The 128,232-nt window shown below is 39.3% G+C and overlaps 9 protein-coding genes across 10 annotated transcripts; 5 read left to right on the plus strand and 4 right to left on the minus strand.

Annotated features, from left to right (window-relative positions):
- The first annotated feature begins 1,311 nt into the window (after positions 1 to 1,311).
- Positions 1,312 to 14,142, plus strand: LOC117305743 (double-strand-break repair protein rad21 homolog). The gene is made up of 11 exons (XM_033790618.1): positions 1,312 to 1,441; positions 3,714 to 3,895; positions 4,312 to 4,541; positions 4,979 to 5,085; positions 6,165 to 6,389; positions 7,430 to 7,561; positions 8,746 to 8,862; positions 9,239 to 9,468; positions 10,758 to 10,869; positions 11,577 to 11,836; positions 12,550 to 14,142. Exons 2-11 carry the CDS (start codon positions 3,752 to 3,754, stop codon positions 12,823 to 12,825), a joined length of 1,833 nt encoding a protein of 610 aa, XP_033646509.1. The 5' UTR covers positions 1,312 to 1,441; positions 3,714 to 3,751; the 3' UTR covers positions 12,826 to 14,142.
- A 4,118-nt stretch (positions 14,143 to 18,260) lies between these two features.
- On the minus strand, positions 18,261 to 22,981 carry LOC117305748 (centromere protein O-like). The gene is made up of 7 exons (XM_033790623.1): positions 22,891 to 22,981; positions 22,468 to 22,539; positions 21,633 to 21,802; positions 20,560 to 20,698; positions 19,675 to 19,937; positions 19,254 to 19,419; positions 18,261 to 18,777 (listed from the first exon to the last, which is right to left on the minus strand). The coding sequence occupies exons 2-7, from the start codon at positions 22,502 to 22,504 to the stop codon at positions 18,677 to 18,679; spliced, it is 876 nt and encodes a 291-aa protein (XP_033646514.1). The 5' UTR covers positions 22,505 to 22,539; positions 22,891 to 22,981; the 3' UTR covers positions 18,261 to 18,676.
- Positions 22,922 to 35,959, plus strand: LOC117305750 (putative peptidyl-tRNA hydrolase PTRHD1). 2 transcript variants are annotated; one of them, XM_033790627.1, is made up of 4 exons: positions 22,922 to 23,121; positions 27,440 to 27,541; positions 31,263 to 31,450; positions 35,874 to 35,959. In XM_033790627.1, the coding sequence occupies exons 1-3, from the start codon at positions 23,023 to 23,025 to the stop codon at positions 31,431 to 31,433; spliced, it is 372 nt and encodes a 123-aa protein (XP_033646518.1). In that variant the 5' UTR covers positions 22,922 to 23,022; the 3' UTR covers positions 31,434 to 31,450; positions 35,874 to 35,959. The 2 variants fall into 2 exon arrangements, with proteins under 2 accessions (XP_033646518.1, XP_033646516.1); XM_033790625.1 differs by lacking the exon at positions 35,874 to 35,959 and having other exon boundaries at positions 22,923 to 23,121; positions 31,263 to 31,582.
- LOC117305749 lies at positions 24,769 to 26,904 on the plus strand. The gene is made up of 3 exons (XM_033790624.1): positions 24,769 to 24,908; positions 25,078 to 25,191; positions 25,723 to 26,904. The coding sequence occupies exons 1-3, from the start codon at positions 24,875 to 24,877 to the stop codon at positions 26,046 to 26,048; spliced, it is 474 nt and encodes a 157-aa protein (XP_033646515.1). The 5' UTR covers positions 24,769 to 24,874; the 3' UTR covers positions 26,049 to 26,904.
- Positions 31,802 to 53,143, minus strand: LOC117305746. The gene is made up of 3 exons (XM_033790622.1): positions 52,487 to 53,143; positions 35,830 to 38,213; positions 31,802 to 33,329 (listed from the first exon to the last, which is right to left on the minus strand). Exons 1-3 carry the CDS (start codon positions 52,569 to 52,571, stop codon positions 32,991 to 32,993), a joined length of 2,808 nt encoding a protein of 935 aa, XP_033646513.1. The 5' UTR covers positions 52,572 to 53,143; the 3' UTR covers positions 31,802 to 32,990.
- A 3,437-nt stretch (positions 53,144 to 56,580) lies between these two features.
- LOC117305742 (carbohydrate sulfotransferase 11-like) lies at positions 56,581 to 64,731 on the minus strand. Its single transcript, XM_033790617.1, has 4 exons — positions 64,380 to 64,731; positions 63,034 to 63,110; positions 61,723 to 61,929; positions 56,581 to 58,724 (listed from the first exon to the last, which is right to left on the minus strand). Exons 1-4 carry the CDS (start codon positions 64,495 to 64,497, stop codon positions 58,050 to 58,052), a joined length of 1,077 nt encoding a protein of 358 aa, XP_033646508.1. The 5' UTR covers positions 64,498 to 64,731; the 3' UTR covers positions 56,581 to 58,049.
- A 12,773-nt stretch (positions 64,732 to 77,504) lies between these two features.
- On the minus strand, positions 77,505 to 90,583 carry LOC117305741 (cysteine-rich motor neuron 1 protein-like). Its single transcript, XM_033790616.1, has 11 exons — positions 90,404 to 90,583; positions 89,748 to 89,778; positions 85,514 to 85,714; positions 84,113 to 84,307; positions 83,060 to 83,254; positions 81,557 to 81,751; positions 80,610 to 80,804; positions 79,576 to 79,767; positions 79,213 to 79,437; positions 78,338 to 78,520; positions 77,505 to 77,759 (listed from the first exon to the last, which is right to left on the minus strand). The coding sequence occupies exons 1-11, from the start codon at positions 90,581 to 90,583 to the stop codon at positions 77,755 to 77,757; spliced, it is 1,797 nt and encodes a 598-aa protein (XP_033646507.1). The 3' UTR covers positions 77,505 to 77,754.
- An 8,577-nt stretch (positions 90,584 to 99,160) lies between these two features.
- Positions 99,161 to 103,641, plus strand: LOC117305745. The gene is made up of 4 exons (XM_033790621.1): positions 99,161 to 99,403; positions 100,320 to 100,473; positions 101,630 to 101,772; positions 102,632 to 103,641. Exons 1-4 carry the CDS (start codon positions 99,343 to 99,345, stop codon positions 102,787 to 102,789), a joined length of 516 nt encoding a protein of 171 aa, XP_033646512.1. The 5' UTR covers positions 99,161 to 99,342; the 3' UTR covers positions 102,790 to 103,641.
- A 1,097-nt stretch (positions 103,642 to 104,738) lies between these two features.
- LOC117305740 (stress response protein NST1-like) lies at positions 104,739 to 124,164 on the plus strand. Its single transcript, XM_033790614.1, has 11 exons — positions 104,739 to 104,857; positions 106,789 to 106,889; positions 107,985 to 108,158; positions 109,506 to 109,678; positions 110,782 to 110,854; positions 111,460 to 111,598; positions 115,157 to 115,313; positions 115,779 to 115,909; positions 117,598 to 117,782; positions 119,298 to 119,414; positions 119,961 to 124,164. Exons 1-11 carry the CDS (start codon positions 104,830 to 104,832, stop codon positions 120,612 to 120,614), a joined length of 1,932 nt encoding a protein of 643 aa, XP_033646505.1. The 5' UTR covers positions 104,739 to 104,829; the 3' UTR covers positions 120,615 to 124,164.
- Positions 124,165 to 128,232: the final 4,068 nt, after the last annotated feature.

Consider the following 128,232-nt stretch of genomic DNA (forward strand, 5'->3'; position numbering starts at 1 on the left):
GTAGACCCAACCTGGGGATTTGAACCATGGACCTCGGACTCCAGAGGCAATTAGTTCTACCACTAGACCAACTTGATCAGTTGAAATTTAATGGAAAAATCCTACTGACAAATTTCCGTCCCCCATCAAACTTTGAAGTTGTAACAAAAACTTTGTAGACCCCACCTGGGATTTGAACCACGGACCTCTGACTACGAGGCATTAGTTCTTTCACTAGACCAACTTGGTCAGTTGAAAAATAATGGATAAATCCTACTGATAAATTTCTGTCCCCCATCAAACTTTGAAGTTGTAACAAAAACTTTGTAGACCCCACCTGGGATTTGAACCAAGGACCTCCAACTCCGGAGGAAATTAGTTCTACCACTAGACCAATTTGATCAGTTGAAAAATAATGGAAAAATCCTACGATAATGTTTCCGTCCCCCATCAAACCTTGAAATCTAAGTTGTATCAAAAACTTTGTAGACCCCACCTTGGATTTGAACCAAGGACCTCCGATTCCGGAGGCAAACAGTTCTACCACTTCATCCTACTGATGAATTTCCGCGTCCCCCATCAAATTTTGAAAATCTTAGTTGTAACCAATTGTAGACCCCGCCTGGAGTCTAGAGGCAAACAATTTCACTAGACCAACTCGATCGGTTGTAAAATCCTTTGAAATCCTACTGATAATAGTCGCCACTCAATTTTTGCAACACTTATAAAGCTATTTCAAAACCATAGCCGGAGCCAGAGCCTAAGCCGAAGTCGTGGACTCGACAGGACCCAAGGACATTGGCTATAAGGCAGTGGTTCAATCATCTTTTCTAGAGAGCTTGTCATCAAGTTTTAAAAATCAACCATTCAACCAATCAATCAATCAATCAAACATTTTTTTGCGCACCGCTTCCAGAGACGGGGAACTACTTTTTATGTCTTCAAATGGCGTAGTTAGATATTTCAGGCGGGAAATTGACGACGCCTTATTTAGGCGGTCAAATTTTTTATTACCAGTCCAAAACGTTTGGTATATATCAGAAGACGATACCTGGAAGGAGGTATGGAAATCGTTTAATTCTCAAGAACAATAACATTAATTTTTGAAAAAATTATTGAAAAACAGTTTTTGGCTACTGCTTCATCCATTTAATTTGAATTTAAGTATTATTTTTCTCACAATTATCTATTTCTTTAAGTGTGTTTTTCTTACTCCTTGTAACTATCGTCCAAATGTGTGCGTAGCGTCGGATCGGCGACTTGACTTCGAAAGCACAAAATACATGACATGCATGAACTACACGTAAATTACTGCTAAATTTACGTGTGTACAGAGACGAATGTGTACGGCCAAGAAGCAATTTTTCTGCACGAATGTTACATTTTAATTAAATGAATTTGGTTTGTTGGCTGAATTTGCAATTACTTGTACCAACGGGAGGTTTATTTCATCGTTTATTAGGTAAGTTTGGATTATCTTGAATCTAAATTAAATAGAAAATAGGAGGATACAGCTGTTTTTTGGAGGAAACCAATTTTACTTGTTTAAAATCAATTTATACCCGCGCTCAAATTGTGCGTAAACTAATCGTTTTGCTGGTGGGAGTAGTTTTTGGAGACATTTCCGTGCCTGTAAATAAAAGTGTGTACAACCTTTTTTCTTGGCTGAAAAGTGTCACAATTATTAGAAAGAAATAGGCCTAGGCCCTAGCCTATATATTTTTGTTTTATAGTTTATAATAGGCCTATCGAAAAATATTAAATTTAAAAATTAAATGTTTGTTATTTAATTTTTTGTTTTTCAATTTTCATGATTTTATTTATTATCATGGTCATCTATTTTTCATTATAATTATTCATTATTTTTGTTTGTCATTCCAGTTGTAAATGATAACTTTCCGTAAGGCGTAGTTGCGATAATACTCGATAACGTAACCATTTGTTTTTAATATTACGATACGAGGTACTTTCGAACGGCAACAGGAACTTGGTCCAACCTGCCAACACATGTACAATTTCGACAGCTGAGCTAGTCACTAGTTCGTTGCGATAACGTAACCCTCCTCCCGACGGCCGCCAGGCCGGAGGGTTACGAAGCTCCCGCAGTGTCATGTGTGCAGGGCGAAATGGTTAAAAACACACAATTTCGACAGCTAGTCAGGAGGTTTGCTCCATTTTCATTATTTTTGAAAATCATGACACCAATTTTAGGAACACGAACTTGATCCTCAATGTCTAATGAATCCTACCATATCACTCAAAACACCATCGAGGAAATAAATTGAAGAAAATTACCAAAACATACCAGATCCCCGAGCGAATGTCCCAGGTTGAAAATTTGAATCTGAGGGGGGCGGAGCTTCGGCTGTTTGTGCACGTCATGGACTCAGCGCTGCGTGTGGTGCATTCTGTATCCCTGCAACCATGGAGCAATAAACTAGACTGTGTGCAGCCGTAGTCTTGTACACGCGGTGAGATGCGGAAATCAGAGAAACAGAGCGCCCACTAACATTTGATTATTACAAGCGTGTACACTTTTTGCCGTGTGCATAGATCGGAACATTGGTCGCGTGTGTGACCGCGTAACACCAATGGTCTTGGAACCAAGACTACAGCTGCACAGTTTCCGGGATACACAATGCACCACACGCAGCGCTGAGTTGTTGACCCCGGTGACGTGCACACACAGCCGAAGCTCCGCCCCCTCAGATTCGAATTTTCAACCTGGGACATTTTTTACTCTTTCGCTCGGGAATCTGGTAAGTTTTTGTCCTTTTTCTTCAAATTATTTCCTCAATGGTGTTTTGAGTGATATAGTAGGATTCATTAGACATTGAGGATCAAGTTCGTGTTCCTAGAATTTGTGTTATGATTTTCAAAAGTGGTAAAAATGGAGCAAATCTGCTGACTAGCTGTCGAAATTGTACGTTTTTAACCATTTCGCCCTGCACACATGACATTGCGGGAGCTTCGTAACCCTCCGGCCTGTGCGGCCGTCGGGAGGAGGGTTACGTTATCGCAACTAAGCTATCACAAGGTTTGCCCCATTTTTACCGCTTTCAAAAGCAATGACACAAATTCTAAGGGCACAAGCTTGATCCTCAGTTACAATGTCTAAATTAAAATGCATCCTTTCATTACACTCAATTCAAAACACCATTGAGGAAATGTTTTTAAGAAAAAGGACAAAAACTTGACCAACAATGGGGTAAAAATTGGGCAAATCTGGTGACTATCTGTCCAAATTGTACGTGTTGGATTGCGATAACGTAACCCTCCTGTTGACGCCAGAGCCGGAGGGTTACGAAGCATGCGCAACCTGTGCAGGCGAAATGGTCAAACAGGTACAATTTTGACAGCTAGTCCACAGATTTGCTAAATTTTTACCACTTTCGAAAATCATGACACAAAATCTATGAACACGACCTTAATCCTCAATGTCTAATGAATAACACTCAAAAGCACAGTTTGAGAAAATATTTTGAAAAAAATGACAAAAACTTACCAGATCCCGGAGCGAAACAGCCACAAATTTCCCAGGTTCTATTTAGAACCTGTCACATCGCCATTTTGTGACTTCCTGATATGTTCAACGCTTTATTTTTTGGTCGCCAAGCGCTGAACTGTAGGTATCAGCCAATTGAATTGACGACCTGCCGAGCCGCGGCCAAGTATGACTTAACCAATTGTCTGGATTTATAACAATATTTTAATTATTTTTTATTAACCAACAGGACTGGTGTACAAGCAGTAGGTACCTCACCCGTGCACTATGTTTTATGCACATTTTGTGCTAAGCAAGAAAGGCCCATTAGCCAGGATATGGCTGGCTGCTCATTGGGACAAGAAGTTAACCAAGGCTCATGTATTTGAGACCAACGTGCCGTCATGTGTGGACAGTATTATTCACCCAAAGGTACTAAATTTATCAATTTACCGATGAATTGTTGATCTAGAATTTCTTTTATCTGTGCTGTGTTTGTTTGAATCCTTTTTCCAGGCTTAACAGGCACTGGACACTATTTGTAACTGCTCAAAATAATTGTTAACATACAACCTTACTTGGCAGTGAGCAGCGGAGAGCTGTTGATAGTATATTGTGAGAAATGGCTCCCTCTATGTCACCTGTATATGATTACACTGCCTGACCCAGTTAAAAGCAATTTTTTTTGTGCCTACATCCCTCAGTCCTTTTGAATCCGTCCTTTTGCCAAATGGGTATTTTTAACCCTTGGCCCAATTTCATAAAGCGATTTGCAAGCAGAATTTTCTGCTTCTTAGGTCAATGAAACTGAACCCTGCTGATAATACTTTGTTGCATTATGTATAAAGGTGAAAATGGCTTTAAGAACATCCGGTCATCTGCTGCTCGGTGTGGTACGTATCCACAGCCGTAAAGCCAAGTATCTACTAGCAGACTGTAATGAAGCCTTCGTTAAAATCAAGATGGCCTTCAGGCCTGGAGTGGTCGATCTGCCAGAGGAGAACCGTGAGGCTGCGTTTACTGCTATCACATTGCCAGAGGTCTTCCACGACTTTGACACATCGGTGCCTGACCTCAAGTAAGATTAAATACTTCCTTCTAAAAACTGGAGTATCAAATTATTATTTACATGGCGTCACCACAAGTCTCTCTTGCAAGGTTTTAGCCAGGATTTGGTAAAAGAATGTTCAAATTTGTAGGAAATTTAAAAACTTGTTCACTTAAAAACTTCTTGTTTTAAATGACATACATACAACAGGGTGTACGTATTTTTAAAAGGGTGTCCAAAGGGTACTGTTATAGACCCCTTACATTAGGTTCAAAGCTGCTTGCAAGTTGCATTTAGTCACGCACATGTTTGTTCGCACTAAGAGCAGCTCTATCGTCATTTGATCTGACTCATTGCGTCGCAGTGAGGGCCGCTGTTTAGAGACCGTGACATCATATGCAAGGGGGTCTACACATTTGTCATGTAAAGACCATTATTAACCCTTACCCAATGATTATCTTTGACAGTGATGCGGAGGTGCAGAAGCAATTCACATTGAATCAGAGCCGAGTGGAAGAGATAACAATGAAGGAAGATCTCGGATCTATTACGCTAGCACAGGATGATGGCTTTGGTAAGTACACCAGCCCCAATTCCATAATGCCTGCTAATAACAAACACCTGCTAAGCTAAAGGGAAATCTTGCTTAGCAAAAACAGGTAACCAGCCAACATTCTGTAAAGTTTCAGTGGTTGCGACTGGTGTCCCACTAATTTTTTGGTTGTCAAATGACTTTGTCAAGCAGTACATGTAAGTTCTGCTAAACAGCTTTATGAAATTGGGCCCAGGTCTTTCGTTAATTTTAAAGATGTGTATTATTTTGTTATGTCTTCCTTTTGATGAATCCAAGCTAGTCATCAGTTTATTTTACATGCCAACATTCATTTTGAGAGTACATGTAAGTTTATCATTAATGTTGTTTTCAAGAGACATTGCTTTGCTCTGATATCAAATATTAAAAAGGAAACTACAAAGCTCTGGAATGCAATAAATATTTTTATATAACACCCAAGCAGATCCTTGCCATTTGATTGGAGGATTGTCCGTCACGTGTTAGCAAATAAAAGTACTATTGCACACTACGTCACTCAGCAAAAAACATCACTGCCTGTGCGTGTCTTTGGTTACGCAGCAGTGGTACTACAAGGCATATACTAGCATTTGCCAACTGCCTGTCTCAAATTAACTGTACAGAACGCACATTGTCAAACAGGCCGACCCAAAAGAAACGGGTGTAATTTCATAGTTAGAAATTGTAGGCCTACGCTTTGTTTATTTTTAAAGTTGTATGCTCAAATCAAAATGGCAAAGATATACTTGGATGTTATATAAAACAAATAATGAATGTTTTTCATTCGTGCAATAGTGCAAATCTGTTCATTCGTTGAAAGATGAAACGTTCCATTCAACTCAGCTCAGCCTTGTTGAATAGAACATTCCATCTTTCAACTCATGAACATATTCGCACCATTGCACTCATAAACACTCATTATTTGTATAATATTGCATAAATTAAATTAAAGAAACTGCGTTTCTGTCATCACTCACATCCCACAAATTTCATGTTTTTTTATCACAACAATAAATATTTTTAATCTTTAATCTCAGTGAAAAAAAGTGTATGCTCAATGAGTTTACTTTATGACTAAACAGGTGATCTTGGTTTTGATGAGCGTGAGATAATGCGAGATGCTCAGCAGCAAGAGGAGTCTATGTACAAAGCATCTAGGGATGAATCCCATCTCCTTAGTGATGTAGAGAAAAGGAAAGACACATCGCTGGATACATCATTAGAGAAACCTATGGACTTGGGTCTGGATGAACCAATGAAAGATGATGGGTTTGGTGGTGATATGGTCATGGGAGAAGGACTGTTAGGTGAGTCTTCTTATTCTGTTTTGTTTTTTCTCTTCAGAACCTGGAAATGTACAGAGTGATTAGCATGCCTCAAAATTACTCATGGCACCCACAGCAATATACCTTTGTGACGGTGAGGTCATCTTGATTTTACTCCATTCCAACTCATTGTAACCAAACTGAGGCTAGATGAAATAATAGTCTGGTGCCATGCGCAATGAATGTTAGCATTCATTTACTGTTATTGGAAACAGGGAGCATGACCAAGATGGAGGCGGCATCATATAATTCTATTGCAACGGTGCCCTGTGCTTTTGCATTGGTTCCCTAAGATGCAAAGTTTGACACTTTCCTCATAGAAGTTCCCCTTATAGGAGGAAAGTTGCTGTTCTCTTCAAGAAGGAAGTTCAAGGCCTGTTTTTGACATACAATGAAACTAGTATTTAGTTTCTCTCAAGATTCATCACAAGGTCAATGTGTTCTACTTTTGATGTGTTCTTTAAAAAATAATTTTTCCAAAGATGGTTGAGATAAGCCTGTTTGTTCACTTGAATGAAACATTAATTTAAAGAAAGCTTTTCAGAGTTATGTTTTAACTGTTACAATGTTGTCAATATTTTGCAGCAGCATTGTATCTTGGCTCCTACTGGTGACCCTTTTAAAACGACAGCTTGTCCATGTCTTTGTGTACAAAACCTTGTCAGCATCCCAGTTTGTGGTACTTGCGTGCCTGGGATCAGTCTATAGACATTTATCATGGTGCAGCCATCGTGAATTTCTCCCATTGATATCAATGTTTCCAAACCGCGGCTGGAAGAACAAACTAGTCTGGTTCCTAATTGCAAGATGATTATTTGCATGCATTAATGTTATTCGATACGAGGAACATGACTAAGGTGGAGGCAGCATGATAAAGGTATATAGGTAAGCGCTTGTACTCAATAAAATATTCCTACTTTTTTTCAAGGACTAGTTATCATGCCTGGGTAGAGGTAATCTAGTTGTGCCACTTGTTGAGACTGTTGAGTGTGAATGATAAACTGATGTTGTTTGATGTTTAGGTGGTGGGTTCATGGAGACTGGAGGAGGTTTATTCGATGAGCATCCGGAGCTACAAGCTGCTGAGGTTTCCATGGGAACAGATAGTGATGCAAGAGATAAACAAACACCAGTGCAGCTTCATCCTGATAAAGGTGAGATTGAAAATCACTTAACGTTTGATCAGTTGAATCAAATCAAATCATCAGTAGGATCCCGAGATAGATCAAACCTGAGACAAGATCGATCCCCTTATTCATTGGAACTATCCTACCAACATTATGCAATTTCACAGATAACTAAACTAGAGGAGGACATTGGAAGGGGTCTCAAGCTGAAAACACTAGGAACTGGGCCCAATTTCATGTAGCATGTAGGCATACAAATTTGTTTAGAACCACAGTAAAATCTTGCTTATCAGAAACTGGCTCCCAGCCAAAAACCCATAGAGTTTACATTGTTGCAACTGGTGCCCAGCTCTTTTTTTGCATAGAAATTAGCTCAGCGTTTTTTCTTTAGCTTAACAGCTTAATGAAATTGGGCCTTGCTAGCAACAGTACCTACATGAATAACGCAACAAACTTGCATCACTGCTGTGTGAACCAACGCAATGCACCGCACTCCAAATGCGCAATGCAGCAATGTGTTTTGCTTTTTTAGAATCTAGCACATTTAACTGTGGCCGATCCACTCTACGCGTATTCTTAAGTATGCTAACGCGCAAATGAGGCATAAAGTCAAAGAGCAACTGGTCCCCTCTCATTCTTATTTGATCTTGTGATATGTCTAACTGTATGCAGTTTCCGGTGACCGTGTAAAAAAAACATGATTCATTTGAAAAGGAATCATGCCAAAATACCTCGATTTTTAAACACGCGTACTAAGCGTCCTACAAACAAGCACCAAACAAACGCTCAAACGTTTTCAACAAGCGTGCACACAAAGAAGTTGCCCTTGGGAGCCAATCAGTGTTGTTCTAAATACATCACTACCAGGTGTTTGTGACGACAGGCCTGAGTTTTACCTTTGACAGGGCAAGGCCATTTTCATTTTGCAATGGGCAGTTCCATTTGAAAATCTTAAAGTCAATGGGAAACTTTTTAAGGGGCACCAAAGCCAAGCCCGGGGGCATCAGAGGCCATGGTCTCTGTGCCTGCGTGTAATTCCAGGCCTATGACGAGAGGTATGGATACGGCATGTAGCAAGGGCTGAGCATCTAGTTGCCAGTTGTGATAGGGAAATGCATTTAGTATTGGATTCTGAAACTATTGCTATTAATTGTACATGTATTCATACTCATTGATGGAATTTCTATTGGTGTGCTTTTGTGTGTGTTTAGTTACAGAGCAAGAACCACAGCCAGCTGAGATGACAGAGCATCAAGCACCAGCTGATCAAACAACACTTGTACCTAATGAAGAAGAAGCTTTTGCATTGGAACCTATTGATATTACTGGTAAGTCTTGTTGCTAGATAGGTGCTATATAGGATTCAAACTGCCTCTAGCTACTGAGCAATCTCGGTGGTCTAGTTGATAAGACACTGCTCTAGAATCGCAGAGGTCGTTGGTTCGAATCCGCCGAGCAGTCAGGCTGGTCTAGTTGGTAAGACACTGCTCTAGATTTGTAAAGGTCGTGGGTTCGAATCCCACCCAATTAATTTGCCTGTGACTTTTTTTCGCGGAACTCGGGCAAGTACCGAGTGCTAACACACATCTGTCTTTATGGGTGAAACCAAAATGATTATTCTTTATCCCGTTGCAAATTTATAATCTATTGAAATATCTCCGTTGTATGTTAACATATCCTTTGTTTTGGTAATTGTGTTTACAGCTGGTGTCAAAGAAACGAGGCAACGGCGCAAACGTAAGCTCGTCGTTGATGAAATCAAAGAGCTTGCAGGCGATCTTATCAAATCCCAATTGAAAGACACATCGGACATTGTATCGACCCTTGACCTTGCTCCGCCTACCAAGAAGTTGATGTTATGGAAAGAGACCGGTGGGGCAGAGAAGTTGTTTGGTCTACCTGGCAGGCATTCTAATGCGGATCACATTATCAAGGTGAGATTCGCACTCCTATGTTGTTTATTAGCTGTTTGATTGCGCATTTGTTTTATTTTTACACACACGTTTTTGATTAGTCCATTTTAGTCCATTTCAGCCCTGCTACCTTTGGCAGAGCACAAGGTTTGCCCTTAACTTTTGTAGCGACCTTTTGTAGCTTAAGCATGAAAATAGCTTACTCATTTTACACATGTTACTGCCCAAAATTTCATGCCATATACATTGCTTGTGACTGGAATTTAGCTGTTGTTTACTTAGCATATTAATTGAGTGGAGTCTTGGCCGGTAATCTTATTTTACTAAGCAAGGATTTTGTTTGCTTAAGCACAATTTTGTGCTTAAGCAGCTCCATGAAATTTGGCCCAGGAGCATGGGGCCTACTTTTCCATCACATCACTAAAGTATCAACCCAGCGGCCGATTTCACAAAACTCTAGGAGTAGGACGGGTAACCCGTCCTAACTTAGGATGGGTTCAATTCGTCCTACGTATTTGGATACGGAACTGAACCCGTCCTACATGTCCTAAGTCCTAAGATTAATCCTAAGTTAGGAAGAGTTTGGTGAAATCGACGGCTGGATGTTTATATATGGGATTAGAGGGATTGCATAGTGAAGTAACAAGATATATTTGGTATGTCGATCTGCTGAAAAAGGACACTGGATTTGTGACAGCTGGGGAAGTGTCCACATGCATGGGGGACAGGAAGACCTGGAGAAACCTCAGCCGTAATATCATTGACCGAGGACACTACTCGAAATAGAAGAACGTAACACCATGTGTATATCTACTTGCTGGGTAGATCATGTTCTTATGAGAACTTGTCTTGCTTTTAATCTTCAAATACGCTTGAATCCTTGATTCTGATTGATCGATCCAAGAGTTTGATATAAACCTATATTGCAGGGCCCTGCGTCCTGTGTGTTTTGACTGCTCTCCAAGTTTGCTTGAAGATAAATTTTTTATCACACGCGCACTCGTGGAATACGGAAAACTATAGCGCGTCTGCATCCCACATCCAACTCGGCATACGACCTTGTTGGATATTGTACGCAGAAGTATAGTGTTCCGTATGCCACTCGCGCTCAAGTTGTAATTGATAATATTCACTTCTTGTTATAACTTCACTACCGAGTTCTAAATAAAAACATAATCTACCCAGCACGTAGATTTATGCATGATGTTACAGCAAACTTAATATAATATATGGATGTATATTTTGAGAAACATACATGTTTAAACATAACCAACTTTTAAATTTAATATAATTGTTGTTGTACATTTCAGATCTTCACCAAGAACCTGACGCCTGACATCCCTAAGGATCTACGTACTCACCAAGAAGATTTCTTAGACTTGGAAGAACCAGAGAGAATGAGAGATGACCCTCTTTCACAAAGTAAGGAATTTAATAAATAAAATAATTCCTTTATTGATTTCTGAAATTCAAGTTCGTGGCAGAGCGGATAAAAGCGCTGAACTCAAGCTCTGGTGTTTCTGTTCAGCGGAGTGTGGGTTCGACTCCCGGTTGTGATACTTGTGTCCTTTAGCAAGGCACTTAACCTCAATTGATTCGTAAAAAGTTGTGAAAGTAGTGCATTCTGCTCTAGCAGCCAGGCTCCCAGTGGATGATACCCATGCCTACATCCTTTCGGACTTAGAAGGGGGATAAACCTTTTTTAGCCCTAGGAGTAGGTGGAAACGTGCCCTGGTGACAGTTTAGTGTAGCCCTCACCTTGAAGTGGCCGACCGTGGCCTTGTGATGTTACACCCATTTCAGACAGGCTGGCCAGAGTCGCGCCTAATCAAACAGATTAGGAGCCACTATAGGTCAGACAGGCCAACTTAACATAACATTTACATTTGCTCCACTCATGACAAGATCGACGTCTACAAAAGTCGATCGACGTCTACAAAAGTCGATCTTACGACTGCTAGCGCGTCCAGCGGCTCCTAACTGTTTCAGACGCCAAACTTTTCATGTACTTAGAATTTGGTTCGGCTTGACTCTGGAGCGTCTGTCTAAAACGGGTGTTAGGCGATCTCTCTCTCTCGCAAAAACAAAAGGAATCATACATTTATCATTTCCTGTTTTCTAACTCCAAGGTGTTGCAGTACCAGAGCAAGATTCCACCCTAGTAGAGGACCAACAAGCACGAGCCCAACGTGAGGCCAGTACATCTAAGCTTCCTGATCTATCATTGATGTCAGTCAGAAGAGCCTCTGTTTCCAGCGGTGAGGATGATTACGATGCTGGGGATGATCTCTTCGGTCCGGAGTACGATGATGATTATGATATTCCATCAGTCATGCCTCAGTCTGTCGGACCTCAACAATCCCAAGAAGAAGAGGAAGAAGAAGAAGAGGTAAGGGTCTTAATTCGGAGGTTGAAGACTCAAGTCCCGCTCTTGTTGTTATTGTGTGTTTTACCCAAAGTTAATATGAGGGGAATTGACCCAAAACAGGTAAAATGTTGCCACTGAAAAGAACAGACAGATGACATTTTCAGCTGTTTGCAAATTGTGCACAGCCTCTTTAAAGGCAAAGTATACAGTTGGTTTTTGAATCGTTTGACTGCTTTAATCCTATTTAAAGTAGATGTATACAATAAAATAGATGTACATGTATACACATTCAAAGTGAAAATTTCACTTCAAAAGGTGGTCACCGAAAATCGGGAGCGGTTATGTCCGCACAGGGACAAAAACCGCTACTAGGAATACACGATCTGAGATTCCAGTAATGCTTCTCAGATTCAAATTTTGGGGGTTTAAAAACTGATCACTTTATCCATAACCACATTACTTCAAAGTGGAAGGTTTCTCAAAATGCTTCATACAATCAAACACTGATGTGGGCTTCTAACCAAAAGATTTTATTGCCATTCATTTTGAGAGTAATATACATTCCCCTTGAGAAAAGCAAAGATATTAAACAGAAAAAGAACATAAGTGTCAAACATATTTTCCCCAATTTTTTTTCTGGTGGTTTATTATTTGGGGTTTCTAGATTAAGCCACTGTGCTTTTGTTTCATGAATGCGACAATACTATAAAAGTGTCTGTTTTGTGTTGTCTCAGATCGAGGAGCGTGAGGGTGAGAACACTGAAGAGAGAGAAGAGAGGATCTTAAACAAGCGTGCTCATCAAATGCTGACAACACTCCGTAGCCGCTTCATGAAAGAAGACACGTTAACCTTCTTCGAGCTTACCAGGAAGCAGAATCGCAAACAAGTCGCCGCTAAGTTCTATACTCTACTCGTTCTCAAGAAACAACAAGCTATTGAGGTTCAACAGCAAAGCACGTTTGCGGATATTAGCATCATCCCCGGACCGGCGTTTAACACGATCTACTAATTTGAATGAAGTAAACATCAAACAAATACATACGAGCCTGTCCAAGATTGTACTAATTGGACCGTGGCCCAATTTCATAAAGCTGTTCAGCAGAAGACAAATTTCTTGATAAGCAAAAATTGAGTTGGGCACCAGCCTTAACAATGCAAACCTAATGTAATTCGGGCTGGTAACCTGTTTCTTCTTAGCAATACTGTGCTGTGCTTAGTAAATTTTAGTGCTTACAGATTGTATGAAATTGGGGGCTATTCTTGTATTAAGGCTGATTAGCATAAAATGAAAGCTGCTGTGTTAAACCAGCTGTGGGGATCTTACTGTTTTGGCTCGTTAATAACTTAACAATGTTTTTCTGCCTACCAGCTTTTATGAAATCGGGCTGGCGCCATTTGTTACCTACGTCTGCTCCAATTTGGGTCCAATTTGCAATTATAGGAAATGTGCAGGACTTCCAAGCAACTACACAGGGTTGGCACTGCTTCCACCAATGGCTACGATTATTTGTTAAATGACAGCCATTCCAAAAAGGTGTTTTCTTTCAGAATCCTTTGGTATTTTGTTGAGAAGAAAATTTTTCTTAGAAAGAAATAGAACGCGTTGCTGAATTTCAACAATTTTCTGAACTGAGAAAAGAGGCGGACCTACTTCCCCCTTTAATTGTTCTCCAGACTATGAAAAATATCGGCCAGGAAGACATGATCTCCATTATTTATTGAATACTTTTATACTATTGTAGTTTTTAATTTAAACCATGATTTCAGTTTTGTACATCATCGTGATCAAAGTTCTTTTGAAGAACTGTTATGCGACTGATAATGAAAAATTGTTCCTTTTTTTTTCTTACTGCTTTTTAAAATTTCATTTTTCGATAGTTGTGAACTAAACTGGGTGCAGATTCGACCGCAGTGTTATGTGATAGAAGTTTTGTCATTTTACTACAGTTTTAGCATTGGGTTATAATGTTTTCAATCTCCTACATTAGCTTGCCTTTTAAAGAACTTTTACTCGTGATGTTTTGGTTATTTGTTCAACTTGAGTACAGTATGTTACTGGTGTTACGTACGGAAATTTCAAATAATTTGTCTTAAACTAAAAAGGGAATATTTTTGTAGTGATCGAAATTATTAATTGAGGAAAAAACAAGTCAGATTGTTAGTTTTTATTCCACTACATAATAAGTACATAGATGAGACTCCTGCCATTAGTGTATAACTGTAGCTTGGATACTTATATGTAATGTTAAACGAACACGTTGCCTTGGATCGGTCGAGTTGGTCTTTCAAAAGCGTTTGTAACCGCTTGTAAGAGCTTGTTATAAAATGCACATGGGTAGAAAGATGTTTTAAAATTAGAATAACGGTCGGCCATTTATGGGAGTCAAACTTTTGACACCCTATAAATGGCTGACCGTGTTAGTTTGCAAAGTAAAAGGAAAACCACGCAATTTCAAGGCAAATCTGTGTGGATCATTGTATTCTTCTTTTAAAACATCTTTCTAACCATATGCATTTCATAATAAACGGTTACAAACGCTTTTTATAGACCAACTCGGCCGATCCAAGGCAACATGTTCCTTTAGAAAGAGGGATGGTTGTCAATTTCAGTCCATACTTTGGTTCAACATGTCCAGCCGGAACATTGCTAGTGCTCAATATGTCATTGATCATAACTGCGGCCATTTCATGGCTCTGCTTACCACCAACTTCTGCGCTTACGATCACCATTCTCCATTTACTGTGTAGGCGCTGAATTTCTGTGCTAGCTGTGTAAGAGAATGCCTGGTAACGTGGAGTATGCACAAGCGAAAATTCCCTACTAACAAATGAAATACGCTTGATGTAAGCGCGACATTCTCTGCTTCCGTAAGCGCTGATTCTTTGCTTACGGTAAGTAGAGCCATGAAATTGGGCCCTGATTTCATGTCAGGGACAATCATTCAAAGACCAATGATATCTGTTGTAAGCAAAACGGAAGTAGGTTTAGGAACTAGACTTGTATTGCTTTTCATTGTATTAAATGTTACTATTTGTACATAATGTATTTAAACGAATTAGTAGATAGTAAGTCGCTGGGAATATTCTAAACGGCAGTAGACATTTTTAAGTTTTCTTAAATCACATAGGTTTGTAGCAGGTGGATCAATATATTTTCATTAGATCCTCCCAAAACGTGTAAATATTTTAATTTGTGTTTTAGACATTTTTAAATATTGCTGGATATATAAACATTGCCGCAACGAGCATCTGCAACCCTTAATAGTGGACAAGTGAATCCTAAATCCCCAAGTGATGTTTATTTCTTTTCATTACATGTAGCTTACATGTATGGTCATGTCAGAATGGTCGTGTCAGAACTTGCAGCTAAAGCTATGGCTACCACTGGCTAAGGGTGTTGCTAAGGAGTAACTTTTCTTAAACGCATGATGATGCAGAAATCTAGCCGTAGCTCTAGCAACTTATTCAGACAAAGCCTTAATCCTGGTTTATACTTCCTGCGAATGTATCAATGACATCAACAAATTCAACTCCTGCGAAACATTCGCTGTGAAAACAGCCCTGTGATGACAACATTCACTTTTCATTCGCAACCAGGCTTCATCATTTTTTGTTGAAGAGCATAGAACTGCTGTATTTATTTGGGTAATTTTGATAACTTTTGCAACATAGAAATTCTGGACCTCAAACACTACACATGTTTATAGACTGAACTGACAAAATTCATGCATGGATTTTACCAAACCACATGCTAACCTCCCCTGTACATATCAGACAATGAACCTTTCCAAAGCTTTAGCAACAATGGTACAAACTTATTTTTTATGAATCACTTTTTACAATGCAGTTGCATAAGCAATCTAAACAAGTATTAAAATAACTCTAGACTTCATAATAAAAGCATCTAGATCTAAAGTCAAATGTAAGAAAATGAACTGCTGCCATATTTATTTGTTGAGCATGTAAAGTATATTTCATCGATATCTCCACCAACTTTGTAATCCCAAGGAACAAGTTTTTAAAAAGCCGTCTTTTACATTTGTAAATATCAAACCAAATGGTCTTGAAATTTATTCAAAACTTTTATCAATATATCTTGAACACTCAACCAGTTTTAAGTCAAACTGCATTCAAAAGAAATTTCAGTGTTCTCTGCATTCAGATATGTTGTGTACTTATCTGTGGAAACAATAACACTATTTTTATTCCTCTAGTACTTAGGATATTTCATGTATTCCTAAAAGCGTCTTGAAAGCTCCAATTTCGGAGTACCATGTACATGTACAATCTTTTGCTGGCTGCTTTATTGTTGCTTAGCAGAAGTGTTGTCTGCTTAAGCAGGTATGAATTGGGCTTAGGTGGAATACCATTATTTTAACATGAATTTGAAACTCAAGTATTGGATATTTTTATCAGCAATGACTTTCAACTCCGATAGTGAGTCAAACTATATAACAGTTGGGTCATAAATGAAAGGATGTTACATTTTGATATATTGCAAGAAAAAGCCTGACGTTTCGACCCTCTAGGCCTATAACTATTTTGTGCATTTATACCATATATGTCCTTTTTGTTGGTAAGCAGTTTGCAACAGCTAATTCTATTTTCTCATTTTGAAAAGTTGTTTGTAGTTGTCACCATTGTTTTGTTTTTTGTTGTGCTATATTATGTCAAAATAGACAGGCTTGCATTGAGCCATTCTTACTTTGTCCATTTAAGACGGGCTCCAAAGTCGAATCCAGTTTCACAATGCACTCATTTTCAATAGATGGAGTCACTTTGAAAGTGGGATTGTAATTAACAAGTCTACAACTGCATGAATTCCCCTTTCAGTGAAATGTTGTCAACATCCAAAGATAATGCATAATTTTTTGTGTGGGAAAGTTTTAGTTCAATCCTGAATTAGGATGATATTCGATCAAAAAGACATTTATTTAATGTATGGACGAATTTGTTGATATCCAATTTCCTTATGTTTTAAGTTACGCTCTGAAAGAGAATAACACCTGTTTCAGACAGCTTTCCAGAGTCGTGCCGAACAAAATTCTGAATCAAGTACACGACAAGTCTGATGTTTGAAACAGTTAGGAGCGACTGATTGCGCTAGAAGTCAAAAGATCGACTGTTGCAGTCATTCGGAATGACTGTGGAGTGTCTTGGTTTCAGATGTCGATCTTTTCATAAGCCAAGCCAATGTAAATGTTATGTTAAGTTCGCCTGTCTGAAACCAAAATTTATTTGGGTGGACCTAGAGTCACTCCTAATCTATTTCATGTATTTGGTTCGGCTCTGGCATGCTCGTTTGAAACTTGTCATTATTTCTCCAACTTTCTTAAGGACTCTGTATCTATGTGAATTGAGTTTGTCACAAAACTGAGTTTGACCATGGAGCCCCTCTCTAAAAAGAATTGTATTTCTTAAACGTTTGTTTGTAAAGTTTTCTTTGATTGTCTTGAATTAATGCCAACTCAGAAGACTGCTGTACATTATTTTAAGATAAGTTGTTTTTTATACAGTTCCCATGATTTATCAAAGCTGATTAGTAAAGATTAAATAAGAATAAATTTTCTGTGTAATAAAAATGTTTTTATGTGATTTACTTTTATTAACCAATATTCACCGTTTTCATGACCCTGAATTTACCCTGAATTTACATTATATACTGTGCTTAGCTTAAAACGTCGAACCTGCAATACTTAAGACCTCATATGATTTTTTAAATGTGCAACCCTTTTAATTGACTAAAGCCTGGTTCATACTTTATTTGCAACAGTTGAGCTTTTTAACTCCTTCGAAACATTCGCTGTGAAAACGGCCCTGTGATGTAAAAATTTGCATCGCATTCACAGGAAATATGAATCTTTTTTTTATATTTTAATATTGGCTCATAATAGTTAGTAGTTAGTCAAAGATGTCTCATTGTGAAACCTCTTGAAGGACACTATTGGTAATTGTCAAAGACCAGTATTCTCACTTGGATCTCAACATATGCATAAAATAACAAATCTGTGAAAGTTCTGACTCCATTGGTCGTCGAAGTTGCGAAAGAATATTATGGAAGAAAAAACGCCCTTGTCGCACAAGTTGTGTGCTTTCGGATGCCCTGAATTTGAGACCTTATCTGAGGTCTCGAATTCATATAATTCAGAGAGAAATTACTTCTTTCTCAAAAACTGCATTACTTCAGAGGGAGCTGTTTCTCACAATGTTTTATACAATCAACAGCTCTCCATTTCCAGTACCAAGTAAGTTTTTATGCCAACATTTAAGCAAGACACTTAACCATTTTTGCCATTTCTTTCAGATGGGACGTAAAGCCATTGGTCCTGTGTGTTGTGTAATGCTCGTACAAGAACCTGTTGCACTTATCGTTAAGAGAAGGGGTTCACCCCGGTGTTCCTGGTTTGATTGGCAGCATGTTGAGTCACAGCACCTTGTAAACCATTACAAGGTGCGATGTAAAGGAATAGACCAATCCATTAAGCTCCGCTCCATTGTGTATTGACCAATCACAACCCATTTCGCAGCCAAAAGTCAGACAAAATAAAGTCCGACATGCGTGCGCGTATGCTTGGCGCGTGCGACAGAGTTACGAGAATGGCATTGGAGAGGCTCTTGTGTTCTTGCTCACATATGCGCCTTGGGCAGAGCCTAATGGATCGGTCTATTGATCTCATACTTCAAGCTTCACAATACCTTACAGGGGTTAAACTGAATGTGGAAGCGCCTTGAGCGTCACAGAGTTGCAGATCATATGTGAGTGCTACAGAAGCCACTATGATTAGTATTTATTATTAATGGAAGTATCCTTGCAATATGAAATTGTCCCTTCTTGATGATAAATTACCAGGCAAACATTGTTAATGTCTACACAGTGTTGATGATAATGCCAAGGAGAGCTCATGTTTCTGAAATGACGATTCAATTTGTCTCATTTCTGATGCAGTACGCTTTCCATCATCTGAAACAAAAAATATTTTTAAAACATTTCAATGCGTGATGAAGCTTTATAGAATTTTTTTAAAAACAAAGTAATGGATGTTAGATTTGCACCGGGATAAAGAATATTATTTTGTTTTGCCCTTACACCGGTGTGTGTAAGCACTGTGTATTCAGTACTTTCAGTTCTGTGAATTCCTTTTTTTACAATGTGGTGTTCACACTTAGTAAGACACTGCTCAAGAATTTGCAAAGGTCATCAGTTCAAATCCCACCCAAGTAATATAACTGTGTTTTTTGTTCACAGAGCTCGGGAAAGTACTGAGTATACAGTGCTAACACACATCGGTGTAAAGGGTTATCCCAAAAATATGCTTTATCTTGTTTATTAAATCCATGCTTTGCAAATTGTTGTTCTAAACTGCTTAATGCCTTTCTCACAAGCAATAATTTAAATATCGTAAGTAGTGAACAGTTCAAGATTTGGTTCTGACTTACCATCTTTCAGTTGAACTCTTGTTGGTAATGCAGTTTTAAGGTCATCGTAGAATATTTCTATGTACACAGAGCTTGTGCGTTTGTTGCTAGGTAACAATGTCAACTGAACGCAGTTAAATGATTGGTTGTGGGTCATGTCCTCGTGGATGCATTTTTTATGGTCTCGCTGAAATCAAGAAAGGAAAAAAAGAGAATTTCATTTTAACATCAAGTTCTTCGTATCGAAAGTTGGTAAAAAAACCTGGCTGAGCACAGACAAATATTGCTTAAAACAGAAACAGGTTACCAGCCAAAACTATGTTAAGATTACATTGTTGTGACTGGTTCCCCACTAAATTTTTGCTTAGCAAAGAAACTGTCAAGCAGTATTTTCTGCTCAATAGCTTTCTGAAATCGAGCCCCAACAACAAATAATGTTTACCTTTAGTTTATTGACTTGTTGTCTTCTAGAAACAAAGGCATTCAGCATGTCTCCAATCTCGTCAACAAAGTGTCTCATATCATCGTTCAACCATCGCTCCGCAATGTCCGCTACCGGCATGAAGTAAGGTAAGGTATGGCGATAGACTTGTAATTGACCTTTGAACTCTAGTTCCATGTAGTAAGGTTCGTAATATTCAGCCGAGTAGAATGTATCCCATCTCAGACGAATTCGTTTGTCACTTACGGTTGTAACTGTTACACCTGTAAAGGTACAAAAAACAATGAAATATTATTACAGGCGCCTTTTTAATAAAACAATCCCTCAGTGAACGTGAGGTTGGGTTGGCTTTATCTTTCTATACTTTCCCAGGCCTGATACTTCATGGAGGCAATGAAGGTGATTGCCACGGTGCCTCCAGGGCCCAATTTCATGGAGCTGCTAAGCACAACAATTTGTTTAGCATGACAATTTTTGCCTTGATAAAAACAGGATTACCAACCAAATTTCCATTTGAAAATTTGGTAGGAAGGAATTTTATACTAAGCAAATTGAAATGTGCCTTTGAAATGTGCCTTTGAAATGTTACCGTAGAAATTTACAATTTCCTCATGGGGGATAGGGTGCCCTTTACCAAGGGTAAATGCCTTGGTGCCCTTGCCCTTTCGAAAACGAAGCATACAGAGCCACCACTGTGCACAAAAGAGATTTTTACATGGTGTCAGTGCAAACCTTACTTATTATAATGTATGTTAGTCGGTGGGCCTTGTATTTTCTAGCTGACTGCAAGCATCGGGGAAAATTGCCAAAGCACTTCATTCCTGGCATAAAAATAAAGAATTGTAGCTCTATCAATTAATTGTAAATTAAATCATTGATAGTTACCTGACAGTCTATATGCTTGAACAAACTCCAGCGCTTTTAGTCTCTTAGCAAAAGCCACTGAGCTAGTAGCAGCAGCGTGTTGGGCTTCTGTCGTCACCTCGATAGTACCATCTTCATTACAGAGTAGTTCATTCAACACCTTAAAGCAATAATCACACAAAATGATTAAAAATAACTGTTTGACATCTGGGCAAAATTTCATGGCTCTGCTTACTGTAAGCAGAGAATCGGCTTGATCAGAAACACCAGGGGCCAATTTCATAGAGCTGCTTAAGCACAAAAATCCATGCTTAGTAAAATCAGATTATCGGCAAAGACTCCACTCAAATGTTATACTGCATGTAAGTAAACACAGTTAAATACCAGTCACAAGCAATGTATACATGGTATATATGGCATTAAATTTGGGCCAGTTACATGTAAAACAAGCAAGCTATTTTCGTGCTTTTAAAGCAAATTATTCGCTTAAACGGCTCTATGAAATTGGCCCCTGAGCTTGAGTCCAGTGTGCTTAGCGGCTCGGCCGAAACACAACCACATTGGTGGTAGAAGTTGTCCATAATATTTTTAAAAGGAAACCTGTTAGTTCTTTAAAACAAAGCTACCTGTAGAGGCTTTTCGATTGTGCAGCCAAGACTTGTATTAGGTTGAAAATATTAATAATTGTGCTTTTTATATAGCGCTCATGAGTCATACCCATCACTCAGTGACACTCAAGGCGCTTCAACATTTAGCATTTTCCTGCAAGGTATTGTGGAGCTTGAAGTATGAAACCAATTCTGTTGCAATAGCACTATGGAAGGTGCTGTGGTGCAATCTGCAGCCAATCAAACCAGGAACACCGGGGCGAACCCCTTCTCTTTTCAGAAAGTGCATAACACACAAGTCCAATCCAAAGGCCCAATCCGAAGGCCGAAGCATCATGGTTAATTGCTTGATTAAGGAAACAAGTGTCATGACCGGGACCTCGAACCCACACTCCGCTGATCAGAAACATCAGAGTCCGATGTTCTGATCCGCTCAGCAACAACACACCACATTATTATTGACGTCAACTGCAGCTGTTACCTTACCTGGCATGGGCCATGCTTGAGTTTGTATGTCAACCTATCATGCTGCTGTACTAGCTGCTGTAGCGTTTTATGTAACGCATCGAGCTGTCGTTGCTGCTTAGCTACAATCTCTCTCTCATCCAATGTATCATGGGTAATGTTTTCCAGTTGCTGCAGGCTGTGCAAAGTGCCTTTTAATAAAACACCATACATGTATCAGTGAATAAAATTAATGACATACAAGTTATGACTCAATATTGAAACAGACAATTAAGTATCAATCATCTTGTGATTGCAAGTCATGCAATCATAGTTCATTAGTTGCGATAACGTAACCCTCCTCCCGACGGCCAGCCAGCAGAGGAGAGTTATGTTATCACCCTAATGCAATCACTGATACAAACGTAAACGTAAACTCAAAGCAACTTGTGACTGAACACTACTTAGGGAACACACACAGCTAGAGCTATATTATTATTAGAATTAATTTATTATAAACGAAAAAGAAAAAAATATCTTGATCAAGGATGGATTGTGTGATCAATTTGTCAGATTGTTTCTTTTATTTGTTCAACTCAAGTTAATTCATCTCATTTTACCCAAAGATCAAAACAAATAGCGAAATACAAGTTGTAAAACAATACATAGTTTTGCAAAACTTCAGTTCATGTAAATTATAAGTTTTCGAAGTTAAAAGTTTAAAGACTAAAATTTGTAAATAAAAAGTAACAAACATTTGCTTTAAATTTGTAAATAAAAAGTAACAAACATTTGCTTAATAATAATATATTTATAAATTTAATAAAAACAAGCACTACTACATCCGTCATTCCCATACAAACTAGTTTGTTCTTACCTTTGGTAAGTCGATTCAGAGATTTCAGGTCATTCATTTCAGCCACAAATATTGCAATCTATCGAAGAATTTCTATGAGAAGTTGTTAAAAAAGTAAAACAAATAAAGTTTTATAATTGTTATTGTAAACACTATATTGAGCGCAAAATTCAAACCTGCGGGATTTCGAAACTTGCACAGGCAAGTTTGAATCTTGCACCACAAATATGCATAACCAAATGACTTGCGCGGACATATTTCAAATTTGCGCACATTTCTTTTGCGCGCAAACAATACAACCGTTAGCGTTTGCACTGGTGGAAGATTTGTAAACAAAATGGTAAAAATATCAATAATCCAGCGTTATAAACCAATATTTTTTAGCAGAACTTATAATAACGTGGTTTTAGGAGTATCATCACACCTCTATAAAACATCACTTACCTTTTTTATGGGCTATATTTTGACTTTAACACCGGAAAAAGCAGTTTTGTCAGCAGACGACATTACGAATCTATTGATCATGCGCAGTAGAAGTGAGTAAAATTGTGATAACTATGGAGGGCGCACTTTACAATGGCCGCCCTGACAGTTCGTCCGCACGTGCAATATGTTGTTGTTCGAGGAGATCTTTTACAAACATTAAAGTGGCCTACTGGAGCTGTAATTGCACAGGTAATGTTCTATAAATAATATAGACAAAGTTTTCGGAGTTTTCCAAGTTCAAAGTTAGTTTATTTAGTGACTGACAACGTGTGTTTGACTATCCTATGCACGGCAGCAGTCGAACTCGAAATACTTTTGTGTAGACTAGAGTAGACCTAGCCCCACTTGTGTGGCCAAGGCTAGCTGAGCCATAGACTAGAACTCCTAGCTCTATATATGGCTGAGCCAAGGCTAGCAGGATTCAGCTAATAGCCTTGGCCACACAAGTGGGGCTAGACTAGACCTATCTCATCATTCATGACATCAGCGGCACGCAACAAAGAGGTTTTTCAAATTAATGTTACTTCGACCCTACATCTTTACATGCTGTCTGAGCTTCAAATCGCTCTTGTTGGTCAATACAAATTTCTTCTTCACTACCCTTTTGAAAAAGGCATACTTTTATTTTAATCTTTCACACACCAAAAAGAGTCATCCACCCTTTTTTTTTAAATACAAAACCGGGGTCACCGTTATTAATGAATACCGCCCTCTCTTGACCTGTAATCGAGGTTTGGAAGGTTTGTTTTTGTGGGGTTTTTTTTTTGGGGGGGGGGGGGGAAATGAGAACATTTCAAATACAGCGAAGGCAGGCAGGCTGTCAAAGTTTTTTTTTGTGAGAGCAATGATTACCAGGTTTTAATAAAATTCTGATAAAGTAGAGACAAATAATTTTTTTTTTAAAAGACACTATTGGTAATATTGTCAAAGACCAGTCTTTTCACTTGGTGTATCTCAACATGCATAAAATAACAAACCTGTGAAAATTTGAGTTCAATTGGTGGTCGAAGTTGCGCGAAAACAATGAAAGAAAACACACCCTTGTCACTCGAAGCTGTGCGCTTTCAGATGCTTGATTTCAAGACCTCCAAATCTAATTCTGAGGTCTCAAAATAAAATTAGTTGAAAATGACTTTTCTTGAAAACTACGTTACTTCAGAAGGAGCCTTTTCTTCTCATTACTCGATACCAAAGGTTTAATGCAAATAGTTATCCTGCGTACCTCTTGTGAGTTTGGAAATTACTGGAGATGCATAAATACATTTCTACAAATTGTTAAAATTAATTATAAAAAAATCGGGCAGCGATTCTGTTATATCCCCCCCCCCCCCAAAAGAGTTATTTTGTTTTAAGGGAGGGGGTGTGGGTTCTGAAAACACTCACGCCTAGCTGGTCTCTGAACTTGGCATCTGTAAGGTCTATACGTTTTAAGTTTATTTTGAGCAATTGGGGAAAATGTTGCCATCACAATGGCATAGTCATTTTTTTTTAAATGACCAACCCAACCTAAGAGTAGGCAGATCACTCTGCGCGTAAACATTTCAGCCGACCATGCATATTCTCACACGTACAACGGTCGGCACGGTCGAATGTGAAAAGATTGGTACAGATCAAAGTCGTTTAAGGGAGAATTGGATAATTCAATAAAGAAAACAATTACATTACTAAAAAATATAGACTTCCCCTGTGTTTGTCTGCTCATTTGATCCAAATTGGTAAAGAAATATAGATTTTACAGTAGTTTTGGGTTACTTAGTTTGTCGGTCCGGCGCGCAGCGACGGCGCGTGGGAGGGGAAAAAATACCACCTCGCAGCTTAATCCCCCCTATTCTCTTCTATAATGGACGATTCCGGAGTGAGTCGGTGACGTAGGGACCCTGTGAAGCTATTTTTAGGATGGGGAAACTCTACTCTTGATGCGTACGTTCTCGAAATTTCCAAAATGGCGGCCAGTAGAAGCGGGAAACGGCGAGCAGGTAAGCCACCCGTTTTTTCCCTATATATCTCAAATATGAATACTTCTATATTAGAATATGAAAATAGACATTCTAAAGTTTGTTATGATGTGCAGATTGTTGAATTTCGTTATCCGTTGCACTCAGTAATAGCGCTCTAAAATAGGACATGTTTGTTTTGTCAATTCAGAGCCTCCGGCAGCAGTTGAGTTCAATGACCAAGCGTTCGCGTGCGAAGTTGATCATATCTCTGGCTGGACATCAGACGAAATTGACCTGTTGCTTACGGAATACAGCGTTCCAGGTAAGAAATAAACACTTTCCTCTATTTTCAAGATAATATATTTTAATAATATCGTTATAAAATTACCCTCTGTGTAGATTTGTTGTGTAAAATCAGAGAGTAAATTTCGGAAAGTTAAGAGAAATAAGTAATTCAGGGCGGGTGTACAGTGAACGTAACGTCTAAAAAAATGTCACGTGACACATTTATCAAGCGGTTGACCAATCGGATGTCGCTATTGTCTTGATCAAGGCTGTTCCATTTATTGCTGGTACTCCGTATGGTCGTGGGAATAGTTTGTCGGCTTGTTTACATTTTGCAAAGTTTTGATTCAGATTGATCATGGAGTCTAGTTTATTGCTCTATGGATTGATAAAGCTCTGTGATGGAAAGTGGCTACATATTCCTAACAAAATTAATTTAACCCTTTTGAATGTGCCTCTTTCACTCACTATTTTTAACTGTCACGAAAAGAGAAAATATGCCCCAAACAAAAAATGTAATTTATTTTTTATTATTATTATTATTTTTTTTTTTTTTTCTTTTCACCAGATCATTGGAATGGAATTCTGACCACAGCATTGTTGGAGACAATCAGATATCGTATTGAGCACTCGACCACCAAAAGCTACAAACATGATTTCCCACCAATATTTTCTGCCCTCAACCTCAACTTGCCTACCAGTACCAACTTAAATGGACTACTCCAAAAAGTACAACGACATGTAGCCAAATCAAAACGAACCCACACCACAGTAGACCTCCTCCAAAAAGTGCCTGAATTTGCAAAATTGTTGACGTTTCTCATTCTCTGTATGAGATGCACCAGTATAATGGTCTGGTTTGCAGTTGTGTGGAATTCTCAGAATGATGTATGAAACCATGTAAATAACTACAATGTACTGTAAAATAACAAACTTTCATTGTGCCAAGTTTCATGGTTGTAGGTGCTTGCGTTAACCCAGGAGAGTCTCACGCATTTTTAATAAGGTAATTTTGCGTACAAAATGAATAATAAATTAGGCTTATTTGCATAATGGCGTGTAAAACTTTGAAATATACACTTTAAAATGAATGTCTATACACAAACAAGAATTGTGCCAAGTTTCATAGCTGTAACTGCTTTAGTTATCCCAGGAGAGTCTCACGCATATTAAATTAGGTAATTTTGCGTACAAAATGAATAATTAATTAGGCTAATTTGCATAATGGCGTGTAAAACTTTGAAATATACACTTTAAAAGAAATGTCTATACACAAACAAGAATTGTGCCAAGTTTCATAGCTGTAACTACTTTAGTTACCCCAGGAGAGCCTCACGCATATTTAATTAGCTGGACTTAGTCATTTTTGGAACATTTTGGGGTTTCCCGTTATGGAATTTTGGATAATGTGCCATTTTTGGTGACCGTAAAAAAAAAAATTCAATGTAATAGAACCTCCATTTCTCTTTTGCAAGTAGGTTTGACCTGTGTACTATAAGAAAAGAAACACTAACAGGGTTTAAAATTGAGAAAAAACAATGAAAACTTAAAGGAAAAACTGAAAAGAAAGCATTTTCCACTTTTTGCCCGTAAATGGTTAAAACAGGTGCTTTAAACAATAAACAAAAATTTGCATAAAAAGAGAATCGAATGTCGGATTTCAATTTGCTTTTCAGTTCTTTGTTTCTTTTATCAAGCTAAATCATATGAGACAAACTTTGAAGGCATTGGCAGAACTTTGAAAAATAGTGTGATCTGCCTACTAAGAGCAAGGACAGAACCCATTTCTCTATGCCCCAACTAATCAGCAAAGTTATTTTTATTGCAAGAACAAAAACATATTGTTTAGCAGGGCTGTATGCTTCGTTTTTGAAAGGGCAAGGGCACCAAGGCATTTTCTTCTTGGTAAAGGACACCCTATGATGAAATTGCAAATTTGTACTGGAGCATTTCAAGGGCACCAAGGCAATGACCAGGGGACACGGAGGCAATCGCCTTCGTTGCCTCCGTGAAGTATCAGGCCTGGTTTAGAGTCAGTTTGAATCCTGTGTTTTAGCAGTGTGTACTGCAACGATGTTAAATTTGCATCAAGATATGAAATTATTCATTTTGGTTTAACCCATATATACCGATGTGTACCACTCATTACTTTCTTGAGTTTTGTGCTTAGAAAGTTTTTTTTGCTGATAGGCTTCATGAAATTGGGCTTTGCTAACATTAGTCACCACAAATAAACTTGGCAGTTAAATAATAACAATCCTTTGATATTTACTTTTGATTTCTAGGCATGTCATGCTTGTACAGCCGCCTTACATTTATTCCGTAATGATGAAAATGTGATTCAGTATACAGCAGACTTGGACAATATGCACAAAGTGGTGTTAGAGGTAAGCATTTAGCATAGAGTTATATATAAGAACTAGAGGGCGCACTAGCCGATATACGCGCCCCGGCATGCGCGCTGGCGGCCATTTTCTAAGTTGACAAAACAGCCATCTCACAGCCTGTGTGTGTGCGGCCATTTTGTAAGTTGACCAAACAGCATCGCGTGAGCGTTCAATAAAAAAAACTCAAACGTGTATTTCATATTCAACGCGAGTACAGAATGGCGCGCTTGTCATCTATCGGTCCCGTCTCGTTTGTGCAAGCAGCATAGCATTACCAGTGCGCCCTCTAGTTCTTATAATAACTCTATGGCATTTAGACTGCTATTGAATATAAGATATTGGTTCTACATGTATATTGTTCATCAGTCTTAATTAAAGGAACATTTTATTACAGAATTGGTTTTTGCTATTAATTGATGGTAAGTGTAAGCACTTTTACATAAACTGACAAACCTGTAGAAGTTCGAGACCGATCGGCCATCTGGGTCGCGAGAAAATAGTGAAAAACAGATTTCACATTTTGAATGACATCAATTAAAAAAATTGAGTGATAAACTCCAATCAGGAAATTCATTTTACTTATTTCTCAGCATGACATTTCAGACAGAAATATTCCATCATCATTAGACCGTGAAGATCTGTGACCTTCATAATTTGTTTTCTTACCAATTCTGTAATAATCCTTTAGCTTTCCATCTTTTTACAATTAAAATCTCTACAACATCAATTAAAAATTAATACAGAATGATAACAACAAATAAGCTTAAAACATTTCCTTTTTTACCAAAACTATTCATAAACACTTAGGCCTAGTTACTTTCAACATGCCACATATAATACAAAATGTGAGTATTGCCATATTATTTTAAAGACACTGCCATTGATTTCACCAAATTCTTTCTAACTTCAGATTAATCTTAGGACTTAGGACAAGTCCCAGCCTTGCACTTTAACTTGCAAACCCTGAGATTAATTCTAAGTTAGGGCTAGTTACTCGTCATAACTCGAGATAGGATTAATCCTAGCGTTTTGTGAAATCGGCTGCTTGAATGACACCTTTGGTATGTCAATGACCAGTCTTCTCACTGGGTGTATCTCAACGTGTAGGCCTACATGTGTATGCATAAAAATAACAAACCTGTGAAAATTTGAACTCAATCGGTTCTCGAAGTTGTACATGTAGGAGTATAGTGAAAGAAAAAACACCCTTGTCGCACAAGTTTGAATTGGAGACCTCAGCTGAGGTCTAGAATTCAAATTCAAATATTTTAGTGAGAAATTAATTCTTCCTCAAAAACTACGTTACTTCAGAGGGAGCCATTTCTCACAATTTTTTATCCTATCAAAAGCTCTCCATTGCTCGTTACCAAGTAAGTTTGTATGTCAACAATTATTTTGAGTAATAACCAATAGTAGTGTCCAGTGCCTTTAAAAATAGGTAACCTCTTTGAATCCACAAATTATTTTTGCCTTTTTGATTAAGTTGAATGTTTAAAGTTGCAGAGTTGAAATGGTTCTTGAAAGTTCTATATAAAATATGATAACAACAAAGCTACAGATGAAAGTAGTCTCTAACAGGAGAAATGCGCAATGTTAAAAGTATAAACAAATTTTATATTGCACGATTAACTTTTACAACTTATAGTGTGGCCCCAATCCACTCATTCATCATTCTTCCCCTTCTGTGTCACTCCACAACAATTGGTTTGAACTTTGATATGAAGATAAGATTAGACCAGTGATTCAGCCAAATTTTTATATGTGGACCTAGCAGTCACATCCTTCATTCGGACAATAGTGTGATTGCCAAAAAGGGCTACATGTAGACAGCTCAGTTGCTAGAGCACTGGCACGTTAATCCGGAGGTCCTTGGTTCAAATTTCACACTTGGCAACTTTTCTTTGTTCAACCCTAAATCATGCCCACACAGGCATGGGTTGGACTTAAAGCTGAAGGTCAGGTGTGTTGTGCAAAACTCATTAAAAAAAAACAGCTTACACTTTTATCAAAAGAACGGGATTGCCCCGGTGTTTTCTGGCATGGTTGGCTGGAGATGGCGCCACAACACCTTGAAACCCTTGCAAAGATTTCTATACAAACCACTCTTTCTATTATACATGTACCTGTCCCAGCCTGTAGTTCTGTTTTTCTATTAATGCACTGAGTCTGTAAAGGCCCGGTCACACTAGTCTCGATAACGAGAACGAAAACGAGAATGTTAACAATGCTTGCCCTCGATTGGTTGAATAAGCGTGGGCGTATTCTGCGTGGAGCATTTCAGCCAGTAGAATGCGTTCTCTTTGCGTTTGATCGTTATCGTTTTCGTTATCGCTGCAGTGTGACTCTGCCTTTAAAGGGTGGCTGCAGTGTTTTTTTTATTCATTTAAACGATTAAACATGACTTTTTAAACCTGAAACATTTCTTTATATTTTTTATTAAATGCGCAAGTATTTTAAAAGAGCCGTCGGGCCCCCTGGCTGTGTGCATATAGAGACGTGTGCACTGTGTGGTTAGGGACCAGACTCTTTTTGCCGACGATATGTTTGAATTCCCGACGTGACGTCGATGGTAGGGGTGGTAACAATCCACAAAAGGCGGGGGGGAGGGGAGGGGGGTCATGACTTATTCGCTAATTATGCAAGTCAGATATATCGGGAATAAACAAAACACATTTTATTGATATTCAATACATAAATCAGAAATAAATGACAGCAAAATTAACTGTTTTATTTGAATTCACTGCAGCATCCCTTTAACCTCTTGGAATATAAGATCTTGGAGGTTCTGTATCCAACCAAGAGGAACCCAGGCTCCAGGACCCACTGTCAAATGCCATCCCTAATATGATCTTACCATTATGTAAATAAACCTTTATTTGCATAACTTTATGAATTTATTTGTTATAGCTTATTAAACATTCAACAGTGCAACCAGCAATAATAGGATGAACAATAATAGTAATAAATAATAAAACATATTTATATAGCGCCTAATTCATTGCAAAAATGTTCACAGGCGCTTTGCAACAACACAACATCAAACAAAGAGAAAACTTACATCTATACATGGCAAGAAAACTATTTAAAAATTATGGTAATAAAGATGAATAAACGCAGGATTGATCACTGCACAGACATGCACAGCAATAAGCCATTTACAAGTTAGACTTGAATGGAGTCTGACACCTTGTTCAGTCTTTAGTAAATGCTCAATTTGATATTTGATATCCTCAGACTACATAGCGTTGCTTGGTCATATTTGGTTCGTTTCAGCCTCGCTACAATGGTCAGCGTGCTGTATCGATACTGCAGCGTTGACCGGGGGTTGCGATACACACAGTCTTTACAGTAAAGACTCAAGCAAGCAATTCACTGGTTTTCTGTCCTTGTCGTGGAGCTTTATTCTAACTGACAAAAACTTGCTTTTTACACAAGGCGAAAACTCCCTAGCAGAGACCGCCCTCTCTGGCCTGCTCGTTCCCCACTCGGCCTGCAAGGGCCGCCAGCAGTGCTCCGATGGGGAGTCGTGCTGGCGCCCCCTACTGGTCAATCGGCACAGCCACTGCATGTACAATACCTCGCGTCACTACCCTGGGAGGGAAACACTAAAAATCAACGCTGATTGGCTATCAAAAGGGAAACTGACTTGGTCAATTTTTAAATAGTTTTTAAATAATTGTTGTTATGTACAGTTTGTTGATGATTTACATTTTTATTGTAGGCAAAGAATGAAGAGACTTTAAGGAAACTGTCAGCTGAATTGACATCTTCCGAGATTGATCACAAACTATGGATAGAGCAACCAGAGAATTATGCAACGTGCCTAGCCGTCAAGCCGTATCCTAAAGAGCAGATTCAGAAATATTTCAAGAAGCTGAAACTCTACAAATGATTGTACAACAAAACCAGGTATGTTTTCATTCTTATTTTGTCACATCATATCAACGTGTTGGTGAAATTGATCACCCATCTTTAATGGCACTGGACAGGTTTGGTAATTCCTCAAAATAATTGTTAGCATAGAAAGTTACTTGGTAACGAGCAAAGGAGAGCTGTAGATTAAGTATAAACAGCTCCCTCTGAAGTGACATAGTTTTTGAGAAAGAGGTAATTTCTCACTCAAATAATAAAAGACTTCAACTGAGTTCTTTTATTATGCACTGAAAGCTCACAAATTTGCGCAACAAAGGGTTTTTTCTTTCATTATTATCTTGCCACTTTGCTGGCCAATTAAATCAAAATTTTCACAGATTTGTTATTTATGCATATTTGTTGGTATACGCCAAGTGAGAACACTGGTCTTTGACAAATACCAAACGTGTCCAGTGCCTTTATTAACGCTATTAAACTGCACCAGTTGTGTACGGTTGCACACAACAGATACAACTAACTGTGGGACACCGTAACTGTATGACACCGTACATGTCAACATGTAGTTGAGTTCACCAAATGGTAACAAAAATATTACAGGGTGCGTTTTGGCGGTTGTAGCTGTTTTGGTTTAATGTGACTAAGGCTGGACTTGCACTTCAGGGTGGCATAGTTTTTTTTTAGTATTGAATGGTCAAAAGTAGGAGGGTTGAGTTTGTACTTTTGTAGGCTGGCATTTAGCATCAATCATTCAAAACCACAGTGGACTTGATCTTGAATGGTCAGACAATAGGAGGGTTGACTGTGCACTGTGTAGATGCATTTACCACATGATATCACTATTTTGTAGACAGTGGAGTATAGGTTCTTACTATCGTGGAGTATTTAGGATCTTTCTCTTGGGAATATTAAGGTTCTTACTCCTGTGGTTACATTTACGTAGGTTCTTACTACCGTGGTTAGGTTCATACTTCAGTGGAATATTAAGGTTCTTACTACCGTGGTTAGGTTCTCACTACAGTGGAATTTTAAGGTTCTTTCTACCCTGGTTAGGTTCTTACCTCCGAGGAATATTAAGTTCTTACTACCGTGGTTAGGTTCTTACTACCTGTGGTGGTTAGGTTCTTACAACCTGAGGTGGGTAGGTTCTTACTACCGTGGAATATTTAGGTTCTTACTATTTGGTTACATGTAGGTTCTTTCTACTGGGAATATGAAGGTTCTTATGTGGTTAAGTTCTTACTACCATGCATGCCATGGAATATTTAAGTTCTTATTACTTGGTAAGGTTTTTAATACCATGGAACATTTAAGTTCTTACTACCGTGGTTGGGTAAGGTTGTTACTACCGTCGAGTATTTAGGTTCATACTACCCTGGTTAGGTTCTTACTACCATGGAGTATTTAGGTTCTTACTACCGTGGAATATTTAGGTTCTTACTTTGGTCAAAAGTATTTTTCTTGTTGATAAGAAGTAATATCACTAAAGGTTGTAAATTTTGAATCTTGTGACAGTCAGTTGAGTGTTGTAGGTTCTTCAAGAGAAAATTTTGTCCAGCAATTTTGGGTAGCAAGAAATTTATTCTGAACTTTTTTCGTGAACTTTTTTTGTCTCCAGCAAGCTCTTACTACCCAACCTTTCCTTAATAGTATTTGTCTTCTTGAGAGTCAGTGATGTAGATTGTGTTCCTGCTTCATCACTCTGCCCCCTTTTCAGTTTGCCCCGCCCATCTCTGCCTCCCTCTCGGCTCAGTTTCTTACACCAGAGCTTGTAGACGCGCTCATTACACATGAATGAGAAGAAAATGAAGACGCCTTGTAAGGAGTTTAAGATGATAACAAAGTACCATAGAGCCTCGAGATGACTGAAGGCTGCTGCGAATGAGAAGACCCATGTGAAGCCCATCAAACAACCAATCTGTTATAAACAATGGCACAACAATAATATTAACAACATAAAAAAAGACTCAGAAATTACACAAAATCTCAGACCAGCACCGGACCTAGGCTCAATTTCATGGTACTCAAAATAATTATTAGCACAAAACCTTTCTTGGTAACGAGTTAAGCCCGGTTCATATTTCCTGCGAATGCGAATGCGAAGGCAATATGATGTGAGTTTGACGTCACAACTATCCTTTCGCAGCGGTTTTCGCAAGTGAGTTGAGCAGAGCTGAACTGCTGCGAAATTCGTTGCAAATTTTGTGACGCCAACGTTCGCTTCGCATTCGCATTCGCAGGAAGTATGAACCGGGCTTATTGGGGAGAGGTTGATAGTTTAAAACATTGTGAGAAAAGGCTCCCTCTGAAGTAATGTAGTTTTCGAGAAAGAAGTAATTTTCCACAAATTTGATTTTGAGACCTCAGATTTAGAATTTGAGGTCTCGAAATCAAGCATCGGAAAGCACACAACTTCGTGTGACAGGGGTGTTTTTTCTTTCATTATTATCTCGCAACTTTGACGACCGATTGAGCTCAAATGTTCACTGGTTTGTTATTTTATGCATATGTTAGGATACACCAACTGTGAAGGCTAGTTTTTGACAATTACCAATAGTGTCCAGTGTTTTTAAGCAGAAGCAGGGAATTCTGTACTTACGTCAAGCGTATTTCACAGGTTAGCAAGGATTTTAAACGTTAATACTAGGCTTTATTCACTTACTTGTACACAGTTAGCGTAGACAATCGCACCTCCTATTGGGGCTAATTGTTGGATGGGTGATATAAAATAAATAAGTGAAATAAACCCACTAGTTAAACATAAAGGGTAATGGAAGTCAGTCCACTCTGGATTGATGGATTGTCTCTCACCCTCTGTCTGACACTATGCGACCATCACGTTACTTAAATTATTTAACAGAGTGATCACAATAAATAAAAAATGAGTATATAACTAGGTACTATAATAAAAAATAATAATATTACTTGTGTGCATCTCTGTGTAACTGAGCTTGTGGTTTTATGGTGACACAGCCATGGGGATATTAAACACTCATAGGTTGAAAGATTGAGAGCACAAGCTACATATCATTGCATTATTACTGGAATTAAGTTTCATTTATGCTTCTCAACTTATTTCTTCTGATAATTAATTTCCTACATTCACTATAAAAAGTCTGAGAAATTCTCAAAATGTTTAATATTGATATTTTCTTGAGCATTATAAGTATCTTTACCTTTCCTAAAATGAGTATCACTTTGCCTCTCCTAAAATGAGTAGGTCTTAACCTCTCTTTAAATGAGTCACTCTTTGTCTCACCTAAAATTACCTCTTCGCCTCTCCTTAAATGAGGAACTCTCTGTCTCAGCCTCACCTATTGAGTAACTCTTTGCCTCTCCTAAAATTACCTCTTTAGCCTCTCCTTAAATGAGGAACTCTCTGTCTCAGCCTCACCTATTGAGTAACTCTTTGCCTCTCCTAAAATTACCTCTTTAGCCTCTCCTTAAATGAGGAACTCTCTGTCTCAGCCTCACCTATTGAGTAACTCTTTGCCTCTCCTAAAATTACCTCTTTAGCCTCTCCCTAAATGAGTAACTCTCTGTCTCACCTAAAATGAGTTACTCTCAGCCTCACCTAATGAGTAACTCTTTGCCTCTCCTAAAATGAGTAACTCTTTGCCTCTCCTTAAAGGAACACCCTTACTTGCCTTGGATCGGACGAGTTGGTCTATGATAAGCGTTTGTAAACGTTTGTTATGAAATGCATATGGTCAGTTCAATGTTTTAAAAGTAGAATATAGTGATCCACACAAGTATCACTCAAAATTGCACGGGTCGTGAACTAACAGTAACACGGTCGGCCATTTACAGGAGTCAAATTTTTGACTCCCATAAATGGCCGACCATGTTTGTCGACAAGGTTAAACGAAAACCACGCAATTTCGTGGCATATTAATTGTGTAGATCATTGTATTCTACTTTTACAACATCTTTCTAACCATACCGATTTTATAACAAACGGTTATAGAACGCTTTTCAAAGACCAACTCGACCGATCCAAGGCAATGTGTTCCTTTAAATTAGTATTTCTTTGCCTTTCCTAAGATGAGTATCTCTCAGCCTCATCTAATGAGTAACTCTTTGCCTCTCCTAAAATGAGCAACTCTTTGCCTCCCCTTAAATTAGTATTTCTTTGCCTCTCCTAAGTCTTTCCTCACCTCATCTGTGCCGGTATAATACAAAATGATGATTTACATTAGAACAGAATACACTAATGATAATGTAATAGTAGGAATAGGGCAGAGTTAGTGAGAGAGTTACAAGTGTCTTGCTAAAGGACACAAGTGCCATGACCAGGATTTCAACCCTCACTCTGCCAAACAGAAACACCCAAGCTTGAGTCCGGTGCTCTTATCCGCTTGGTCACTTGCAATTGAGTCACTCTCAGCCTCACCTAAAATGAAATTTCTTAGCCTCACCTTGATGTAAATGAGTAACTCTTGAACTTTCTTCTTTGTCTCAGATATCTCTTTGGTTGTAACCTGCATTCCAGCTGCATCCTTTTTGGTGGTTCGAATCCCAGCTACTGTCTTACAATACAGAATGATGTTAATGATTACCAATATTGCTACAGGCAGACCAAAGGCTAACAAGTTTGTTAGCCCATCTTTGATCCAACATGCATATTTATTTCCGTATTGGAAACTTGTACACCGACAGAAATGCACAGCAATGCATGGGATGACCACTAGCAGTGGTGATCCCCATGCGTACAGCATATACAGAAGGACTGTTGTTGCGTCGCTGTGGAGTCGTTGTAGTCTAGCTCTCGAGCCAAATGTTTGGAATAGATCCAAGGAAAGAACGTTCATCCAGCAAAATGCCGTCAACCAGAAGTAATGTGCCATGACAGCAATAACTCCGCATAGCTCGGAGAGGCTGGTCGCTAATCCACTGAACAACAGCAATGTCTGTGAGATAAAAAGGGCTACAACAAGACTCATGATGGCTTTACTCGTGCGATTGCGCAGCGTTGGAAACACACAGTATGTGAAGAATGTTAACGCACAGGCTACCAACGACAAGATGGACCCAGTGGTGCTAAGGATAACTTGTGTCTCGGAGTAGGAGAAGAAGGTTACATTGTTGAAGAGAGTATAGTTTGATTCAAACGTTGAACAAACTAGGATCCCATCGCTATGATTCAGATAGTCGTTTGGACCATACTCCTTGCCTGTCGGCAGGTAGATAATGCTGTTATCACTGAGCAATGTGAATGAAGACGCGTTGAGTTTCACCATTGAGCAAGACGCTAATGCTGATGCATTCACGCAGACTTCAAGGGTCGTCAGTTTATCGGATGCTCTACTCATCAGTGTGTACTCTGTTATGATGTTAGCATCTCGCAGGTTGTAGCGACTGCTTGAGTTCCCAAGATGTATCTCCACCAGACCATCCTTGATCGAGAACTGCTTGATTTGTTGCGTGTGACAGTTAATGGTCCCTGCGTGCTTTTGTGTGAATGTAAGCTTCCTCACATCACAGTCAACCATGATGTCATTAAGGATTGGATGCTGTAGTGAATGGATCTGTGTGAGTTTAAGCAGGGTTGCGTCATCGCTGCTACAGATTGATAACAGTTGTATTGTGTGATCATGGCAGTCAACATCGTACCCATCAGCCATCCAGTTCTCAGTATCATTAACTACCTCTGCAAGACGTTCCCGCACACACTGCGCTGTCTTGGCCATCTCTACACCATCCACACAGTCAGCAGTCGTTATAGTGAGCGTGACTTCTCGCATGGTGTTGTTACACCACGTAGCTGATTTGTTATCGATATCCACCACGCATCCACTATCCTCAAGTTTGAATCCAGCGTGGCAAATCAATGGCTGACATAAAACAGTATCAGGGTTGTATACCTGACGCGGCGGACAAGTCATTTTCTCCTCCTGTAAGATTGTTTTCTGTGTCATAATCTTCATGGTGTTCTCCGAACCAAAATCCATGATTATTGATAAAGGAACCATGTTACCGCTTATTCGCGTTCTTCTGCCTTGATTGGCCTTGATGTAGAATGGAATGTCTTGGGAACAATTGATGCTGTCTTCTTTGTTAGTGTCCAAGCTACACTTAAAGCAGTGCGGATTCTTGTAAAACAGATTCCTGTTTTGGACAACTGCTGTGTAGGAGTCGCAGCCTGCTCCGAATTCTAACTGGAGATCTGGTGTGCGACATGATGCTTCCAGATTTGGAAAGCAAGGTCTCGGAGCAGGGAACTGGTTTGACAAGCGTGGTGGATGCACTTTCGACTGGCAAAATGCGTCTAAATTTGAGAGCTTCTCTTCTGTGGATGTGCCCTTTAGAATCAAATTTAAAATGTTTTTATGTCGTGGCTTGCATTGCACTATTTGTACCGTCCAAGCGGTAAGCGTTGTAAGGTTGACGCCGTTACAGATGCCACAGTGCACGTTGCGATACAGAGTACCAGTTGTTTTGTCGGTAACCGGTATCCTAGACACCATGCTGTCACTGATGAGCGTCTGACATTGCGTGACGATGTCATGATTGTCGAACGAATCTGGACAAGATGCTACCATCCAGTATCCGAGTTGCCATGATGATATATCACCAATAGTCTCTCCTACACAGCTCAAGTTGCTTTTTTCAAAACCACCAATGTTGTCTAAAGGTTCTTGTGTACAGGATCTGTTGTAGTCATGGCAACAGTCGTCGAAAAATGGACACAGATTATCACATTGGCAGAGGCGTTTTGATCCAGCTGTACATCCCATTCTAGCGCAAGAATGTTTCTGGTCGCAAACCGCAGTAGTTTCATTCCCAACTGTCGTCAAAGTAACTGAAAGAAAGGAGAAGAACAAACAAACAAATAAATAAACTTTTATCTACAATTCTGGTATAAATTGTCACAGGTTTGGCACAATTAGAGCCAACAGTTTCAAACTATTGCCAAACAACTTTAACCTCAAACAAATCCAACCATTCAAAATCCAACGGTATGTTTTTGTTGGACCAAGAACGACACTAGTAAAGTGGTTTGCTTTACAAGGGATCATGTATACCAGCATAATCAGAGTCCAACAGTTTGGGTGTTGAGTTACTGTATGGTGTGGGACAGAGGACTGCACTATTACACTACTTTTACAGTTAAATGATGTTATCAGGTATACCAGCATAATCAGAGTCCAACAGTTTGGGTGTTGAGTTACGGTATGGTGTGGGACAGAGGACTGCACTATTACACTACTTTTACAGTTAAATGATGGTATGAATGAAAGAACTACAGAAATTCAACATGTTGAATATTAAGTGTAATAGTAACTGGACACAGTTCCACAACTGGGGTTCAAACCTACTTTCATTTGACTCGGCCGCACACAACTTGTTGCCCTATATCGATTGGATGCAAATGGAGAGGGGGGGGGGGGGGTATAGAATGAAAGAAGTACAGAAATTCAACATGTTGAATATTAAGTGTAATAGTAACTGGACACAGTTCCACAACTGGGGTTCAAACCTACTTTCATTTGACTCGGCCGCACACAACTTGTTGCCCTATATCGATTGGATGCAAATGGAGAGGGGGGGGGGGGTATAGAATGAAAGAAGTACAGAAATTCAACATGTTGAATATTAAGTGTAATAGTAACTGGACACAGTTCCACAACTGGGGTTCAAACCTACTTTCATTTGACTCGGCCGCACACAACTTGTTGCCCTATATCGATTGGATGCAAATGGAGAGGGGGGGGGGGGTATAGAATGAAAGAAGTACAGAAATTCAACATGTTGAATATTAAGTGTAATAGTAACTGGACACAGTTTCACAACTGGGGTTCAAACCTACTTTCATTTGACTCAGCCGCACAAAACTTGTTGCCCTATATCGATTGGATGCAAATGGAGGGGGGGGGGGGGTATAGAATGAAAGAAGTACAGAAATTCAACATGTTGAATATTAAGTGTAATAGTAACTGGACACAGTTTCACAACTGGGGTTCAAACCTACTTTCATTTGACTCGGCCGCACAAAACTTGTTGCCCTATATCGATTGGATGCAAAGGGGGGGGGGGGGGGGATGGGGGGGGGGGGGGGGGGGGGGTAGAATGAAAGAACTACAGAAACACAACATGTTGAATATTAAGTGTAATAGTAACTAACCATTTTGTATTTGTCAGTAGCTGTAGTACTTTCTTATCCAATAAAAATATATAAAATATTCTTCTAGAGTTTTTGGGTAACTTTTGGTTATTAAGATTGCGGGAAATTTCTTCATGTGGTACAGACACTTGTCAGTGAGCAATTACCACAGAGAAAATCCAGATAATATTGATTAAAGATTAACAAAGTAAAATCAACACAAATACATAAATTAAAGAATATAAACAAATATAAATATGAACAAATGAAATAATAACAAAAAGACCAAGTAAACCCTGCAGGCTATTCTTAAGTTTGTTATTTATTTATTTTTATGTTTTTATATTAATGAGCTTTTTTAATTTATTCTTTATTTATCATTATTATGATTTTATTTTTGGCAATTGCTAAATGGAAACATGGTAAACTATCCCCGCTTCCACACCCATAACACGATCACTCCTGTCGTTTCCAATACACATTAAGTCCATATGGATTAGATGTTGTCAAATTATGGTTTTAGGTTCTTAACAAAGAACTTATGGAATATATGGAACTTAAATAATTTATGGTTTCAGACAGGTTCGTTAAATTTATGAGATATGGTTTTTGGTTTCGAAATGTGTCTGTTTTTTTAATGGGATTTATTAATTCATTTGGCGGGCATGTCAGTGATAACCGGGACAGATGTGAAAGAGTCGCACTGTTGCTTTTCCAGTAAACATCCTCTGATAATTCTTAGTAAACTGACAGGAATTTGTGTGGTTAGAATTAAAGTAGGATTTGAAACTTTGCTTGGTGGAAATACGATATGGAAAGGTTTGCTGTAACACCATGTAATGACTATCTCTAATGAGTTGGGGTGGTTCTGAAAAGAACCATTGGTTTCAACTCGACGTTTCGATCAGTATGCTCTGATCGTCTTCTGGAGAAAAAGATCAGAAGAAGACGATCGGAGGATACTGATCGAAATGTCGAGTTGAATACACAGTTCTTTTCAGAACCACCCAATTCTTTAAAGGCAGTGGGCACTATTGGTAATCACTCAACATAACTATTACTTATAATTAGCACAAAACCTAACCTGGTAACGAGTAATGGGGAGAGGTTGCTAGTATAAAACATTGTGAGAAACGGCTCCCTCTGAAGTGACATATAGTTTTCGAGAAAGAAGAATCTTCATCGATTTTGATTTCGAGACCTCAGATTTAGAATTTGAGGTCTCGAAATCGAGCAATGAAAGCGCATAACTCCGTGTGGCAAGGGTGTTTTTTCTTTCATTATTATCTCCTTGAACTTCAACGACCGATTGAGCTCAAATTTTCACAGGTTTACTACTTTATGCGTATGTTGAGATAAATCAAGTTTAAAAACTGGTCTGACAATTACCGATAGTGTCCAGTGACTTTAATAGTCATTACATAGTGTTACCGCAAACCTTTGCATATTGTGGTTATAATTATTAAAATGAAACACAGCCAAGTGTACCACTTTGTCCCTGGCACGTTATCAGTTGCTTTCAATTGTTTCAATTGCTGTCACTTTTTGTTATAAAGGGTTCTGTGTCACGTTTTGATAAAAACGTAATTAAGAAGTATAGCACTGCATCTTTGGAAATAAACATCTCACTTCAGCAGTATCCAGACTGTCACTGGTCAACTTAACATTTTTTGTGTATGACTTGGGATCTGTACAGTAACTGTTGGTAATGACTCTGAAAATTAATTCCTATAAAAACCTATTCCTTGGATAAGTACAGTAACTTGGGATAGTACAGTGCATTTTGAGAAACTTTTCACTTCGAAGTACCGCATTGCGGTTACAGGAAAATACCTCACTTTGGATATAGTTGCTGCGTTTTTCTTTTTCAACTTGGTAGAAGACCAATTGAGCCCAAATTTGCTCAGAAAAAAAAAAGGTATGCATTAAGTTGGGATCCACCAAGTGAAAATACTGATCTTTGACAATTACCAAACGTGTCCACTGCATTTAAATTGTCAAAGACCAGTCTTCTCACTTGTATCTCAATATAGGTCTATATTCATAAAATAACAAGCCTGTGAACATTTGAACTCAATTGGTCGTCCAAGTTGCGAGAGAATAATGGAAGAACAAACACCCTTGACGCACAAGTTGTGTGCTTTCAGATGTTTGATTTCTCGAAATCAATTCAAATATTTGAGTGAGGAATTACTTCTTACTCAAAAACTACGTTACTTCAGAGGAGCCGTTTCTCACAATGTTTTATACTATTAACAGCTCTCCATTGCTCGTTACCAAGTAAGTTTTTATGCTAATAATTATTTTGAGTAATTACCAATAGTGTCCACTGCCCCCAACAATGTTAAAGGTTTGCTGGTTCACTTATGCTGGCTAACACACAAAAGGGGGTGTTTGTCTTTGCCATTAAATTAGCTTTTATGACCAGCACGAGCTTTTACCAAATATTTGTTATTCAATTTGGAATCTATTATAAACTAAATGAAAGTGAAAATTACGGTTCTCGTGAATTTCCAATTAATGTGCAAACCTCGAGGGTGTTCCTAATTGCTTCGGTTATAAATGTTCGGGCTGGCGCGAGAAACAAAGTCACGCACTTTAACGTCTCAAATTGTCATAAAACACGCGAGACTTGCGTGATAGATTTACCTTGCAATCGAAGTAAAACTGGTAACATTACTCAAGACATTTATAAAGACGTTAAAGTAACAGAAATGTAAGAAAAAAAAACACAGATTTACATAAAACTTACACGGTCTAATGATGATGATGATGATAATAGAAAACATCCCTTGAAATATTTCTGTCTGAAATGTCATTTTTGATGAGAAATAAATAAAACCCAGTTCCCGTTTGGATTTGATCGCTCATTAGTGAGCGTTTTATTCATTTGTTTTTAAATCGATGTCATGTAAAAATAATTAGTGTAATCGGATTTTCTCGTGACCCAGATGGCCGATCGGTCTCCAACTTTTACAGGTTTGTCAGTTTATGTATTTTGGTGGATATAAAGATCTTACACTGACCAATTGTTTTGTTAGACAAAACCAACTTTGTCATGTTCCTTTAAAGGCACTATATACACGTTCGGTAGTGTCAAAGACCAGTCTTCACACTTGTGACAAGTATCTCAACATATGCATAAAATAACAAACATGTGGAAATGAGCTCGATTGGTCGTCGAAGTTGGGAGATGATAATGGAAGAAGAAAAAACACCTTTTTCACACGAAGTTGTGTGCGTTCAGATGCTTGATTTCGAGACCTCAAATTCTAAATCTGAGGTCTCGAAATCAAATTCGTGGAAAATTATTCTTTCTCGAAAACTACGTTACTTCAGAGGGATCTGTTTTCATAATGTTTATAATATCAACCTCTCCCATTACTCGTTATCATGTAAGGTGTTATGCTAATAATTATTTTGAGTAATTACCAATAGTGTCCACTACCTTTAAAGCATTTTTCATCCGGTGAAAAAGTTTGTTGACCTCTATGAATCCAACGTTTGAATATTACAACTTAAAGACTGACTCCTATAATCACAGTTGTTTATTTTCGTTGCCATGAAGTATTTGACAGATATTGTGGATGTAATTTGCTTCTATCATGACTCGATGAATAATCCTAACTAAAAATGTCAACCATCCATTAAGTTTTGTTTATAAGGGGAAAAAAATACAAGTTAAGGAAAGTGCAAAACTTGCACGCTCAGGATGTGGAGTTAAGTATTGGACAACTTTCACTGTTTATTTTTGTTTCGGGAGCTATAGAGTGCTTCATAATGTTTTGGTGTACATCTGCACTTTTGAAACTGTCCTCCAACATTGCAGCTTAGACTACAGTGTGGCTGGGAATCTGGCACCAAAAGCCATGGCGAATAAGCTCGTAAACGAGAACAATATTTTTTACATATTGACGAATAGATTTAAAAGGTTATAATTGTTTATTTTAGATCGTTTCATTTTAAATAAAAGAAACATATCTTCAATACATTCGTAGAAACATACCTTCCATTTCGCAAGTGATAATGTAAAGTAGAAAGATATGAAAGCAGCGGATGAATATACGTCAAAACTTCAAAGTGGATTTACTCGGAATGCACTTTTTCCCGATTCGCCACTATGAGAAAAATGCGACGAATTGAAGCTTAGAATACATGAGTCGTGACTGGAGAATCTGTGTGTCTAGCACCCCCCCCCCCCCCCCCGGAGATTGTGTGTGTGTCCTGCGGCATAATTCACGAGCCTCGAAGTGTGATGTCAGATGTTTAGGCGATAGTGGGGATGTCACTATTTTGTGAAGAAATGGACGAGCCGTGATGATTTCGACCGGCCCTTGGCCAAATTCCAAGAGCTTTGTAAGCAGAAAATAGTGCTAGAATTGTTTAAGCTAAGCAATACTAAGCAAGATAACAGGCACACTTATAATACATGTGACTCCTAATGGTGTTTGCGCTGGTAACCTTTTTTTGGTCGAACCATAAAGTGTTGTGCTTCTATAACCAAAATCCCAACATAATGTTGGTGATTGTTGGGCTATTACTTGCATATAGTTTTAGTTAGTTACGTTTCAACTCGTGATTATCAACCATCTAGATGAACTTATTTATTGATTTGTGCTTAGCTAGTTTTTGTCATGCCTAAGCAATGCTATGCAACTTGGCCCTGGTTATTTCAAGGAGAAATGTTAGCCTAAAACTAATTGAGAATTCCAGTCAATATTTTATACCTACCACAGCCCCTGTCCAAAGTTACTACTTGAGAATTCCAGTAAATTTTTTATTACGCATAGCTACTGTCTGCAGGTTCACCGTCTGCCGTGTGGTAACAATTTTGTCATTTTCCATTATTAATGATCGAATAGATGGCATCACTCATTTTTAATGACTTTGAACATCGTATTGTTTATAAAAAAAACTCTCTTGTCGTTTACATCCGTGTCTTTCAGCCTTAACTTGATTAATATTTCCCCGAATAAGTCGTGGTCGGGTGAGTTACGTACGTGCCGGAATTCTTTTAAGTGCGCGTTAGAAACTGCCTAAACATTAAACAAGTTGTCCACTTATCCAACATATAAATTGCAGATTTTTAATAATAAAACGGATTTTTAAACTCGTGTAAGTTGTTCTGGGAAGCCATTAGCCTGAGATGTGGTTGACATGCTTCGAAATTGTTGTTCATAGATGATCACTTATACGTCGTCATTAGATGATCAATATTAAACCCTTGAAATTGAAAGAGACCGTTGTCAATTTCGTTCGGCAATATTTGTTACAAAAAACTGAGCATGAGTGTTTAATGATTGGTAATGATGTCTGTCTCTTGAGGTTTATTTAGGAAGCGTGTATTTATGGTAATTCATGCCTGTTTGTTTGTTTGTTTTGGCTGATTGTTTGTTTGTTGGGGGTGTTTGGTTGTTGGGTGTTTGTCTGTTTGATACTTGTGTGCTCACAGTTTTTTTTCTTAAAAAACCTAGGGCTTGAGTGGTTGATCCTTGAAGACAGTATGGTTTGCCCATTGAGGTAGAAAGTGTGTAATCCTGCCTAAGGATAATTATCTATTTGTTTGTTTGTTTGCTTGTTTGTTTGTTTGTTTGTTTGTTTTTTGTTTTTTTGTTTTTTTGTTTGTTTGTTTGTGTGTTTGTTTGTAGGTATAGGAACTGTACTTATGGGGTGTTTTGACATCATGGGGTGCATCCTAAAATGTTTTTAACAGGAAAGGAAAGATTCATAGACAACACCAGGGGAAAGCCCACATTGTCGCCCTAAAAATGGGTTGTTTATACTGGGCTGGACTGAACCAAACAATAATTTTGAAATGAAAGTTTCAAGGAAAGAGATAATAGAAACCATAGGGGGAAATCCCGAAATAGTCGCTCTACACGATGTTGTCTGTCTGAGTTTTTTTTTAGTGTTTGTTTGTTTGATTGTTTATTTTGTGTTTGTATTTTTGTTTGTGTTTATATAACAGTACACGGATGCCTACAAAGAACTTTGTTATAATGAGCAGTTAAATATATTTTTGAAGGAGGTTCTGCATGCTTATAAGGAGCACATACATTCTGAAGTCCTGAATATCCTTTCTATTGTGTTTCTTTGTTTTTTGCTGTCCGCATAACAACTTTCCTGTTATAACGAGTATAACGACGTTATAAAAAGCACAGTTCTGCTTATAAAGAGTACATTCTGAAATCCTGAATCTCATTTCTACTTTGTGGTTGTTTGTTTTGCTGCCCTCTCCTCTTATAACGAGTATAACGTCGTTATAAAGAGCACAGTTATAAAGGGGTTCTGCTTATAAAGAGTACATTTTGAAATCCTGAATCTCATTTCTACTTTGTGGTTGTTTGTTTTGCTGCCCTCTCCTCTTATAACGAGTATAACGTCGTTATAAAGAGCACAGTTATAAAGGGGTTCTGCTTATAAAGAGTACATTCTGAAATCCTGAATCTCATTTCTACTTTGTGGTTGTTTGTTTTGCTGCCCTCTCCTCTTATAACGAGTATAACGTCGTTATAAAGAGCACAGTTATAAAGGGGTTCTGCTTATAAAGAGTACATTCTGAAATCCTGAATCTCATTTCTACTTTGTGGTTGTTTGTTTTGCTGCCCTCTCCTCTTATAACGAGTATAACGTCGTTATAAAGAGCACAGTTATAAAGGGGTTCTGCTTATAAAGAGTACATTTTGAAATCCTGAATCTCATTTCTACTTTGTGGTTGTTTGTTTTGCTGCCCTCTCCTCTTATAACGAGTATAACGTCGTTATAAAGAGCACAGTTATAAAGGGGTTCTGCTTATAAAGAGTACATTCTGAAATCCTGAATCTCATTTCTACTTTGTGGTTGTTTGTTTTGCTGCCCTCTCCTCTTATAACGATTATAACGTCGTTATAAAGAGCACAGTTATAAAGGGGTCTGCTTACAAAACTCTGCATCTCGGTTCTGATTTGCGGTTGTTTGTTTTGCTGTCCTCTTATATTTATACCAAACTTCCTTTTGTAACGAGACTATATTATAAGTAGACCTTGCTATAAACGGAAATGGTAGGGCCCAATATTTCATAAAGCAGAACTAAGCTTGACAAATTTCTTTGCAAAGCAAAAAAATGAGTCGGGCACCAGCCACAACGATGACATCTTTGTGGGCTGGTAAAACAAATTCTGCTAAGCAATACTGAACTATTCTGTGTTAAGCGATTTTTTTTTTGTTCTTACGTTTTTATAGGCTTTATGAAATTGATGGCGTCACCGTTTAAGCCCGTTTACTGTTTGCCAACCTGACTAGCCGTACTGTTTGATACTCTGGTTCATTGGTCATTAGATCGTCTGATTAGAAATTGTAATTAGTCTGACATTCTGACTAATGCTATCATTGAGAGGCTAATTTGTTACTCCTGCTGCATAAAAAAGTAATTATTGTAATGCATATTTTGTCTAATGTGTTTTCTAATGACAATTAAGCCATTTGTCCATGTCATCTATAGTTTTCAAGAAACAAAGGGGTACATCATTGGTTATTTGATGAGTTATTCCAATTATCTAGTTTTCATGTCACATATCTTGAAGGGATGATACATCATTGGTTATTGGATGAGTTCGTCCATTCCAATCATCTAGTTTTCAAGAAACATATCATAAAGGGATGGTACATCATTGGTTATTGGAAGAGTACATTCATTCAAATCGTCTAGTTTTCAAGAAACATATCATAAAGGGGTGGTACATCATTGGTTATTGGAAGAGAACATTCATTCCAATCCTCTAGTTTTCAAGAAACATATCATAAAGGGATGGTACATCATTGGTTATTGGAAGAGTACATTCATTCCAATCCTCTAGTTTTCAAGAAACATATCATAAAGGGATGGTACATCATTGGTTAATGGAAGAGTACATTCATTCCAATCCTCTAGTTTTCAAGAAACATATCATAAAGGGATGGTACATCATTGGTTATTTGAAGAGTACATTCATTCCAATCCTCTAGTTTTCAAGAAACATATCATAAAGGGATGGTACATCATTGGTTATTGGAAGAGAACATTCATTCCAATCCTCTAGTTTTCAAGAAACATATCATAAAGGGATGGTACATCATTGGTTAATGGAAGAGTACATTCATTCGTCTAGTTTTCAAGAAACATATCATAAAGGGATGGTACATCATTGGTTATTGGAAGAGAGAGTACATTCATTCAAATCGTCTACAGTTATCAAAGTAACCTAATCATAAAAGGATGGTACATCATTGGTTATTGGAAGAGTACATTCATTCCAATCCTCTAGTTTTCAAGAAACATATCATAAAGGGATGGTACATCATTGGTTATTGGAAGAGATTCATTCCAATCCTCTAGTTTTCAAGAAACGTATCATAAAGGGATGGTACGTCATTGGTTTTTGGATGAGTACATTCATTCCAATCCTCTAGTTTTCAAGAAACATATCATAAAGGGATGGTACATCATTGGTTAATGGAAGAGTACATTCATTCAAATCGTCTACAGTTATCAAAGTAACATAATCATAAAAGGATGGTACATCATTGGTTATTCGAAGAGCACATTAATTTCAATCTTCTATTTTCAAGAAACATATCATAAAGGGATGGTACATCATTGGTTATTGAAAGAGTACATTCATTCAAATCGTCTACAGTTATCAAAGTAACATAGGCCTAATCATAAAAGGATGGTACATCATTGGTTATTGGAAGAGCACATTAATTTCAATCTTCTATTTTCAAGAAACATATCATAAAGGGATGTTACATCATTGGTTATTGGAAGAGTACATTCATTCAAATCGTCTACAGTTATCAAAGTAACATAATCATAAAGGGATGGTACATCATTGGTTATTGGAAGAGTACATTAATTTCAATCTTCTATTTTCAAGAAACATAATCATAAAGGGATGGTACATCATTGTTTATTTGAAGAGTACATTCATTCCAATCCTCTAGTTTTCAAGAAACATATCATAAAGGGATGGTACATCATTGTTTATTTGAAGAGTACATTCATTCCAATCCTGTTTAGTTTACAAGAACATAAAATTATCATTAAGGGATGGTACATCAATCATTGTTTTGTTTTTTGAAGAGTATATTCATTCCAACCCTCTAGTTGTGCACGGCTAAATTTACAATGTTGACGAGCAGACTATACGAAAATAGAAATCAAATATTGCCACTGGGTTTCAAGTTTTAAAGGAGTATTACAGAATTGGTAAGAAACAAAATCGTGAATAAGATTTACATTAAACTTCACACGGTCTATGATGATGATAGAAAACATCCCTTGAAATATTTATGTCTGAAAATAAAACTAATTTCCCGTTTGGAGTTTTATCGCCCAGTGAGCGTTTTATTCATTTTCTTTCTTTTTCCAACGATGCCATGCAAAATTTGTAAATGGTTTTCACGATATTCTCGGGACCCAGATGGCCGATCAATCTCAAATATCTATACAGGTTTGTTATAGTTTATGTTTATGGTGGATAAAACAAAGTGCTTACACTGTCAGCAACCGTTTGTTAGCATATATTTAGCGCATTTGTATTTTTCCTGGATCGTTCGGTTCACGTGTCATATTCAAAGCGCATTTGACGTAATTAAGTTGAACTCCAGAATGCCACATCGTTTCATATGCCATAGGGGCAACTTGGCATTCCAAATATTTCTTGAATAACAACTTAATTGTGTGATATAAACATCCATGCTGACCGAAGAAATATATCGTAGAGGGAGCCACGTTCAAATCCTCCGGCGTTGTATTGGTATAGGGAAGAGTACTTTCATTCATTTATTTATTTTTTTATTTTTTTATTTATTTATTTATTTATTTTTTTTATTTTTTATTTACTTATTTTTTATTTTTTTTTTCTCTTGATGTGGAGTTATACTACTCCGTTTATTCAACAACAAACATCAGCAAAAACATACATCAATACAACAAGCTCCAATACATACTGCTATTATATAACAGATTAAATGAGCAATTTTTTTTTCTTTTTTTTTCTTTGGGGGGGGGGGAGATTATTTATTCCAAGCCTCTAGTTTTCAAGAATATAATCACTAAGTAATCACTTGTTTTGGAAAAGTCAAGTCCAAAGAAACCCATAAAGACTGGCAAAGTTTTTGAAATAGTACATTCATTCCAATCCTCTATATTTTTTACGAAGTTATTTTTATTTTATTTTTTTATTATGAAGGGACCTTACGTCATTGTTGTAGGAATGGTCATCAATCTGGTCCTCAAGTTTAATGTGTCAATTTTTGTTCTGTTTAGCTGAAAATGGTTTACGTTCTGTCAAGGTTTTATTAAGTGATTTTTGTTCAATGGGAGACTTTCAGGACGCTAGTGGCAGACCTACCAGGTAAAATCCATTGTTCTCGATAATGTGCGCACGCTCAGAACTACGTAAACAATGGAAACTTACCTGGTAAGTCTGCTGCCACCTAGTACCTAGCGCCTCAAAGTCTCCCATTGAGGCAACCGAAATAAGCAACGTTGATAGGGACTTAAAACAGGATTGGTACGAAGTTTAAACTCAATGGACTTTCCTAATTCTCCATAATACTCAATCGTTTAATGAAGCCCATGTCAGGCCATGAGTTTTCGCTCTTGAAGGGGTACATCAATTTCCTTCTGGTAAGGGGCATTTCTATGGAAAATGTAAATTTGTATTGGAACTTTGCAAAGGGTAACCCACCGCCACAGCAAAGGCATGGGCACAAAGGCATTTGCTTTTCGTGGCCTGTCATGCGCACTACCGTTTAATTTCATAGCTAGCATCTGCACTTAAAGGATGAAATAACAAACCTGTACAAATTTAGGCTTAATGTCCCTAAACGGTCATGAGAAAATTGTGGGGAAAACAAACGATTGTTCGTTCTCACCTTTAGACCTTCGAGTTTTGTTGTCGCGAAACCAAAACTAAATTCTTTTGCTTATTTAAAAAAAAAAACTATTACCATTTTAGGCAAGAGTATTTCAAGGGAAGAATTCCCGCATGACCGTCTTTAGACCATGTACATGGACATTTGTTTTCCTTCGTTTCCAATGGTATGCATACCTTTCCTTTATATAGTGTATTGAAGGTTGGTGGCATTGACACACTGTGCAATTATATTTATAGGCCCACTTGCAGGTTTACATGTTATAAGTGGTATGGCCTACATGTGGGCATAGTCATACTTCATGTCATCGAGAATAATGTTAGACGTTGTTATAAATTTGCTGTTCAAAGTATGAAGTGTTTGGTTGAACATGGCAGATTGTGTTGGGGAAACTCTAGATATGTTATGCCTAAAATGCCTAAAATGCCTAAAATGGCAGCAGACCAGTGGCAGTCTGTATCTGCGTGTGGTGACGTCATGGCGTTGTCGATGAGTTGTTTTTATTCCTGAGTGATAAAGGCAGTTTGAGGAAACACACAATAAATGACCCTTATACAGACACCGATTTAACAACAAACAAAATAAGCAGGAAGCACACCGGAACTCTACTCTGCTTTATTTAAAACAGTATTTGATGGCTTGACATTTTCACCACAGAGTCTTTCTCGAAGATTAAGTCAGAGAAAGACGAAACGTCAGGTCACAAAACATTTTGCTGTTGTTGCTTCATTGAAACTATATGTCCCTTTGGTTGGTAAGCAGTGTGCAGTGAACGATTGCCCTTGTAGTATAGCAGAGCAAAATGCTACGCAAAATGTGTCGGTTGCCTTTTAATCCTCATTTGCTACTCGATATTTAGCATTCTGTGTGCACAAAATCTGTCAAGTTGAAATATTTTGCTGTGCCAATTTGCTGGATGAAATCGTTCCCCGGTTTGCAACAGCTAATTAACAGGGCCTGAATTTCTCATTTTGGAAGTGCACAGCAATTATCTTCTTTAATAGAACAAAATTAAGGGGGACACGTCTAAACTAGGAAAACGTAAATCTGTATTGAAACCTTGCAAAGGGAACCACAGTATTAGCAAAATCACAGGGCACCATTGCAGTCACTGTGTGGTGCCATGGGTTAATTCGAGGCTTGTCTTCCACTTTACTCAGACATGTTTTGTAAAGCTATAGGCGTTTGTTGTGTCAGTGTGGTTGTAATTGCCCAGCTTTGTCAAATATTTGTGTGGGATCACAAGTAAAAAGGTTTTCTTACCTTGCCCCCGGAGAATGATGGAGTTGTTATCACCATAGAGTAAGGACAGAGTTATCACGAAGGAATTGCTATGGTTATATAAACACCCAAAAGGTTGCTGTGGGTCGATGAGGGTTTTGGATTAGAATGGTAAGAATGCTGAGGCTACAACACTATACACAACACTTAACGTATACTTGACACTGTGGGGTTGGGGGGTGGGCTCCGTACCCTCCATTCAAAGCTACATTCAAAGTGTGGACCTGAGAACATAAGAGGTCCACAAATTGTAGGGACTTGAAACACTATGTGGACTCTTAGAAATTCACAGAGTGATATTCAGTGTTGATGAATAGGACTTTCCTTAAGTGTAAAACAAAGGAATATCCACACAGTGACTGCAACACACAGCTGTGTGTGCTGATGTGGGTATACCCTCCATGTGTACATATGGGTATTATGTGTAGTATGGGTATAAACCTCCATGTATTAAACTGGTATATCATGGACCACTGGCTGGGTATACCCTCCATGCGTTAATATCGGTATGTTGATGTGGGTATATATACCCTCCAAATGGTACACCAGTTTAAAATGTATACCTGATGAATATACAACTAATTCAATCATGGGTTTTATCGACTAGAACCAACTAGAATTGCTCTTACAGTACAACACATTATGACAAATATTACAGTACAATACAAATATTACAGTACAATGACAAATATTTGCACAAATGACAAATATTTGCACAAATATATTTGTCGTTTATTCATCTGATGCGTTGAAATTGAAAAGGAAAAGAACTGTTCTATACTTTTTCTTACCATCTGTTGATGACAAAACCTTCGATGATGCAAATGTTGTCGCGACGATGACAATTGTCACAGCTAGGACGTTGCACCACGGCATCGTGATCTTCTACTCCTCACGGTCTCAACTCAGAACTTGCACTTGAACTTGAACCGACTGTAATAAACAAGCTTGGATATACTGGCAGTGATTTCCACTTCACGTGCTAAACTTTTGAAAAAGATTGATCACAAAAGGCATACATTCACAATAATGGTACACCGTGTGCGTCTTGATGAACACAACTCTGTGTTTCAGTTCTGTCCAACGTACTTTGCATCTGCACGTAGTGTTAACCCGATGCAAAGGAACGTTCAACAGGAATTGGTGATCATGAAACTATCACTGACAGAACACAACCCGATGCAAAGGAACATTCAACAGGAATTGGTGATCATGAAACTATCACTGACAGAACACAACCCGATGCAAAGGAACATTCAACAGGAATTGGTGATCATGAAACTATCACTGACAGAACACAACCCGATGCAAAGGAACATTCAACAGGAATTGGTGATCATGAAACTATCACTGACAGAACACACGTATTAGACCTTGCTCCGGAGTTGGGGCGCTGTTTTTGCTATTGTGCATTCGGTATAGCAGCGTAAAATGTTGTAGATTTTTTTCTTTGGTTTTGGTTTCAAACTATTGTCAGCATCACGTGTTAAACTAACGCAAAATAGAAAGTTCAACATAACGTTTTAAACACACGTACCGGATGGGGCGCTGTATTGTCTCGATAATAACACGTAATATAATACAGTATCCTGCAGTCGGTCTTTCTATTTATATAAGGGCTTTGGGTGCACGTCACCTACTTAGACCTACTTCTATGGTAGCGATCATGTTTCATTTAATACAGAGGTGACGTCACATTAATATCTCGCTGTGCATGGTGACAGTTCGTGTGGTATTTATGTATTCATTTATTCATTCGGGTGTTAGAAAACATCGAAAACATACAGCAGCAAAATACTAGAAATGTGTAAAACATGACGAAAGTATTAGGGACGTACCAAAAGACAAAGAGCAAACAGGAATCTAGGGATTGCCCAAAAGCGAACCTAACCACTACCCAAAACAGCATTAAGTATAAACATAAAAACAAGCAATCAAAAAGCGCTTTGATCATGTTGTGGAAAAGCGCAATATAAATACCTGTTACTATTAATTATTTAGCTTTGTCAGATTTTTGGGCGATTTGACCCGAAAATTTTGATTAAAAATTCAATAGGTATTTTGATGGGGGTCGAGAAAGTTACAAGCTTTCATTTGAGCCATTGCTCGAAAAAGTCTGCCAATTATTAGTAGCAGTGAAATAAAGTGCTCAAAATTAGTTTTTGTCGGGATCCCGACCATATATCACGTGACCAATTCTTATGTGTTTTATAAGAAACGTTTTTAATTTTTGTCATGGTTCCTGAACATTAAAAGTAAAAGTTAAACTTGTTTTCGTCAGAGCGGGTGATACTCTTTGAAATACCATTCACTCAATTTTTGAATAAAAGGGGCCAAAAATCTGACATAGCATCTTTAAAAAGGCGGAACATTTTAGAAATTGAACCATTTGACACGTTGGCAATTGAGAGCATTTAAAAATTACAAAGAAACATTGGTCACTAAGAAACATATGTTAGAATGAATTCCAGGTCTGGAATACAGCCCGGGTGAAAGGAACAGTGCTCCGGTGTTCCAGGGAATTCTGTCCCCTGTGGAAATTCTGTCCCCCTTATGGGAAATTTACATGGGTTGGAGGAGGAGAATTCAACAGAGGGCGCATATTCAGAAGTTTGTACACAGTTCGCCCTAGGGGAGACAGTAGGGACTTTTCGTTTTCGACGACGGATGGTTCTGCGACGGTAAAGATGACATTTGGCGTCATCTGCGCATGCGTCGGCTTTGAGGACGGTCGTCCCTCAATTTCTACGACAGTACTTGGGATGAATCTTCGTTGTGCTGAAAACGACAACGTTTAGCTGAACAACCGTCGCAGAACCGTCGAAAACGAAAAGTCCCTATTATCTCCTGCCACACCGGCAACGCCCGCAACCTAGCACCGAATGATTTTGGTCCTTCCATGGTCCTTTCTCTTAAATACTGTCCTACGGATTTACACTAGCAAAAGGGGGAACCTGGCGATTGGGCAACCCACTCTATAACACTGATATCCTGGTTCTGTAGGGGCACAGTAACGCAATGGGCGATACTGGGTGCTGCCAACTTTACTATAGCTAGACCTTTCATTGAATTTTTATATTTTTACTCTTTGTATATATGCATCCGCAATTCGGCCTTTTTTAGCCGTCATGTTTGCATTTTTAATAAACCAATAATAATAATCTTCCTTTTGAAGCACACTGCAACAGATTCATCTAGTTTCCCCCCAAGGCGCTGTTTAATGTAACCAAACAAGAGGCGGACATATTATTCAAAGAGCATAACAAGATTTATTAAAATATAAACCACTAAATGGACCATCTACAGGCTTTAATTAAAACACACACCACGAAAGTTAAACAGTTGTCAAAAGTTCAAGTAACAATATTACATAAAAAGTGTCTTTACGGAAAAAGCATTTACAAAATATCAGAAGTACAACGTATTTAATCAATACCGAGTTATTAATAATGTTTGTGCTGATTGTCCTCTGCTGTTTGCAACACAGAACTGTGGGCTTTTGAAGAGGTTTATTGTAAATAAACAATATTTGAGCAATAGATCCTCCCCAACCCCCACGAGTAGTTCTTCTGTGTTGAACCATGGAGGAAGGAATAGAAGGAGCTCGAACGACCCGCAAAACCGCAGAGTAACAAAAGAATACACTGACAATGCCCCTGTCTGGCCAGTAGAAAAAGATAGGAGACCACCAGCTGGACGGCCGATTAACGAGCAGGATTAGATTTCTTTGTACAGAACGTGCGGTACCCCCGCTCTGCACCGTTGCCTTCGTGTAAAGTTGAATCATTGGAGACAAGAATTGTGAATATACACGTTTTCATTTACCGTTTGTGGTGTTTCACTGAAACATCATGGCATATTTTTTCATTTTTTTGTTACTTTCCGGTCACTAGCGGTGGTTCAAAATTTGGGTATTAGCACACGAGGGTGGTTGGTATTCAATTGTGTTTTTCGATTTGGTTAACAAGTGTACAAAATTTTTATCAGGTCTCAAAAAAGTTGTTTTTCTGTATTATATCCATACGTCATACGACACCATGGTTGAGAGAAGAACCAAGTGCACACGCGCAAACTCACATACGCCAGGTCGCCCATTGTCTGTATAAGGTATGTCGGTGATTACGAGGTGTTGTTAAACGACCGCGGTACCGCAGGTTCGACTTTTGAAGTCCCTTCGTTCGAGCTCCTTCTATTCCTTCCTCCATGGTTGAACATGGACCCCACCGAGGAATTTATTCGAAAAGGAAGTATAGAACACCAAAGGCAGGACCCCACAAATCCTATGTGCATTCGTGGGGTGCGGCGGGATTGGGGTACATGTTAAACCGGACGCATGTAAAGAATAAGAGACAATAGGTTCATATAGTTGGGTAAAGGTCCCCAGTTGGACGTATGCACAATACCAATGACAGCCTTTGCCAAAAGTTTAGGGTATGACTAAAAGAGGGACATTAGGATTCCTAATTGGGTAAAGGTCCCCGTTGGACAGTGTGCACAATACCAATGACAACCTTTGCCAAAAGTTTAGGGTATGACTAAAAGAGGGACAATAGGATTCCTAATTGGGTAAAGGTCCCCGTTGGACAGTGTGCACAATACCAATGACAGCCTTTGCCAAAAGTTTAGGGTATGACTAAAAGAGGGACAATAGGATTCCTAATTGGGTAAAGGTCCCCGTTGGACAGTGTGCACAATACCAATGACAACCTTTGCCAAAAGTTTAGGGTACAACCCTAGCTCTATGGGTACAACTGTCAGGGTCTACTGGGGTGTAGCCTGGGGTTGATGTGTGTATGTAGCCACAACACCGGGGTGAGGATTACTCCTCCGTTCAGATGCAGTAACAATTCACTCGGGAAAGAAAATGGAGTCTATACAGTCCAACTGATGGTCGTTGATTGTCTTATGATATTTTAATCAAACCCAATTAAATCCCCTACAACAAAGGTACAGAGAGACAATACATTTAGTTTGTTTTACAATAATCTAACTCACTTTTGTTGTAGTTAAAAATAATACTAATATGATCAATTAATAATTCTGGACTTACCAGACACCTGGGATATAGGCACTAGCTCTTCTAACCGACCATGTCTATAAGGCGTCCCACGCCACAATCTGGGCTGTAATAAATACACATACTAATACAGTCACGCATGGTGAATAGATAGCCCTACAGGTGCACAGTGAAACTCATCCACTTACAAATAATGACAAATGTTTATAGCCACAAATAACAGATTTATACAATGAAATGTAAAATAAATATCCACTCACCAGAGTCCACAAACGAAATTGGGTTGGATAACCACTCCCAGATATATTATGTTCTTCAATTCCACCGCGAAAGCGGTGGAAACTTTTAACGCCGTATTTTGATTGCCTCAAAGTCTCGTATAGTCTTCAAACAATGGCGACCCTTCAATGCAACTTGCACTGGTCAAACGTATAGGCAACGTTAGCCCTAGTGCAGAAAGAAATCACTCCGCGCGCAAAAGAAAACTACATTTGTAGACTCATCAGGGAGTTAAAATACCCAATGACGACCTAATGAAATATTAAATGATAACTTGTAAATCCCACGTTACTATTAATGTGAAATTTGAAGACAAACTAATTTTAGAACCAATTTGATAAGACGTACTACATTAAGGCAATGTAAGTACCTACAAAGCGAAGCAAAGTGGCTTACCGCGTTAAAGGGGCTGTGATAAATGAAAGTTGCCAGACCCTGACACAACTAAAAGAGGGACTATAGGATTCCTAATTGGGTAAAGGTCCCCCGTTGCATAGTGTGCACACGATGACAGCCTTTGCCAAAAGTTAGGGTACAACTATAACAGAGGGACAATAGGGTTTCTATAGTTGGGTTAAGGTCCCCAGTTGGACGTATGCACAATACCAATGACAACCTTTGCCAAAAGTTTAGGGTATGACTAAAAGAGGGACAATAGGATTCCTAATTGGGTAAAGGTCCCCCGTTGGACAGTGTGCACAATACCATGACGGTCGTTGCTAAACAGTTTGGGTACAAACAATAGAGGGACAATAGGAGGTCCCTTGTTGCATGTATAACGAAATAAATATTGTTGTCATACTACCCTTGGAAAGATATCACATAATAAACAAAATATTACAAAACAGATATCATAAGCAAAAATAATAAATTGATGAGATGTATTTGCAAGACAAGGACCAAGACTTTGTGCTGTCAATAGGTCATTTTGAGTACAGTGGACACAGTACTGTGGGACACTGATTGGTTTGGGGTAAATTTGTCTTGATGTACCCAAACCAAACAGTGCACTCGCATAGTGTCCACCATACGTCAAAAATGCTATAACGCTGTATTCATTAGAATGAAGGTTTCGGGTACCCAAAGAGCTCAAAGTCCAACTGGTAAACCTCCCAAAGGTTTTGAATTTGTTCTTTGCTCAACTGACTCATGTAGTGGTCAAAGTTTTCCGAGCCATTCGACGGAACACTTACACTTTTGGGCGGATACGAAACCTTTGTCTGCACATCCAACTTCGACATGATGTATTCGGAATCGTCATAGACGGTGTCTAACGTGCCAATATAGTCGTAGTTTATTTTACACGGAGAACAAAGCTGATAGAACTCTTTCCAGTGTAAGTCAAACAAAGCTTTGTTAGCTTTGGCGAGGTAAGAAGCCCACTCACTCCACGTGATAGTCTCGCCAGTATTAAGCTCCCTCATCGTTGCATTCTTCCTGAACTTCTTCATGATGTACTTGCCAATTTTTTGGTAGGGCGGAGACCCTCTGTAAACATCCATGTTTGCGAACTTATTTCCGTACGCTGACAGAACACGCTCAAATGGATGCCGTGTGAAGATGAACTTGGTATATGTTTCCAGACGGTGTTGTTGTTCTCTTGTGTTGAACGAACGGAGTGTCCTTTTGTTTTCACTAAAGTACGCGTGGGCCATTCCTGTTGTGATATCTTCCGTTCGATTCTGATTACCATCCATCACCATAAGCAGTCTCTTCCAGTTGGTGCACCCAGCCTGTCAGCAAACACAATGACAAGTAGAATTTGAAACTTTGCATGGTGGAAATACGATATGGAAAGGTTTGCGGTAACACCATGTAATGACTATCTCTAAATTAGTTGGGTTGCTTTGCGCAATGGGTATTTGCGAAAAGGTATATTGTTTATACGTCGTTATGAGTTGATTTACCGCTTTGTGCTATAAGAGCGATTGACTGGGGGAAAAAAAACGTTTTAAAATAGCTTTGTGAACTAAAAATGGTCGCCATTTTGTACAACCAATTCGTATTAAACCTTTCCATTTTTCATGAACAAACCGCGCTGGTTGGCATGCACGGCTGGTTGTTAAGCAAAACACCCGATCGATCGTGTTAACAGATGTTCTGGCCAAATTCAACATTTTATGCAAGCTTTCAAATATGTATCTCTCATGATCGGTTGCTTTGTTTTCAACAATTTTTGTTTGTTTGACATTGTTACATTGTCTGTTTTTGTTTTTACATTTATGGCTTTCATTAGTTTTTCGAACCTAGGTTGGCAAAAACTCAGGCTGTGATTTGACAATAGAAAGGTCTATAGTTACAGTAACAAACACCTTAAAGGGTGTGGCTATTTTTTGTATTACATTAAATTTTGGTATAAAGGCAGTGGACACTTTTGGTAATTACTCAAAATAATTGTTAGCATAAAACCTTTCTTGGTGACGAGTAATGGGGAGAGGATGATGGTATAAAACATTGTGAGAAACGGCTCCCTCTGAAGTGCCATAGTTTTCGAGAAAGAAGTAATTTTCCACGAGTTTGATTTCGAGACCTCAGATTTAGAACTTGAGGTCTTGAAATCAACCATCTAAACGCACACAACTTCGTGTGACAAGGGTGTTTTTTTGTTTCATTATTATCTCGCAAGTTCGATGACTGATTGAGCTCAAATTTTCACAGGTTTGTTATTTTATGCATATGTTGAGATACACCAACTGTAAAGGCTAGTCTTTGACAATTACCAATAGTGTCCACTGCCTTTAAAGATAATGATGGTAGTAGCTTCCCTTAAAATGATACTCGCTGAGGTGCTGTGGTTTATAAGAAATAATGATCAAAACAAATTTCACAAAAGTATTGTCGTCTCGGTAGGTAACGGATTTACGCGGCTCTCCTGAGAACATTGCTCTGTGATTTTCATTTTGTTTCTCAAAAACCTGACGACTAATGAGGCTGAAACTTCTACAGGTAAAGTTGATATACATCTGCATTCACAGTGAGTAATGAAGAATACATGTCATGGCCAAAAAGTTGATCTTCAAAAAGGTATCAAAACCCTGAGACCCTTAAATGCAGTGGAAACTTGAGAGATGTTGATAGTATAAAAGTAACACATTGTGAGAAGACTCCCTCTGAAGTAACATAGTTTTCAAGAAAGAAGTAATTTTCAACGAAATTGATTTCGAGACTTCAAGTTTAGAATTTGAGGTCTCGAAATCAAGCATCTGAAAGCACACGACTTGTGTGACAAGGGTGTTTTTTCCCTTCATAGTTATCTCGCAACTCCGACGACCAATCGAGCTCAAATGTTCACAGGTTTGTTATTTTATGCATATGTTGAGATACACCAAGTGAGATGACTGGTCTTTGACAATTACCAAGAGGGTTCAGGGGTGGATTTCACAAAGGGAGTCCTAACTTAGGACTAGTCCTAGGCAATGCTAAGAGATAGGACCAGTCCTAAGTTAGGATGAGTTACTGGGCCCAATTTCATAGAGCTGCTTAAGCACAAAAATTTGCTTAAGCAAAAAAAATTGCTTAGTAAAATCAGATTACAGGCCAAGACTCCACTAAATTGTTATGCTAAGTAACAACAGCTAAATACTAGTCATAAGCAATGTATATGGCATGAAATTTTGGCCAGTAACACGTGTAAAATAAGCGAGCTAATTTCGTGCTTAAGCAAATTTTTTGCTTTGAAGCAGCTCTATGAAATTGGCCACTGGTCCTAACTTAAGACTAGCCCTATCAGTTAGCATTGCCTATAGGACTAGTGCTAAGTTGGGGAGAGGCTTGTGAAATCGACCCCTGATATGATACAATTATGCATTCAGTTGAAAAGGTTGAAGGTTTCTTGTCGCCACAATATTTAGCCATGCATAACAAAAAATCACATCAGCACCACACAATGAAACCGAGTTGAATAGTGAAAATACCAAAAATGCAACCGTCAGGGCAAGGTGGGTCAAAGCGGCGTACACAATACTGATCACAATGCTGATCAAAAGAATAACAGTTGGTCGTCACCAAAACCACCAACTAATATTCAATGAACCATGAGTCTCGGCACAAAATAAAGTATAGATTTTGTCATTCCACTAAGTTGAGAAACAGTGTGATTTTTGTGCAATATTTGTCCATATTATGAAAAGAAATCATTTATTTTACCCAATTATCACATGTAGCATTCCCCTTTGAGTGTGAAAATGTTTGGTGAAGTATGAATTTGTTTTAATGCATTTTAATGGAAATTATTTTGAAAAATGTGTTATTTGGATGCAACACGACACCGTGTCCATGTTTCATCCAGAAGTTTATTTATCAAATTTTCATGACGACATAAACGTTTACATAATATAGTTTTCTTGATCTAATCCTTTATTTGGGTCCAAGCAACCGTGAAAACTCACACAGAATTGCATACATACCTTGCGTTGATTGTCCCAGGTATTGATGGACCACGAAGACAACAAATAGAACGGCACCGAGAATCAAAACAACAAGCCGGAACTGGCATGTTTGATTTCTTGTTCTTATCAGATACATCTTGAAATAATCTTACGTGTAACACGTGTAAAATAAGCGAGCTAGTTTCGTGCTTAAGCAAATTTTTTGCTTCGAAGCAGCTCTATGAAATTGGCCACTGGTCCTAACTTAGGACTGGTCCTATCTCTTAGCATTGCCTTTAGGACCAGTCCTAAGTTATGACTACCTTTGTGAAATCCACCCCAGTGTCTTTAATATTCCACGCACCTTTTGTATGAAGCAGTAGAGGAGTTTATGCTTGTCGATCACAAGTAACTGTCCTTGTGTTGTGGAGCTAATACCGCCCATGTTTAGTTCGGGATGTTTCGCACATGACTCTTGTATGTATTTGTGACGTTGGAGCTGCACTCCGGATTGTTTTTCCAAAAAGGCCTCCTTTGCCGAATACTCGGTGGATTTCGCTACCTTCATGGTCTAAGAAAAGAGAGAGGTTGAAATATTATCAAACATCAACACATTAACATTTAAACAGGTGGCACAAATATCTTTAATGTACACAGTTAACCCATTAGTGCCATGTTGATGTGGGAGTTTATTAGTGTGATGCACATACACAATGGCCACTGCCATGGCTGTTCCCCATTCAAAACTTGTGATAGTTTTCTGGATTAATCCTAGCTGAAGTTTGTCCAAAATAAAAACTTGAATAAATTCTCTTCAATTTCAGGTGGCTAACGGATCGGACGATACACTGTAACAGAGAATGTAAGTGGAATCTTCCCTTATTTTTTACACAGTCAGTAATGTTGCTGCTGTATTTTAGTAGTTTGATTAATTGATTGAAGTTATGCGGATAAAAATACACAGTAAGACATACAAACAACACAGGATGGTATTGCTTAACAGAAACAGGTTACTAGTCAAAATTACATTAAGCTTGCATTATTGTGGCTGGTGCCCCCACTCAATTAGGATTAGAAAGGGTCTGACTTAAAGTCAGGTCATTGACATTAGGAACAGAATCATTAATCGTGACTATAAAGGCAATGGGCCCAATTTTGCAAAGAAATTTGTCAAGCAGTATTTCTGTTTAAAGACACTGGACACGTTTGGTAATTGTCAAAGACCACTCTTCTCACTTGGTGTATCTCAACACATGCACAAAATAACAAACCTATGAAAATTTGAACTTAATTGGTCGTCGAAGTTGCGAGATAATGGTGGAAGAAAAACACCCTTTTCATACGAAACTGTGTGCTTTCAGATGCTTGATTTCGGGACCTCAATATCTAATTGTGAGGTCTTGAAATAAAATTCGTGGAAAATTACTTCTTTCTCGAAAACTACGTTACTTAAGGGAGCCGTTTCTCACCGTATGTTTTATACTATCAACAACAGCTCTCGATTGCTCGTTACCAAGTAAGTTTTTATGCTAAAAATTATTTTGAGAAATTACCAATGGTGTCCACTCCCTTTAACAGCTTTATGAAATTGGGCCATGTTGCGTGTGTCAAAAGAAAGGTCAATATAGTCCAAACAGGGAACCTTACAGTGTATAGCATACTACACTCCACTTACCAATTGTGGGCCTTCTTCTTTTTGGATGGACACTCTTTCATGCTCTTCATTTTTGTCATTCGAATCTATTGCAGGCACTAAATATAGGGAAAAGGGGAAATTTTGATCGGTTTATGGTATTCTCGTCGATATCCTAAATATCTCATCAATGTATAAACCAATTCAGGCATCAATTCCAATTTTATTTTATGTAACAAGCAAACTAATTCATTTGTGACTTTATTTCAAAAGATAATAGAAATGGCTGTTTACAAACTGCTTCCAACAAAAACTACATGGTATCACAACATGTGCAAAATATTATTACTGGTCTCACGTGTTGATCCTACTTGAGAAGAACTGGGGCCAAATTCACAAAGAGATAAGACTAGTCTTATCTGAAGTTAGGACCCCAGTAAGTGGGGCCAATTTCATAGAGCTGCTTAAGCAAAAAAAATGGCTTAAGCACGAAAATAGCTCGCTTATTTTTCACATGTTACTGGCAAAAATGTCATGCCATATACATTGCTTGTGACTGGTATTTAGCTGTTGTTTACTTAGCATAATAATTGAGTGGAGTCTTGGCCGGTAATCTGACTTTACTAAGCAAGGATTTTTTTGCTTAAGCAAAATTTTGTGCTTAAGCAGCTCTATGAAATTGGGCCCTGGTCTTCACTTAAGACTAGCCCTATCTGTTAGCATTGCCTATAGGACTAATGCTAAGTTGGGGAGAGGCTTGTGAAATCGACCCCTGATATGATAAAATTATGCATTCAGTTGAAAAGGTTGAAGGTTTCTTGTCGCCACAATATTCAGCCATGCATAACAAAAAATCACATCAGCACCACACAATGAAACCGAGTTGAATAGTGAAAATACCAAAAATGCAACCGTCAGGGCAAGGTGGGTCAAAGCGGCGTACACAATACTGATCACAATGCTGATCAAAAGAATAACAGTTGGTCGTCATCAAAACCACCAACTAATATTCAATGAACCATGAGTCTCGGCACAAAATAAAGTATAGATTTTGTCATTCCACTAAGTTGAGAAACAGTGTGATTTTTGTGCAATATTTGTCCATATTATGAAAAGAAATCATTTATTTTACCCAATTATCACATGTAGCATTCCCCTTTGAGTGTGAAAATGTTTGGTGAAGTATGAATTTGTTTTAATGCATTTTAATGGAAATTATTTTGAAAAATGTGTTATTTGGATGCAACACGACACCGTGTCCATGTTTCATCCAGAAGTTTATTTATCACATTTTCATGACGACATAAACGTTTACATAATATAGTTTTCTTGATCTAATCCTTTGGGTCCAAGCAACCGTGAAAACTCACACAGAATTGCATACATACCTTGCGTTGATTGTCCCAGGTATTGATGGACCACGATGACAACAAATAGAACGGCACAGAGAATCAAAACAACAAGCCGGAACTGGCATGTTTGATTTCTTGTTCTTATCAGATACATCTTGAAATAATCTTACGAAAACGTCTTACTATAGTCCGGTTCTTAGCGCCCTTGCACTCGTTACTGGTAACGCCGACTGCAAAATTTATGGTTCTGCGACGGCAAAGATGACATTTGGCGTCATATCTACGCATGGAAACAACGTTTGGCTGAACAACCGTCGCAGTCGCGATTCTGGTGTCCATAGTATCTATGGTATATACATGGAGGTCTTGGTATATATGTTTCAATTGCCGGACACAATGGCGGCCCGTCCTTTTGCGCTTGGGTGCATTTGTATGGGACATAATGGTACCCTTTGTAAAATCGTTGAGAGGTTAACAATGGCACGTCTTGGTGGTATCAAGTGTCCATGGTGGTCAGTGGATTGCTTGTGGGCCCATGGGTGTCGCATGAGTGGGTACATGAGTAAGTGCAAGTGCCAGCGCGCACACAGACATACAAGAATGATTTTATCGGGGTAGAGAGGACCATCGAGGTATAGTGGTGTGTTGAGATAACTTGATGCACCATTGAGAGTCAAGGCGCACCGGTCAGAAAAACCTCTCATTTCATTTGTTTCGTATTCATGACCGTCGCGGCTATGAATATATAAAGAGCTCGGAGGACACATTTTAAAAAATCCAATTCGGGAATATTATATACTGTAACAGACAAAAACTCTTGTAACACGGAGCAACAGGGTTTTATTGTACCTACAAAAATTATTTCATCATTTTATATATCAAAAAATAAGAAATATGGGACAAAAAACGTTACCCTCTTTGTGCAGAAATAAGGGTCTCCAAAAACGTCATTTTTTAAATATTTAACGAAGTCGTGCAGAAGAATTTTACAGATGGACTGTTAGGTAAACTATTAATGTAGTCTATCGCTATATTCGTTATTTCTAAGGTCACTCGAAACAGTCAAGTTCACCAAAAGAATCCGTCTTCGTCAGCGTGACCGTTCAGAATCGAGAAGTCCGCCATGTCTCGCTTGTAAAATGAGAGCCCACACGTGATTGGTCAAAACATGGACAATGCTCACTGTCCTATGTAAACAATGTAACCAATCAGCTGCTGTGTAAGGAAACGCTAGGCATTTGCCTAGCGTTTCCGTACATAGCAGTCATGTCTTGTTCCCTACTTCAAACGTCACACTGATTAATGCGGTGTTGGGGTGCCAGGCTTTTCAAATGGTTGTGAATTTGTCTAAAAGGGATTCGTTTAAAGTAGGTCTGCCGTACAATGGCCAAGCCCATTACAATTATATTTGGAAGCATTTTATTATGCCATTCCTCCGAAAATAATAGTAGATATGCGCCGTGGTTTACACCTTTATTAAAGCAACACTATTGCCTTCAAAGGACCACCATTACTTGCCCATTCTCACATGCTTTTATCCTGTCAAGATTGGTCAATTGTTCACAACATTTTTATTAAAACACTGCAACATTATTTTCTTGTTTCATGAATTAATTTATTTATTTGATTTCTTCTTTCAGCTGCAGGAATTTCTCATGCAATTATCCACATTTTACAGAGTCTTGATTGTTTAAATAAATTTTTAATGCTAGGTCAGCACGGAGAATTAATAACAAAAAAGTTGTTACAGGAACACCCAGGTAATTAAGAGATCTGTAAACATTATACTTTCTAATTCAACTAGTTTCTTATTTTCCCTATTATCTCTAAATATCAAAAGCAACTTGCAATACAACATTAAGTATTCTTTTGGTCTGTCGTTGAATATTGATTAAAACAATGTAATTTATCTTGGTGAGAACCCCGTAATGCAATAATTGAACAATGCTTACTCTTTACGTTAACATTATTTTACATATACAGTACTATTGGCAAAGATCTTTTTGTCGAAAAGCTGGTTCACATTTTAACTATCTTTTTTCTGTCTCTGAAACGAAGTTTGTTAATATCAAGAACTACATGAATGACAATATATCATCGGCAACTGAGCAAAACATACCTAATATTGTTTTTAAAAAAAATTACCTGAAGGTTCCTATCTAGATTGTTTTTGTTTTTTTCAAGTTTATGAATATTTTTTTAATTTAAATCTTAAGCCTCAAGCCTGGTTCATACTTCCTGCGAATGTGAATGAGATACGGATGTTGATATCAAAAGTTCACAAATAATTTGCAGAGGTTGAATTGTGCGAATATTGCTTTACGTGCTAAAATTGCGTTACGTGCGAATATTGAGATGTGCGAATATCCCAGCGAAAACAGAGTTGTGATGTTAAATTCACGTAAAATTTGTATCGAATTCACATTCGCAGGAAGTATGAATTAGGCTTGAGGCTTTAGATTTAAATTAAAAAAATATTCATAAAGATAAAGTCACAAGCATGCAAACTGAATTCGCAGGGTCTGTTAGCTTGAGAAAAAAAAAACACCAAGACCTTTTACTTAGTACGAGGTTCTTAAGTGTCTTGTAAGAAGGTACGAAGTGTCCAAGATACGAAGTGTCCAAGATACGAAGTGTCCAAGGTACGAAGTGTCCAAAGTACAAAGTGTCCAAGGTACGAAATGTCCAAAGTCACTTCGTACCTTGCAAAGGTACGAAGCGCCAAGGGTGCGAAGTGCCAAAGGTACGAAGTGTCCCGACACCTTTCATCTCGGAAGACTGTTTTTTGACCTATCCATGCCTAGCGGTACCAACTACATCTCTGAGCACGGCAATCCTGAACAGGCATCATTGCACCACCCCGTAGAAATCTGGCTGGGTTACAACATCAGGAAGAAACCATGCAGTCAATGTTCAACTTCACGTTCTCCGACAAGTACTTTGTGATGGAATTATCCAAAAGCTAGAAACAACGGTAGGTCATCAAGGGTAGGCCTGAGGTTCGGAGGAAAAAAAAGTAACATAATATTTTAATTTTACATTGTTTAGATCCCATCATATAGTTTAAATAAAAAAATATTTGACAAAAATAACCAGGCTAATTCTCATTGTACACGGACCTAAACTGGGGGCGCTGTACTCCGTAGCACGTTAATATAAGGTTTGCGGTATAAACACATCCGGTTATTAAATATTAAACTTCAAATAAGAGGACAACTAACACAAAACAAAAGAAACAAATCAACTGCAATCATAAATTATATAAATGCAATAAAACAAAGAGCAAGTTGAAGACAGAAACTTGTGTTTTGTAAACATCGTGTGCAAAATAACCTAGTACTGTCACTGTAGTATGAGCATTTAAATAATTATAACAATGTTTAGTGGATTCAGGTCCCTACCCTACTACTTCTTTCTGATATTTAAAAAAATATTTTATAAATACATGCCACGACGGCGATGTCCAACGACAAAACAAATAAAAAGCAGCACCAGAAAAATCGTGTTTACTGTGACGTCACGCTATACAACTACAATGAGTGCCGCAACAGCGGAGAAATTTGTGATTTTTCTTGAAATTACGAGGCCGAAAACACGACAACGGTTGAACGTGCAGAAGTGAATGTACCATCAAGAGGACCGCAAACCCTTCGTCTACCATAATATCGACCTCATTTGTCTCCATTATGCTCGAAACAGTCAAGTTCACCAAAAACGTGAGGCTACTCTTCGAAAAGTGTGAAAACTTAAGTACACTTCAGTTGAAAATAAAAATGTCTTAGAGGGGTTAAATTCGGCAAAAATTGGGTTCTAAATCTACGTTAGATTGTCGAGAAGGCTACTTACCCCACCATGTTGGTTTTACTCTGATGGAAATGTACTTCCCATCGGTTTCAAGGAGCAGTGTCGGAACGCTCGCAATTTCACGCGAAATCTCGAAGGGGTCCGAGGCCCGCTCTCGCTGCAAATGAAATCGAGCTCCGCGCTTCATTATCGAGCACGCTGCGCCTAGACAATGTAGTTAGTTTAAAAAGTCCGTGCTTGGCGCCAGGTTTTGTTCTTTGCCGTAGAACATTTTGTTTTCTTGTTGAGGTTAAACTGCAGAGCTTTTGAATTGAGATACGAAATATTCGGCGCTTCGGATCGGTACCCTAGATAATGGTCCGGAGTTCAGTGCTCCAATGGGGAGAGCTCCCCTTTTATTTGGTTAGCTTTGCATCCATGTTTTAGATAAACCCGGAATAAAATTTGTAATTTAAAAGGGAGTGCCTCATGATCCTTGGTGAGCCTTGCATAAGGCATGGGTAGTGCCCTATATTAATAAACATGGTAAGTGGGTGTTTTAAATTGGTAGTGCCCCCTTTTGTTTAGCTTTACACCGGGGAGTGCCCTTAACTAATGAACCCGAAACAATTAATGGCCGTTTTAAATGGGGAGTGCCCGTCTTTGGTTAGCTTTCCTTCGGGGAGTGCACCAAGTATAATTAACCCGGAAAAATCGGGTGTAAATATGGGGAGTGCCCATCTTTGTTTGCTTTATGCATGTATCGGGAAGTGCCCCAAGTATAAACCCAGAAATTGGTGTTTTAAACGGAGAGTGCCCATCGTTGGTTAGCTTTACATCGGGGAGTGCCCCAAAGTAACGAACCCGAAAGAAAAGAAAAAATGGGGAGTGCCCATCTCTGGTTAGCTTTAGATCCCCAAAATGGGTGTTTTAAATGGGGAGTGCCCATCTTTGGTTTAGCTTTCCTTCGGGGAGCGCCCGAAGTATATAATGAACCCGAAAAAATTGGGTGTTTTAAATGAGAGTGATGTGTTCACGTGATCACACTTGGTTACGCAAATGAGTTGACCTCGTGTAAGGTCACACGGAGGCAGAGTGGAAAACTGAGGAACAGAGAATAAAGCACATGTTGATGCAGAAATTGAATTCGTATATTATTGCTTTTAATAGTGTTGATGATTTAATTCGTTAGTCTATTAAGAAATTACAGGGAGTGCCTATGTTTGTTTAGTTTTATGTTCGGAAATGCCCCAAGTATGAACCCGGAAAATGGGTGTTTGAAATGGGGAGTGCCCATCTTCTTCGGGGAGTGCCCCAAGTATTGAACCCGGAAAATTGTGGGTTTTAAATGGGGAGTGCCCATCTTTGGTTAGCTTTCTTTTTGGGAGTGCCCCAAGGATTGAACCCGGAAAATTGGGGGTTTAAGATGGGAAGTGCCCATCCTTGGTTTTCCTTCGGGGAGTACCCCAAGTATGAACCCGGAAAATAGGTGTTTGAAATGGGGAGTGTCCATCTTCTTCGCGGAGTGCCCCAAGTATTGAACCCGGAAAATCGTGTGTTTTAAATGGGGAGTGCCCATCTTTGGTTAGCTTTCCTTCTGGGAGTGCCCCAAGGATCGAACCTGGAAAATCGGGTGTTTAAGATTGGGAGTGTCCATCCTTGGTTAGTTTTCCTTCGGGGAGTGCCCCAAGTAATGAACCCGACAAAATCGGTTATGTAATGGGGAGTGCCCATCTTTGGTTAGTTTTATATCCGGAAGTGCCCCAAGTATACAACCGGAAAATGGGTGTTTTAAATGGGGAGTTTCCATCTTTGGTTAGCTCCTTCGGGGAGTGCCCCAAGTATTGAACCCGGAAAATTGGGTGTTTAAGATGGGAAGTGCCCATCCTTGGTTTTCCTTCGGGGAGTGCCCCAAGTATGAACCCGGAAAATAGGTGTTTGAAATGGGGAGTGCCCATTTTCTTCGGGGAGTGCCCCAAGTATTGAACCCGGAAAATCGTGTGTTTTAAAAGGGGAGTGTCCATCTTTGTTTAGCTTTCTTTCGGGGAGTGCCCCAGTAATGAACCCATAAAAATTTGTGTTTTAATTGGGAGCGGAATGGCCCATCTTCTTGTTTAGCTTTTCATCGGGGAGAGCCCCAAGTAATAAACCCGGGAAAAAAATGGGTGTTTGAAATGGGGAGTGACCATGTTTGGTTTTTCATCGGGGAGTGATTCCATTAATAATACTCAAAAAAAAAAAAAAAAAAAAAAAAGCCTTGAATGGCGAGTGCCCCACTTGGGTAGGCCTTGCGTAATGAGGGAGTTCCCTGAGTAATGAGCCCTGGAAATGGGTGTTTCTAAACGGGGAGTGCCCCTCTCTTTTGGTCTTGGCCGGCACTGGGGCGTCCCCCCTTGCTTGGGCCTTGGAAGTTAGGGAAAAGCGGGTAGTGCCCCCTTAGGTTTAGGCGTATTTTGGTTTAATCGGCTAATGGACGCTGGAAAATCTCTACAGACAAAATGAGGTCTAGTATTTGGAGAGTGCCTCCATCCAGGGATCATGATTTGAAGCTTTTAGACGTACAAAATAAGTTTATATACTTATTTGTGTAGAGCCAGTAGGGGAGATAGCCTTAGCTTTGATCCACACCGGGTCTTCGTCAGATGTATAAGCAAACACAAGCAACATAGCAAAAGGAGGGCAAAGAACTATGGGAAGGCTCCGAAAAAGCGGAAATTATACCCATTCAAAGTTGTTATCTTACAGACATGGGGTGGCTACGATCCCTTAAGAGTGTCACCGGTATGAATAATACCCCCCTCTAAAAAAAAGATTGTAGACTTACGTCATTGGTTAAAAATATTCATATATGCAAATCACCCCAAAATCAAATCAGCTTTCACACCTTTGGCGGCGCACTATACTTCGCCGTCATTCATATTCTTGTAGAAGACGCGTAAACAGCTTTCCTTTCCTTCGTCTTCTACTTACAGGTAAAGATTTTCTATTTTCAAATATTATGCTTATAACTTTATTTCATTTATTTATATAACATGTGACTAGAGCAAATGTATAATAGAGTTACAGTACATATTACTGTGATTTATCGTTATTTTGTAGATAATTATTGTTTGCGGGATGTTTTCCTGTATATTGAGATATGCAGGAAAAGCAACCAAATTCAGTTTAATCTCGTACTCTCGTTGTAAATAATGTTTAAGTAAATATATAACACAAGCGTGATTATTTTAACGTCTGTCCATTTTGTTTATTTGGACTTACGATGTCTCTATCGTCGACTGAGTCACATAATTCAAGATGGCGGCCGCCAGCAAGCTTTTGGCGGGAACCGTGCGCCTTGTTTTATTTGTTTTCTGCCTTAAGCAATACCTTTACCTTTTAATTTAATTGATTTCTTTATTAAATCTAAATATATCCTAAATACGCATTAGCCTTTATTAATTAAAAAGTCATTCATATTCTTGTAGAAGACGCGTAAACAGCTTTCCTTTCCTTCGTCTTCTACTTACAGAATAAACATCGTGACAATAAGAACAACAACACAGCCGTGTCCTCTATCCTTTATTTGTCCTATTAAATACCGTGGGCTACAAGAGTAACGTAGTGAGGACAGAATGATGGTCATTGGAAGGGTGGATTACCGGCCAAAAAGGCTAGCTAGTAGGGGAGCAGGACTTTCGTATCTTATAAAGTTAGAAATAAAAGGAAAGGCAACGGGGAATGCCACACTTCTGGTTTTGGCGGGCAGCAGGGGAAGGCCCTAGGAAATGGACTTGGAGGTGTGCACTCTGAAAGTTTGGTGCCTCTGTTGGTTTGGCCTCTGTTAGTTAGCCTTGGTAGGAGGGCGGTATTTATAGGTACGGCTCAGGGGGAGTACCCCCTCAGTTACCCCTTAGTCTGAATGGCGTTGCGTTTATGCATTGAGTATGGTCTGAGAGAGTTTTCAATGGGGAGTGCCTTTATAGCGGTTTTGGCACCATAATATAGGAAACTGTCCCGGTTAATGGGGTTCCTATAAGACTAGAGCTCAATAAAAGAAGCTTCTTAAAGGAGGTTTGGTAGATTGTTTGCACTTGTATCACGTTTGTTCAATACAGGCAAAGTCGGCTCTGAAAGTCCATAAACCTGGCAGGCTTCAGTTGCTTAAGGCTTCCCGAGACCGGTTACGATCGTAACGTAGCTTATGTTATGGCTCTACGATCGTGACGTAGCTTATGTTATGGCTCTACGATCGTAACGTAGCTTATGTTATGGCTCTCCTTCGTAAGTACGTCTCCGAGTTCGCTCCTCTATCACCCGAGGACATCAAAGAGAAGCAGTTGTATGTGCCGAGAGACAGGGATGTATGTTTCCGTTGCCGAAAAAGGGGTAAATTTTTATCGAGACTGCAAGGAAATACTCCAAGTTTTCCCGAGCCGGTTTGGCATGGTGGACTTTTAGTCAACGTACGTCGGGGGAAGGGAGCCTCAGGTGATATTTGGGTTTTCTATGTGCATGCTCTAAAGTGGGAAATCATTAGATTTTTAGGTTTGTTCGAGGAATGCCTCGCCCCCTACTTACTCAAAAAAATATACTTTATAGATCGGTCATTGGCCGTTGTAAATGTTTTATAAGCTGTCCTTTGAACGGTTTCTCTCTTGATTAAACCTAGTAGTATAGGCGGTTCTTGAAGATATTGGGAACCCGTGTGTGGGAGCACTCATCTTGCTACCCCTTTGACTATGTTGCAGCTCAGGCTGCAAGGCGGCGCAGAGGTTCGTGTTTCTGGGTAGATATATCATGGGCCCCCCGATGGATCAGAGCCAAGTCCTGCTAAAGTTCTTTCAGGTGTTGGCCGGCCTAATTTTCAAGCCCTGCGGTTTCGAGACCCAGATTTATTTGTAGCTGGAAGGTCTGCACGATCATCCCAAGCGTGGAATGACATATTGACTGAGTGCCCTCACGCCGGCCAGCAGATAGGGCGATGGTTGCGTCAGGGCGTAGACTTGTTTGAGTTTTCCCAACCCTTTAGAGGGAAATACCGGGGTAGAATCTTTGACTCGGCTATCCTTCCACCCATGTACTTTTCTAACGCCCCTATTTGCAAGGAATTCACCCCTTTCATTAATGAGACAATTTCGAAGCGCCTTGTAGAGGGGTCAGTGGAACTTTTGGGGCGGTAAAAAGCACGAAACCGCCGAGGTGTGTCAATGCGCTCACCATCGAGCCTCCCCAAAACAGACTAGTTTTGTCGATGAAGGGGCCAAACATCTGGTGTAAGGATACACCTTTCAAATTAGTTCCATTGGGGGATACTGTGGAATTGATTAGTCGAGGTGGAAAGTTCTCGGGAATCGACGACGCTCAGGGATACAAACAAATCCTTCTAAATGAGAGGCCTATGGACCTTCTGTGGCTTCGAGTGGGCGGGATTCTATTTTGTTGCAACTACTCTCCCGTTCGGTTTCAAAAACAGTGCCTACATATATTCCTCACTTGGGTTTTGTCTCTCAACCTGGTTAAAAAAAACGGGCATTCACACAGAAGTTTGGATCGTCGACCGTTTCATTGGAGAGTGTAGTGGAGAGTGGAAGTCTTGTTCCTAAAGGCAGAATGTTTGTTTTTGTTTCTTTGCAGGGCTCGATCAGCGACTCGAGTCAAAAGGCTGCTAGAGCGTTGTATGTAGTCTGTTACATGCAGTCACTTGGATACTTCATCAACCTGAAGAAGAGCTAATTGCAGCCGGTTTCATGGATGGTGCATTTGGGTCTAGGGGTTTGTTCAGACTCCCTATTCTGGATCCCGGATAAGAAGAAGTGCTCATTCGCCCATGTTAGGGAGGACATGTTGAAAGCAGGTTCGGTGCTTCTGAAAAAAATGCAGCACTTTGTCGGAAAATGCCAAGCTCCATTTTAGTGTTCATTGCTACTTCCCTTTTGTCCGGGAGTGTTGCTCCTTTATGTTTGAGTTGGATGAGGTCACACCTGTTCATTTAACTCAACCGGTGCGCGATGAAGTGCTCTTTTGGCGTTTTGTCGACTCATTTTCAGAGCCTATCCCATGGAGGAAAGAGCGGTACCAGTGACAGTAAGGTTGGCGTCGGATGCCTCTGGTCATAAATGGGGTGGGTATTTGTCGCTTCCCGGTCAAAACGCCATCACCTTCGGCGTTTATTGGTCATCTAATGTGCAATTTATAACAGACATCTGTTACAAAGAGGCACTGGCTTTGTATTTTGTTTTACTGTCAGAAATATATACACTCTTGGACAGAAGAGTCGATGTGCAGGTAGATTCACAAAGTCTCTCCTAGAAGCTAATTTCGGCCTAAAGTTGGAGTGGGTCCCAAGTGGGGAAAACCAGGCAGATTTTCCATACAGGGAGCTTTCTAGAGCGGACGCTCGTCTTGCAGCGTCGATGTGGCACTTCCTGCAAAGGGAGCTCGGTGGAAGTTCGGGGTTTTCATGGGGTCTCACGACACTGCCCTCCAATGTTCCGAAAGGCCGTGATAAGAGAACCTTCTTCTCAAGATTCCCAGTCCAAGGCTCGTCAGGGATTAACGTGTTTGCACAGTCATGCCCTCTGGGTGAGCAGCTGTATGTTTTCCCTCCCTTTGTGCTCATTCCAGCTCTGATCAAGCTTTTCATCGAATGGTGTCGGTGACAATAGTAGTGCCGAAGCACCACCATCCAAGGTCCTGTTGGCCGCGTTTAGTGTACGGTATTTTGCGACACGGTCTTTGCGCCTAGAGCGGAACTCGGTCAGACGGGCGTCCTGGTATTTCCGTCAAGGCGAGGATAAGGAAAAAAAAACTCAGAGGGCCTTCGATTCGAGCCTTGGGCATGCGAGTGTCGTTTTCCTGCGGATGGTCGGATTTCGAGGGAGGTTCGTTTGCAGCGTTTTGGCAGAGCCCTGTCGAGCAAAGAAACCGGAGTTGGCGGTTCTAGACGGAGGTGTAAACAACATCAGCAAGGCTGGCGGTGCAGGAGTAGAGGAGTTGCTGGGAGTTCTTGCCTCGGCGGGTAAACGTTTGTAAACCAAGTGTCAGGGGATAAAGTTTGCTTTTTTCTCTCCAACGATTGTATAACTCAGTCAGACCTAGTAGGTCAGGTTCATTTACGGTTTGGGGGAGTATGACATCACAGAGACGACTGCAAAGATTACTCGGGTCAGTTTTGGTCTTGCGTACCAGAGTGCACGTGGATTTAGATATTTCGCTCAGGTTCCTTTTACCCCCAACAAGTTTTGGTAACCGTACTGTTTTCTTTCCTTTCCTTGTCTCTCAAGCTCGACCGGGTCAAGTCGAGGCTTAAAGAGTTGGACTATCATTTTGACAAGTTTGACATTCAATACGCGGAAAAGGAGTTTGGTATAAGCAGTTTGTCGACCTTTCTTTGGAGCAATCATAGCTCAGGCTATTTCACTGACGGCGAGGGCTCGATTCAGCGACCCCAGAGGATGTGGCTTAGTTTTTACCGGATCGAGACTCAAAGGGTCGAACACAGGTTCATGCCTTGGGTTGCGGAAATTTTGGAAAAAGTGGACCTTTTGGCTGTGGGTGTGAGCGACATCTTTCAGCCGGAACAGTCGATTCATACATTGGTCAGCTCAGGGCCTATTTCAACACAGGTGGAAAGACACTTCCTTGGCGGCAGAACTCACAATGGGGCAACCCTTGTATTTCCTTTCGAGTGCGGAAATATTTAAAGGCAACGAGGCTTGAGCAAGCTGAAGCCCGGGTGACGCCCAGACAAGCAGTCCCCATTTTCTCGGACAGGATCAGGTGGCTCGCAAACGAAATCAGGAAGTGAATAACAAAGCTTCAGGAGACCGACCATGTACACTTCGTGGGGCAGTTCATTTTGTACAGGGACTTGGCTTTCTTCTTGTGCCTATGGTGGGCAGGAGATAGGTCGGAAGATCTAGGGTGAACGAAGACCAGTGAAATCACTAAGATTTATGGCAGAGATCCTCTTCTCAGCCACACTATTGGCCAAACTGTGCGGCAAGGTGGCTCATCTCTCGTTGTAATCCCTAATAAGATAGCAGTGAAATGGACCGGCAGGGGCTTTGGAAGGCATGGTCAGGTTTGCACGGGATACGGACATCTACACCGGATCACAGGTCGTTGACTAACAATACGTTCACAGGAAACGGCCCCACGAATTGCCTTAAACTATATTTCTCAGCTTCGTCAGATCCGGGTGACCGCGTCTTAAGACCATACGGTGGAAAGGCGGGAGTAGCATCCACTCTGCGGTTGCAGGGAGCCACGGACCAGGAAGTGATGGATCACTGCGGATGGGTGACACAGTGAGCGTACAGACACTACACTTGGATAGATGGATAGAGTAACCAGGCGCCGCACCACGGTTCTTTTAATAAGGAAGGCCATTGAGGATGAAGGAAAGGAGCGGCCATCACCAGCAGACCAGGCTGGGGAGTTCTATCGGCCCTAAACTCCGGCTTCAAAGCTTAGAAGGCTTTTAAATCTCCAGCAGGGCAGGCAGCGACGGTGTGAGAGTTGGATGAGAGATGGGGGGAAAGTGGGGGACAGTGGCGTGCGGATCCTGGGTGCGGGTGAGGAACCTTTTCTACCCAGTCCTCAATCCATGTAGAGACCGGAGCCCAGGACGAACACAGCGGTGCAAATAATTTACTGTTCCGAACAAGGCCAATTTGACAGGTGATCAACTTCAGCAATCGGTGATGCATATTGGGTGCGTTCGATAAGCTTCCCTGGGTCGACCCCGCTGCGGTGCTCACTCGGGTGAGCCCCTGACAAGAGCTAATCGAACGATCACACTCGCCCTCTCGTGGTGACCCACAAGTGACCCACTCCACAAGCAGGGCACTGGGGGCTGACCCGGGTTAGCCCCTGGAATGACGTCAAAGCTGTTCCATCTTTACCGGGGGCAGACCGGGGTCGACCCAGGGAAGCTAATCGAACGCACCCTTAGTTATACCTGTTCATGTTTGTTGTGTTGTCTTTTAACCTTCGAGAAAGACTCTGCTAGGGTCCGAACGATAGGCCATTAACTATTTTTTACTTTCATCTGATATACTTGTTTCCCTTTATTTGTTTGCCCTTTCTGAAACAGGTACGCATTTGAAGCCTACACTATTAGGCCTGGATTAGCCCTTGCATGCGATGACATCTTCCAGACCTACAATTTCGTTTCAAAAAGTAGCAAACACCATGCCTATTATATCGTTGCGGTACCCGCTGCCAAAAACATAGGATTCGAACTGCCTCTAGCTACCGGGCGACCTCGGTAGTCTAGTTGGTAAGACACTGCTCTAGAATTGCAAGGGTCGTGGGTTCGAATCACACCCGAGTAACATGCCTGTGATATTTTTTCACAGGACTCGGGAAAGTACTGAGTATACAGTGCTAACACACATCGGTGTATGGGTAAAAACCAAAATTAATACAATGCCTGCTGTTTTCGTAACTATACGGGAAGACACAAAAAAATGCTAATAGCAGCCTACGGAACATATAACCGCCACAAACTTTGCCTTAGAAAAAGAAATAAATAGTTGGGTCCATTATAATAAAAGCTGTTAATTTTTTGACATAATTGCCGAATATTTGAGCGCTGTGTCATGCTTGTTGGTGTACTCCGGAAGCTGTTCTTCCATGCGGATCACTCTGAAATAATCAAAAGAAGAAACAACAAAATATTAGTTTGGGTCACAGACTAGAACAGATAAGCGATTTGTGGAAGTAATTTTTGAATCATTTCCTGATAAAATATCATGAGTTTTTTTGTCCCGATCTTCACCTTTCACCTACATTCATATGTAGACGACCGCTGCCCAACGTCATCTCGGACCAATCAAAACACATATACAGGTCACTGCACTTTTATTCAATGAAATGATTGTACCTAATGAAACCACTGGTGCTAGAAAAGCAAGTAGCTGCGGATAATGAGAGGGTACCAGTTTAAGGGTTGTGGACAGCATTGGGTGCGTTCGATTAGCTTCCCTGGGTCGACCCCGAGGTGCCCACGATCACTCGGGTGAGCCCCTGATAAGAGCTAATCGAACGATAATTCTCGCCCTCTCGTGGTGACGCCATGCATCTCGGGTCACCCCAAGTGACCCACTCCACAAGCAGGGCACTGGGGGCTGAGCCAGGTGAGCCACCGGAATGACTTCAAAGCTATTCGAACGCACCGGGGGCAGACCGGGGCTGACCCAGGGAAGCTAAACGAACGCACTCACCATTTTGTCTGCTCCCGCAATCCACTTCCTCTCCCGCATCGTCAGTGAAGATAACGTGACACTGGCCACATCGGCTGATGGTGCACTTAGCGCTAGGGTGATTCTTACACGAGGCATTCCAACACATGTTATCATTGCATGGTGTCTGTACGGCTGGTGCATTAGGTTGACACTCTGAGATTGCTGTGGGGTTTTTACAACAAAGATAACTTGGCATTTTGGCAGATGTTTCCGTATAATAATTCACAGTGTATTTAAGACCAGTGCCTGTTTTTATCAGGGCCAGTCAAATACCTTTTGTTCACATACAATCTTCTTGCCTGGGCAGCATGACATGGTGATCGTGATTGTGACTGGCTCACAAGCTTACGTCACAGCACGTTCAACCAATGAAATTACAGTGTATGCAAGACCAGTGCCTGTTTTTATCAGGGCCAGTCAAATACCTTTTGTTCACATACAATCTTCTTGCCCGGGCAACATGATCCTGGTGGTGTTAGATGTCGACATGTTGATCGTGACTGTTAGAGGGTGCGTTCGTTTAGCTTCCCTGGGTCGACCCCGGTCTGCCCCGGTACGTCCGAATACCTTCCACGGGGCTCACCCGGGTCAGCCCCCAGTGCCCTGCTTGTGGAGTGGGTCACTTGGGGGTGTCCTGAGGTGCATGCCGTCACCACGAGAGGGCGAGTGTGATCGTTCGATTAGCTATTGTCAGGGGCTCACCCGAGTGAGCACACTGAGGGGTCGACCCAGGGAAGCTTATCGAACGCACCCACTGTCTCGTAAGCTTATACGTCACAGCACGTTTATCCAATGAAATCATAATGTATGTAAGACCAGTGCCTGTTTTTATCAGGACCAGTCAAAATACTTACGTTGTTCACATACAATCTTGTTGCTCGGGCAGCATGATCCTGGTGGTATTAGATGTCGACATGGTGAATGTGACTGCCTCACAGCGTGCAGCTTGTGCGGGTTACCAGCGTCAGGACAGAACCACACGTTACAGAAGAGTTGGCCATTCACGCATTGACACCACGTACATGGATCATCACTTGTTTTCTCGTTGTGGGCATAGTGTTTCCCATCCTGCATGCAACCTTGACAAAACCAATGACAAGTTCAACATTAGGTTTAGTCTTGTTTTCAAGAGTCGTTCCCAGGGAGGATTCAATTTAAAATCATAAAACAATCTATTCATTTGAGACAATCAATTTTGAGAACATTGTGTTACTCACCTTCCAGTTCATAGTGTGGGCAGCAGTGTCCTGGGGCGGCTACACCCAGATATTTGCCCAGAGGTTTCGGACACGTAATGACCATACAAATCACTTCACCATTCTGGCACTTGCAACTCTTGCAATCATCAACGTCCCACGTACTTCCATGTTCATGTTCAGTTCCATCGTCAGCACGGCATGGGATGGAGGCTGTAGATAGGGAGAGCAGTTGTTTTATATATTAGTTCAGGTTGAATTATTAATAGTACATTAAACACACTTGACACATTTTGGTAAGAGTCAAATACCAGATTCTCACTTGGTGTAACCCAAAATATGCATAAAATATCCAATCTGTGAAAATTTGGTCTCAAAAGGCCTTCGTAGATGCAAAACAAAAATGAGGAAATTCTGTGTATTTCTTAAAACTTTAGATTGTTGTTGTCTACAATGCTCATTCTGGTCAAACTGTGATGTCTTATACATAAGTAGGATTTGAAACTTTGCATGGTGGGAACTATTAGAGATGGTTTGCGGTAAACACCATGCGAAAAATTATCTCTTTTTGAGTAGTGTTTAAGTTCTGAAAAGTTGTGATTAACGGCACAACGTTTCAATCAATATGCTCTGATCGTCTTCAGGACTCTAGATCCACAGACACAAGTATATTGGCTTATAATACAGCGAAATAAGCGGCAAAGCGGACTTGGCTTACTCTAAAGCGCAAAATGTATCTTCAGTTCCTACAATCCTTGTGTTTTTGAGGGTTTTTGTTGTTCATTTGTGACTAGGAATTGTTAGTTTTTCTGCTTAGTTTGTCAATGGAATTTGTTTTGAAGACTTTGTGGCAGCAAACTTACCAGGAGAAATCCATTGTTCTCGGTAATGTGCGCATGCTCAGAACTACGTAAACAATGGAAATTTACCTGGTAGGTTTGCTGCCACCAAGCGTCCCAAAGTCTCCCATTGCGTGTAGTATTTTCAAAGGATATATTATTAATCATAGTACAATTCGTAAGTTCGTTAATTTGACAGGAATAAAATCATCTTACTACATTGGTATACTGGGCAGCATTGGTCTACCGAAGCGGGTATTTCCACACAGCTCTCATGCGGGTTAGCTGAACAAATAGTGTGGTTACAACTCAGTTTGCCATTAACACAGTTACACTGTTGACAGTTGTCTGGTTCCCAGGCTTCTCCATTGTTATATGACAATCCTTGTTGGTCAATGCATGGCAAAGAATCTTTAAAAAACAGAACGCAACGTTGGGTAAAAATTAAAGTCAATAAAAACGTGCGCGGTAAGAAGTATAAAATAGCCAATCTGTGAAAATTTTTGCAAAACAAAAATAAGGAAATTTTGTGTATTTCTTAAAACTTTTGAACTGGTCATACTGTAACGTCTTATACATAAGTATGATTTGAAACTATGCATGGTGGGAACTATTGAAGAGGTTTGTGGGAATTGTGGTAAACACCATGTGAAAAGTTATCTCTGTTTGAGTAGTGTTTCAGTTCTGAAAAGTTGTGATTAACGGCACAACGTTTCGATCAGTATGCTCTGATCGTCTTCAGGACTCTAGATCCACAGGCACAAGTACAATGGCTTATAATACAGCGAAATAAGCAATAAGGCGGCTTGGTTTAATTACTCTTAGTGCAAAATGTATCTTCAGTTCCTACAATTCTATTGTTTTTGAGATGTTTTGTCGTTCATTTTTAATAGGAAAAGTGAGTTTTTTTTCCTTGGTTTGACAATGGGAAACTTTTGGGACGCTTGGTGGCAGCAGACTTGTGGCATCAGGTAAAATCCATTGTTCTCGGTAATGTGCGCATGCTCAGAACTACGTTAACAATGGAAATTTACCTGGTAGGTCTGCTGCCACCAAGAGTCCCAAAGTCTCCCATTGCGTGTAGTATTTTTAAAGGATATAATATTATTAATCATAGTACAATTCGTAAGTTCGTTAATTTGACAGGAATAAAATCATCTTACTACATTGGTATACTGGGCAGCATTGGTCTACCGAAGCGGGTATTTCCACACAGCTCTCATGCGGGTTAGCTGAACAAATAGTGTGGTTACAACTCAGTTTGCCATTAACACAGTTACACTGTTGACAGTTGTCTGGTTCCCAGGCTTCTCCATTGTTATGTGACAATCCTTGTTGGTCAATGCATGGCAGAGAATCTTTAAAAAAGAAAACGAAACGTTGGGTACAAATTAATGTCAATAAAAACGTGCGCGGTAAGAAGTAGAGCAGCGTTGGGTAACTTTCAAACTCGAAGTACTGCATATACAAACTATCCCTCAGTATTTGAATATACGCTTCCTTGATTGTGTGTTTTTCTATCTCAAACAAAGCGACCACCTTTTAAAATGAAATGTCCATGGGTTATTTGTATCGTATGTATCTACATCAGGCCTGGAATTACGTGCAGGCCACGGAGGCCATGACCTCCGTTGCCCCTAGTCTTGGCCTTGGTGCCCCTTCAAAAGCTTCACATAGACTTTAAGATTTTCCAACTTTTATTTTGGCATCGATGCAATGCAAAATTTGTAATCGATTTTTCACTATTCTCTCGTGACCCAGATGGCCGATCGATCCCAAACTTCCACAGGTTTGTCAGTTTATGTATATGGTGCACGACATAAAGTGTTTACACTGCCATCAACTGTTTTGTTAGCAAAAACCAATTCTGTAATATTCCTTTAAATGATGTCATAACAAAGCCCATTGATAAATAAACATTCTACAATTGTGTTTATTATTTGACCATTCCTTCCCCCCATTTTATCTCGTCTGGTTTGTGATTCTGCTCGAATTTTACAATGAGTAGGCCTTAATGGTTTTAATACGGGGGTTCTTATAATATATGTCGTTTGTAAATTGCTTTCACTTGCTATGATTGTTGTTGAAAAAGCGAAAGTAAAAACACCCTTGTTGCATGTGTGCTTTTAGATACACGAAACAGGCTTGATGTCTGCAATCTTTCTCAAAAACTGCGTTTTACTTAAGAAGGAGCCGTTGCTCACAATGTTTTATACTATAACCAGCTCTCCTTTTCTTGTTACCAAGTATGCTAATGGTTTGAGTAATCGCCTTTAAAGACACTGGACACTTTGGTAATTCCCCTCTTGGTGTATCACAACATAATTACAAAATAACAAACCTGTTAAAGTTTGAACTTAATTGGTCGTCGAAGTTGCGAGATAATAGTGAAAGAAAAACACCCTTGTGTTGTGTGCTTGATCTCGAGACGTCAAAATCTACCTGAGGTCTCGAAATCAAATTCGTGGAAAATTACTTCTTTCTCAAAAAATACGTTACTTCAGAGTGAGCCGTTTCTCAAAATGTGTTATACATCAAAAGCTCTCTATTGATCATTAACAAAACAGTTTTTAAGGTAAAAATTATTTTGAGCAACTACCAATAGTGTCAACTGCCTTTCAGTTGAATGCTATACAACCAATTATACACGTGTTACAATATCTTACCACATTCGTACTCGGGACAGCATTTGGGACTTCCCGAAGACTGTTTTATGACGCAGCTCTCGTGTGGTTTACCTGCACAAACTTCCTTGCGACACGTCTGGATACCATTCAGACAATAACACATTGTGCACAATGTGCTCCACACTTCTGCATGTTTGTGTGAGATTCCTGCATCATCTTTGCATGGCAAAGAATCTTCGAAATAAAAACATCAAATAGTTAGCAACAATAGAAACTGGTTGGGTAACCTTTTAAAAGCAGTGGACACTATTGGTAATTACTTGAAATAGTTATAGCATAAAACCTTACTTGGTAACGAGTAATGGGGAGAGGTTGATAGTATACACATATTTTTTGACTGCTTCGAGTGCTATGGTTAAAACTACGACTCCCAAGGTGATCCTCTGAGCGTTCTATTTTCCCGAGGCGCAGCCGAGGGACTGGATTGGTCCGGGATCACCGAGGGAGTCGTAATTTTAACCATGGCACGAGTTAAAGCGGTCAGTATTTGTTTTATAACACCCACACAGGCTATTTATCATCTTCGTACACGTAACGTTCTTATACGCGCGTTTCAGATACACTGCACAACTGATTGAGTTCGAGGTGGGAATAAAGACGTCTGGGTACTGCACGCCGTGTGATAGTCGTCGGACTATCACACGGCAAACGATGCACTATCACACGGCAAACGACGCACTATCACACGGCCGCCGTTTAGTAAAACTAAGACATATCATGTGACGCGCTCTAAACTAATGAAAAGGCAGAATATTTGTAAGGGGTGTTATATATACAAAAAAAATGTGAGAAACGGCTCCCTCTGAAGTGACGTAGTTTTCGAGAAAGAAGTAATTTTCCAAGAACTTGATTTCGAGACCTCAGAATTAGATTTTGAGGTCTTGAATTGTCGTGTGACAACGGTGTTTTTCAATTTTCACAGGTTTGTTATTTCATGCATATGTTGAGATACACCAAGTGAGAAGACTGGTCTTTGACAATTACCAGTAGTGTCCAGTTTTTTTAATGAAATAAAAAGTGAAATCATCTTACTACATTGGTATACTGGGCAGCATTGGTCTTCCGAAGTGGGCTTTTCAACACAGCTCTCATGCGGTTTAGCTGAACAAATAGTGTGGTTACAACTCAGTTTGCCATTAACACAGTTACAATGTTGACAGTTGTCTGGTTCCCAGGCTTCTCCATCATTATGTGACAATCCTTGTTCGTCAATGCAAGGCAAAGAATCTTAAAAACAAAGCATTTTAAACGCAATGTTTGGTAATGACTCTGGAAATTTAAAGGGAGTTTAACTGCGCGTTATGCGAGCAAACACGTAAACGTGAACGTCACAAATTTGTGTTGTGGCTTGGTGACGTCACCACTTTGGGCTTATTTCATGGTCACGTATGACGTCTGCACGCACCTGACGTGGAAAATGGTAACTTCACGTTACCATAAACAACACAATTTTCTGACGTTCACGTGTTTGATCACGTAACGTGCAGCTAAATCTCGCTATTGTCAACAGAAACCTACGTGGTAAGAAGTACAGCAGCTTTGGAATAAACAGTATAATGCATTTTGAGAAACTTTTTACTTCGAAGTACTCCATTTTATGAAATAACCCCCCCCCCCCCCCCCGCCAAAACAAAAGCCCAGTTCCTTGAATACTTTAAAGGGTCTAGGTACTTTTTACACAATGTCCACAGATTTACATTAAACTTAAACAGTCTGAAGATAATGATGGTAGAAAGCTTCCCTTAAAATATTACTTGCTGAGGTGCTGTAGTTTTTTAAGAAAAGAGTAAAACAACGCCACGAAAATTATTTTAGTATCAGGTTTAGCATGTAAAAACGTATTAACCAGTTATAGTTAAAGATGCTATGTAAGATTTTTGGCCAATTTGGCCCAAATATTTTGATTTAAAGATCAACAGGTATTTTGATTTGGGTCGAGAAAGTTACAAGCTTTCATTTGAGTCATTGCTCGAAAAAGTGCGCCAATTCGTAGCAGTGAAATAAAGTGCTCAAAATTAGTTTTTGTCGGGATCCCGACAATATATCACGTGACCAATTCTTATGTGTTTTATAAGAAACGTTTTAAGATTTTGTCATGGTTCCTGTCCATTAAAATTAAAAGTTAAACCTGTTTTCGTTAGAGCGAGTGATACTCTTTGAAATACCATTCACTCAAAAAAAACTATTTTTTAATGTTTGGGGCCAAAAATCTGACATAGCATCTTTAACATATCATAACTGGTTAATCCGTTTTTACAGACGAAAATTATATTTGTCCCCCTTCTCATTTCTCAAAACTACAGCACCCCAGCAAGTTATACTTTAATGTAAGCTTTCTATCATCATTATCTTCTTAGTAAGTTTAATGTAATTTGTGGACATTATGATTTGTCTTTAAAAAGTACACAATTAATCTGTAAAGACTTATCTTACCACATTCATATTCTGGACAGCATTGGTCTACCGAAGTGTATTTTTCTACGCAGCTCTCATGTGGTATACCTCCACACACTGTGACGTCACATGTTGTGGTTCCATTTTGACAAGCACATTTTTTACACTTGTTCTCTTGCCACTCGTCTCCATGATCGTGTAAGATTCGTTCCTCCAAATTATTAACGCATGGGAAGAAATCTTCCAAGTAAAAACATGACATTATGATTATCCACAAGGGAAACTGGTTGGGTAAACTTAAACATTATGCAATTAAAATGGGATCATAGTGAACTAAAGAATTAACTAACCAGAGCGGGACTTGAAACTGTGACTTTCTCTACGAACTGAGCTATCCAAATGTTTATTGATTTTGGTTTTAACCCATACACCGATGTGTGTTAATAGCACTGTATACTCAGTACTTTCCCGAGTTCTGTTAAAAAACATGTACATTTTTATACACCGCATTTTACAAAGTTTGTTAATTACATTCAAATTATGAGTAGTTTACTGTAATACATAGTAACTTAGAAAGATATGAAAACAAATGAAAGTTCACAATGATGTAGATAGTTATATATATTAGGACGCTTTAAGTAGGACAACAATTAGGTTTTGTTCCACCAAATAGGAAATTCCAAGAGAATGTTCACACGATGTCATGTGTTTGTGCACGGAAAGTGTGGTTTTACATTGCCCTCATTGTAATGATTTTCCTGCCAATATTTTCAATACAAATATCATTATGAAGCTGCAAATCCCTTTATTTTCACCCTCAAAATATTTGATTGGATGAAGGGGTATAGCTGTCAGCTATGAGTCGGCCGGACAACTTCGCGATCTCCCTTATCACAGCCCAACTTCACGCCGTGCACAACGCAAAATCCACGGCGCGTGAGCTCGCTCAAATCTCAGTAAATTACGTGGTCTAACCATACTCTCAAAAGAACTCTCTTTTGTTAGTAGAATACTGGGAACATCAAACAGCAAATGTGATTTAAATCAATGTCACAATATTCAACTTAATAAAAAGGGCTCCGCTTTTAGTTAAAAGTGTGATTAATTGAAAATACAGCCAATTATGGTGTATATGAGTCTTCCCATGTCTTACTGTGTAGCTGTGTTTTTCTATACCCACTAATAGGACACGTGATCTTATGTAAACATTGGCAGGGCAATCGGTCTATTCTTCGGGATGGGTAGGGCTGAGCTGCACTGTGGGTATAGGGGAGGCTCTAATTCCTGGGGATGGGTGGTAGGGCTGAGCAGCACTGTGGGTATAGGGGAGGCTCTAATTCCTGGGGATGGGTGGTAGGGCTGAGCTGCACTGTGGGTATAGGGGAGGCTCCAATTCCTGGGGATGGGTGGTAGGGCTGAGCTGCACTCTGGGTATAGGGGAGGCTCTAATTCCTGGGGATGGGTGGTAGGGCTGAGCTGCACTGTTGGGTATAGGGGAGGCTCTAATTCCTGGGGATGGGTAGTAGGGCTGAGCTGCACTCTGGGTATAGGGGAGGCTCTAAATTCCTGGGGATGGGTGGTGGCTGAGCTGCACTCTGGGTATAGGGGAGGCTCTAATTCCTGGGGATGGGTGGTAGGGCTGAGCTGCACTCTGGGTATAGGGGAGGCTCTAATTCCTGGGGATGGGTGGTAGGGCTGAGCAGCACTGTGGGTATAGGGGAGGCTCTAATTCCTGGGGATGGGTGGTAGGGCTGAGCTGCAATGTGGGTATAGGGAGGCTCTAAATTCCTGGGGATGGGTGTTAGGGCTGAGCTGCACTGTGGGTATAGGGGAGGCTCTAATTCCTGGGGATGGGTGATAGGGCTGAGCTGCACCGTGGGTATAGGGAGGCTCCAATTCCAGGGGATGGGTGGTAGGGCTGAGCTGCACTGTGGGTAATGGGGAGGCTCTAATTCCTGGGGATGGGTGGTAGGGCTGAGCTGCACTCTGGGTATAGGGGAGGCTCTAATTCCTCGGGATGGGTGGTAGGGCTGAGCTGCACTGTGGGTATAGGGGAGGCTCTAATTCCTGGGGATGGGTGGTAGGGCTGTGCTGCTCTGTGGGTATAGGGGAGGCTCTAATTCCTGGGGATGGGTGGTAGGGCTGTGCTGCACTGTGGGTATAGAGGAGGCTCTAATTCCTGGGGATGGGTGGTAGGGCTGAGCTGCACTGTGAGTATAGGGGGGGCTCTAGTTCCTTGGGATGGGTGGTAGGGCCGAGCTGCTCTGTGGGTATAGGGGAGGCTCTAATTCCTGGGGATGGGTGGTAGGGCTGAGCAGCACTGTGGGTATAGAGGAGGCTCTAATTCCTGGGGATGGGTGGTAGGGCTGAGCTGCACTGTGAGTATAGGGGGGCTCTAGTTCCTTGGGATGGGTGGTAGGGCTGAGCAGCACTGTGGGTATAGGGGAGGCTCTAATTCCTGGGGATGGGTGGTAGGGCTGAGCTGCACTGTGGGTATAGAGGAGGCTCTAACTCCTGGGATGGGTGGTAGGGCTGAGCAGCTCTGTGGGTATGGGGGGGGGGAGGCTCTAATTCCTGGGGATGGGTGGTAGGGCTGAGCTGCACTCTGGATGTAGGGGAGGCTCTAATTCCTGGGGATGGGTGGTAGGGCTGAGCTGCACTGTGGGTATAGGGGGGCTCTAATTCCTGGGGATGGGTGGCAGGGCTGAGCTGCACTGTGGGTATAGGGGAGGCTTTAATTTCTGGGGATGGGTGGTAGGGCTGAGCTGCACTGCGGGTATAGGGGAGGCTCTAATTCCTAGGGATGGGTGGTAGGGCTGAGCTGCCCTGTGGGTTTAGGGGAGGCTTTAATTTCTGGGGATGGGTGGTAGGGCTGAGCTGCACTGTGGGTATAGGGGAGGCTCTAATTCCTAGGGATGGGTGGTAGGGCTGAGCTGCACTGTGGGTATAGGTGAGGCTCCAATTCCTGGGGATGGGTGGTAGGGCTGAGCTGCACTGTGAGTATAGGGGGGGCTCTAATTCCTGGGCATGGGTGGTAGGGCCGAGCTGCACTGTGGGTATAGGGGAGGCTTTAATTCCTGGTGATGGGTGGTAGGGCTGAGCTGCACTGTGGGTATAGGGGAGGCTTTAATTTCTGGGGATGGGTGGTAGGGCTGAGCTGCACTGTGGGTATAGGGGAGGCTCTAATTCCTGGGGATGGGTGGTAGGGCTGAGCTGCACTGTGGGTATTGGGGAGGCTCCAATTCCAGGGGATGGGTGGTAGGGCTGAGCTGCACTGTGGGTATAGGGGAGGCTCTAATTCCTGGGGATGGGTGGTAGGGTCGAGCTGCACTGTGGGTATAGGGGAGGCTTTAATTCCCGGTGATGGGTGGTAGGGCTGAGCTGCACTGTGGGTATAGGGGAGGCTTTAATTCCCGGTGATGGGTGGTAGGGCTGCGCTGCTCTGTGGGTATAGGGGAGGCTCTAATAGACCGATTGCGCTCCGCACGTCACGTGACCTATAGTGGGTATTGTGTAAACAAACACGGCTTACTGCATATAAACGTGCGTTAAAAAGACATGATTACTGTTGCAATTTTTTGCTCCAAAAAAAGACTTAAACGGTGTATGTAACTTTTGTAGAACGAAAACACAATGTCCACAGATTTACACTAAACTTACACAGTTTGAAGATACTGATAGTAGAAAGCTTCTCTGAAAATATTACGAGCTGAGGTGCTGTAGTCTTTGGGTAATGAGTAAAAGAATGTCATGAAAATAATTTTCGTCTCATGAGACGAAAATTATTTTAAGCACTTACAAACGTATTTTCATGCCATTTTTACTCATTTCTCAAAAACTACAGCACCCCTCTATTAAAGTAATATTTGAAGAGAAGCTTTCCACTATCATTATCTTCAAACCCTGTAAGTTTAACGTAAATCTTTGGACATTTTGAAATGGTATCCAAATCCTTCAATTCACGAAATCACTGAAAGAATATTCCGGAGTTTGTCACATGAGACTTTACCAATGGCTGAACAATGCCAATAATGGGTATAAGGTGAAGCAGAGGCTTTGGTGCCTTAACCTATGAAGACCATCAAAGCATACTTATCGAAACGTTGAGTCGGTAACCGGTTCTTTTCTTCAGGAGAAACAATAAATACTTTCGACGTGGCTTAAAACATAAACACATTTACTTACAATTAGTTTATACAAAATAGTAAAAACAAAACAGAACTTCAAACTAGAAATCAAATGCACTGAAAATAATGCTATAAAGTTGACTTACCACCATAATGGATTTTTGCTGGGTACTCCGTCTGAAAAACAAAGTTATAAAATACTGCAGGACATATTGATAAGTTATTTATTATTGAAAGTTGAACAATGTTGAATGTTTGACAAATTTGAAAACGAAATTGACCTATAATTGAAGGATGAACTTGTCATAGTAACATCTCTGAAAAAAGGGAGACACAATGCTTGTTCTAAAATGTCAAAACTCAAGACTATTTCCAGTAAAATGAATTTCATCATTCGTTTGTTATTTGATGCATTTGACAATACCAAACCTGCACACAGTGCCTTTAATTGTCATAATTGCTTGAATCTTACCGTAGCTTGTTGGCTAGACTGTTTCAGGCCCTGTGCGATCACTAATAGACACACAATCTTCCACATCTTGATATCTGGTGTCAAGCTCCCTTTACCTACAGCACTGTGAACAAATGACTTAATAATAGATAGCTCTCTATTTTAAGTGTTATATCAAATTCTTTGTTCCCATTTTCCTTTTCAAATAGTATTCTGTTGTTGGGACAGTATGTAGGTTAATTCCGCTAATAAGTTTGTTTTGGCTTGTATCCTGAAATCAATTACGTCAATGCTGTGGTTTTGTTTGCTTCTAAAAATATACCCCCGTGGCATTGGTTTTTTAAAGGTTACACAACGTTGGTGTTGGATGCATTCCTTGTTATAATCGTGTTGTCGTGTTGTTGTCGTTGTCGCCGTCACTGTCGCCGTTACTGTGGCTGTCGCTGTGGCTGTCGTTGTGGCTGTTGTTGTTGTGGCTGTTGCTGTCGCTGTCGCTGTCGCTGCCGCTGTCGCTGTTGCTATCGTTGTCATTATCGTTGATGTTGTTATTGTTGCTGTGGCTGTTAATTTTATTTTTTGCTGTTGTTTCAGCTGTTTTTGTTGTCGTTGTCGTTGTTGTTGTTGTTGATGTTGTTATTCTTTGTTGTTGTTGTTTAATGTCGTTGCTGCTTCTGCTGCTGTAGCCGCTGATGTTGCTGATGTTGCTGATGTCGTTGTTTTTTGTTGTTTTTGTTGTTATTTTTGTTGTTTGAGTCTGGGTCAAATCTCACCCGAGAGTTTTTAGACGAGTTACTAATAATGAAAGAGACGGTTGGGAACTTTAACGTGGTTTACCAACTATTGATAAGTAGTATACCATTTGAGCAAAACAACATGAAGCAAGAGATGTACGGCATAAGCCCAACTACAAAACCCTCCTTTGGAAACCCCTCCAACCCAGCCCACAATCCAAAAAAACAAGCACTCGGATGTTTTACACATTAGTTTTGCATACATATTTGATATTTAAATAATAATGGTCGACAAGGGAGAATTCGTTGAGCGTCGTTCAAAAATCAATGTTCTGTGTCATTAAAATAATTTATTTAACACCAATAATTAGGATAACTGTTTGTTTAATTCATTTGGAAATGATACTCAAAAACAAATGTTGCTCTGCATCATTAAGGTAATACAATACAATGGTTTATTTTGTTCGATACACGTTGTTTGCATATACTCTACCATTTAAGCAAAACATTACAACTGCAATATTTTTTTTTTTTTTAAACCAGGCAAAATGCCTTGAATGTCGTATTGTCTCAGGTTTCATTGAAACTTATTCGATTACCAATTGCCTTAGCTATTTGTCCCCGTTATTTATAGCTTGAGTATCGACTTATGTAAACTTTATAAGGCCAGCTGTATTGATTTCATTTTATTCAACTCGATTGTTACCAAGATGAAATTCAATAAAGGCCTTTCACTCAGGATCATTTTATGAAAAATCTATATTAATAATCCGGTCACGTGATGGTTCATCGTAATATCTTGTATACATTATTAATACTTTGCTGGGTCTTTGGTTTATTTGGCTATTATGATTGACGCAACCATAATCTTGCGAAGTGATTAAACGCACTGGACACGTTTGTTAATTATCGAAGACCAGTATTTTCACTTGGAGTTTCCCATCTTATGCATAAAATAACAAACCTTCGAAATTAGGGCTCAATTGGTCATCGAAGTTGGAGGACAATTTTGAAAGACAAAACACCATTGCTGCACAAATTCGTGTGCTTTCAGATGCATGAGAAAGGTTTTCAGGTCTCAAGTCTTTCCTAGATGCAAAGTTTCATTTCAAAATGTGTCTAGTGAAAAATTACCTCTTTCTCAAAAACATACGTTTGAGAGGCAGTCGTTTCTCACCATGTTTTAGATCGAGAACTCCCCCATTGCTCGTTGCCAAGACATTTCCGTTCACTAATAGATTGTTTGAGTAATTTGTTGTCCAGTGCCTTTAAACGTTACTTGTTAAAGATAGATTGTATAAATGCTTTGCAGTTTTGCACGTGTTAAAGCAACTAATATTTTGAGAAAGGTTGTTTTAAATTAAAAGTGTTAACCAATTGGCTCAATAATCAGAAACATATGTAAATTACATTATTGCCAATGACGTAATCAAAGGGGGAAACTGGAAAGTCCCACCAAAGATTAAGCACCCCTGGTATACCCCTGTTTTGTTTTCTAAATAATGTTGTTGTTGTTGTTGTTATTTTTCCTGCAGTGAGGGCCACATGCTGATACACTTTAGTACATCCATTGTCTTCACATTGTACATACTGGTCGGCTCATGTATCATGATATCCTAAGCTGGACCATACCACACGTCAGAGAGGGGGTTATCAATCAAAACAGGTTAGTGATTTTTAGGAGGGGTATGACACAATCTGCAAATATCATGTGCAAAAAAACTTAGGGTTAGTCTTAGGACGAGTCACAGCCTATCATTGTAAGATGTAAACCTTGAAGATTACTCCTCAGTTAGGAGTAGTTACTCGTCCTAACTCGAGATCGTGAAATCGGCTGCAGTGCACTTTATAATGCTTGCATAGTCATAGTAGGATTTGAAACTTTGCATGGTGGAAATACGATATGGAAAGGTTTGCGGTAACACCATGTAATGACTTTCTCGCAATGAGTTGGGGTGGTTCTGAAAAGAACCTTTGGTTTCAACTCGACGTTTCGATCAATATGATCTGACCATCTTCTGAAAAAAAAAACCAAACAACTTTATATTATTGCGCGAGCTAGAGTAATTCTTGTTTTACACGGGATCATTACGGAGTGATCTGTAGTTTCTTGGTCTATGTGGCGGTCTACCCGGAGTGGCATAAGATGGAACAACAGACGTTGCTGCCGGATTCCTCGTTGACGTTTTGCGATCTAGGAAAAACAGGTGCGTACAATAATTAAATATGAATAGTATTTTGTTAAATTATTACAAATTACTTTCTAATCTTGGAATTTTTCAATTATCATTATTTTCTTAAGCTTGTGTTATGTTTTGTTTTATTACCAAAAGCACATAGGTAAGGTAAGGTAAGGATCATTTATTGGCAACCATATTCGGGTTGGATTCATTATAAAAAACACATTGTAAGTTACAAAATACATCGCAAAAACTTTTAAGGCAGTGGACACTATTGGTAAATGTCAAAGACATAGCCTTCACAGTGTGTATCTCAACATATGCATAAAATAACAAACCTGTGAAAATTTGAGCTCAATCGGTCATCGAACTTGCGAGATAATAATGAAAGAAAAAACACCCTTGTCACACGAAGTTGTGTGCGTTTAGATGGTTGATTTCGAGACCTCAAGTTCTAAATGTGAGGTCTCGAAATCAAATTCATGGAAAATTACTTCTTTCTCGAAAACTATGGCACTTCAGAGGGAGCCGTCAGAGGGAGCCGTTTCTCACAATGTTTTATACCACCAACCTCTCCCCATTACTCGTTACCAAGTAAGGTTTTATGCTAATAAATATTTTGAGTAATTACCAATAGTGTCCACTGCATTTAAACAAATAATTAATCTATTTTTATAATGTGTGCAGTCCTTAACTTTTGCTTCAAAACCTCTGGTATATATAGGCCTAATTCTACTAAGCAGAGTGCGGGTTGGAGTCCCGGCTTTAACACTTGTGTCCTTAAGCAAGGAGATTCCATTAGTGCTTCGTCCTTCGTAAGGGACGTAAAGCGGTTGGTCCGTTGTGTTGTTTAAGGTACTTGGACTAAGAGAAGGGGTTTACCCTTGTATTCTTGGCACCACTGTACCGTTTAAAACTTGGTCTTTAAACAAATATTGATTACAAATAAACATATTCTTTCTTCAAGGGCACTGAGAATATGGTTTACCTTGGTAGATGCTTGCGCTATTTAAGACCACAATTTTAGTATTGTTAATAACGAAATATTATGCTGTAGATTTATTATCAAATTGTGCATTGTAAACAATATTGCTGTTTGTATCATTTTTATATTATGTTCTTTAGGATCAGCTGGAGAGGAGAGCCTCTAGACAGGAACTATGTTCCTTTTAGGCAACCCTTTGGACTCCAGCTGTTTATTTTTCCTTCCTGTATTTTAATTGCTCGTGGCTGTGTATATATACCTGAATGTTTTATACCTTATTAATGTGCATTATTGCCCGACAAATGAAATAATTATAAATGGCAAAATGTTCTTATCCATCAAACTTTCAACAGAAAGCTACTTTTGGTCCTAAATCTCACCGGCTATTTTATTCCAGACCCATAAGCTGCAGATGACACAAACTATGACCAATGTGATGAAGAGCAATGCCAGAAAGATGCACCCTATCACGATGCCAATAACTGCTTCAGTGCTGGGGACCAAAGAATAAATAAGAGGTAGGATAGCAGTTTTGGACGTAAAGGTGTTATACAGGATTGTTAGAGCTGACAAAATAATCGCAGACAGTGTTCATGTTTGCAAATAATAATTATTTCATGTAAATTTGATTTCACATGTGAGGTCAAATATACATGAAATAATTATATATGGAATTTTGGCTTAATCCGTTGTGTAAGTCAGGAGAAAAGTAGTACTAGTAGTCGTATTGAATAGTATAGCTGATATTTATAAATATTCGTAAAGAATAATATACCTGAGATATAGTCGTATATTATAGACCATCATACCTGAGATTGTCATCGTATATTATCATAATATACCTGAGACAGATGTCCATAATTGTATTAGTCGTATAGAAAAAGTATGCCTGCGATATCCATAATATAGAATCATGAGTATACTTCAGATATCCAGAATAAAGTCGTTAGGAATAGTATACCTGAGATATTATATAGCAGTGGTATAGAACAGTACATCTGAAATGTCTATAATTGTAGTAGTCGTATAGAATAACATACCTGAGATATCCATAATTGTAGTAGTCGTAGTAGTCACAACAATATTGTGAAACTTGTCCCGCATCACAGCAGAAATAATCATCAGAAGCATCGAAGGACTGAGGGCAGTCGAATCCAGGAACATCTCTCGCATCCCAAACATCGGGGCAGGACGTCCATATAGTTCCATATACTTCAGATAAAGAATATCACTATCAACGCTGAAGTATTAAGTATTAATATAACATTAAGAATGGGACTTATAAAGCACCATTCCATCTGTATATGGCGCTGTAATATAGAAACAAAGAGGATAATGATATTACAGAACTACTGGAAACAAGTGAGTCTTAATAAGTTTTTGAATTAATGGCGAAGCCGTGTCGAGTGATCTGAGCTAGCTGCAGAGGAATATTGTTCCAGAGTTTAAGGCCAGAAATAGAGAAGGCTTTATCAGCAGAAGAGTTCATTGATATTAATGCAACCAAAGCGAGTCTGGAGGGACTGAATAGTCTGACCTCATTTGTAGGACAAAAGATTATTTGTAATAATTTTTTCTCTTCACTGTCAAAACTATAAACGCTTCTTCACGCGTTTAGTTTTGACACGTCAGTCGTTTGCATTGTGTTTAGAATGTGTTTAGGAATTAGCGTTTAGAATGGTTCCAGTTGATGAAAGGCCGGTTGCTTAGTAATCGGGTACCAGACTATTTCTGTGTGTCTGTTGAGGTCAACCTACCTCGCTTTCAATTATATGAAGTGTTTATGTTGATTGTAAACGTGCACCTTCCTGTTAATTTATGTATCAGAAATCAATCATTAATTAGTAGCACACAACAGGCCAAAGTTTCATAGAGTTGCTTACTTAAAGGAACGTTACAGAATTGGTAAGAAACAAAAATCATGAAGATCACAGATTTTCATAAAACTTACACGGTCTAATGATGATGATGATAGTTAAAAATATCCCTTGAAATATTTCTGTCTGAAATGTCATATTTAATGAGAAATACATAATCTAACTTCGCGTTTGGAGTTTAATGCTCAGTGAGCGTTTTATTCCTTTTTATTTTGGCATCGATGCAATGCAAAATTTGTAATCGGTTTTCCACTATTCTCTCGTGACCCAGATGGCCGATCGATCTCAAACTTCTACAGGTTTGTCAGTTTATGTATATGGTGGATTACATAAAGTGCTTACACTGCCATCAACTGTTTTGTTAGCAAAAAACAGTTCTGTAATGTTCCTTTAAGCATAACATAATGTTGCTTACTGGAATAATGTTACGAGCCAAACTGCCATGTCACACGTATAAATTGTTAGTGGCATCATGCTGCTTTCTACGTTGCAGAAAATTGTTAAGCAATAGTTTCTGCTAAAGCAGCTCTATGAAATTGGGCCCTGTTTGTTTGGCATTATGTATCGATGCATGAAGCAAACAAGAGCCTGTTGTTTAGTATACTACAACCTAATACCAGGCTGCGAATGATTCGAGATTCGTATTGTATCGAAGGAATGATTTACCTGGTGAAATGTGTGCGCTGCCAAGAGCCAGAAATAAGCAAACACAAGTTGTCGATCCCATTTCTATATTGGCCTTCAGTTGTGTAACAAGAAATACTTTCAACTCCACCGGCCCATGCTAGTGAACCAATATTTTAAATGATTATCCGCTTGAAATGATGACAAGCGATATTGTTCGGTTTTTCATGTCAAATTGGCTCACAACAAATTCAGATAACAGACTTCGACCAGACATGATTGTTAACTTGAAAAACAATAATATGATGTACTTTAAACGATTATCAGCCAAAGGGAAAAACTGATAGGGACACGGGCGTGAACTAACACGGCACGCCATTGTGTGGAGTCAAGTTTTTTACTCCATGAAATAGCCGAAGGTGTTAGTTAGCAAAGTAAAAGGAAAACCGTGCAACTTTGAGGCATGTTTGTGTGGATCATTATATTCTACTTTTCAAACATCTTTCTAACCATTGGCATTTTGTAACAATTTGCTACAAACGCTTTTCAGAGACCAACTCGACCGATCGAAGTACTTTTTGTTCGTACACAGATTTACATTCAACTTTGGTATAAAGATAATGGTGGTAGAAAGCTTCCATTAAAATGTTACTTGATGATGTCCTGTAGTTTTTGAGAAATTATTTAAGCATGTACAACGGATTAACGCGACTCTCCTGAAAACATCGCTCTGTGGTGTTCACTTTATTTCTCATAAACTTGACAAATAATGATGCTGAAATTTTTACAGGTAAATTACATTACATACATATTTTCTTTCACTGTGAGTAGGGATTCATTTCATGGCTAAAAAACTTGATCTACAAAAGGTATAAAAAAAAGGCTACCTAAACGAGATCAAAAATCGAGTTTTATAATGCTCACTCCTGACCCCAAATTTCTTTATAAATGAACCATAAATACTTTAATTCAACACAATGTAACGACAACATGATTGAAACTAAAAGATAAGCAAACTACTTTGTTAGTCACCATCAGGGCCCAATGTCATAAATCTGTTTGGCAGAAAATACTCCTAAACAAATTTCTTTGCTAAGCAAAAAGTGGGCCACCAGTCGCAACAATGTAAACTGTATGGAATCTTGGCTGGTAACTGTTTTTGCTAAACAAGATTTCCGTGTGCTTACACTGTAAACCAATTGGGTAAAAAAATTCTCAACTTTTTACCTAATTAAGGGCGAATAGTGAACTCCTTTTGGGCAAAATATTACCCATCAAAGTTAGGCACTCTGATTGCCAAATAATTGGGTAATATTTCCGCATCAATAGTTGGGTATATTTTGGTAACCAACAGTTGGGTAATTTTTTGTTTACCCATTTTCTGGGTATTTAATACATTATCAATAACCCACTTATTGGGCGATGATTTTATTAATGATTTAACCCTTTTCGGTGTTATCCAACAAATGGTGAATGTATTTAACCCTTTGATTTACAGTTTCTTCTGTGATACGTCATACAACCAGGCGTAGAAAATATCATTTCCACGATGCCAAACGGTGGTGAGCTGTGACCTTCCAAGGCCTTGGCATCTCTCTCAAAATCGAGAGGGTGCTCAGTGGTTTGTAGATGCTTTGGAAGGTTTGTTTTCAACTAAATACTGTTTGTTTCTTGTTCAGTTGTTGTACACAGTCGTGACAGTTGCAGCGCAAGCACACGCATACATGCCACAACCGGCGTTGCACATAATGGCATGATAAAACTGAAACTAAAAACTGAAACTAATTCAACAGTAGTGTCACTTTGTTGCTCCCCCTGCAACTGTCACGACTATGTACGACTGAATAGAAAACACAACTTCATATTTAGTTAAAAATTAACCTTCAAATTTGATCTATATCTACTGGAAAACCCCGCTCGTCACAGCAACTCCTCCACTCGCCATGTTGGAAAATATCGTTATGTTTGTTCATACCTTGCCCATCTTTTGGGCAACTCTTTGATCGTAGTGCGCATGATCGGATGATTTTGACCAACTAATGTGCATCATTTTAACCAACAATCGAAATTAACTAAAATTACCCAAAAAGTTGCTCCAATAAATAAGCAAAAGTGTAACCAACAGTTATGATAAATTCAGATTACGAATTATTTGCCCAACACTTGCCCACATTTTGTTCCGCTTTTTAAACAAAAAATTGGCAAACAAAATGTTTGTCCAACACCAATTATTGGTTTTGTTGGGCAATTATCGACCAATAATTGTTGAAGTTACTTTGCCCAACAAATGATTTGACCAACGTTTTTGCAGTGTAGCAAGTTGTCAAAGGTCAAAGCTCACTGATATACGTGGTTGAAACTAAATACATTATTTTAGTTTCGTTTCAGTGTTTATTTTGGTTGGATTCTGAACGGAAATCTGTGTTGATTTGTTAGAATTACTAATACCAAGGCCCCTATTACTCAGCACCGTGTGATATAAGTATTTTTTTTATTTTCAGTAGAGCAAAATCAAGGTTTGGGACTCTCTGATAAGTGACGGTATTGGCAGACTGATAAAGTAAACTAGTCAGTTTCCATTTTGATTCTGTCACTTATACATTTCTGTTTCTATACAAGCAAAGTTTTTTCGAACATAAATCTGCCAAAACAAAGGTGATGTTATCTCTATAAACCTTGAACTCAATGAAATAGTAAACAAGTAAGAGCAAAGTCCGAGGTATAGAAACCTTTGCGTCATCGAAACGCCATATACTCTGAAACGCAATCTTTTGGTAAAACTCAAGTGCGAGGTTGCTTTTCGTTCATAATAATTTAGTTGGTGATATTTGAACGGTTTGTTTTGTGGTTTTCAACTTTTGAGACCCAAATCTAACCGAGCTTTCATTTTGAAATGGCATTCTCAATTGGTGTGTTGGTGCTTCTGGTGATTAGTGGCATCTGCGTCTCTCCAGGTAATTGTAAAATTTGTTGATCAATTCATGTCATTGGTGATTTGCAAATGTCTATGTGGTAGGCCTATATACACCTTCGTTGCCTTTGAAGTTAATGCTAAACTTGTAATACAAGGTTGGATACGTTGAGTAATTCACTTAAACAAAAATCCCGTAAAATTTACGATCCTTTTCCTGGCAGAGGGTGCCTGTTAAATCACCGTAAACTTTACTGTGGCAATTTGGTAAATTGGGCCTTGAAGGGGTAGTTTGCAAAACATCCACTGTGAAATTTACTGCACTTTACCTGGCACCCTATGCTGCCAGGTAAAGCACCGTCAATTTTACGGATTTAATTTTTTTTTTATTTACAGTGTTGGAACCTATTGCTTGTTTTATCCTTGTTGTAGAGATAGAGGCCTGCCATAGCACTATAATCTGTGAAAATGACATTCAAATAGGTGGTTTCTTTTTTGAGATATTGCCGAAAATCCGGAGCAGAAATGTCCATGCAGGAGGTGGAATAATCCTACATGAATGTATACAATCTGAGAACGTTACGCGGTAACGCTTCTCAGATTCAAATTGTGCCCCTACCTACCTCATTTTGGGGTTACGTTGTTTTGAACGTGAGCTAAACAAGATGGTTGCACCCAAGATAGGAAACTCCAGACTTGTAAATCAGCCTGGTGAAGGAAATCAGCTGTTATTTTGTCTACATTTTTTTGTTGTAAAGAAAGCTAGCTCAGTGATACACTTTCCTAGTGCTGAGGACACTGTTCCTTAAAACTCTGTGAAATCTAAACCACAGGGCTTACCAAAATGTGGGAATACCATCGCTTCAACATACCACATAAATTTGGTTCCTAAGAGTTTCAGACTTTTCTGCAATGACTCTCACCCCTCCAATACACTGTTTTTCCCATTCTATCTTTAGTGCATGGTTATTCATGCCCTGCTGTGGGTGATAGTTCTGGATTCGTCTGCCCGCAGAACTTTGATGCCGTTGATGATTTTTACTGCTGTAGTGCGGGAAAAGAATACCAATTTTGTTGTGACTACTACGAATACTATGGTTATGGATATCTCAGGTATACTATTGACGACTACTATACTACTACAAGTATTAATATCGCAGGGATACTATTTATTATAATACGACTGCATACTACAATTATTGATATTGGTTATACTATTCTTTACGACTACTATACACGTATGGATATCTCTGGTATATTATTCTATACGACTTCTACAGTAATTGATATCTGACGTGAAGTCTGCTACAATTTATATACATAATATTCTCAGGTATTATTCTATAGAACTGGGCTTCAACCATGGATATCTCAGGTGTATTATATTCTATACGACTACTATTAAAGACAGATGCATGTTTCATGTGTGTTGTTTTTATAATATGACACCTGCTGCAGTATGTTTATCTCAGGTATATTATACTTTTCTATATATCAAAAAGACCACTACAGGACTACTATACAAGTAGGGATACTTTGCTACTCCATATAATTGAATAGATCGACACCTTTAAGATAATAATTTCTGTTTATAGAAGATAACGGCTGCGGCTCAAAGTTTGTATCAAACTTATATCAAAAAGTTTGACAAAAAATTTACGGGGACTTTAGCTTGATGTTGTTGTCACTGCATAGAATGGAATGTGTGTGTCTAAAGTTTGTTAAAGCAGTGCATTTGTTGCCCGGTGTGGCAGGAGATTCTGTCACCCCATGCGGTGGAGCTGTGTACAAACTTCTTCTGATAGCGCCCTCTATTGAATCACCCTCAGCCCGTGTTAATTTTACGATGGGGGACAGAATCTTTGGGACAGATTTCCCTATTACACTGGAGCTAATGTGTTACAAAGTGTACATGTTAAAACAAGGAAATGTACATTAAATGTGATTTGAGACATTGCATGCATAAGGTATCAAATTTTGTTTGCGGTTACACCGTGTGTGTCTACTTGCCAGGTATTTTTTTTTTTAGAGAACTGTCTTGCTAAATTATTCTACTACCGCGAAGTATACATTTAGACATGACAGTTCTTTTCACAACTGAGATGTCTCAAGAAATCTTAAATATCCTCCGCTGTAGTAGAACATCATAATAGCAAAATAGTTCACTAAAAAACAAAATCTACTTGGCAAGTAGACACACACATGGTGTTACCGCAAACCAAATATCTTGTTTTAAACCTGTATTTCATTTGGTTTTATTTCTCCACAGTACTGCAGCCATTATTGGTGTGATAGGTGGAAGCCTTATATTGCTTATACTCATCATTTCATCGATCATAGCTTGTTGTGTCTGCTGTGCAAGGGCGCCCCCTCGCTACCCAGTCAGCACTCGTGTCCACACTACGACTATCGGTAAGACTCAATGGAACACGCATAGACTGGTCCCTCCTGGGACAGGTATTGGCTCTATACGTTAACCCATGCACGTCAGATTTAACTGTGAATCTCCAGTACCCAAAAGGCCATGTAAAATTATGCGAGGTCAAAGGTGATTATGTACGTGGGCCCACAGCCGACCTCTGGCGTAATTCATAGTAAGATATCTTTACAGTCTATGCTCTTTCGAAGTTCCATCTGCAACCTTTTGTTATTTTCTCAGAAATCTGAGAAGCGATTCGCGCATGAATCGTTTCTCAGGCTTAAATGTTTTGAGGTGAAAAAGATCCGAACCATCTATGAAGGGAGTCCTTCTTCGACAAAAAAATATCAAAACTATTTAACTCAATGGTCATCAACGTTGTAAGAGCATAATGAAAGAAAAAACACCATGTTGCACAAAATGTGTGTGATTTCATTCGGATGCATTCGGAAGCTTCAGGTCTGAAGTCTTTTAACATGTGAGAGATTACCTCTTTTCTCAAAAACTGTATTACTTCTGAGGGATCCATTCCTCACTATGATGTATACTATTAAAAGCTCTCCATTGCTCGTTACCAAGTAAGTTGTTCACTTACTGTATTTTTAAGTAATTACCAATAGTGTCCAGTGTCTTCAAGCATATGCTGTAAATGGGGTAACCATGTTCCAGCCGAAGGAGGAGGTGGCAACGACCCCTGAATCAATAGTTGATTGTAGCTTACACCTTGAAGTGGCCTTCAGGCCTTGTGTGTCTGGCGACTTGTGTGTCTGGCGACTTGCATAATATTATTTTTTTTTTTTTTACTTGTAGGCGTTGGACTAACATTTTTTCATAATGTCTTTCCCACCTTAGCACATCCTTGTGAACCCTCAGCACCCATCATGACCGTCAATGCCCCACCGGGTTACTACACCGCTTCAGCCCAACCAGCACCACCCCAACCCCCACAAGGAGCCTTCGAAACCCCAAAACCAGGACAGTACCAACAGTTCCAAAATGAACCCATTTAAGGAGAATAGTCACGAATCTGTTCGGTAGAGTCTATTCTCTGACTTAAACTATTTCCCCAACATTGTCAAATTGTCAAAAAAAAATTACGTTTGAAACATTATCGAGTACAATGTTTTCATATCGGTTTACCATTTATTGTTTAGGAAATTTGAATAAAACATGTGTCCAGCATTTCATGTTGTCTTTCAATTTGGAAAGACAGTAATTTTCTAGTCGAACAATCACTTTGGGTTGGTACAAACCGACTGTTCCGTGTAGATTCGTACTGTCAGAGTTAGTCACAGTTTGTTTGATTGGACAGAGATTCATATCCCATTATTGGGTAATATAATTACTATATATATATATATTATTATAATATAATAATTTTGTCAACGTTAATTCGGTTAGACTTAACTAACTTGCTTTAGATTATAACTGTTTTGTTAGTTTGTACCGTTGATCGTTTATTCCCGCAACTAAATCACGGGATTAGTTTACAAATCAGTAACTTCAAGGATGAAAATATTTTGCTAACTTTTTTAACATGGTGTTTTCTATTAAATTATCATTTTGTAAGATTTTTACCACAACTTTATAATTAAAGCAGTGATGAAAACGTATTATTGATTGACTGACGACGAACTCTTCACTTATTTTAATACCCAATGCAGTCCACAGTATTGTTTAGTTTTCCATCGATATTATTGATTTTCAGATAGAGCCAACTGTATTTTTAGAAATCTTATGGCACTTTGTGGTTTATGTGTTTTGTTTTCCAACGGTTTTTATTGATTTTTCAGATGAAAAGTGTATTTCTAGAACTCTGTTTGCGGTTTCTGTTTGTTTTGTAAGACCTGTGAATAGGGGAGGGTTGGGTTTGGACGGAATGGGAGGGGCTCTTAATAAGAGCTTGTGTAAGAGATATTTATAGTCCATGGATTTTACGTATAATGACAGAGCATGACGTCTGGGCATTTAATTAATTAATTAATTAATTTGACAGAAACAACAGGGGGCGTGGAACTGTGTGGGAGGGGGTTGCATCTTGTGGCTGGTTAGGTTGTGAGTAGGCCTAATCATTATTCGGCCATTGTTTTTTTTGTTTTATGAAAAATCCCACTATTAAGCATTTCAACGTAACATTTATATTTACAACTTTGGGTAGGCCTAGCTTGTGAGTCAGGGCGGGGGGGGGGGGGCAATTCTGTTTGTGTTTTTGCAAGGCTGTAGCATCCGTCATATTTCGCTCGCTTAGTACTTCATCTCCCAAATTCGAAAAGTTTGCATAGTTGCTGATTATTTGATTATTTTGTCTAGTAATGTTTTTTGTTTGTTATTACTATAGGCCCTTGGTGTTAAAACAAGTACGTAGAGTGGTAGTCATACCGATGAGGTAGCAATTGACGCAAATGGGTTGAACCATCCACGATCATGAAGAGGTGTGTGTGGTTTAATTTCATATAAGGCAAGCATGTTGGGGTTATTATACCTCAGTCTACAATGCTAAAACACGCATACTTTTAAGAAGAGATTGTGTAAAGTTGAGACTAAAATGTTATAAAATGCTATATACATGTACTTACCAACCAAACTTCTACCCATCCGATTCGATTGTTTAATTTTTACCCCTTCTGTAAACCCCCTTCGCGACAATGGACGACCCTGCTACCTTTAACAACACGTCACTACATAGACGCCGTTTTATGCCCAAGTGAAAATAAGGCCTCTTTGGCCCTAGCCATTAGTCAATGGTCAAACTTAAACTCTCATTTAAAGAGAGAAAATATTATTATGATCATCCATTTCTTGATACTGAATGAATTTGTTACACTGATTTTCTTTGTTGGTATAAACATTCGAAGTTGGGCTTATTTCAAATTGGGTGAAATCTAAATTTAGCGATGACCTGGTCGTGAGTCTGACGTGTGGTGGCAGCAGATAAACTGACCTTTATGTGGTTGTTTTGGGGTACGTTTTTCAGCTAGACGGGGGGTAAATAACATACTTTTCGGCCTCTTCAGAATTAACCGGCAATATTTTCTTTGGCAAGCTTAGAAATGCAGGAAGAAACCCCAATAGAAGACGGTGAGTGAATGTGATATTTGCTTTGTGGTCTGGAAGTTGTTATTTTTAATTTTAACTGTCGGTTTTCGGGTGTCAAAAAAAACCCCACACAAATCAAGTGCGGCAGTGCATGCACTGCTGTCACTGTGCTGTGGCCATGGTGGCCGGACATTCAGCGTATTTCCAGTACAATTACTGAGTATTTAGCCAGTATATAGTATATAGTCAGCACATACTGTCACAGAACACACGATCAAAACACAATAATTTTACTGTGTGCTGAATGAAGCAGCACCTTATGGTTCAGTGGGCACCTTTTTTCTTATTTAATAAAGGAGGAAATGTCTGCATGTCATGTCATGCATATTTGCAATGTCATATATAAAATATAATAATAATATTAATATTAATAGCAAGTACATTTTTTTTTAAACATCCACACGATCGAATGATACAAACTGATATAGTATATTATTATTGAATTGATTGATATGAAGCAAACAGAGAACTTTGGTTTATTATTATTGTTGTTACTTGGTCTAGTTTGTTGAATGAATGTAAGTTTGTTTTCAAACCTTTTTTGCCAGAGTGCATCTCACTGAACTGAACTCAAATCAATGGTATCAGGACACTTCGTACCTTTGCCACTTCGTACCCTGGACACTTCGTAACTTTTCAAGGTACGAAGTGACTTTTAACACTTCGTACCTTGGACACTTCGTACCTTCTTACAAGACACTTCGTACCTTCTCACGAGTCACTTCGTACCTTCTCACGAGACACTTCCTACCTTCGTACTAATTCGGAATTTCTGCATCGTTTATGATTATTTTGTGCTTTGTGATCAGAGGATTATGAAATAAAAGCAAATCAAACCAATTGTTACTATTTTGTTGGGACCAAGGAGCCATTTTGACGATTCGTGATTGTTTGACTTTAAAATATTTGTAAAAAATATTGGCGGAAGAAGTTGTCCTCGGCGGTAATTAAGCTATACAAAATATTTATTTCACATTAAAAATGACATTCACATATTCAAACAAAAATATTATTAACTTTTATCTCAACGAACATTAAATTATTGAGGATTCCACATTTTATTGAAGGTACGAAGTGACTCAGCTGATGGTCACTTGGTACCCCCCCCATGGTACGAAGTGACCAATTTGGTTACGGTACAAAGTGTCCCGAAGGTACGAAGTGTCCAGGGTACGAAGTGGCAAAGGTACGAAGTGTCCGACGTCCAAATCGATTATATAAAGCTGTTGCAGAAAGTACTGCTTGACAAATTTCTTTGCTAAATAAAGCAGAATTTAGTTGAGCCTCAGTTACAACAATGTCAACTTAATCAAGTTTTGAGTGGTAACCTGTTTCTGTCAAAAATGATAAGTATAATTTATTTTTAATATATCGTGGGGTCATATATGTTATCGACTCTCATATGTTTTCGAACCCTAGCTTTGATTCCTGTTTACCGCGAGACTGTGCGAGCTGCACCGGTGACAGAAGCTCTGTTGTTTACTCACTGTCTGTATTTTCGTCAGGCTTAATCATGCTGAGACTTAAGTTTCCTGTCGTAGGTTGCATAATATGCTCAAACATTTATAAAATGGCTGATTTTTTGTATAAATCACTAGTGCATTATTATGCACAAATTGGAGCTTCCACATTGATATACATGAGTGATGGTGTAACAGAGCTTTTCGCGAATCTTTCAGAAGAGCACTGGATTTAAGGGTGTTGGAAATTATTGGTTTTTTTTACACAATTAAAATCTTTTATACTCATGACTCAACTTCCTTATTGATTGAATGCATTTTAAAGGAGATTCAGCAATGATCACGACTTGCCTTTTTCGAACAAGCAAATCTTTTTAAAAACAGTAATAAACGTTCTCACTTTGTTTCCAGCATAATTTATTTAATTCATGTAATTATATGTTTTTGTTGTAGATGTCAAGAAAAAAGTGATGTTGCGTCCACCTAACCGACGTCGCTTTGATGATCAGCTGGAGCAAGTTCTGCTGGATATCCGCACCCGGGAAGCTGAACTGGTTGGTTTTTAACTCCATTTGGGATTTTAATAAATAATTGTTTATATTCCTTTATAGATTGTTTCTCAAACCATTTAGCCTTAAAGGATTTGGGTACCTTTTCAAAATGTCCATAGATTAACATTAAACTTTACAAGGTTTGAAGATAATGATAGTGGAAAGCTTCCCTTCAAATATTACTTACTGAGGTGCTGTAGTTTTTGAGAAATTAGTAAAACAATGTCATGAAAATTAGTTTTTAAATGCTTAAAATAATTTTTGTCTCATGAGACAAAAATTATTTTCATGACATTGTTTTACTCATTTCCCCAAAACTAAAGCACCTCAGCAAGTAATATTTTCAGGGAAGCTTTCTACTATCATTATCTTATAACTGTGTAAGTGTAGTGTAAATCTGTGGACATTGTGTTTTTTGTCCTACAAAAGTTACATACACCCTTTAACTACGTGTACCTACGTAACAAGCTTGAATTTAGGGGGAATATCCACCACAAGACCAAAGAGTGCTTGTACATTGTAGGTTATGATAATTATTATACTGGACAAGTAATTATTAAATACAAGAACTTTCTAAACAGTTTAAAACGTATGCCTTAGATATTCTCAAACCATTAAGCCTACTTTTGGAGGGTCTTGTTACAAATGTGCTATTATTTATTTCCCTCAAATCAAAACCTCCAAAAATAGAGAAGATAAACTACTATCTGGGAGGAAGGTAGGAAATTGGCTGGGACTACTATCTAATCTGCGGTAGCGTGTCATGGCCGAGCGGTTAAGAGCACTGGATTCAAGCTCTGGTGTTTGATCAGCAGAGTGTGAGTTCGAATCCCGGTCGTGACACGTGCTACGTAAAATTTGGGAGGTAGTGCTTTCTGCTGTGCCACGAGGGTTTTCCAGACTATCCGGTTTTCCTCCCTCGGGAAAAATTAAACACTTTCGATCTTGGCTGTGCTCTGGGTCAGAGGCGCCCTTGCATGCCGGCTTCTCGAACACGTTGTAGCCGCGTCCTTTGCAATTCAGTTCTTAGCTGCGAGTAAGGATGATTAGCCCCCCAAATTATTATTATATTATATTCCTTCTCATGATTATTATTAGAAATCTCTTGGAAGACCTCAAACGCAGACAGACACATCTTCAGAGCAGTTGGATCTCAGAGAAGCTTTACTAAAGGAACAGAAGGAATGCAGAGAGCAGAAGGAAGTCAATATTGCTAAGAGGAAAGCTCTAGATGAACAGTTAAAGCTCATTAATGAATCCATCACCAAACAAGTAAGTTTCTGTTTTTTTCCCCTCATATCTGCTACGCCTTGGTGACTAGTGAAATTTACAATTTGACTAGTCGCGCCTCAAATAGTCCAGATTTTTTGTTTTATTCTTGAGCTGCATTGCGGCATATTAGTTGCCGCGAGCCAATTATTAAAATTTGTACTGAAATGGTGGAAGGATTGTGTCACTGATGTATGATTGTGTTTCGTATTAAAGTAAGGTTTATGAATAACGGTAGTCACGACTCGACAAAGCTATCAATAGTCATGGCTTGGACATTAGTCGCACCTCAGCAAGTAATATTTTAAGGGAAGCTTTCTACATTCATTATTTAACACTGTGTAAGTCAATGAAAATCTGTGGACCTTTATGTTTGATGACGTGCAAAAAGTAGCCAAACACTTTTTAAGGAAAGGTATGTGACGTTTGGTAATCATTAACGGCAATGGAAACCTTTGGACAGAAGCCTTCAGCAGTGTTTGGTAGTAGAAAGCATTTTGAGAAACACTTTACCACCTCAAAATAAAGTGGTTCTGTAAAAAATATAAAAGTTTTTCTGACTCCAAAATTAGAATCATTAAAGTGTTACCATACTACTCAGATTGTGTATTCCTAGTAGGGTTTATTCTTCCTGCGGTGATACATTCGCTCCAGATTTCTAAAAAACGCGATTTGATATAAACATTTTCGGATGTTAGTTTTATTGTGTTTTTCTACATTTAGGCCTATGTAGAATTAGAAAATTGCCAAAAATAGTAAATGCCTGACGTTTTGACCCTAGCAGAGGCTAAAGAGAAAGACTCTGCTAGGGTCGAATCGCAGGCCATTAACTATTTTTTGCACTTATACCATCGGTCCTTTTGGTTGGTACACAATGTAAGTTGTTTGCAACAGCTAATTTTACTTTGTCGTTTAAACAATTTAAAGACACAGGACACCTTTAGTAATTGTCAAAGACTAGTCTTCTCACTTGGTGTATATCAACATATATGCACAAAATAACAAACCTGTGAAAATTTGAATTCAGTTGGTCATCGAAGTTGGGACATAATATTGGAAGAAAAAAAGCCTTGTTGCACAAGCTGTGTGCTTTCAGATGCTTGAATTCAGGACCTCAGATGAGGTCTCAAAATCATTTCAAATAATATTTGAGTGAGAAATTACTTCTTTCTCAACCTTTGTTACTTCAGAGGGAGCCGTTTCTCACAATGTCTTTTACTATCGACAGCTCTCCATTGCTTGTTACCAAGTACGTTTTTATGCTAACAAATATTTTGAGTAACTACCAATAGTGTACAGTACCTTTAACGGCGCCAAACGCCTTTATTATTCTTTTATTTTGCCTTGCAGAGTGATTCGCTATCCAAACTAGAAGCTGGTCTTGCTTATAAGACAGAAGCAGCAGTAGATGATGCAATACAGAAACTCCAATACCAACTTCGAACAAGACACTTTAAACTCAGCGAAGAGAATCGCATCGTCAAGGAAATCGACACCTACAGACGATCTAAGAAGAAAGTCAAGTAAGTTCAAAAAGGATACTTACTCACAATAATTGTTAATATAACAACTTACTTGGTAACAAGTAATGGAGAGCTGTTGATAGAATAAAACATTGTGAGAACTGGCCCCCTCTGAAGTACTGTACACGTTCATGTAGTTTTTGAGGAAGTGGTCATTTCTCACTCAAATACTTCATCATCATTTGGCATAGACTTGCGCCCGTGGCTGCCTTGGCCTCACATTGTAATTGCGGCCATTGGAGTTGCCGCCATCACCTGGTGTCTTTCAATCACTGCTCTTCTCAGATCTTCAACCTTTCTTCCACTCCACTTTGTGACGTTGTCTATCCAGCGCAGCTTAGGGCGGCCTCTGCCTCGAATTGTACCTGTAGGCAGACCATCTATAGCTGCGCTGGGTAGGCCTCCCTGTCTCATCACATGAGCGCACCATTTCCCCTTCCGCTCTAAGACCTCATCACTCGTGAGACACCACCGGCCACCGATCAGTTCAGCCAGCCTTTCATTTGTGATGAAGTCTGACCACTTTATGCCCAACAGGGTTCGCCAAATGTGCTTGATGTCAGCATGTAACAACATGCAGTCAAATAAAGCGCTGATTATTTGCTTATGATAAGGAAAGTCATAAAATTGAACCTTATTTTTCACTGCACTTCTAACTGTCTAAACCAGTTCTAAAACTAAATCTTAAGGCATCGGAAAGCACACAAAATTGCACACATATTCTCGTGCAACTTTGATGACCAATTGAGTCGAAATTTTCACAGATTTGTTATTTTTAATGCATAATATGATGGCATACACCAAGTGAGAATACTGGTCTTTGGCAATTGCATAAGGTGTTCTGTGCCTTTAAGGGGAACACTATTTTTATCTTGATTTTAATGTTTAATTTGTTTTAAATTTAATTTTGATGTTTTTACACTTCTAGATTGTTTGTAGTTGTGTATTAATAAAACAATTAGGCCCCAACATCAAGGTTGTAATATGTAACTACCATGACTACACTTCTGCTGTTGACAATGTGCCAAATAAAATTCTTTGTCCCTGATGTAAATTTAACATCTTTCAAAACGATATTAATTTATAATTTGTTTATTTTTCAGAGAATATCTTCAACAAAAGGAGCAAATTAAGATTCAGAGAGATCAGAAGAAGTGTCTGAAAGATGAAAGAGATGTAAGCATAACATAATTTCCCGTCTACTTATATTTTAAAGGCGGTTCCTTTTATTTCATCTGCAATAAGCGTCTGACCTTCAACCTATCTTGAGTTAGGACGAGTAACTTGTAACTCGTCCTAATTTGTCCTAACTCGTTTAATAGTTAATTCTTTTTTTTTTATACCCATTATACACTGATGTGTGTTAGCACTGTATATCAGTCTTTTCCCGAGTTTTGTGAAAAAAATCACAGGCATACTCGGGTGGAATGCAAACCCACAACCTTTGCTAATAGAGCAAATGTCTTACCCACTATACCACCGAGATGACATGGTAGCTAGAGGCGGTTCGAACCCTATGTTTTAGAAGTGAGTATTGCAGCAATTTAATAGATGTTAAATTTTTATTGGGACTAAAGAACATTTCACCCCACAAACAGTTCTCCAACTGTTTATAGTCCATTCATTTTGGTTTTTATACCCATATTCACCGATGTGTGTTAGCACTGTATACTCAGTACTTTCTCAAGTTCTGTGGAAAATAAAATCAGTCATATTACTTGGTCGGGATTCGAACCCACAACCTTCTAGTGTTTAATCGAACCCCTCTTTCTCCCCTTCAGAAATATTTCCGCCAGGTTTCGCTGTCAAAATCCAAGGAAGATGAAGTGAAGCAGAAACTGATGACGTTTAAGAGCAAGACGGACGAAGCTTGGAGTCGTTACAGGGAAGCGGGACCAGAGAGGGAAACTCTGAAGAAAGGTCAGTGACCCCAAAAATGAATTTCATTTGTTTTATTCCTTCCATGATCTGGGCCAAATGTCATAGAGCTGCTTAAAGACACTGGGCACTATTGGTACTACCAGTCTTCTAATTGGTGTATCTCAACATATGCATTAAATAAACCTGTGAACATTTTGACTTAATTGCTCGTCGAAGTTGCGAGAGAATAATGGAAGAAAAAACACCCTTGTCCCTTAAGTTGTGTGCTTTCGGATGCCTTGAGTTCGAGACCTCAGCTGAGGTCTCTAATCAATTCAAACATTTTAGTGAGAAATCACGTCTTTCTCAAAAACTCTCATACTTCAGAGGGAGCCGTTTCTCACAATGTTTTATACTATCAACAGCTTACCATTGCTTGTTATCAAGTAAGGTTTTATGCTAACAATTATTGAGTAATAATCAATAGTTTCCAGAGCCTTTAAACCTCGCTCCTTCATGTGGGCCATAGCAAGGAAAAACGATACACTAGCCAGCCAGTTTGTGCACTATATCATGGGTGCTTTCTTGGTTGCGCAAACATTTTATGATATAAAGTGCAAGTATTGTTTGAAGCTTTGCATGGTGTGGAGAAATAAAAAGATAATATAAATAACTAGTAAACTTGCTGGTACAACCATGTGTAAATTTCTTAGGGTGAGTGTTGGCTCTGAAAAGAGCCGGTTGGGTCTTGACGTTTCGAACAGTATACTCTGCTCGTCTTTAGGAGACTGCTGGCGGTGTTGGAGCTTAAGTAGCACCATGGTCGGCCTTCATGGATGATGCTGATCCCAATGCATCGTGGGAAGGCTTTCTGGATATCCTGCATGCTGCCATTCGTGACAGCATACCAACTAAACAGCGCTGTCGTAATAAAGCCTCTCCATGGATAACCCATGAACTGAAAAAGCTGATTCACCTCAAGCACAAACTGTTCTCAAAAGCCAAACACTCCGGCTCCAGTTTGGCATGGCTCCATTACAAACAAATACGCAATAAAGTGAAATATTCAACAAAATCAGCCTACTGGAAGTATGTCAACGGTCTTTTTGCAAAAAAAGACAACAAGCGCAGCTTTTGGTGTTTTGTCAGAGACCAGCGAAAATCTAAATGTCCACCAACCTTTCAGCATGCTGACCAACTTCTTCACAAGCCTAGTGCCATCGCTCAGGCATTCAACGAATTTTTTACTTCAGTTCATTCTCCTCCAGGATCTTGCCCATCAATGCCTCCATCCTGTACCTTACCGATTCCTGAACTACCGCCAATTCAAATTGAACTCGGATGGCTGACAAAGTCGCTGCAAAATCTCAACCCTCTCAAGGCACCTGGGCCTGATGGGATTTCACCAACAGTTTTGCGTTCAACTGCCTCCTCAATCGCCCCACCGCTATTACGTGTGATGAATTTGTCGCTCTTACACGGCTCCCTACCCTTGGACTGGAAATTATCTAATATCACCCCTGTGTTTAAATCTGCCAACCGAACCGACATCAAAAACTATCGTCCAATTGCTTTAACCTCCATTGTCTGCAAAATCCTTGAAAGAGCAGTCGCTAACAATATCAATGAACATATTTCTTCAAACTGTCTTGGTAATGATGAACAACATGGATTTACAGCACATAAATCCTGCGTCACCCAGCTCACAAATGCTATTTATGACTGGGCTACAATCATGGACAAACCCCGTCCACCTCGCATAGACATTGCTTTCCTGGACTTTAGCAAGGCATTTGATGTTATGCCTCATCACACAATCCTCAATAAACTGGCAGAGAACTTTAACATCCGTGGTCAAACTTGGTATTGGCTGAAAGCATTTTTGACTGGCCGGTTCCAGCGGGTTATGTACCAGGGAGCTTTATCGTCCATGTCTCCGGTTACATCTGGAGTCCCTCAGGGAAGTGTCCTCGGTCCCCTCCTGTTTAACTTATTCATCAGTGACATCTCCCATTCCCTCAATTCCAAGTGTTTGCTCTTTGCTCATGACACCCTCATCTATAGACCTATCCAATCCCCTGCAGATGAACTTTCCTTGCAAGCTGACCTTGATGCCATCGATTTGTGGAGTGTGGCCAATGGGATGAAAATAAACACCAATAAGTCTATGATTATGCATATGACCAGATCTACAAAAACACTAGCCCTTCCAGAGTACTCTATTCATGGATCCTCCCTCAAAATAACTGCCACCTACAAATACCTTGGAGTCGTGATCAATCATAACCTCACTTGGTCTGACCATGTCAACAGTGTTGTCTCCAAGGCAAATAGGACTCTAGGTTTCATCTGGCATACGGCAGGTGGAACATCCCCAACTGCATTAATGTCCCTTTACAGATCCCTTGTATTACCTATTCTTGAGTATGGGCTGCCTGCATGGTGCCCATATACTACAACACTTTCAGCAAAACTTGAACGTGTCCAAAGGAGAGCTACGAGGATGTTCCTTAGGCAACAACGAGGTGCAATGTCATACGAGGACAGACTCAAAACTCTAAACTGGCAAACGCTTGAATCCAGACGACAAAGACTCATTGTGCAATTCACCACTTGTTGTTTATTTGGTTTAATTAATTGTCCCATCATCAACTTGAATACCTCTGTCAATACCCGGCACACCGATACACTTGTATTCAACCATTTGTATGCTAGAACCCTCAGCCTAAAAAACACTTCAGTTCATTCTTTCCCTCGTGTTTGGAGCGGTCTGCCAACAAATATCTGCAACTCCCTCACCCTTGATTCATACAATTGTTTTAAAAGATACCTGTGTCAGCACTTCCAGAACCTGTAGAGTTTTTCCAAATTGTTTTTAATTTATCTGTTGATAAAGATTGGCCCTTTTCTTAATTTCTATATTTTTATTTCCTCATTTGTTCATTGTTTTTAGGTCAGCTTTTTTAAATTCAAATGTGCACTTCCAAATAATCTTGCTACAATGTACATATAAATAGGTTTTTCTTAACATATACATATTTATTTTGTTCTTAATATTTATTATATTTTCCAAAGTTTATCTTTACTGTTTTTAAATGTTTGTTAAAGATTCTATTCCTATTTTAAGATTGGATTGATAGGCTCTCGAGTCACAGTGGTTAGGTTCACTTTTATTAATCCTGGCCATCTTAGAATGGGCTTGTCCTGTCTGTTTTTATAATTGTCTTGCTTGATTGCCAGTGCTCTGTCTCACTCAATCATTGGTTTACAATTGTTCTAGATGTCATAAGTTTACATTCATTGTTTCTTATACTGTTATATTTCTTTATTTATATTTCAATATTGTATCTTGTACTGTTTGTTGAAATCTTGGCCGAATAAATAATAATAATAATAATAATAATAATAAGCATTTGAGCGGGAAGGATCGAGGCTGTTCTTGGGCGGTGATGCGTGATGGTTGATTGCTGGCTCCCTGACTCTGCGTTGGTTATCTTAACAAGTGCGCTGGGTATCTTAACATTGTAATGCCTGTGAGCATTAAACACTTTATAGATGGTGAAAAGAGTAAGGATTTAAAAATGTTGCTAAAATTGTCTGTCTCCGTTTGTTGAACAGAAATTGGTGAGCTGCACGAACGTCGTCGTCAGCTAACGGTAGAGTTCAGGCTGCAAAACAGTAAATATCACACACAGCAGAAACAGCAACGAGCTCATAGCTTCCAACGCAAGGAGGAAGAGAAGAGGGCCGTTGAGGAAGCTCGGCAGAGAGAATGGTAAGTTTCTAACTTCTAGATTGATTGATTGATTGATCGATTGAATTTATTTGGATATAAATACAGCAAGAACATGCCAAAAATACATACACAACAACAGGAGGAAAGACAATGAAATAAGATGAACCAAAATAGAACACAAGACAGAAATATTCCACAAAATTATTTTTTAAATCATTACTTATAACCAATCTGTTTTGTCAATCTGCTTGTGGAGGGCTGGCGCCTAGAAACTTAATAATAATAATAATAATAAAAATGAAAAGTATAAAGGGCCAAATCGCCATAATGGCCTCAAAGCGCTGAATACAAAGATTAAAAAGGAATTACCAAATTAAAACATTACAATTTAACAAGGCAATTACAAAAATATGTTCTAGGCAGTTTTACAAATCTGGCCAGTGAAAATGGCATATTTAGCACTCTTGAAATGTTGTAATTGTTTTTTTTTTGTGTATAATACAGGGCTGTGTACGAGGCTTCCAGGGAGCCTTATGAAGATGAGAGACAACTCTGCTCAACTCTAATCAAATACCTCCATCGATACCTCACTCCAGATCATGAATTACCTTTAGGTGCATCAGCTCTATCACCAGGTAAGATTGCCTCACAGTCCAATACCTCCTATAGGTACTGCAGCCTAATCACAAGGTTAAATCAGCCTCACATGTACCTCCAAGGTGTACATACGGCAATATCAGCCTCAAATACCTCCAGAGAAACCTCACTCCAGATCATGAATTACCCTTAGGTGCATCAGCTCTATCACCAGGTAAGATTGCCTCACAATCTAATACCTCCTATAGGTACTTGAGCATAATCACAAGGTTAAATCAGCCTCACATGTACCTCCAAGGTGTACCTCAAATACCTCCAACGATACCTCACTCCAGATTATGAATAACCACAGTCTGAGACCTCTTATAGAAATGCCTCTAGCTACTGGGCAATCTCGGTGGTCTAGTTGGAAGACACTGCTCGAAAATTGCAAAGGTCATGGGCTTGAATCTTTCACAAAGCAGGCCTGGAATTACATGGCGGCCACGACGGCCATGGCGGTCAATGCCGTTCCAACTGGCCGTGGTGCCCCTCGAAAAAATACCCTTTTCTCGGCCAAAAGTGATGTGCCCTTTCTGCCCGTTGGCTGTCGTGCCCTTTTTTAGCCTAAGTTAAATGTTTTATTAATTGAGACAAATATTTGTTAATGGCTGACTACTTACAGCCGACAATAATTATTAAGTAAACTCTATTCAGCAGTCGTGGTTATTCAACAATCTATTTTTGCCCTCACACGCAAGAGCAGTAGGCTACCGCTGGCTGTGCCACTATTGCTGGCAATTTTTTACACACGAATACAAGGGAAAATCATTGTATTTTTTTGCTCTTTTTGTGATGAGGGTGTCTTTCTCAACGATTAACACAATTTCCATGACAGGACAGCATGACTGTAAGGCTGTAGAAGAACACTAACCCTAAATGTTTACTACTAAAAGTAAATTTAACCCTGAATACTTAGCAGATAGTACGTGAGTAAAGTGCGATAGACGCAGAAACAAGGTTTTCCAACAAACTTTTAGTCTTCACTTTCGATTTAGTTTCAAATTATTTCATGAGAAAATTCTCCATAATTTGGTCAAATTGTCCTGCAAAGGAAAGTGTGGAAATCATTGAGGAAGATACTTAATTCTCACAAAAGGCTAAAAAGATGACAATGTTGCCATGCCCACATGTACAAAACATTGCGCTGCTGGGACCCAGGAAGGGCGGCGCAGCCACAGGCAGCGTGCAGCACTTGACCTTGGAATGGTCTATAAATGGGTAAAACCAAAATGAATATACTAACGTAGTCCTTTGTTGAGTTATTCATAGGGCAATCTAGCCCTTGCAAGCAAGAGCTGTATGCTGTCGCTGGCAGCGTGCAGCAGCACTTGGGCACCTGGAACAGTCCATATGGGTAAAACCAAAATGATACTAACGTAGTTCTTTGTTGAGTTATTCATAGGGCAATCTACAAATGATCTAGCCCTTGCAAGCAAGAGCTGTATGCTGTCGCTGGCAGCGTGCAGCAGCACTTGCGCACCTGGAACAGTCTATATGGGTAAAACCAAAATGATTATACTAACGTAGTCCTTTGTTGTATTATTGATAGGGCAATCTAACCCTTGCAAGCAAGAGCTGTAGGCAGCGTGCAGCAGCACTTGCGCACCTGGAACAGTCTAAATGGCTAAAACCAAAATGAATATACTAACGTAGTCCTTTGTCATGTTTGTTGTATTATTGATAGGGCAATCTCCAGCCTCCTCTGTATCAACACCAACTGGATGCAGAGATGACATGATGACATCGGATGGAGTAGAGTTTGTCATCCTGAAGAAGAAGACCAACGATAGCGATGATGTATTCTTACCAACAACATCTGCCAAGAAGAAACGTGCCATTAGGAAGCACAATCGCAAATCATCATGGCTGGTAAGTTTAACCCTTTTTTTTTTTTTATGCAAGTTGTCTGACACGTAAGGCCTGAAGGCCACTTCAAGGTGTGGGCTACAATCTACTTTTCCAGGGGCCGTTGTCACCTACTTCTAGGGCTGAAACAGGATTAGGTACTCCCTTTTACTGTCCATTCGGATGTAGGCTTCAATATCATCCATCAGAAGCCTGGCTGGTAGAGCAGAAACACTACATGTACCTCCCCATCTTGACGAAGTAATCATGGTTAAGTGTCTTGCTTAAGGACATGAAGGTCATGACCGAGACTCGAACCCACACTCAGCTGACCAAACAAAATCCGCTAGGCCATGACATGCCACAAAACCTTTATCCTCTCGAGCGCGTGATCTACTCTGGGCCCAATTTTATAAAGCCTGTAAGGATACAAACTTGCTAAGCACAGAAAAATCTGCTTATTAAAAACTGATTACTAGCCAAAATTTCTAAAGTTAACATGGTTGCCCCACTAATGTATTGCTTTGCAAAGAAATTTCTGCTTAAAAGCTTTATGAACAAAAAAAATCTTACAAAAAACTGGTTACCAGCCAAATTCTGTAAAGTTGACATTGTTGCAACAGGTGCCCAACTCAATTTTTGCTTAGCAAAGAAATTTGCTTATTTTGTTCTTAGTAGCTTGATGAGATTGGGCACAGATCCATTATATATTTTTTATTTCAAATAACGTCCACAGCACAAGCGCCTTAAATGGATGGAGATGCAGGACTTGCAACTACAAAGTTGTGGGTTTGAATCCTGTCATGCTAACCGCTAATTTTACAATGACTTAAATTAAAGTATCTCGTCTAGATACTGAATCACAATTGATTGATTTGTACAATTCATATTCGATACACCAATGTTTGTATTGACAGAGATTGGCTGTTGCAGCTTGGTGTGTACATCCTAGGCAGGATTACTTCAGTCTGATTTCTATTTTTGTTTTCCCCTTGTAAAAAAAAAAACAGAAAAGTTGTGAGTGATAAACCTGAAAAATTTACACCAGATGTACATGTATGTAGGTCAGCCCTTGCACTTTAACAAATGTGACCACTTTTTTCCCAAGGACTAAATATCATGCCTGATATATCCATATAGCGGCACCAAGGCCAAGACCCGGGGCAACGGAGACCATAGCCTCTGTATATTTCAAGGCCTGATATTGTAATGTAGATCATCTATAAAAAACAATGTGCCTCCACAAACTTCCCTACTATTTTATTCTGTTTCTGTCTTTTATCTATGCATACAATGTAGTTATATAATTTGTGGAAATGTATGAGTGGAAAAAAATTTGAATTTAATTGTTCATTGAATTGAATTGAATCAAACATGCATGTAGTTTGGTTTAGAAGCACTTTGACCCTTTTGGGGTTTTTTTTCGTGATCGAGTTACTGGCATTGATGTACAGTAACTCATGAATTACACTTGTTCATGCTGCTTTTTAGATTGTAACACTTGTGTTATTTAAATTGTAACACTTGTTTGCATTTCAGAGCAAACCAATTCGACACACAGCGCCGATATTCAGTCAGTTTGATACCCTTGGTCTTCAAGCTCCATCTACCATTGGGGAAGTCCCATCTTGCATCTCTCAACTTACTGTCAAAAAGGTATGTATTTAAACAAAAAAACGGCACTTCAGGGCTTGGATTGTACACTGGACCACTGGCATGATGCCCTTTTCTTGAAGCGATGTGGTACACATGGTTGGCTTGTGCGTAAAGCGCTCGCCTCTCACCAAGGTGACCCTGGTTTGATACCCGGCTAGGGCCATATATGAATTGAGTTGTGCGTTGCTTCTCTGCTGTGCCTCGAGGGTTTTCCAGACCATCCGGTTTTCCTCACCCAGGAAAAATCAAGCACTTTGGATCTCTGGCTGTGCTGCGTGGTTTTATTGGGTTGATGTGGATGGCTGCCAAAGGCGCCCTTGCATGCCTGCTTCTCGAACACGTTGTAGCCGGACATTGTGTTTTCTGTCCTACAAAAAGTACCTTGCCCCTTTAAGCATAAAATATTGCTTAGCAGGATGCTAGTCTCACAAATTGTACATGGGATTCTGAGTGTTTCCTTCACGAAGTTCCAGGCCTGAGGTTTGCAGTTTTGATAATGAAATATTATGACTGTATTTTTTTTATTTTTTATTTTTTTTTTCTCAGATTGAGTATGACGAGATTGTGAAGATTAATTCCAGCATCCCGAGCATCATCCCATTAGGAGAAAGCTCTTATTCCTTATCAATTCAAACTCATCAAGAAACTCATACCACAACCAGTGCCTTGGATCAAATCATATCCTCCGTGACAGAACTAAGTGTATCACAAAGCGATAAGAAACTTAATCATACCGTAACGAAAGCCACAAACGCTCTGCCACGTATAGACATTGAAAGCGCCCAAGCTCATAGTATTCAACGCCAGACCAACAGCACCCCTGGGCTTGAGTCCGCTCCAGAAACCCCTAATAGTAGCTGTAGTATCGCAAAGAGCAACGACGGCGACCAGGATTTGAAGGATGTTGAATCAATTGACTCTGGTATCGGGATAAACCGCTTGAAAAGCACTTCGTCAGTTCCTACATCCGCGTCTCCGAATACCGACATCAAATGCAGAGAGGAGAACACAACCATTGGCAGAACCGATGAAACTGGTCAAGAACCATTGACTTCTACTGGTCGGGATGCATTACTTCAAGCACAAGAGACCCTACCTTACATTCATCTAGATAGTATTTTGTTGGATCGGGGAGGACAGTTTGGAAACGACGCGGAGATGAGCAATGATGATCTAATAGAGAGTCAGGAATCTTTATGAAGGTAAACTGTTTAAATCAATTAAAAAAGAATAATATTGCACAAGGCATCTCTACCAACTAAAACACAGCATTTTAGAACTGGGGCATTGAAGTTATAATTGTGAATATATTTTGAACTGTTTTTAATTGTTGATTATGCAGTCGGTATACTCTACATTACTCTAGTTTTTATCTTGTTTTTGATGTGATGTCATGTTATTAACATGCATGGTACATGTATGTGCGTATACTATTTATTACAAATATGTAATTTTGTGAAATATACGAAATTGTTTTGAGTTTATACTAAAACAAATATTATTGTTCAATAGTGTAAAGATAGGGTCATACTTTGGTATGAAAGGACATGTGAAATGTTTTATCAGAAAGCCTACTTGTTATTTTGAGAAAGCATTAGAACTGCTGATTTTTTTTCTGAAGTGCCTCGGTTGAAACACAATAAAAGTATCTCAACAAAATTGAACTTCCAAAGATTGCCTGCAGGTGACTTTTGGAAATTTCTTTTGTTTCAATTTGAATACTGCCCTCAATACAGCCAGAGATGCAGTTGACCCTCCTGGCTAAAGGTGGATGGATTTGAGTTATACGGCGTTCTTAATTCAACGTTTTCTGGGTTGTTTTCCTCTTCAATACGAAGACACAGTATTCAACTGAAACTTTCACAAGTGACTTTCATTGGATCTTTCTTGATAATAAGCCATTTGCCAGTTGGATTTGAACAATGCCTGGTACAATGACTTGTGTAGTCACAACGTACCGCTAATATTTGAATTCCACAGACTGTAGAGACAGTTGGCCAGGTCTGGAATTTAATCTTTAGAGGGCAAGGCCATTTTCTTTTTTAAAAGGGCACTTCCATTGGAAAATCTTAAAAGTCTTTGGGAAACTTTTGAAGGGGCACCAAGGTCGAGACAAGGGCAATGGAGGCCTTCGTTAAATTTAAGACCTGGGTTGCTAACCGATGTCAAATGGTTCAGGGCAAGCTTTTGCATAGCAACCTCCATATATGAGCAAACCCTGGTAATTGTACCATTGTGCTATAGGCCTACACCATGTATGATGTCTATCCATTTAGAATTGTGTGCAGTGTTCACCAATTTCAATTAAAGTGTGAACTTTAAGCAGGTCATTGTACATGTAGCCTACCAGACAGTACACAAATCTAGTACGCAAATGGCTTATTGTGCTGCTAAATCAACATTATGTTGACCAAAACCAAATGATGACCCTACCTTTAAATTGTAGGGGTTTTAAAGCTACATGTATGAGTGGTCTGACAGACACACACACATTGACACATGGGACATTATTACTCAGGTTTACATGTATGTTTAAGAGTGTAAACCTCATTGTCCATTGCAAGCCTGGAATTTCATTTTTGAGAGGGCAAGTCCATTTTCATTTTTTCATTGGAAAATCTTATGGTCTACATGTATGGGGAAATTCAAAAGGGACACCAAGGCCAATACCAGAGGCAACAAAGGCCATGGCCTCCTTGGAATTACATGCCTGCATTGCACTGATCAGCATCAACATCAAGATCATGAAGTTACATTACATCAACAAGGAGCATTGAAGGACTGGCAGTCGACGTGTTCTACAAGCCTAGAAGATGTCAGATGTCCAGGCTACCTACACACCCGTACTTCCCCCTGGACAGATTTGGTCACATCTTCATGTTAACCCTTGCTACTATTGGTGCCATCTTCCAGTGAGCTGACCAACCGTTTGAAACCATTCAACTACAGGGATTGTGCATGGTGGCCATCTGTGAACTGTGCTCAATTTCATAGAGCACACCTAATACATTGTATTCACCCTACAAGTTCTGTGTACACCACCTCCACTTTGGAAATGGTGTGTTCTTTCTACTTTGTATTCATTGCTGTATGGCTTGTAGTATAGGACTCTTCCATTGTTATGCAGGGATCTCTTAGAAATGGTTCAGCAATGACTTAACCTGTTAAGCTGTTGAGCAGAAAATTGTGCTAAGCAAGATTGTTTTTGCTTAGCAAATTGTGTGTGTGAGTGCTTATGAGCATAATGAGATTTTGGCCCAGGTCATATTGCATGCAAAGAGACTCTTCTCATGAGATCTAGGCCCAATTTCATCGCTCTGCTTACCACTGAATTCTGCGCTTATGTTCACTATTCTCAGCTTACTGTGCAAGCGCCAGATTTCTGCGCTAGCTGTGTAAGCGAAGAAAGACTAGTAATAACGAATATGTACGAGCACAAGCAAAAATTCCCTGCTTACCTGTGAAATGCCACTTGACATAAGCGCAGAATTCCCTGCTTCCGTAAGCCCAGACTTGTGCTTAAAATGGTCAGCAGAGCCATGTAATTGGGCCCTGCCTGTAAATTGCACATCCCATGTACACACTGACACCACTGGTTGGCAAATATTGCAGGAATATTGCACCTTTTTGTATGGGACTGATGGCGGTTTCGATGCAGTGTGTGTCTTTATAATTCTATTAAACCCTTTTTTGACAAATGATGGACAATATTGGTTTGCACATTATGGTTTGGGTTTATACAGACAAATTTACCCAAGACCAAATAGTGTCATAGTATTGTGTCCCCCATCTAATAATGGCTTACGGCATTTTGCCCACCACCAATGGGAGACTTTTGGGACGCTTGGTGGCAGCAGACTTACCAGGTAAAATCCATTGTTCTCTGTAATGTGTGCATGCTCGGAACTACTTAGGCGATGGAAATTGATCTAGTAAGTCTGCTGTCACCTAGTGTTCAAAAGTCTCCCATTGTGTCTGTATGCTTTATTGAGTGTAAATTTTCATTGGAAGAGTTAATCAAAAGTTTGCAATCTCATATATAGATTTATTAGAAGTGACAGCTTGTTGATGTTCATTTTTGGTCAGTGATCTGTAAATTTTTGTGTAAGAGAAATTGATTCATATAACTTCTTCAAACATTCTTATTTAAATGTAGAAAGTCAATAATCTTATTAGTGTACAGTAGTAAAAACCTTCATTTTTAATTGAAAATTGAATTATATTTGATAATCTTAATGAGTGATATTTTTTAGAGACAGTTAAGCTTTTTATTTGAATTGATTGGTGTACATGAAATGGAAGGTGACAAGGTGTTGACTTAATACTGACTATAGTTTGTTTTTCTATTTGGAGGGGATTGGGGTGAAACAAATCATTAATCCACTTTAGCTAGAATAAGTGTGTAATCAGCCGTCGATTTCACCAAACTTTTCCTAATTGGGATTAATCTTAGAACTTAGCACAGTTAAGTTCCGTATCCATGACGTCAGGATGCATTGAACCCATCCTAAGTTAGGAGAAGTTTTAACACGAAAAAGAATTCATCCTAGCGTTTCGTTAATTGTCTGCTGGCCTGAAACTTCACATAGGCAGAGGAGGCAACTCACTACACATGACACGGCTTTGTTTTTAATGAACCACTCAGAATTTCAGATCAAACATTTTAGGATAAAAGGTACAACTTTGTGAAAATTTTGTTCAGCATTATCAAAAATATTGTTTCACAAAGTCACAATCGTTAAAACAAATAGTTAATGTACAGGTGTACAGGACTGGAATTTCATCTTTTAATTGAGAGTTGAAATATTTTAACAATATTTTCTGAGTGAAATTGGGCCCTGATATTGACTGCATTTTACCCACTAATTCCCTAGATACTTCTGTAAAAACATGGTGCCAGGAAACACTCAGTTTCAATAGAAGCATCTGGGATTATAGAGAGGCTGTTCTTAACATGAGTGGAACATGGGGCCATTGTGAGTGTCTAATATAATGTAGCTTCAATATTATCAGTCAATGTGCTTAAAGGCAGTGGACACTATTGGTAATTACTCAAAATAATTGTTATCATAAAACCTTACTTGGTAACGAGTAATGGGGAGCTGTTGATAGTATAAAACATTGTGAGAAACGGCTCCCTCTGAAGTAATTATGTAGTTTTCGAGAAAGAAGTAATTTTCCACGAATTTGATTTCGAGATCTCAGATTTAGAATTTGAGGTCTCGAAATCAAGCATCTGAAAGCACACAACTTCGTGTTACAAGGGTGTTTTTTTCTTTCATTATTATCTCGCAACTTTGACGACCGATTGAGCTCATATTTTCACAGGTTTGTTGTTTTATGCATATGTTGAGATACACCAAGTGAGAAGACTGGTCTTTGACAATTACCAAAAGTGTCCAGTGCTTTAAAAGGCACTGGACACTTTTGGACTCAAAGTATAATCAGGCATGTATGCTTCGTTTTTGAAACGCAAGGGCCCTAGAGCATTTTCTGCTCGGGAAAGGCCATGGTCACCTACATGTATGAGGAAATTGCAAATTCATACTGGAGTAATTCAAGGGCACCAAGGCAATGACCAGGGGGCATTGAGGCAATTACCGTCATTGCCTCTGTGATAAACACTTACTTGGTAATGATCAACGGAGAGCTGTTAAGGAGTATAAAACACCTTACACTATCTATTTGAAGGCACTGGATACATACCTACGTTTGGAATGTCAAAGACCAGTATTCTCACTTGGTTTATCCACACATGTGCATAAAATAATAAACCGGAGAAAATCTGGACTCAACTAGGTGTCGAGGTTGCAAGAAAGTAATGAAAGACAAACACCCTTGTTGCAAAAATTTGTGTGATTTTAGATGCCCGTATGAAGCCTTTCTCATTTTCAAATAATATATAGGCCAAGTGAGAAATTATCTTTTTCTCAAAAACTCGAATCTCACAATATTTTATACTATCAACAGCTCTCCATTGCTTGTTACCAACTAATTTTCCATGCTTTTTTTGTATATTTCGAGTAGTTACCAAACATGTCCAGTGCCTTTAAAAATCAGCCACTATGAAAACTTTTATCATCTGTGTATTCATAGCAACATGAATGGAACCAGACAATGCAATGTATTATTTTCATATTTGAGTAGAGAGAAAACTGATGCATCAATCAGTATTGAAAGGTCAGACAAGGTCAGGGCTGATCAAATATTTATTTACTGTAAAGGATGAAGCGTGTGTAACTTATTCAAACAGAGTGAGTCGAAAAGAAGTTGATCGGGATGGGTGATGTTTTCAAAACAAACAAATGACACTCGAAAGTTCAGTAAAAAAGCATTATTTAAAGACCTGCTTGAACGAAAATGTCAAGTCGTGAACGTTGCTGAATTTCATTTGAAAGGTTTTCAATGAACAAGGAAATGGAGCCATATGTTTATAGATTTTAATTGTGTAAACAAAAAAATCATTTCGGATACCCTTATCCAGCGTTTTTCTGAGAGATTTGGGAGCTCCAATTTGTAAAGCCGCTTTGTTGCAGCGTGGAGGTATAACAAAGCAAACTCCCACAAAAGCAAACCCTCAGCGGCATTGTCCTGTGACGCACGCCTTCAAGGGCAGAACTGTTTTTAGTTTTTCAAAACCTTTATGTTGGGGCCTGATTTTTCAATCGATAATTACGAAAACTTCAGAAGTGTACACTTATCAAAATAACATTAAAATGATGAACAAGTGCATTATAAACAAGTTAAAATACTATTTCCGTTAAAAACATTCCCCTCAGGTAGCTGTTTAACCAACACTCTCTCCTGCTTAGTGGGGAAAAAAAAGAATGAAAGAAATTGATCATTGCTTAGAGGAGTTATGCCTATTTTAATAAAGGTACCCATTGTGTGGTCTTTTTGGTCTAGGGTACTTTTGGGTCTTTACCCTTGTCTGTTAGCACTGTATACTCAGTACTTACCGGAGTTCTGTGAACAAAATCACAGGCATATTACTTGGGTGGGATGCGAACCCAGGAACTTTGCAATTCTAGAGCAGTGTCATAATAACTAGACTACCGAGATTGTCCGGTAGCTAGATGCAGTCAAAAGGGTCAAGCATGGACAATCAATGGACGGCTACAAACATGACAAACTTGAGTGCTTTCACTAAAACAGGCATCTTCTCTCAAAAATGATCAATTTGTTTCAGTCTTCTTTTTTTCTTCAGATAAGCAGGAAAGAATGCTTGTTTAATAGTGTGCTTCACTGGGGTTTTGATTGTCAGTTATTGGTTTGTTTGTAAATCGAAAATCTCGGTCAACTTTATTTTGACTCACCCTGTATTCATGTTCTGTTCATTATATACAATGGCAATTTTATGCTGCAGGTAATGGTAGCTCTGCAGTGTGTGTTTAACGTAGGACGTTAAATTTTTAAAAGTATGCATTAAATAATTTTATTATTAATAAAGGAAGAGTGCAAGTCAGAATGTTGCTTCTGTTGAGAAGTCAATTTGGGATTATTGTTTGACGGCATTTGACGTCATCCAGCCACCATCTTAGATGTACTCAAAGATGAGACAATGGAAATGCACAGATTTGTACACGCTGGGCACAGGATTTGCAAATGAACAATAGGCTTAATGATCAACCTCCTTTTGACCTACATAAATAGACCTTTATCATGGTGGGGCCATCTTGATTTTACTACATTCCAACTTATTGTAACCAAACTGAGGCTGGACAAGATAATAGTCTGGTGTCATGTTTGCGCAATGAATGTCAGCATTCATTGCTGTTATTGGAAACAGGGAACATGACCAATATGGTGACAGCGTGATAAAGGTCTATGGGAGGGCATTTACCCAAATCGCGTTATGTGCATCCAGTGGCTTGTTTTTGTGACTTCATCACAGACTGTGCAAATCTCCGCCATTCATTGGCATGATTTTGTTTCCTCCAACCCATAGTTCACAATGGAATGCGGAAAGCAGGATGGGGGATCCAATCCCCCACCTCAGAGCCCTTCCCTCCTCTTTCTATCCCCCACCCCCTTTTGTCACCACATATAAATTACCAAAATGCTTTATTATGAGTACATCAGAAGCCCGTCAAAAGTATCTGACCAAGATCAGTACCAGCATGCAAGCAGCCACACTAGCACCATGGTGCCAGCAACTGCATCAGCACTGCCACAAGCAACAGCAGCAGCAGCAGTCCAACACCCAGAACAAAAAGAGTACCACCATCATCACTAGCAACAACAGCAGCAGCAACTGCAGAAGCACCAAAGCTAGCTTAGCACCACCACCAGAACAACAACAGGACCACCACTACCGCAAGCAACAACAGCAGAAGCAGCAGCAGCAACTGCAGCAGCACCAAAGGTAGCTTAGCACCACCATTCACAACAACAATAGTACCACAAGCAGCCAGTGCCCTGCCAACCCATAAACGCCAATGCCAACACAAAATGCCACCACTACTATTATGACAAGTCTTTAAATACCTGTCGCAGTGATAGCGTTCCGACTCGAGGCTCTCCCTAATTCCGACTCTTTCCAAGATTCAGATTCTCTCTGCGAATCTCGCGACACAGGCGATATATTTATGAGACGCAGGCCCATGCGAGATGACTTTTCTCACAACTACGGTCCCAGTTAATTGGCGATTAGTAGTCGGCGGCCAGCAGCTTCGCACGACAGCAGTGATCTCAAGAGAGCAGTATTCGAACGCAGAAACCTGAATCATTACGCCGCCACCACGACTTGACTACATATATCTCACCGCGACAGACCATTAAAGGAACACGTCGCCTTGGATCGGTCGAGTTGGTCTTT

The sequence above is a fragment of the Asterias rubens genome, unplaced genomic scaffold, assembly GCF_902459465.1.
Source record: "Asterias rubens unplaced genomic scaffold, eAstRub1.3, whole genome shotgun sequence".
In the NCBI taxonomy this organism is placed as follows: domain Eukaryota; kingdom Metazoa; phylum Echinodermata; class Asteroidea; order Forcipulatida; family Asteriidae; genus Asterias; species Asterias rubens.

Bases quoted from the DNA above. Each gene is read 5' to 3' on its own strand.
- LOC117305750 (XM_033790627.1), top strand. From the start codon at position 23,023: ATGGCCGCCCTGACAGTTCGTCCGCACGTGCAATATGTTGTTGTTCGA. The intron at 23,122-27,439 runs GTAATGTTCTAT...TTTGATTTCTAG, and splicing joins CTGGAGCTGTAATTGCACAG to GCATGTCATGCTTGTACAGC. The intron at 27,542-31,262 runs GTAAGCATTTAG...TTTTTATTGTAG, and splicing joins TGCACAAAGTGGTGTTAGAG to GCAAAGAATGAAGAGACTTT.
- LOC117305742 (XM_033790617.1), bottom strand. From the start codon at position 64,497: ATGTATCTGATAAGAACAAGAAATCAAACATGCCAGTTCCGGCTTGTT. The intron at 63,111-64,379 runs GTATGTATGCAA...CCCTATATTTAG, and splicing joins CCTGGGACAATCAACGCAAG to TGCCTGCAATAGATTCGAAT. The intron at 58,725-61,722 runs GTGCGTGGAATA...GTTTGCTGACAG, and splicing joins TCTACTGCTTCATACAAAAG to GCTGGGTGCACCAACTGGAA.
- LOC117305745 (XM_033790621.1), top strand. From the start codon at position 99,343: ATGGCATTCTCAATTGGTGTGTTGGTGCTTCTGGTGATTAGTGGCATC. The intron at 99,404-100,319 runs GTAATTGTAAAA...TTCTATCTTTAG, and splicing joins TGGCATCTGCGTCTCTCCAG to TGCATGGTTATTCATGCCCT. The intron at 101,773-102,631 runs GTAAGACTCAAT...TTCCCACCTTAG, and splicing joins TGTCCACACTACGACTATCG to CACATCCTTGTGAACCCTCA.
- LOC117305743 (XM_033790618.1), top strand. From the start codon at position 3,752: ATGTTTTATGCACATTTTGTGCTAAGCAAGAAAGGCCCATTAGCCAGG. The intron at 4,542-4,978 runs GTAAGATTAAAT...TATCTTTGACAG, and splicing joins ACATCGGTGCCTGACCTCAA to TGATGCGGAGGTGCAGAAGC. The intron at 8,863-9,238 runs GTAAGTCTTGTT...TTGTGTTTACAG, and splicing joins GGAACCTATTGATATTACTG to CTGGTGTCAAAGAAACGAGG.
- LOC117305741 (XM_033790616.1), bottom strand. From the start codon at position 90,583: ATGACAACGATAGCAACAGCGACAGCGGCAGCGACAGCGACAGCGACA. The intron at 85,715-89,747 runs GTAAGTCAACTT...TTTACTTGGAAG, and splicing joins AGCAAAAATCCATTATGGTG to ATTTCTTCCCATGCGTTAAT. The intron at 79,438-79,575 runs GTGAGTAACACA...GGTTTTGTCAAG, and splicing joins CCCACACTATGAACTGGAAG to GTTGCATGCAGGATGGGAAA.
- LOC117305746 (XM_033790622.1), bottom strand. From the start codon at position 52,571: ATGCCGTGGTGCAACGTCCTAGCTGTGACAATTGTCATCGTCGCGACA. The intron at 38,214-52,486 runs GTAAGAAAAAGT...CCTTTCTTTCAG, and splicing joins GGTTTTGTCATCAACAGATG to TTACTTTGACGACAGTTGGG. The intron at 33,330-35,829 runs GTGAGGCTAAGA...TGTTTATAACAG, and splicing joins AGTTACTCATTTACATCAAG to ATTGGTTGTTTGATGGGCTT.
- LOC117305740 (XM_033790614.1), top strand. From the start codon at position 104,830: ATGCAGGAAGAAACCCCAATAGAAGACG. The intron at 109,679-110,781 runs GTAAGTTCAAAA...TTTATTTTTCAG, and splicing joins CGATCTAAGAAGAAAGTCAA to AGAATATCTTCAACAAAAGG. The intron at 115,910-117,597 runs GTAAGATTGCCT...TATTATTGATAG, and splicing joins TGCATCAGCTCTATCACCAG to GGCAATCTCCAGCCTCCTCT.
- LOC117305748 (XM_033790623.1), bottom strand. From the start codon at position 22,504: ATGAATGACCTGAAATCTCTGAATCGACTTACCAAAG. The intron at 19,938-20,559 runs GTAACTATCAAT...GTACCTTTACAG, and splicing joins TCAAGCATATAGACTGTCAG to GTGTAACAGTTACAACCGTA. The intron at 18,778-19,253 runs GTAAGTCAGAAC...TTTTTGTTTCAG, and splicing joins AAGAGTTCAACTGAAAGATG to ATGATGGAAAGCGTACTGCA.
- LOC117305749 (XM_033790624.1), top strand. From the start codon at position 24,875: ATGGCGGCCAGTAGAAGCGGGAAACGGCGAGCAG. The intron at 24,909-25,077 runs GTAAGCCACCCG...TTGTCAATTCAG, and splicing joins AAGCGGGAAACGGCGAGCAG to AGCCTCCGGCAGCAGTTGAG. The intron at 25,192-25,722 runs GTAAGAAATAAA...TCTTTTCACCAG, and splicing joins TACGGAATACAGCGTTCCAG to ATCATTGGAATGGAATTCTG.